Source organism: Ranitomeya imitator, chromosome 5, assembly GCF_032444005.1.
Source record: "Ranitomeya imitator isolate aRanImi1 chromosome 5, aRanImi1.pri, whole genome shotgun sequence".
Lineage (NCBI taxonomy): Eukaryota > Metazoa > Chordata > Amphibia > Anura > Dendrobatidae > Ranitomeya > Ranitomeya imitator.
The window spans coordinates 492,623,292-492,767,470 of record NC_091286.1 but is presented as its reverse complement, the minus strand read 5'-3'; the positions used below and the strand labels follow the sequence as shown (position 1 = coordinate 492,767,470).

Below are 144,179 nucleotides of genomic sequence, written 5' to 3'. Positions count from 1 at the left end.
AATTTTAACCCCGCGCTTTCCAATTCACCAAACAATTTTGCCCCTATCTACATAATGGGGAAAAAGTGAAAGGAAAAGTGTTGGAAGCAAATTGACAGCTGCCAGATGTGAACAAGGGGGACTTAAAGAGTGAGAGCGATGGCGCCAAAGAGTATATACCGTACAGTTGCTAAGGTGGGGCCCCGACATGGGATACTCACCACACACGGGGATATGGACACACACAAAATGCGCCACACACTACCACGTGCTTGAACACATATACCACCCTCAGCACACATTTCACCACACATACACCAACCTCACCACATAAAAGTCGAAACACAAAAGTCGCCGCTCAAAACTCGCCACGCGCAAAACTCGCCATATGCAAAAACTAGGCTCACGCTAAACTCGCCACAAGTGCAAAACTCACCTCATGGAAAACTCGCCACACGCAAAATTTGCACACGCGGAAAAATTGCCACATGTACAAAAGTTGCAGCACATGCAAAAGTTGCCTCACACACAACTTGCACATACTCAAAAGGCACCACACATAAAACTCGCCATGCGCAAAACTCGCCATGCGCAAAACTTGCTGCACACAACTTGCTACACTAACCTGTCACATGAAACTCGACACACAAAAAGTTGCTACATGCATGTTGCCACACAAAACTCAACACACATAACTTGACAAATGAAACTCGCCCTAAAACACACACAAGTCTGGTATTATCCTTCAAAAATAAAAATTAGATTAATAAGCAGACAAACTACAAGAGCAACAAATGTACCATATAGGAAATACGGCAGCTGTCAGTCACATGACCTGTCTATTATGTGTATGTGTGAGCTAATATATACTGCCAGGGGGAGGGCTCCCTGTTGGCTGGGGATTTATCAGGCTGCCAATTTAGCTTACAAATACTGAGGTAAAAATACTGAGCAAATAATGTGTGAACGAGGTCTAATACAGGAGGAGATGACACACAGGTATATACTATATACAGGGGAGATGACACACAGATATATACTATATAGAGGAGATGACATACAGGTACATACTATATACAGGAGGAGATGACACACAGGTATATACTATATACAGGAGCAGATGACCTACAGGTATATACTATATACAGGAGGAGATGACATACAGGTATATGCTATATATAGAAGATGACATACAGGTATATACTATATACAGGGGAGATGACACACAGGTATATACTATATACAGGAGGAGATGACATACAGGTATATACTATATATAGGAGGAGATGACATACAGGTATATACTATATATAGAAGGAGATGACATACAGGTATATACTATATATAGGAGGAGATGACATACAGGTATATACTATATACAGGTGAGATGACACACAGCAGGTATATTATATATACAGGGGAGATGACATACAGGTATATACTATATACAGGAGATGACATACAGGTGTATACTATATATAAGGGAGATGACAAACATGTATATACTGAGGTGAAAATGAAAAGGTGTGAGTGCAAAATGAGAGGAGTGAGGGAAAATAGTGGAGTGATCGGAAAATGACAGATGTGGGGTCGAAAGAGGAGTGAGGGAAAATAGTGGAGTGATCGGAAAATGACAGATGTGAGGTCGAAATGACAAGTGTTAGCTGGGAATGAGAGGAGTGAGGGAGAAAATGAGAGGTGTAAGGGAGAAAATGAGAGATATGAGGGGGAAAATGAAAGATGTGATTGGAAAAATGAGAATCGTGATGGGAAAATAAGAGAAGTGAGGTGCTATAACTAACCACAGATATTTACTATGCCCAGGCAACGCCGGGCTCTTCAGCTAGTTATATTATATAATGAGAACCCATTTATGCAGGCATGGCATACCGTCACTCACTTAGTTGGAGTCTTGTCATGCACCTCTTATTGTCATATTGTTATATTATACATTGATTGCTCAAAGAACTGTATGTGTGTACATTAACAGTTCTATTTTTATCTACATTGATATTTAATAAAGTTTGTTCATTTTTGTAAAATAATAGCAGTTTTGGCTCATTTTCCTTTATTATGAGGTGTAGAAACTTGGTTGCTCAAATATTGACAATTACCATGAACATTTTTTTCATTGTAGCATTTTTTTATAACAAAGATATTTTGTCACAGTTTTCTTTTACTTAACAATCTTTTCAGTGAAAGATGTTTCATTTCTTTTTTTATTTTTTTTTGTAAATTCTTTATTTAGGAATGTTGAAATGAGCGGCAACATAATTGTACACAATAAAGAGAAAAATAAAAAAGAGTGTGAACATTTGAGTACAACAACATTCATTTTATATATGGGGTATAGACTTAGGGAAAAATGAGGAAAAGATGTTTCATTACTTGCGAAATCTAGAGATAGAAAAATTAAAATAAAAAAGGTGGGTTAGTGTCATATATATTGTAGCACTTAGTGTCAAATTTTGTTGGTTTGAAATAAAACCAAAATTTGTCCTGCTATATGTACAGAAATGTGTTTGTTCCAAAATTGACTAATGTCATATACAGTGGGGCAAAAAAGTATTTAGTCAGTCAGCAATAGTGCAAGTTCCACCACTTAAAAAGATGAGAGGCGTCTGTAATTTACATCATAGGTAGACCTCAACTATGGGAGACAAACTGAGAAAAAAAAATCCAGAAAATCACATTGTCTGTTTTTTTAACAATTTATTTGCATATTATGGTGGAAAATAAGTATTTGGTCAGAAACAAAATTTAATCTCAATACTTTGTAATATATCCTTTGTTGGCAATGACAGAGGTCAAACGTTTTCTGTAAGTCTTCACAAGGTTGCCACACACTGTTGTTGGTATGTTGGCCCATTCCTCCATGCAGATCTCCTCTAGAGAAGTGATGTTTTTGGCTTTTCGCTTCGCAACACGGACTTTCAACTCCCTCCAAAGGTTTTCTATAGGGTTGAGATCTGGAGACTGGCTAGGCCACTCCAGGACCTTGAAATGCTTCTTACGAAGCCACTCCTTCGTTGCCCTGGCGGTGTGCTTTGGATCATTGTCATGTTGAAAGACCCAGCCACGTTTCATCTTCAATGCCCTTGCTGATGGAAGGAGGTTTGCACTCAAAATCTCACGATACATGGCCCCATTCATTCTTTCATGTACACGGATCAGTCGTCCTGGCCCCTTTGCAGAGAAACAGCCCCAAAGCATGATGTTTCCGCCACCATGCTTTACAGTAGGTATGGTGTTTGATGGATGCAACTCAGTATTCTTTTTCCTCCAAACACGACAAGTTGTGTTTCTACCAAACAGTTCCAGTTTGGTTTCATCAGACCATAGGACATTCTCCCAAAACTCCTCTGGATCATCCAAATGCTCTCTAGCAAACTTCAGACGGGCCCGGACATGTACTGGCTTAAGCAGTGGGACACATCTGGCACTGCAGGATCTGAGTCCATGGTGGCGTAGTGTGTTACTTATGGTAGGCCTTGTTACATTGGTCCCAGCTCTCTGCAGTTCATTCACTAGGTCCCCCCGCGTGGTTCTGGGATTTTTGCTCACCGTTCTTGTGATCATTCTGACCCCACGGGGTGGGATTTTGCGTGGAGCCCCAGATGGAGGGAGATTATCAGTGGTCTTGTATGTCTTCCATTTTCTAATTATTGCTCCCACTGTTGATTTCTTCACTCCAAGCTGCTTGGCTATTGCAGATTCAGTCTTCCCAGCCTGGTGCAGGGCTACAATTTTGTTTCTGGTGTCCTTTGACAGCTCTTTGGTCTTCACCATAGTGGAGTTTGGAGTCAGACTGTTTGGGGGTGTGCACAGGTGTCTTTTTATACTGATAACAAGTTTAAACAGGTGCCATTACTACAGGTAATGAGTGGAGGAAAGAGGAGACTCTTAAAGAAGAAGTTACAGGTCTGTGAGAGCCAGAAATCTTGATTGTTTGTTTCTGACCAAATACTTATTTTCCACCATAATATGCAAATAAATTGTTAAAAAAACAGACAATGTGATTTTCTGGATTTTTTTTTCTCAGTTTGTCTCCCATAGTTGAGGTCTACCTATGATGTAAATTACAGACGCCTCTCATCTTTTTAAGTGGTGGAACTTGCACTATTGCTGACTGACTAAATACTTTTTTGCCCCACTGTATATGCTATTGAACTTGGTTTGTGTAAAATTTCATTGGTTTGAAATAATAAATAAAATTGGCCTGCTACAGGTGTAAAAATGTGATTCCATGGTACTTGGTTCATAGAGGCCACTATTTCTCCTGTTGTAGCATCCCTGCCTTGTACCAGCACCACTCATGCCCTTACCAATGCAGCTACTGGAACTGTACACTTAACGACCGACACGTGGACAAGCGCTTGTGGCTAGAGACATTACATTTCCCTGATGGCACGCTGGATGAATTTTGTGGACAGCGAGGCTGAGTCTCACTCTCGCACAGTACATATGCTCCCGATGCCGAAGATTGCTGGCCCTGCTTCTATCAGGGTTTCTGCCACCTCCTACACCAGTTCCTGCACCCCCTCCTGCTCTTCCTCATCCTTCATCTCTGAAGTGCTATCTCAGAGCACGTTGTCCACATCAGCTAGAAGCTGGAAGCTCTGCAGCAATGTCTCAGTGAAGCGGCATCAGGCTCTCCTTTACGCTAATTTGTCTAGGAGACAAACCGCACACCAAGGCAGAGTTGTTGAAAGGAATAATAGATCAGACAGATCTGTGGATTTTGCTGCTGAACCTCCAACCAGGCATGATCGTGTGTGATAATGTCTATTACCTGGTGGCAGATGTGAAGCTTTGCAAACTCACACATGTATCATACTTGGCGCATGTGCTCAACTTGGTAATTCAGTGGTTTCTGAAAACCTACCCAGATTTGCCAGACAGACATGCTGGCAAGGCTTTGTGAACAGCAGAGGCCAGTTGTGGAATACCAGCACCAACACGCCAGTCAATTTTCTGGTCAGCCTCCACGCATAACAACAGAAGAGTGGTTCTCCAAGTCTTTGAGAACTGCACAAAGATGGTGAGCAACGATAACGCCATCATCAGTGCAACGATCCCACTACAGTACCTACATAAACAGTTGCTGCTGACAACTAAACATGAGGATTCGTATGCGGACCACGTGGAGACAGAGAAAGACATGAAACTAGGGAAATACTACCCAGTCAAGTCTCATCTCATCTGTTCAGCGCTGATTGTAAATATAACTCATTGAAAACAGAAGCATGGTGAATTTAATATTGGTAAATCAGGGGTATATACAGTACCAGTATACGAACCATGCTAATATAAACACAGACTTAAATGGAAACCTCATTATAGAACACATGCACAAGGGAACAAATCAACGGTTAATAGTCCAGATTAATGGAAAAACTGAACATTTTATTGATAAAAATTACACTTACAGAGCAAAGTGTGAAGAACACGCATTCATACAGTATGCAGTGATAAGCTGTGAGAAAAGGGGCGCACAATATAGGAACACCTGCTCATATATCATATAATATATATATATATATATATGATAATACCAGACATAAAAACAATATGAGGGCTTAGTATATATATATACAATACATATATATATACAAATGTATATATATATATATATATACAAATGGAAATAATCAATATGCACTGGTGCAGTGGTGCTTAGTATGCAATTATTCAATTGATATAAAATACCTAGGCACAAATCTTATGCAGGGGTCACCAGAAATTACGCTTCTGCTCCGACTTGCGTTTCGGTCCTGCCTTTGTCAGGGGGCATGAATACAGTAAGAGTGCTGGGTTTAAATAGGAGACATGGACGGTGACAATGGCAACACAAAGCAGATGAGAAGTCGCATACTGGATGTGACGTAATAGACCAGATGTGACGCATGTGTAGTCATGGCAGCCGCAATGGCGGCCAGCATGTGCATCACGTATATATTGAATTTTTGGACTTTACGCTTAGGAGACATTTTTTATGGACCCGAATGCTAGCAGCTGGGTGTAAGCTTTCTTGCCCAACCAAGGAGTAAAGGTCAGGAAGACCCACTCCAGGTGCAGCAGAGACAGTGGTACACTGTCAAAGGCCAGGTCCAATTTCATGACACCTTCCCAGCATCCAGGCCCTGATGACGGGGTATTTTTTACAAGGAGGGACAAGTTTTTAAAGATTGTCAAGCAATACCTGGCTGCCAAAACCAGAGTACTCCCTAATTAGTCTGCGACCTTCAGCTGTTGGGTCTCAAAGCTGGATACCTGACATGAGCTGTCCCTCTATGCCTTGGAGGTGTTGTGATGCCCTGCCAAAAGCTTCTTGTCTGAGCATGTTTTTGGGTCCACTGGGTGAGTCATAACAGACAGGCGCTTTCGTCTGTTAACATACAGGCTCACTCCAGTTGGTGCCTTCAAAGGTTTATGGTTGATCCTGTTTGTATTTATTGGAAGGCTTTACAATGTGCACAGCTTTTATGACTGCAGTAGTAACACAACTAAACTTTGTTCGCAATAGTTGAATGAGGCAATACAGATGGTGCCTTTAAGGGTCTTTTGATGACCCTGCATGTAATATATTGCAGGATTTGCACTTAGTGCATAGCATTTTTTAGTCACGGAGTACCACTGCATTACAATTTGAATAGAATGTGTATTAGGCCCTCCTTTATGTCTAATACAAGGTGAATCTGAGTCCCTAATTTTTGGCACTTCTTGCTCCCTTCAAAAATTGCACTGAAATTTCCCAAAAAATGTTAATAAAAAAATGAACTTTTGGTTTAATTAAATTATATATTTTTAAAAATCCTTTTTACATTTTTCCTTATATACAAGTCATTATACAGGATAAAATGGATAAAATGTTTTTGAACATTTTTTGCCTGTAAGCTACAATTTATTGTCGATTTTGAATGTTTTATTGTCAGTCCTTAAAGTGGAGTAAAAGTGTGACACCATTGTTCTCATCAGCGATCTGGGAGTCAGATATTCATCCAGGGGTCCTACCCATGCTATTCCCCTTCTATACAGCACTTTTTCATCCATTTCAACATTTGCACTGCTCCCCAGACCTCTTTGCAGGGTCTGTTGGAAAAATGCTCAGATTTCCCTTTGACTCCCATTATACTCGTTACTTGAAATGAACAATTGAGCATTAGAAATTGCTTGGTTTGAGTAACGAGAATTTGAGTATTTTCATGTTCGCTCATCTCTGTCAAGTATTAATAGAAAAATATGTTAAAAAATATTTATAAAACCCATAATAGGATATCCAGAACCTCTAGGAGAAAACAAAATGATAAGCACCAAGGGCCAAGATTATAATGCCATGGTTGTGGCCTCACTTGTATCACTGCTAGTAGTGGCTTCATCAGGGGAAAGTTAAGGACTACACATGTATCAGCCAAAAATATAATGGCTGCTGCTCTGCTTTAATAGCATAGTCTATTCTATGTTCATTGTGGCCACACTTATTCACAATTATTGAGAAGTATTCTACGTAAATAGTGATGCTATGCAAAGCTATTGCCATAGCTATCTGCCCCTGTCATGTTGGCGACTGCGACATCTCTATGTCATATATAGTGTTTTATGTCTATTTTAAACACAAACATTTTGGCTAAAATTTAAAAAAAAAATTTTCTCATTATTCTTATTTTGTTATATATTTCTTTTCTCATGTAAGGGTGCTGACCAAACATTGCCCAGTAGAGAAATGTTACTTTGGATGACATGTCACTGCAGCAGCCCATGACTGGCTAATTTGCTCATGAAATTGGCTCTTGTAGTCGTGCAGTCATGCTTCTAACCTGTGATAGTGAGGGAATGGTAAGGAATTCAATTAAACACAATCTGCAGAGAGTGCCCTTGCTTCTCTTCTTTATAATACACTGTACAGTAGAAACCCTCCTGTGTTGATGAGGACAGATTTTTCTTCTTGCTGTATATTATGCCCCCCTTATAATTATTTCAAAACTAGTAATATTAGAAAATTCACTGTACTGACAATTGATAAATTTATACATAGATTTATTAGATCGCCCTTATGGCATCTATTTTACAAATTTATGCAGCTATGGAGTTATAGTGGTGATAGGTGAGGATGGATATGGAAGTAGCAGTGAGTGTGTAGTATACGCTCACCTCTGTGCGAAACTGCAGCACCGAGTACTTTTGCGGCGGGTGCAGTGGTGTGCTGCTCAATGAGTAAAGAAGTATCTTACCAATTGTAGGCATGATTCTTTTTTTAGAAGATTCTTACAACAACCAAACTGGTTTCGTCACCTTATGAAAACTAGTTTGTGTGTTTTGAGAATTTACTAATAAAGGAATCATGCCTACAATTGGTAAGACAGAGTGAAGGAACTTCACAGCTAAAAGCACTTGGAGATGCATCAAATAGGATTTATCGTCAGTATTTCATATCCACTGGTTATATCATGGTAAGTACAATTTTACATTAATGTTTCAGGGACAACTAGGATCCAGCCGTGATACAGTTATACAGTTGCATCCTGGTCATCCTTGTTTGGAAGAATCCCAACGCACAGCCTGGACCCCTTTGACCTATGTGAATTAAACAAGAAAGTTTTTTTTTTAACTGACTACCTTTATATATTCAAGACTTTGCACTGCTAACTTGCAGTAGAATACAGTACATGTTCCTTTAGCGATAAATGGTATGTCCACTTATAAAAAAACAAATGTCTCATCCATTTAAACATGTTCTTCTAGTCTGTATATAATAAGATATGCACTGGTGCTCCTGAAATGATATACTGAAAGCTGCTCGTGTTAAGCCAGAGTCTGTGCCAGTTCTGACAATATTAAACCAGAGAAGGTAGAGTGTTAAAAGGACACCGGCGCTAAAAAGAAAATCTATGAACAGATGGACTGTTACAGCAAATATAATTGACAGGTCCCAGTAAATGTGCTAAGATCCCCTGCAGAAGAAATCCCACGTACAATGAATGTAGCTATAAATGAACCAAAGATGTACACCCAGGGATGCTGATAAAAAGTAAGGAAAAACTTACTTGTGCCTAGTAGAGTGCAGGATAGTTGGTCACAGATCCAGTCAAATGGGGATGATGCAAAGTGCACTCACAGAATTGGCCAGCATGGAGTCTGGTGGAGATCGCAGCAAAGATTGGATGGAGGTATGGCATGTCACCGGAGGAGCGTCCTCCCTAGGTGGTGGGGAGCCTACGATGCTGTTGTGTAGTTGGAATGAATAAGCGGCGACGTGCTTCGGCCGAGAGACACCGCCGTGAGGTAGCGCTGTATGTGGGGGTGTGGTGAGGGTGGTGTCACCGGAGGACAGGCGCACAAGAGAGTCAGACTTTCCCTCTCGCGCGCCGCACCTGTTTCATACATTTTACAACTAAAACTAAACACCTCCATTTTTTACAAATATACATATATTCTTCTTCATATTTATACAATAGCAAGGTATTTCAAAAATTTACCCCATTTGGTTATTTTGTCTTTAAAGCACTTTTTTGAAGTCACCACCCCTCTTAAGATAACTAACCTTTTCAATCTCATAAAAACTTAAACCATGCAGGTTACCATTGTGCATTTCTATATTACAGTAACTTTTGCGACCCATGAATGTGTTATTCTTTTTATTGATGTTATGTATTTGTTCCAATAAAAAAGTTTATTTTTTTTAATTTTCCTTGTGGTACAACCCACTGTAGGTCTATAGATCAGTGGTTATCTCCAGAGGAACTAGCATCTTTCTCACGCTAACTCTATTACCACTTATCTGTTTGATATAGTAATATAGTTAGCAAGGCCGAAAAAAGACATTTGTCCATCCAGTTCAGCCTATATTCCGTTAGAATTAATCTTTACATTAATTGCTTGTTACAAAACATATCTGGTCCTTTTCTGACATTTTTCTCATGCACAGAAAGCTACAAATGTTAATATACTGTACACAATGACCCATGTACAGTCTGATTAGTGATTGTGTAAAGGTGAAATTATGTCTCTTCTGATAAGTCCCATGACTTTGTCTTTGCAGCAGCTATCTGGACTGGTTGCTATTTACTGTCCAGCAGTATTCTAAAACCAGAGTCATTTTTGCATACTGCTACTTGTAGGCCTAGGGCTATTTATTAAAATGGTAGCCAAAAGTATTTTGTAATTTGAAAGCAAAACACTATTATCTAAAGGCTATGGAATACATATAGTTTTGGATATTAGGAAGGGCACGATAACTGTGTTTAATAGATACATCCTGATTATCCTGAAAGATGAAAATGGATAATTTATCACTAACCCCAGAAGGTTTTCTAAAGCAAAAAAAAAAAAATCAAAGGTTTCTTGGAAGGTATTCTGTAAGCTGAAATAAAGTATCTCCTCATAGAAATGATCAGCAAGTGTTCGATCTTCTTTTCTTTTATTAAACACTATTTCAAAAATCTATTGCACAAGACATTGTGCCAATAGATATTGGGAATTATTCAGATGGATAGTTGTTGAGTTATTATTTTAATATATGTAAGTCAATAATTTGAGCTGTGTCATAGTGCACAGTATCTACAAGCCTTACAGAAATTACATTCATCACATATCCTGCCTGTACACCACTTTGTTCAAAAATAAACAATAGTGTATTGACGTAACTTGCGCCTTTTAACTTTTTTTCTCATCTATTTAAAGGTCAACCCATGCAATGAGAAATATTGATAATTTTCTGGACCGAGTAAAGAAGAAAGAGACAGCTTCCTGTATTATGTACAGTAACATTACTTAAGAGGGAAGTCACATAGCCCAGGTACAAAACAAATACATCAATATATCAGTGTAATTGGCTTTGGTAGAGTCAATCACTCTTAAAGTGAAATATTTACCTATTTGCATTCTGTGAAAAATGAATACATCCTTCTATTCATCATGTCCCATGAAATTATTTTTCTAATGGTCTATATTGTGCTACACTATTATCTGTTTGACTAATGACGGCATTACGAACACACAAAAGGGGTGCAAAGCAATTCTCCTTGCTGTGAGCAGCACATAGGCTGAATATGAAGCAGAAGGTGGATGACATTTGTAATTTCCATCAAGCCTTGAAAATGTAAATGGTAGGTCACAACCTTTGGTTGATCTATTGGTTGGGTTAATTTTGAATGCTTCCTAAATTTGCTAAAATATTAAATCATTGATTCACTTTTGGTGACCCCTATACAATTGTTTTACAGAGGGTCAATGTTTATTTCATTGAAAATATAAGTTAGATAATCTTATAAAATACTTATGACTATAACCCAAGAACTATGTTCAAAAATATCGGTGCTAAATGAGAAGTATGTGCTTGCAATGCTTTCATCTAACGTTATGGAGGAGCTGTATGTTAGGGGTCGAGTTCCCGCTTCTGCACGGGGGGAATCTCGAGCCACTTCCGCTGCGGTCTCCCATTCTTGTCCAGCCGCAGTGGAGCCTGCTCAGCAAGGACGTCGGTCCCAGCGTCTTGCTCATTCTCACTCTGTTCTGAGAGTTAGTGCTGCTTCTCCAGTCTCTGCCATTAAAGTCAGTGCTGGTCAGCAGCGAGCGGACTTCTCTGGGACTAAGTCCTTGTCTGCATGTACTGAGCATGCCCAGCGTAAGGTCTCCCGTTGGAGATCGAGGGTCATGTGCTCAGGCTCTGCAGCACATTCCATTGGTCCTCTTGGCAGGTCCTAGAAGGGCAAAAGTGCTGTGGCCACTTCCTGTGCTGCTGCTATATAAACTGCGCATGACCGCACGGCCATGCGCTAGTATTGTCAAACAATTGCTAATGTGTGTATGTTGTGAGTGCAAGTCGTCCTTGGAAACCCCTACCCTATTGAATGTCTGTTCGCGGAAGGTGTATGGCTGCTATCTAGCGCCCGACTTAGCCTACAGCACTAAACACACATCTCAGCGTCCTGTAGCTGTGCCAGCCAGTACGGCGCCGTGCGCCTGCCTTGCGCTTTCCATACCCGAGTCTGGGTGGTTAGTGGCGTCCGTTAGTGCGGCATCGCTCGCACTCTTGTGCACTTATATTTCCTAAGGTTCTTTACACACCCAGTTGCGGTGTTACGCCAGCAAGGGTCTAATCGGGCTCCAATCCCTTCTGGGGTTAAGTCCGCTGACCACTTGCTCGCGCACTAGTGCGGTACTGCGGTCCTGTGAATTAACAGGATCGCTTTCTTCACGCTGGGTGAGGTTTAACCCACGCGTGTATCCTTTAGTGTACCGCCATATTGTCCGTCTTGCTAGCTGCAGGGTCTTTTACCTGCACGGTGGACCTCGGACTGCGAATGCACCTAGTTTCTTACCATCTATACTTGGTGCGTTCCGCCAGTCCCTAACATAATACTAGCGCCAAGGTCTGGCTAGTATGGCGGACATTCAGCAATCTTTGCGGTATATCCAGCAGTTGGAGGGTAGGTTGAAGGTTCTCGAGGACTCAACCTCAGCTGTGGATGTTACCGCAGTTGCTGTAAAGGCTGCTGGCGTGGCGGCAGCAACCTTGTCCACTGCCACCCCTGTTCCGACATTATCCCGCCTCCCGTTGCCAGAAAAATTTTCTGGAGATTGCAAAACTTGTAGGGGATTCGTGAGTCAGTGCTCTATCCACCTCGAGCTCCTGGCTGCACGTTTTCCTACAGAGCGGGCTAAGGTGGGATTTATTGTCTCGCTGTTGTCGGACAGGGCGTTGGAGTGGGCTACGCCGCTGTGGGAGCGTGATGATCATGTGGTGCAGAGTGCTCCGTTGTTTCTGGGCACGCTGAAAAAGGTCTTTCTAGGACCTCAACTCACCCATGATACAGCGCTCCAACTACTGGCATTAACTCAGGGTGAGTCCTTGGTCAGCCATTTTTCCGTCCGATTCCGTACTTTAGCTTCCGAGCTGGAGTGGTCGGATAAAGCCCTTATCCCCATATTCTGGAGGGGCCTGGCTGACCATGTTAAGGACGCTCTGGCCACTAGGGAGATTCCTGCCACACTGGAGGAGTTAATATCTATTTCTACTCGTATAGACCTCCGTTTTAACGAGCGGAGGTTGGAACGAGCCCAGTGTAGGCAGAGGTTTCGGCTGGCTCCTACCTTCGCCAAACCTTTGGAATCTCCAGTCCAGGCATCTGAGTCACATGAGACCTTGGAGGTGACACGAGCGGGATCCAAGTCTCAGTCCGCTCGTGCACATAAGGTCCGTCATGTTTGCCAGCAGTCAGGACGTCTTGCCTCCAAGAGTCCTCAGCGGTCGGGGAAACGTCAGCGTCTAGTGGCAGTTGGAGGAGGTACACTAGACACGGCGACGTTTGCCTCAAAGTTGTCCTTCAAGGGGACAATTACCATAGGCCCATCCACTCTTACGGTCGAGCTATGCTTGGATTCTGGGGCAGAGGGTAACTTTATGTCCTCCGCCTTTGCCCAGCGTCACGCAATACCCTTGGTGATGCTCGCCCAGCCAGTGACCGTTCGAGTGGTAAATGGGTCAACACTACCTTCACAGATTACCCACCAAACCATTCCTTTCACGCTATCTGTGTCTCCATCACATCAGGAGATAATCTCCCTATTAGTCATTCCTGAGGGAATTGATGAGGTCCTGTTGGGGATGCCATGGCTTCGCTACCATTCTCCTCATATTGAGTGGTCCTCTGGGAGAATTTTGGGATGGAGTAAATCCTGTGAGGGTAGATGTCAGAGGGAGTGCGTTCAGGTTGCTACTACACAGGTACCCGCAGATCTTTCCTCTCTCCCCAAGCACTATTGGTCCCATGCAGACGTGTTCTCCAAAAGAGCTGCGGAGACTCTTCCGCCTCACCGCCCCTATGACTGTCCTATTGACCTCTTGCCTGGTGCTGAGCCTCCCCGGGGTCGAGTCTACCCGTTATCTCTCCCGGAGACGGAGGCAATGTCCCAGTATATTCAGGAGAATCTGGCAAGAGGATTCATTAGGAAGTCAGTGTCACCAGCAGGGGCTGGGTTCTTCTTCGTACAGAAGAAGACTGGAGACTTACGTCCATGCATAGACTACAGGGGTCTTAATGCCATTACCGTTAAGAACAAGTACCCATTACCCCTGATATCTGAGCTCTTTGATAGGCTACGGGGAGCAAAGGTATTTACAAAGTTAGATCTGCGGGGTGCTTACAACCTGATTCGCATCCGTGAGGGGGATGAATGGAAGACGGCTTTTAACACCAGGGATGGACACTATGAATATCTAGTGATGCCCTTTGGGCTCTGTAATGCCCCAGCCGTTTTCCAAGACTTTGTGAACGACATCTTTCGGGATATGCTCACCACCTCGGTTGTTGTCTATCTGGATGACATTCTCATCTACTCTCCAGATATAGACTCCCATCGGAGAGATGTTCGCAAAGTCTTCGACCTCTTACGGGCAAACTCCCTCTACGCTAAGTTGGAGAAGTGTGTGTTTGAGCAGGAGTCCTTGCCTTTCCTTGGTTATATCATTTCTGCCCAGGGTTTGGCTATGGATCCTGCCAAGCTACAGGCGGTAATGGACTGGCAGGAACCCCATTCTCTTAAAGCGGTGCAGCGCTTTATGGGGTTCATTAATTACTATCGCCAGTTCATTCCACACTTCTCAACTTTGGTAGCTCCCTTGGTCGCCCTCACCAAGAAGGGAGCAAATCCCAAGTTGTGGTCAGAGGAGGTCTCCAAGGCCTTTCTCTCGATTAAGTCACACTTCGCTAGCGCTCCCATCCTACATCGCCCCGATGTAGATAAACCATTCATCTTGGAGGTGGATGCCTCATCCGTTGGTGCTGGAGCAGTCCTTTTCCAAAAGGATGCTCAAGGTCGGAAGCATCCTTGCTTCTTCTTCTCCAAAACTTTCACACCAGCGGAGAGGAACTATTCCATCGGAGACAGGGAGTTGCTAGCCATGAAGTTGGCTTTTTCAGAGTGGAGACACCTCTTGGAGGGAGCTCGCTTTCCCTTCCAAGTCTCCACTGACCACAAGAACTTGGTGTATATACAGACGGCCCAGCGGCTAAATTCTCGCCAGGCTAGATGGTCCCTGTTTTTCTCCCGGTTCCATTTTACCCTCCATTTTCTCTCCGGGGAGAAGAACGTTCGTGCCGACGCTCTCTCCCGCTCCGTAGTGTCATCTGAGGAGGAGGAGGAGGAGCCTCGGCTTATTGTCCCGCCTGAGAGCCTGAGAACTGTAGCTCCGGTTTCGCTGGAGTCTGTGCCCCCGGGCAAGACTTTCGTGCCAGCTAACTTGCGACCGGAGGTTCTCTCTTGGGCTCACTCCTCCAGAGTGGGTGGGCATTTTGGGACCAAGAGGACATCTGAGCTTTTGGCGAGAACATATTGGTGGCCGCATATGGTCCGAGATGTCAAGGACTATATTCAGGCGTGCGTTTCTTGCGCCCAGAATCGGTCTCCTCGGCAACGGCCTGCTGGGTTGCTTTACCCTCTACCGGTGGCAGACAGGCCCTGGGAGATGGTCGGAATGGACTTTGTGGTGGGCTTACCCAAGTCGCGTGGCTGCTCCATTATTTGGGTTGTCACCGACCATTTCTCTAAGATGGTACATTTGGTACCGCTTCCTCGGTTACCCTCAGCACGGGCCTTGGCGGTGTTGTTCATGAAGCATGTTTTCCGATTGCATGGTATGCCTGATAAGATTGTCAGCGATCGGGGTCCCCAGTTCGCGTCTCGGTTTTGGAGAGAGCTCTGCCGTTTGCTCAGCATAGAGTTAAACCTCTCCTCTGCATATCATCCCGAGACGAATGGGTTGGTGGAGAGAACCAACCAAACTCTGGTGACATATTTGCGACATTTCGTCTCCGCTAGGCAGGATGACTGGGCATCTTTGCTACCTTGGGCGGAATTTGCCTTGAACAACGCCGTAGCCGATTCCACTGGCCAAACTCCTTTTCTCCTTAATTACGGCCAGCATCCGCGTGTTCCTGTGCCCATGCCCGTGTCATCCACCGATTCTAGGGTGGCAGACTGGGCGGTGGAGGCACGGGACATCTGGGACCGCACACAGGATGCCATTCGGGCCTCCAAGGAGAGAATGAGGGTTTCAGCTGATACACACCGGCGTCCCGCTCCGGTCTTTGCTCCCGGCGACTTAGTGTGGCTCTCCGCCCGTAACATCAGGCTGCGAGTTGAGTCCACTAAGTTTGCTCCTCGCTACATTGGCCCGTTTAAGGTTCTGGAACAGGTCAACCCTGTGGTTTACCGTTTGGCCATTCCTCCACGCCTTGGTATCACCGATACCTTTCACGTTTCCCTCTTAAAGCCCGTTCGTTTGTCTCGGTTTTCTGAGTTATCTGCTGGGACATCGGGTTCATCCACGGATGAGTTTGAGGTGAATGCTATTGTGGGAAGCAAGGTGGTACGTGGCAAAAAATTTTATTTGGTGGATTGGAAGGGTCATGGTCCAGAGGATAGAACCTGGGAGCCTGTGGAGCACATTCGGGCTCCGCAGCTCATTGCTGCCTTCGAACGTAGCGAGGCCCAAGGAGGGGGGGGCCCTAGGAGGGGGGGTAATGTTAGGGGTCGAGTTCCCGCTTCTGCACGGGGGGAATCTCGAGCCACTTCCGCTGCGGTCTCCCATTCTTGTCCAGCCGCAGTGGAGCCTGCTCAGCAAGGACGTCGGTCCCAGCGTCTTGCTCATTCTCACTCTGTTCTGAGAGTTAGTGCTGCTTCTCCAGTCTCTGCCATTAAAGTCAGTGCTGGTCAGCAGCGAGCGGACTTCTCTGGGACTAAGTCCTTGTCTGCATGTACTGAGCATGCCCAGCGTAAGGTCTCCCGTTGGAGATCGAGGGTCATGTGCTCAGGCTCTGCAGCACATTCCATTGGTCCTCTTGGCAGGTCCTAGAAGGGCAAAAGTGCTGTGGCCACTTCCTGTGCTGCTGCTATATAAACTGCGCATGACCGCACGGCCATGCGCTAGTATTGTCAAACAATTGCTAATGTGTGTATGTTGTGAGTGCAAGTCGTCCTTGGAAACCCCTACCCTATTGAATGTCTGTTCGCGGAAGGTGTATGGCTGCTATCTAGCGCCCGACTTAGCCTACAGAACTAAACACACATCTCAGCGTCCTGTAGCTGTGCCAGCCAGTACGGCGCCGTGCGCCTGCCTTGCGCTTTCCATACCCGAGTCTGGGTGGTTAGTGGCGTCCGTTAGTGCGGCATCGCTCGCACTCTTGTGCACTTATATTTCCTAAGGTTCTCTACACACCCAGTTGCGGTGTTACGCCAGCAAGGGTCTAATCGGGCTCCAATCCCTTCTGGGGTTAAGTCCGCTGACCACTTGCTCGCGCACTAGTGCGGTACTGCGGTCCTGTGAATTAACAGGATCGCTTTCTTCACGCTGGGTGAGGTTTAACCCACGCGTGTATCCTTTAGTGTACCGCCATATTGTCCGTCTTGCTAGCTGCAGGGTCTTTTACCTGCACGGTGGACCTCGGACTGCGAATGCACCTAGTTTCTTACCATCTATACTTGGTGCGTTCCGCCAGTCCCTAACACTGTATACTTTGATTTCTATGTTTGAACCATGATAAGTACAGAAGTATAAACTCATCATACATGGTTGGTCATATAATAAACTGGATATTCAATGAGGCAGATCATAATGCTCATTCAGAATTGATTCCCAAGATTAGATCACTTTACTGATGTGATGTGGATAAAGTATGTACTCAGAGATCAGTGTATGTAGCCGTTCTATAAGGCTATGGTCACACATTCAGTACTTGGTCAGTATTTCACATCAAATACTAATAAGTGATGAGCGAGTGTACTCGGCACTTGGTTTTCCGAGCATGCTGGGGTGTTTTCCGAGAATTTTTGGGGTGCTCAGAGATTATGTTTGAATTATCATAGCTGCATGATTTGTGGCTGCTAGACAGCCTGAATACATGTGGGGACTCCCTAACAAACAGGCAATCTCCACATGCATGCAGGCTGTCAAGCAGCTGCGGAGACACAAACATAATCTACGAGCACGTCCAAAATACTCGGAGAACACCAGAGCATGCTCGGAAACCCGAGTACCGAATACACTCGCTCATCACTAATTAGTATTTGTAAGTTAAAACCAAGAGTGGGTGATAAATACAGAAGTGGTGACATGTTCCTATTATACATTTTCTTTGATTGTTCCTCACCTAGTTTTGGCTACAAATAGTGAGGAAAACTGCTGACCAAATACTGATAGTGTGGCCATAGCCTAAAGGTGAAGGCACAAGAAAGTGTAAAAGGAGCTATTGTAGGCTAATCAGGGCTCTTTAGAAGACATACTACTCTTTGCAGGATCTCTTAAGGAAGTTTTAAGGCAGCGTAGGCCTGTTCCGTTATATGTGTAGGCTATGTTTTAATGTTTAATTTTTTCAGCCAAAACTTATGCTAGAGGGGTTGGTCACAACATTTTTTTTTAAATTGTTCCAGATTAATGTTAAAGTATAAAAAAATCAAGAATTTTCATCTATTGAGCCCAATATATTCCACCTTTAATGCTGCTAGGCTACTTACACCCTGTTTTAGTAATAGGGACATGTGACAGCACCATTCAACCAGTGGCCATAGTGATTGTGTGTTGTTCCCTGCTGTTGCATCTGATAGACTGCTTGGGTCATGAGACATCTTAACAGCTTATAGAGGTAAGCAGGAGGTCAGCAGACCCAGGGCAGAGGAACCAAGCAATGTCAGGGGATCAGTAATGAGTAATTTTGCTGCTTTATTTTAACACAAAACTAAAACCATATTAAAAATGTTGAGGATAACTTCTTTAATATTGTGACTTTATTATAATTATATGAGAGGTAGATAGGGGTTCCTCCTTGAATTTGGCAGATATTGTCCTCCCTTTTAGTGAGGCAATATGGCAGTAAAGAAAGGTGGCTCTGGATGTTATGCTGCCAAAGTTATCCTTGCAGGAACTTTTTAAGTAAGGAGCTTGTAGCAGGGTCTCTAGAATTGAGTAAGAAAAGTGAAAACTGATTCTTATAAGGAGGGTTGTTTTGGTGTCCTGCATTTGGGAATATGCCTGTTGGAGTGGTGGCTAGGGCTGAGTGGACCCATGGAAGTTCGGATTCATCAGGTTCAACCGAACTTTAGACCAAAGTTCGATTGGGTACCAGAACTGTACTCAAACTTAAACCTGAACCCCACAAAAATCAAAAAAACCCAAACTTTGGAGCTGGAAATTTAACCTCTTTCACCTCCCGAACTGTAAAACGGACTTCCAGTCAAAGTACTTGTTCGGAATTCAGCATCGGACACTTTGCAGTTTGGGTTTGCTTATCTCTAGCGGTGACATTATCTCTTGCTATTTTCCCACTTTTGCAGTAGAGAGAATGTAGGGTTGGAGCATGTCAGTCAATGTTTCTTTGAAGTCTTGTATAAAGCGATTTGAAAGTTTTGGCTGGTGGGGTAGTCTCCAATTCATGGAAAGAAGATTGATAAGTGCATATTTACTGCTGATGCTGTTCGTAACATGAGGGTCAACATTTTTCCTATTCAGGGTAGACATAGGACTCTTCTAGAAAGACACAGATGAGGAGACCTGTCTGGAAAGAAAAAGTGTCCAAAATGTGCCATCACTTTCAAAGAGATTGTCTGGGATTTTAACATTGATAGCCTTTACTTGGGATAAGTAAGCAACATCTGATCTGTGGGGTTGTGACACCAGCACATCGCTCAATCAGCTGTTCCTGATGATGGCAGCGGCCGGAACTGCTTAGTTACCGAACTACACAGTACAGCTCCATTGATGGAATAGTGGTTGGGGTCTGGTACTGCCAGGTCGCTCCTCCAATGATCAAACATTGAAGACAAGTCCTAAGAATAGGCCATGAATTTTAAAGCCCCGGACAAAACCTTTAGAACACTCTTACTACCCATACAATTATTACTGATCAAGAGAAAATGCCTTTCGAGGGAGCCATAGTCTCAGGCCCAATTGTCTATACCTATTGTATTGTTATTGCCTGTGCACCAGGACATTATTTGACTATTTGACTATTTTACAGTTACTGTATTTAAAGTAGTGCATCTCTTTGTAGAACCAGTAAGCTTTTTGTGAGATTAAATCAGTATTCTACAAAGCCAAATCATGTCTGTAACATTTCTGCTGCCTATCTCTTGTTGAAAGATACCTTGTACCAAGGTAAAGAAAAACATACAACCCTTTCATTCTGCTAAAGCTTTGAATGTCATGTATATTATAAACAGTGTAAAGCTAAGCTCCTCAAAAATTGGTTCAAAATTGTCTGGATGGTTAATGTACTCTATGAGGCAAGGAAAGCATTGGGTAGGGACTACCATCTACTTGATTTTAACAAGTTCAAGAAGGGACAATTTACCTCCTTTTTGACTAAGCAAATTTCCATGTTGTTTTTTTGTACATTCGGTTTTAACTCCTTTCTGACATCTGATGTACTATCCCGTCAAGTTGGTATGGGCCCGTATGACCAGCGACGGGATAGTACGTCATCTCCGATCAGCCACACTCACGGGGGAAGTGCGGCTTATCTGGGCCGGGTGTCAGCTGACTATCGCAGCTGACATCCGGCACTATATGCCAGGAGTAGTCACGGACCGCTTCTGGCACATTAACCCCTTCATGACCCAGCCTATTTTGACCTTAAAGACCTTGCCGTTTTTTGCAATTCTGACCAGTGTCCCTTCATGAGGTAATAACTCAGGAACGCTTCAATGGATCCTAGCGGTTCTGAGATTGTTTTTTCGTGACATATTGGGCTTCATGTTAGTGGTAAATTTAGGTCAATAAATTCTGTGTTTATTTGTGATAAAAACGGAAATTTGGCGAAAATTTTGAAAATTTCGCAATTTTCACATTTTGAATTTTTATTCTGTTAAACCAGAGAGTTATGTGACACAAAATAGTTAATAAATAACATTTCCCACACGTCTACTTTACATCAGCACAATTTTGGAAACAAAATTTTTTTTTGCTAGGAAGTTATAAGGGTTAAAATTTGACCAGCGATTTCTCATTTTTACAACGAAATTTACAAAACCATTTTTTTTAGGGACCACCTCACATTTGAAGTCAGTTTGAGGGGTCTATATGGCTGAAAATACCCAAAAGTGACACCATTCTAAAAACTGCACCCCTCAAGGTGCACAAAACCACATTCAAGAAGTTTATTAACCCTTCAGGTGCTTCACAGCAGCAGAAGCAACATGGAAGGAAAAAATGAACATTTAACTTTTTAGTCACAAAAATGATTTTTCAGCAACAATTTTTTTATTTTCCCAATGGTAAAAGGAGAAACTGAACACGTACGTTGTTGTCCAATTTGTCCTGAGTACGCTGATACCTCATATGTGGGGGTAAACCACTGTTTGGGCGCACGGCAGGGCTTGGAAGGGAAGGAGCGCCATTTGACTTTTTGAATGAAAAATTGGCTGCACTCTTTAGCGGACACCATGTCACATTTGGAGAGCCCCCGTGTGCCTAAAAATTGGAGCTCCCCCACAAGTGACCCCATTTTGGAAACTAGACGCCCCAAGGAACTTATCTAGATGCATAGTGAGCCCTTTAAACCCCCAGGTGCTTCACAAATTGATCCGTAAAAATGAAAAAGTACTTTTTTTTCACAAAAAAATTCTTTTAGCCTCAATTTTTTCATTTTCACATGGACAACAGGATAAAATGGATCCTAAAATTTGTTTGGCAATTTCTCCTGAGTACACCGATACTTCACATGTGGGGGTAAACCACTGTTTGGGCACATGGTAAGGCTCGGAAGGGAAGGAGCGCCATTTGACTTTTTGAATGAAAAATTATCTCCATCGTTAGCGGACACCATGTCGCGTTTGGAGAGACCCTGTGTGCTTAAACATTGGAGCTCCCCCACAAGTGACCCCATTTTGGAAACTGGACCCCCCAAGGAACTTATCTAGATGCCTAGTGAGCACTTTAAACCCTCAGGTGCTTCACAAATTGATCCGTAAAAATGAAAAAGTACTTTTTTTTCACAAAAAATTTATTTTCGCCTCAATTTTTTCATTTTCACATGGGCAATAGGATAAAATGGATCCTAAAATTTGTTGAGCAATTTCTCCCGAGTACGCCGATACCTCATATGTGGGGGTAAACCACTGTTTGGGCACACGGCAGGGCTCGGAAGGGAAGGCGCGCCTTTTAACTTTTTGAATGGAAAATTAGCTCCAATTGTTAGCGGACACCATGTCGCATTTGGAGAGCCCCTGTGTGCCTATGCAATGGAGCTCCCCCACAAGTGACCCCATTTTGGAAACTAGACCCCCCAAGGAACTTATCTAGATGCATACTGAGCACTTTAAACCCCCAGGTGCTTCACAGAAGTTTATAATGCAGAGCCATGAAAATAAAAAATAATTTTTCTTTTCTCAAAAATGATTTTTTAGCCTGGAATTTCCTATTTTGCCAATGGTAATAGGAGAAATTGGACCACAAATGTTGTTGTCCAGTTTGTCCTGAGTATGCAGATACCCCATATGTGGGGGTAAACCACTGTTTGGGCGCACGGCAGGGCTCAGAAGGGAAGGCACGCCATTTGGCTTTTTAAATGGAAAATTATCTCCAATCATTAGCGGACACCATGTCGCGTTTGGAGAGCCCCTGTGTGCCTAAACATTGGAGATCCCCCACAAATTACCCCATTTTGGAAACTAGACCCCCAAAGGAACTAATCTAGATGTGTAGTGAGCACTTTGAACCCTCAAGTGCTTCACAGAAGTTTATAACGCAGAGCCATGAAAATAAAAAAAAAAAATTATTTTCTCAAAAATGAATTTTAGCCCGCAATTTTTTATTTTCCCAAGGGTAACAGGAGAAATTTGACCCCAAAAGTTGTTGTCCAGTTTCTCCTGAGTACGCTGATACCCCATATGTGGGGGTAAACCACTGTTTAGGCACATGCTGGGGCTCGGAAGTGAAGTAGTGACGTTTTGAAATGCAGACTTTGATGGAATGCTCTGTGGGCGTCACGTTGCGTTTGCAGAGCCCCTGATGTGGCTAAACAGTAGAAACCCCCCACAAGTGACCCCATTTTGGAAACTAGACCCCGAAAGGAACTTATCTAGATGTGAGGTGAGCACTTTGAACCCCCAAGTGCTTCACAGAAGTTCATAACACAGAGCAGTGAAAATAATAAATACGTTTTCTTTCCTCAAAAATAATTTTTTAGCCCAGAATTTTTTATTTTCCCAAGGGTTACAGGAGAAATTGGACCACAAAAGTTGTTGTCCAGTTTCTCCTGAGTACGCTGATGCCCCATGTGTGGGGGTAAACCACTGTTTGGGCACACGTGGGTGCTCAGAAGGGAAGTAGTGACTTTTGAAATGCAGACTTTGATGGAATGGTCTGCGGGCGTCACGTTGCGTTTGCAGAGCCCCTGGTGTGCCTAAACAGTAGAAACCCCCCACAAGTGACCCCATTTTGGAAACTAGACCCCCCAAGGAACTTATCTAGATATGTGGTGAGCACTTTGAACCCCCAAGTGCTTCACAGACGTTTACAACGCAGAGCCGTGAAAATAAAAAATCATTTTTCTTTCCTCAAAAATGATGTTTTAGCAAGCAATTTTTTATTTTCTCAAGGGTAACAGGAGAAATTGGACCCCAGTAATTGTTGCGCAGTTGTCCTGAGTATGCTGGTACCCCATATGTGGGGGTAAACCACTGTTTGGGCACACGTCGGGGTTCGGAAGTGAGGGAGCACCATTTGAATTTTTGAATACAAGATTGGCTGGAATCAATGGTGGCGCCATGTTGCGTTTGGAGACCCCCTGAAGTGCCTAAACAGTGGAAACCCCTCAATTCTACCTCCAACACACCCCTAACCCTTATCCCAACTGTAGCCGTAACCCTAATCACAACCCTAACCCCAACACACCCCTAACCACAACCCTAACCCCAACACACCCCTAACCACAACCCTAATTCCAACCCTAACCCTAAGGCTATGTGCCAACGTTGCGGATTCGTATGAGATTTTTCAGCATCATTTTTGAAAAATCCGCGGGTAAAAGGCACTGCGTTTTACCTGTGGATTTACCGTGGATTTCCAGTGTTTTTTGTGCGGATTTCACCTGTGGATTCCTATTGAGGAACAGGTGTAAAACGCTGCGGAATCCGCACAAAGAATTGGCATGCTGCGGAAAATACAACGCAGCGTTCCCGCGCGGTATTTTCCACACCATGGGCACAGCGGATTTGGCTTTCCATATGTTTACATGGTACTGTAAACCTGATGGAACACTGCTGTGGATCCGCAGCGGCCAATCCGCACCGTGTGCACATAGCCCAATTCTAAAGGTTTGTGCACACGCTGCGGAAAACGCTGCGGATCCGCAGCAGTTTCCCATGAGTTTACAGTTCAATGTGAACCTATGGGAACCAAAAATCGCTGTACACATGCTGCGGAAAAACTGCACGGAAACGCAGCGGTTTACATTCCGCAGCATGTCACTTCTTTCTGCGGATTCCGCAGCGGTTTTACAACTGCTCCAATAGAAAATCGCAGTTGTAAAACCGCAGTGAAATGCGCAGAAAAACCGCGGTAAATCCACGATAAATCGGCAGCGGTTTAGCACAGTGGATTTTTCAAATCCGCTGCGGAAAAATCCGCATAGGACCAGAATACGTGTGCACATACCGAAACCCTAACCCTACCCCTAACCCTACCCCTAACCCTAACCCTAGCCCTACCCCTAACCCTAACCCTAGCCCTAACCCTAACCCTACCCCTAAGCCTACCCCTAACCCTAACCCTAGTTCTTACCCCAACCTTAGTGAAAAAAAAAAAATTCTTTATTTTTTTTATTGTCCCTATCTATGGGGGTGACAAAGGGGGGGGGGTCATTTACTATTTTTTTTATTTTGATCACTGAGATAGGTTATATCTCAGTGATCAAAATTCACTGTGGAACGAATCGGCCGGCAGATTCGGCGGGCGCACTGCACATGCACCCGCCATTTTGGAAGATGGCGGCGCCCAGGAAAGAAGACGGACGGACCTCGGGCGGCCAGGTAAGTATAAGGGGGGGGAGATCAGGGCACGGGGGGGGGGCGTCGGAGCACGGGGGGGTGGATCGGATCATGGGGGGGGTGGATCGGAACACGGGAGGGAGGATTGGAGCACGGGGAAGGATTGGAGCACGGGGTGAGGGATCGCTGTGCGGGGGGGGTGGATCGGAGCACGGGGGGGTCGCTGTGTGCGGGGGGGGGATCGGAGTGCGGAGGGTTTGATTGGAGCGCGGGGGGTGTGATTGGTGCACGGGGAAGCGGACAGGAGGACGGGGGAGCGGAGCACAGGACGGAGGGGAGCGGACCACAGATCGGGTGGCTGGGGGGGCGATCGGAGGAGTGGGGTGGGTGCACATTAGTATTTCCAGCCATGGCCGATGATATTGCAGCATCGGCCATGGCTGGATTGTAATATTTCACCAGTTTTTTAGGTGAAATATTACAAATCGCTCTGATTGGCAGTTTCACTTTCAACAGCCAATCAGAGCGATCGTAGCCACGAGGGGGTGAAGCCACCCCCCCTGGGCTAAACTACCACTCCCCCTGTCCCTGCAGATCGGGTGAAATGGGAGTTAACCCTTTCACCCGGCCTGCAGGGACGCGATCTTTCCATGACGCATATGCTGCGTCATGGGTCGGAATGGCACCGACTTTCATGACGCAGCGTATGCGTCAAAGGTCGGGAAGGGGTTAACCCCCAGCACACTGCGATCAAAGATGATCGCAGCGTTCCGGCGGCACAGGGAAGCATGGCGCAGGGAGGGGGCTTACCTGAGACCCTCGGAGCAACGCGATGTGATCGCATTGCTCCGAGGGTCTCTTACCTCCTCCTCCCTGCAGGCCCAGATCCAAAACCTCAGATCAGAGCAGGCGCCGGCAAGCCTCCTTCAGTGCCTGGGTGATCGCTGATCTGACACAGTGCACTGCAAAGTGTCAGATCAGTGATCTGACACTATAATGTGATGTCCCCCCTGGGGCAATGTTACAAAGAAAAAAATAAATATTTACAGGTGTAAAAAAAAAACCTAAATAAAGAACAAAAAATATATATTGTTCCAATAAATACATTTCTTTGTCTAAATTAAAAAAACAATAAAAGTACTCATATTTAGTATCGCCGCGTCCGTAACGACACGACCTATAAAACTGTCCCACTAGTTAACCCCTTTAGTGATCACCGTAAAAAAAAGGCAAAAAACAACACTTTATTATCAAAACAAAAAGTGGAATAACACGCAATTAAAAAGAGGGATATAAAAAAATGGTACCACTGAAAACGTCATCTTGTCCTGCAAAAAACATGCCGCCATACAGCGTCATCAGCAAACAATAAAAAAGTTATAGTCTTCAGAATAAAGCGATGCAAAAATAATTATTTTTTATATAAAATATATTTTATCGCATAAAAATGCCAAAACATAAAAAAATGAATAAATGAGGTATCGCTGTAATCGTTCTGACCCGAAAAATAAAACTGATTTATCAATTTTCTCAAACATGGATACGGTATAAACGCCCCCCAAAAGAAATTCACAAATTGCTGGTTTTTGTTCACTCTGCCTCACAAAAATTGGAATAAAAAGCGATAAAAAAAGTCATGTTCCCGAAAATGCTACCAATAAAAATGTCAACTCGTCCCGCAAAAAACAAGATCTCATATGACTCTGTGGACCAAAATATGGAAAAATTATAGCTCTCAAAATGTGGAGACGCAAAAACAATTTTTTGCAATAAAAAGTGTCTTTTAGTGTGTGACCGCTGTCAATCATAAAAATCAACTAAAAATCAGCTGTAAAAGTAAATCAAACCCCCTTCATCACCCCCTAAGTTAGGGAAAAATAATAAAATGTAAAAAATGTATTTATTTCCATTTTCCCATTAGGGTTAGGGTTACGGCTACAGTTAGGGTTAGGGCTTCAGTTAAGGTTAGGGTTAGGATTGGGGCTAAAGTTAGGGCTAGGGTTGGAGCCAAAGTTAGGGTTAGGGTTGGGGCTAAAATTAGGGTTGGGGCTAAAATTAGGGTTAGGGCTACAGTTAGGGTTGGGGCTATAGTTAGGGTTAGGGTTGGGGCTAAAGTAAGGGGTAGGGTTGGGGACTAAAGTTAGGGTTGGGGCTAAATTTAGGGTTAGGGCTACAGTTAGGGTTAGGGTTGGGGCTAAAATTAGGGTTAGGGTTGGGGCTAAAGTTAGGGTTAGGGTTTGTATTACATTTACGGTTGGGGTTAGAGTTAGGATTAGGGTTAGGGGTGTATCAGGGTTAGGGGTTTGGTTGAGGTTATGGTTGGGATTAGGGTTAGGAGTGTGTTGGAGTTAGGGGTGTGGTTAGGGTTGGTATTAGGGTTAAGGGTGTGTTGGGGTTAGGGGTGTGTTGGGGTCAGGGGTTTGGTTGGGATTAGGATTAGGGGTGTGTTCGGGTAAGAGGTGTGGTAAGGGTTATGGCTAGGGTTGGCATAAGGGTTATGGGTGTGTTGGGGTTAGGGATGTGGTTGGGATTAGGGTTTGGGGCATGTTCAGGTTAGGAGTGTGGTTAGGGTTATAGTTAGGGTTGGGATTAGGGCTAGGGGTGTGTTTGGATTAGGTTTTCAGTTAGAATTGGGGGTTTCCACTGTTTAGGCACATCAGGGCTCTACAAATGCAACATGGTGTCCGATCTCAATTCCAACCAATTCTGCGTTGAAAAAGTAAAACAGTGCTCCTTCCCTTCCGAGCTCTCCCATTTGCCAAAACAGGGGTTTACCTCAACATATGGGGTATCAGCATACTCAGGACAAATTGTACAACAACTTTTGGGGTCCAATTTATCTGGTTACCCTTGGGAAAATAAAATTTGGGGGCTAAAAAGTCATTTTTGTGGGAAAAAATGATTTTTTAGTTTCACGGCTCTGTGTGATAAACTGTAGTGAAACACTTGGGGGTTCAAAGTTCTCACACCACACCAAGATAAGTTCCTTGGGGGCTCTAGTTTCCAGTATGGGGTCACTTGTGGGGGGTTTCTACTGTTTAGGTACATCAGAAGCTCTGTAAACGCAACGTGAAGCCTGCAGATCAATCCATCTGCATTCCAAACGGTGCTCCTTCCCTTCCAAGCTCTGCCATGCACCCAAACAGTAGTTTTCTCCCATGGAGGTATCAGGGTACTCAGGACAAATTGGACAACAACTTTTGGGGTCTAATTTCCCCTGTTATCCTTGGAAAAATAAAAAAATTGGGGGCGAAAAGATCATTTTTGCGAAAAAATATAATTTTTTTATTTTTACAGCTCTACATTATAAACTTATGTGAAGCACTTGATGGGTAAAAGTGCTCACCATACATCTAGATATGTTCTTTAGGGTGTCTACTTTCCAAAATCGTGTCACTTGTTGGGGGTTTCAATGTTTAGGCACATCAGGGGCTCTCCAAATGCGACATGGCGTCCCATCTCAATTCCAGTCAATTTTGCGTTGAAAATTCAAATGGCACTTTTTCCCTTCCGAGCTCTGCCATGCGCCCAAACAGTGGTTTACCCCACATATAGGGTATCAGCGTACTCAGGACAAATTACAAAAGAACTTTTGGGGTCCAATTTCTTCTGTTACTGTTGGGAAAATAAAAAATTTTGGGGAAAATATAATTTTTGTGAAAAAATATGATTTTTTAATTTTACAGCTCTACATTATCAACTTCTGTAAAGCACATGGTAGGTCAAAGTGCTCCCCACACATCTAAATAAGTTCCTTAGGGGGTCTAATTTCCAAAATGGTATCACTTGCGGGGGGTTTCAATGTTTAGGCATCAAGGGCTCTCCAAACGCGACATGGCGATCTATCTCAACTCCAGTCAATTTTGCATTGAAAAGTCAAATGGTGCTCCTTCCCTTCTGAGCTCTGCCATGCTCCCAAACAGTGGTTTACCCACACATATGGGGTATCAGCGTACTCAGAAAAAATTGTACAACAACTTTTGGGGTCCAAATTCTCATGTTACTCTTGGTAAAATAAAACAAATTGGACCTAAAGTACATTTTTTATGAAAAAAAGTTAAATGTTCTTTTCTTTTTAAATATTCCAAAAATTCCTGTGAAACAGCTGAAGGGTTAATAAACTTATTGAATATGGTCGTGAGCACCTTGAGGGGTGCAGTTTTTAGAATGATGTCACACTTGGGCATTTTCTATCATATAGACCCCTCAAAGTGACTTCAAATGTGATGTGGTCTCTGAAAAAAATAGTGTTGTAAAAATGAGAAATTTCTGGTCAACTTTAAACACTTATAACTCCCTAACAAAAAAATGTTGGTTCCAAAACTGTGCTGATGTAAAGTAGATATGTGGAAAATGTTACTTATTAAGTATTTTGTGTGACATATCTCTGTGATTTAAGGGTATAAAAATTCAAATTTGAAAAATTGCGAAATTTTCTACATTTTTGCCAAATTTCCATTTTTTTCACAAATAAACGCAGGTAATATCAAAGAAAATGTAACCACTAACATGAAGTACAATATGTCACGAGAAAACAATGTCAAAATGACTGGGATCCGTTCCAGACTTATAACCTCATAAAGAGACAGTGGTCAGAATTGTAAAAATTGGCCCGGTCATTAACGTGCAAACCACCCTTGGGGGTAAAGGGGTTAAGAGTTCTAATAAAATTTCTTGTTTAGATATTGAGGTGGAGCACAGAATCTGTCTAATTTTATTTTTGTGCAGTTGAAGACTAGCAAGCAACATTTTAATTGAGCAAGAGACTATCAGCTCTAAAGAGGTGCATAAAATGTAAAAGACAAAAAGAGGAGCCTCTTATATATTTTATTTTATTATGATACGTTTGTATCATGATAATAATTTTGACCGATAGAATAAGAATCAACCTCAAATTATCTAAAATAACAAACAGCAGATAATCACCCTCCCGTCCCAGCTCTGGTGTTTTGATTTCATGTCGACAGTTCACATCACTGCTGTAGCCAATCACTGAACTCAGTGGCTCATACCATCTACCTCAGCCCAGTGACTGAGCTCTATTGATAGCTACAGCAATAAAGTGCACTGCTGATGTGATGTCACCGCTGCAGCAAAAACACAGACTGAAGCAATGCTCTATTTCTTATTTTAGAGTGTCTGAGGTCCACTTTTCTTAAAGTGTAAGATTCCTTTAAGACTTTATTTATGGAGCACATGCATGATGTGAAATATTAAATGGCAAAAATAAAAGCAGAATTGCTGTTGTTTAATTTCTTAAGAAGATAGAAGAGAGATAATAAGTTAAATGTACACCAAAATAATGTCAATGACAAAACAACCCATTGCAAAAAAATGGGGAAGTGAGAAAGAACTAATACTTCAACCTCCATTGAAGTATGACTCCACATTCGGATTAATTGTAACTAGGAAAGAGAGAAACAAAGTATAACTGTGGAAGTGAGAGAGAGCTGACACTTCAACCTCCAATGAAGTTGCGGCCTCCTGCAGTGAACATGCAATGACAACATGGAAACAGGAACACATGGGCTACTTGCACAGTGAACAAGTCTGTATGATCATGTTCACACACCACCAAGAAACCTGAAGACACAAAAGAGAATAGTAAAACCAAAAACACTCAGTTTGAAAAAATGTTGCAGTAATCCGCAAGTGCTAGTAAAAGATGTAAAAAACAGGGTATTTGGTTGATACGTTTTTTGCAAAAAATGTATACTAAGCTGCTCTACCAATCTTCACGGTATACCCTTATCAGAGCAGTCCTAACTAATGTATGCAATCCCTATCTGATGTATTTAAAAACCTGATCATCTGTATATAACCTGTGTGAACAGGGTTCAGAGAGGAAAAATCCATGTGTGCATACAGGGTAGAACAGCTATTGTACAGATAGCCCAAGAGGAGTGGTGGAACTCCCCAGTCTTGTAGACACAAGAGAACAATTATGGAAACAGGAACACATGGGCTACTTGCACAGTGAACAAGTCTGTATGATCATGTTCACACACCACCAAGAAACCTGAAGACACAAAAGAGAATAGTAAAACCAAAAACACTCAGTTTGAAAAAATGTTGCAGTAATCCGCAAGTGCTAGTAAAAGATGTAAAAAACAGGGTATTTGGTTGATACGTTTTTTGCAAAAAATGTATACTAAGCTGCTCTACCAATCTTCACGGTATACCCTTATCAGAGCAGTCCTAACTAATGTATGCAATGACAACAGGAGATCTAGGAAAAAGTCTAAATGACTAAAATTTGTTTACGGGAAAGCACATTTCCCAGATATAAGCTTGCTCTGATCAAACAATGACTCTCAGACCTTTTGGAGCCAGTTGTCAGTGATGATGATGAATATTAGGGTTTGTATAGATCCGATATTTATGGGAGATATATTTTTGGCAATGTAGCGAAGGGACAAACATAATGCATTCACTCACATCACCGTAGGCTGGTAGAATCCCTTCAACTTAATATTGGGTCAATGGATAGATCTGTCCACGCCATATTTCATCTCTGTAGGCAGGTAAAATCGAGATAAGAAACATGACGACAATTTCTACCTCCTGGGACCTCCAGAGGTGAAGGTATCATGTGAATTGGGGATCTCATAAAATTCTATAGGATCTAGCACATACCACAACCAGCCCCCACATGAGCTCACCAACAGGAGGTATGTGTTAGGGGTCGAGTTCCCGCTTCTGCACAGGGGGAATCTCAAGCCACCTCCGCTGCGGTCTCCCATTCTTGTCCAGCTGCAGTGGAGTCTGCTCAGCAAGGACGTCGGTCCCAGCGTCTTGCTCATTCTCACTCTGTTCTTAGAGTTACTGCTGCTTCTCCAGTCTCTGCTATTAAAGTCTGTGCTGGTCAGCAGCGAGCGGACTTCTCTGGGACTAAGTCCTTGTCTGCACGTACTGAGCATGCCCAGCGTAAGGTCTCCCGTTGGAGATCGAGGGTCATGTGCTCAGGCTCTGCAGCACATTCCATTGATCCTCTTGGCAGGTCCTAGAAGGGCAAAAGTGCTGTGGCAACTTCCTGTGCTGCTGCTATATAAACTGCGCATGACCGCACGGCCATGCGCTAGTATTGTCAAACAATTGCTAATGTGTGTATGTTGTGAGTGCAAGTCGTCCTTGGATACCCCTACCCTATAGTATGACTGTTTGCGGAAGGTGTATGGCTGCTACCTAGCGCCCGACTTATCCTACAGCACTAGTCACACATTATAGCGTCCAGTTGCTGTGACCGCCAGTACGGCGCCGTGCACTTCCTCTGTGCTTTCCTTACCCAAGCCTGGGTGGTTAGTGGCGTTCGTCAGTGCGGCACTGCATGCTCTTCTGTTTCATTTCACACCCAGTTGCGGTGTTGCGCCAGCAAGGGTCTAATCGGACTTCATCCCAGTTGGGGTTGAGTTCGCTGACTACTTGCTCGCGCTTTAGGTGCGGTACCGCGGTCCTGTGCCTTAACAGGATTGCTTCTTTCACGCTGGGTGAGGTTAACCCACGCGTGTATACTCTAGTGTACCGCCATATAGTCTGCTAATTGCTAGCAGCAGGTTTTCACCTGCACGGTGGACCCCGGACTGCGAACGCATCTATACCATCTGTCTTGGTGCGTTCCGCCAGTCCTAACAGAATACTAGCTCCAGGATCTGGCTAGTAAAATGGCGGACGACCAGCGTTTACAGCGGTACATCCAGCAGCTGGAGGGAAGGTTGGCGGCTCTTGAGCGTTCAACCTCAGCTGTGGATGTTACTGCTGTCGCTGTTCAGGCTGCAAGTGTGGCTGCAGCTACCTTGTCCACTGCCGCTCCTGTACCGACGCTATCTCGCCTCCCGCTACCAGAGAAATTTTCTGGTGACAGTAAGTCCTGTAGGGGTTTCGTGAGTCAGTGCTCAAAACATCTCGAGCTTCTGGCCTCTCGTTTCCCTACAGAGCGGGCTAAGGTGGGCTTTATAATTTCCTTATTGTCGGACAGGGCGTTGCAGTGGGCTACGCCGCTGTGGGAGCGTGGCGATCATGTGGTGCAGAGTGCTCCGTTATTCCTGAGCACTCTGAAACAGGTCTTTCTAGGACCTCGTGTCACCCATGACATGGCGCTCCAACTGTTGGCCCTGACTCAGGGCTCGTCCTTGGTCAGCCTTTTTGCCGTCCATTTCCGCACTCTGGCATCTGAGCTGGAGTGGTCGGATAAAGCCCTTATCCCTATATTTTGGAGGGGGCTGGCTGACCACGTTAAGGATGCTCTGGCCACTAGGGGGATTCCCGCCACACTGGAGGAGTTAATAGCAGTATCTACTCGCATTGACCTCCGTTTTCACGAGCGGAGGTTAGAGCGAGCCCAGTGTAGGCAGAGGTTTCGGCTGGCTCCCACCTTCGCCAAACCTTTGGAATCTCCAGTCCAGGCTCCTGAGTTCCAGGAACCTAAGGTGGTGTCACGAGCGGGATCTAAGTCCCAGACCGCTCGTGCACTCCAGGGTTGCCATGTTTGCCAACAGTCAGGACATCTTGCCACCAGATGTCATCAGCGGTCGAGGAAACGTCAGCGTCTAGTGGTAGTAGGTGGAGGTGCACTAGACACTGCGACGTTTGCCTCCAAATTGTCCTTTAAGGGGACAATTACCTTTGGCTCATCCTCCCACTCGGTAGACCTCTGCGTGGATTCTGGGGCGGAGGGCAATTTTATGTCTTCTGCCTTCACCCAACGTCACGCAATACCCCTGGTTATGCTATCTCAACCAGTAACGGTACGAGTGGTGAATGGGTCGACACTCCCCGCACAGATAACACATCAGACCATCCCTGTTACTCTGTCCCTGTCGCCATCCCATCAGGAGATTATTTCTCTGCTCGTCATTCCTGAGGGTATTGATGAGGTCCTGTTGGGGATACCTTGGCTACGGTACCACTCTCCTCACATCGAGTGGTCCTCAGGCAGAATTCTGGGATGGGGTGAATCATGTGGGGGTAGGTGTCACCGAGAGTGCGTTCAGGTTGCTACTACTGAGGTACCCGCAGATCTATCCTCTCTCCCCAAGCAATATTGGTCTTACGCAGACGTGTTCTCCAAGAAGGCGGCGGAGACCCTTCCGCCCCATCGCCCCTATGACTGTCCTATCGATCTCTTGCCTGGTGCGGAGCCTCCCCGGGGTCGAGTTTATCCATTATCTCTCCCGGAGACGGAGGCCATGTCTCAGTACATTCAAGAGAATCTGGCAAGAGGGTTTATCAGGAAGTCAGTGTCACCTGCTGGGGCAGGGTTCTTCTTCGTGCAGAAGAAGAATGGGGAGCTACGTCCATGCATAGACTACAGGGGTCTTAACGCTATCACCGTTAAGAACAAGTATCCTTTGCCCTTGATATCTGAGCTCTTCGATAGGCTTCGGGGAGCAAGGGTATTTACTAAATTAGATCTGCGGGGTGCTTACAACCTGATTCGCATCCGTGAGGGGGACGAATGGAAAACGGCGTTTAACACCAGAGATGGGCACTATGAGTATCTGGTGATGCCCTTCGGGCTCTGTAATGCCCCAGCCGTTTTCCAAGACTTTGTCAATGACATCTTCCGGGATATGCTTTCCACCTCAGTTGTACTCTATCTGGATGATATTCTCATCTTTTCTCCAGATATTGACTCCCACCGGAGAGATGTTGGCAGAGTCTTCGACCTCCTACGGGCAAACTCTCTTTACGCTAAGTTGGAGAAGTGTATGTTTGAGCAGGAGTCTTTGCCGTTCCTGGGCTATATCATCTCCGCCCAGGGATTGGCTATGGATCCTGCCAAGCTACAGGCTGTGATGGACTGGCAAGAGCCCCATTCTCTTAAAGCGGTGCAGCGCTTTATGGGGTTCATTAACTATTACCGCCAGTTCATTCCCCACTTCTCAACTCTGGTAGCTCCCTTGGTAGCCCTCACCAAGAAGGGAGCGAATCCTAAATTGTGGTCGGAAGAGGTCTCCAAGGCCTTCACTTCTATTAAGTCCCACTTTGCTAGCGCTCCCATCTTACATCGTCCCGATGTGGATAAGCCATTCCTAATGGAGGTGGATGCCTCGTCCGTTGGTGCTGGAGCAGTCCTCTACCAGAAGGATGCTCAAGGTCGGAAGCATCCATGCTTCCTCTTCTCTAAGACTTTCTCGCCAGCGGAGAGAAACTACTCCATTGGGGATAGGGAGCTGCTAGCAATGAAGTTGGCCTTTTCAGAGTGGAGACATCTTCTGGAAGGTGCGCGGTTTCCCTTCCAGGTTTACACTGACCACAAAAATTTGGTCTACTTACAGACAGCCCAGCGGCTAAATTCTCGCCAAGCCAGATGGTCCTTGTTCTTTTCCCGGTTCCACTTTTCTCTTCATTTTCTCGCCGGGGAGAAGAATATTCGTGCTGATGCTCTCTCTCGCTCCCTTATGTCAACTGAAGAGGAGCCTCGGCTTATTGTTCCCTCTGAGAGCCTGAGAACCGTAGCACCGGTTTCGCTTGAGTCTGTGCCTCCGGGCAAGACTTTTGTGCCCATTAATTTGCGACCGGAGGTTCTCTCTTGGGCTCATTTGTCCAGAGTGGGTGGACACTTTGGGACAAAGAGGACATCTGAGCTACTGGCGAGGACGTACTGGTGGCCGCATATGGTCCGGGATGTCAGGGATTATATTCTGGCGTGTGTCTCCTGCGCCAAAAATAAATCTCCGCGTCAAAGGCCAGCTGGGTTGCTCTATCCCTTGCCGGTGGCAGATAGGCCCTGGGAGATGGTCGGGATGGACTTTGTCGTGGGTTTGCCCAAGTCTCGCGGCTGTACCATCATTTGGGTCATCACCGATCATTTCTCGAAAATGGTGCATTTGGTGCCGCTACCACGGTTACCTTCTGCACGGGCCTCGGCTGCGTTGTTCATTAAGCACATCTTCCGCCTACATGGTATGCCTGACAAAATTGTCAGTGACCGGGGTCCCCAGTTTGCGTCTCGGTTCTGGAGAGAGCTGTGTCGTCTTCTCAGTATTGGGTTGAATCTCTCTTCCGCTTATCATCCCGAGACGAATGGGTTGGTAGAGAGGGCCAACCAGACCTTGGTCACATACCTGCGACATTTTGTTTCAGCCGGGCAGGATGACTGGGCATCCTTGCTATCATGGGCAGAGTTTGCGCTGAACAATGCCGTAGCCGACTCCACTGGACAAACCCCATTCCTCCTCAACTATGGTCAGCATCCAAGGGTACCTGTGCCTATGCCCGTGTCTTCCGCAGACTCCAGGGTGGCAGACTGGGCTGTGGAGGCACGGGATATTTGGGACCGCACTCAGGATGCCATTCGGGCCTCTAAGGAGAGAATGAGGTCCTCCGCCGATGCTCATCGGCGCCCCGCCCCGTCCTTTGCTCCTGGCGACTTGGTGTGGCTCTCCGCCCGTAACATCAGGCTGCGAGTTGAGGCCACTAAATTTGCTCCTCGCTACTTGGGTCCCTTCAAGGTCCTTGAACAGGTTAATCCTGTGGTCTACCGTCTGGCCCTTCCTCCACGCCTTGGTATCACCGACACCTTTCATGTGTCCCTCCTTAAGCCCGTATACATGTCTCGGTTTTCTGAGTCATCTGCCGGGACATTGGGTTCGTCTACGGACGATTTCGAGGTGAACGCTATCTTGGGGTGCAAGGTGGTACGTGGCAAAAAAATTTTTTGGGTGGACTGGAAGGGTTACGGCCCTGAGGATAGGTCCTGGGAGCCTGCTGAGCACATTCGGGCTCCGCAGCTCATTGCTGCCTTCGAACGTAGCGAGGCCCAAGGAAGGGGGGCCCTAGGAGGGGGGGTAATTTTAGGGGTCGAGTTCCCGCTTCTGCACAGGGGGAATCTCGAGCCACCTCTGCTGCGGTCTCCCATTCTTGTCCAGCCGCAGTGGAGTCTGCTCAGCAAGGACGTCGGTCCCAGCGTCTTGCTCATTCTCACTCTGTTCTGAGAGTTACTGCTGCTTCTCCAGTCTCTGCTATTAAAGTCTGTGCTGGTCAGCAGCGAGCGGACTTCTCTGGGACTAAGTCCTTGTCTGCACGTACTGAGTATGCCCAGCGTAAGGTCTCCCGTTGGAGATCGAGGGTCATGTGCTCAGGCTCTGCAGCAGATTCCATTGGTCCTCTTGGCAGGTCCTAGAAGGGCAAAAGTGCTGTGGCCACTTCCTGTGCTGCTGCTATATAAACTGCGCATGACCGCACGGCCATGCGCTAGTATTGTCAAACAATTGCTAATGTGTGTATGTTGTGAGTGCAAGTAGTCCTAGGATACCCCTACCCTATAGTATGACTGTTCGCGGAAGGTGTATGGCTGCTACCTAGCGCCCGACTTATCCTACAGCACTAGTCACACATTATAGCGTCCAGTTGCTGTGACCGCCAGTACGGCGCCGTGCACTTCCTCTGTGCTTTCCTTACCCAAGCCTGGGTGGTTAGTGGCGTTCGTCAGTGCGGCACTGCATGCTCTTCTGTTTCATTTCACACCCAGTTGCGGTGTTGCGCCAGCAAGGGTCTAATCGGACTTCAATCCCAGTTGGGGTTGAGTTCGCTGACTACTTGCTCGCGCTTTAGGTGCGGTACCGCGGTCCTGTGCCTTAACAGGATTGCTTCTTTCACGCTGGGTGAGGTTAACCCACGCGTGTATACTCTAGTGTACCGCCATATAGTCTGCTAATTGCTAGCAGCAGGTTTTCACCTGCATGGTGGACCCCGGACTGCGAACGCATCTATACCATCTGTCTTGGTGCATTCCGCCAGTCCTAACAGTATGTGGGCGTAACCTTAATCTAATAAAAAGCAGGAATTTGGGTTTGGCTATTTGTCAGTCTTGGAACATACAGCTTGCTATGGTTCTGTCCATTTTCATAAGGAGTGACCCCCTCCACTAAGCTCTGAGCCGTTTCGGTGACACATGTCTAGTAAATTTCTTTTCTGATGCCTTCTATTTCATGTAATTGTATTGTTCACATTTTATATCAGCTTTGAAATTTTTTTTTTAATAGCTCTGTTCCTCTTGTTCTGTAAACCGCACTCATGAATTCATATGCTACCTGTAATGGGTGCCCAATCAGCCTGTATAAATGATTGGTGGTGGAAGCTAGAAGTTCACTTTGTTATTGTGGAGTTGGCAGTGACCATACCTTAGTGTATATAAACTAGCTCTTGAACCCATTCTATGCCCAAGTTGCAAGCATTTTTATTGGTACATTTCTGGTGCTATTTTTTTTAAGACACTATGTCTGCGAATTTGCACGCGCTTACTCCGGCATGATTTTATTGAAGTTTTGTACTATAAAATTAAAGGGAATCTGTCACAAGAAATAACACTGATAACCTGCAGACAATGGTTCTACATTGAGGCAGGCTTGCGGACAGGGTGGGGGACACTGTTAACTGAACCCATGGTGCTAACGCTCCCATGACTGAAGCCAAATGCTGGAAGGGAGAATACAGTTCATTTTCTCCCTGCTGCATTTGTCTGTGTGCAGGTGCTGGGCAGCATAATAACACTGTTATTCTGCAGATTAACCGCATATCTGCAGGTTAACAGCGTTATTTGTTGTGAATTCTGCTCTTGGGTTCCCTCCAGTGGTTGTAGGTGGGAATGCAGTTGTCTCTGACTCGCAGTCCTGGCCAGGTGTATCAGATTATTACAATTCTGACTGGGATATTTAGGTGTGCAGGATCCTTTAGCCCTTGCCAGTTGTAAATGTTCCTTGTGAAGTGTTGGATCACTTTCTGGCTTCTCCTGCTTGCTGCCAAATTCAGCAAAGATAAGTGTTTGGTTTTTGTATCTGTGGCACACTGCTGTGTGCTTGTTTCAGTTTTATTCCTGCTCTGATTGTAGGATTCACTGGAGTTGCAGATTTACGCTCCTACATCTTTTAGTTAGATGTAGGAAGATTTTGTATATTCTGCTGTGGATGTTTTGAAGGGTTTTAATACTGACCGCACAGAACTCTGTCCTATCCTGTCCTATCTAGCTAGAGTGGCCTCCTGTGCTAAATCAAGTTTTTCTGCCTGTGTATGTTTTTTCCTCTCCGACTCACCGCCAATATTTGTGGGGGGCTGTCTATCCTTTGGGGATTTTCTCTGAGGCATGATAGTATTCCAATTTCCATCTTTAGGGGTATTTAGTCCTCCGGCTGTGAAGAGGTGTCTAGGTGTGTTAGGTACACTCCACGGCTACTTCTAGTTGCAGTGTTAAGTTCAGGATTGCGGTCAGTATAGTGGTCACCTTCTCCAGTGAAAGTTCTCATGCAGCTCCAAGGTCACCAGATCATAACAGTACAACTGGACAACAATGAGTTAAATGCATCTCAGAAGAAGGGAAGGAAGCTCTTGAGCCATTTTTTTTTCTCCAGTCTGTTTTGTGTTCTCTTCCCTCTTAATATCTGGGTGGCTGAGGAGCCTGGTGCAAGCATGAATGTTCAGGAATTAGCTTCTCGTGTAGACCAGCTTGCTGCTAGGGTGCAAGGTATTTCTGATTATATTGTTCAGACTCCTGCTTTAGAACCGAAGATTCCTACTCCTGATTTGTTTTCTGGTGACAGGTCTAAATTTTTGAGTTTTAAAAACAACTGTGCAATGTGATAGAATTCTGTCTAGAACGGAACGACAAGGTTTCAGACGTCAAAATAGGTTGTGCTCTTATTGTGGCGACGCTTCTCTTGTAATTTTGTCTGCCCTAAGCGGACAAAGAGGATTGCCAGTTCAATTACCATCAGTACTGTACAACATAAATTTCTGTTATCTGTGTCCTTGATCTACTCATTGTCATCATTTTCTGTCATGGCGTTTGTGGATTCAGGCGCCGCCTTGAATTTAAAGGATTTTGAGTTTGCCAAGCATTGTGGTTTTCCCTTGCAGCCTTTGCAGAACCCTATTCCTTTAAGGGGCATTGATGCTACACCCTTGGCTAGAAATAAGCCCCAGATTTGGACACAGGTGACCATGCGCATGGCGCCAGCCCATCAGGAAGATTGTCGATTTCTGGTGTTGCATAACTTGCATGATGTTATCGTGCTGGGTTTTCCATGGCTGCAGGTACATAATCCTGTGTTGGACTGGAAGTCCATGTCCGTGACTAGTTGGGGTTGTCAGAGGTTCATAATGATGTTCCTTTGATGTCAATCTCCTCTTCTTCACCTTCTGAAATTCCAGAGTTTTTGTCTGATTTTCAGGATGTATTCGATGAGCCCAAGTCCAGTTTTGTTCCACCGCACAGGGACTGCGATTGTGCTATTGACTTGATTCCAGGCTGTAAGTTTCCTAAGGGTCGACTTTTTAATCTATCTGTGCCTGAACATACCGCCATGTGGAGCTATATTAAAGAGTCTTTGGAGAAAGGGCATATTCGGCCATCTTCTTCACCGTTGGGAGCGGGGTTCTTTTTTGTTGCTAAAAAAGATGGTTCCTTGAGACCCTGTATAGATTATCGCCTCTTGAATAAAATGACGGTCAAATTTCAATACCCTTTACCTTTGCTTTCCGATTTCTTTGATAGGATTAAGGGAGCTAGTTGGTTTACCAAGATTGACCTTCGAGGGGCATATAATCTTGTTCGTATTAAGCAGGGTGATGAATGGAAAACTGCGTTTAACACGCCCGAAGGCCATTTTGAATACCTTGTGATGCCATTCGGACTCTCTAATGCTCCATCTGTTTTTCAGTCCTTCATGCATGATATCTTCCGGACTTATCTTGATAAATTCTTGATTGCATATTTGGACAATATTTTGATTTTTTCTGATGATTGGGAGTCTCATGTGCAACAGGTCAGGATGGTATTTCAGCTCCTTCGTGACAATGCCCTGTTTGTGAAAGGGTCTAAGTGTCTCTTTGGGGTGCAGAAAGTCTCTTTTTTGGGCTTCATTTTTTCTCCTTCGTCTATAGAGATGGATCCGGTTAAGGTTCAGGCCATTCATGATTGGATTCAGCCCACATCCGTGAAGAGCCTTCAGAAATTTTGGGGTTTTGCAAATTTTTATCGCCGTTTCATTGCTAATTTTTCCAGCGTGGTTAAACCCTTGACCGATTTGACGAAGAAAGGCGCTGATGTGGCGAATTGGTCCTCTGCGGCTGTCTCTGCCTTTCAGGAGCTTAAACGTCGATTTACTTCTGCTCCAGTGTTGCACCAACCGAATGTTTCTCTTCCGTTTCAGGTGGAGGTTGACGCTTCTGAGATTGGGGCAGGGGCCGTTTTGTCTCAGAGGGATCCTGTTGGTTCCTTAATGAAACCGTGTGCCTTCTTTTCGCCTGCTGAACGCAATTATGATGTCGGCAATCGGGAGTTGTTGGCTATGAAGTGGGCGTTTGAGGAGTGGCGACATTGGCTTGAGGGAGCTAAGCACCGTATTGTGGTGTTGACCGATCATAAGAATTTGATTTACCTCGAGTCTGCTAAACGGCTGAATCCTAGACAGGCTCGATGGTCCTTGTTTTTTTTCCCGTTTTGATTTTGTGGTCTCGTACCTTCCGGGTTCTAAGAATATTAAGGTTGATGCCCTCTCTAGGAGTTTTTTGCCTGATTCTCCTGAGGTCTTAGAGCCGGTCGGTATTCTGAAAGAGGGGGTGGTCCTTTCTGCCATTTCCCCTGATTTACGACGTGTTCTTCAGGAATTTCAGGCTGACAAACCTGACCGCTGTCCTGTGGGGAAATTGTTTGTTCCTGACAGATGGACTAGTAGAGTGATTTCTGAGGTTTACTGTTCCGTGTTGGCCGGTCATCCTGGCATTTTTGGTACCAGAGATTTGGTTGGTAGGTCCTTTTGGTGGCCTTCATTGTCGCGTGATGTGCGTTCTTTTGTGCAGTTCTGTGGGACTTGTGCGCGGGCCAAGCCTTGTTGTTCCCGTGCTAGTGGGTTGCTTTTGCTATTGCCAGTCCCCGAGAGGCCCTGGACGCATATTTCGATGGATTTTATTTCTGATCTTCCGGGTCTCCCAGAAGATGTCTGTTATCTGGGTTGTTTGTGACCGGTTCTCTAAGATGGTTCATTTGTTGCCTTTGCCTAAATTGCCTTCCTCTTCTGATTTGGTTCCGTTGTTCTTTCAGCATGTGGTTCGTTTGCATGGTATTCCTGAGAATATTGTGTCCGACAGAGGTTCCCAGTTTGTTTCTAGGTTTTGGCGGGCCTTTTGTGCTAGGCTGGGCATTGATTTGTCTTTTTCTTCTGCATTTCATCCTCAGACAAATGGCCAGACCGAGCGAACTAATCAGACCTTGGAGACTTATTTGAGATGCTTTGTGTCTGCTGATCAGGATGATTGGGTGGCTTTCTTGCCATTGGCCGAGTTTGCCCTTAATAATCGGGCTAATTCTGCTACCTTGGTTTCGCCTTTCTTTTGTAATTTTGGTTTTCATCCTCGTTTTTCTTCTGGGCAGGTTGAGCCTTCTGACTGTCCTGGTGTGGATTCTGTGGTTGACAGGTTGCAGCAGATTTGGGCTCATGTGGTGGACAAGTTGGTGTTGTCTCAAGAGGAGGCTCAACGTTTTGCTAATCGTCGTCGGTGTGTTGGTTCCCGGCTTCGGGTTGGGGATCTGGTCTGGTTGTCTTCCTGTCATGTTCCTATGAAGGTTTCTTCTCCTAAGTTTAAGCCTCGGTTTATTGGTCCTTATAGGATTTCTGAGATTATTAATCCGGTGTCTTTTCGACTGGCGCTTCCGGCCTCTTTTGCTATCCATAATGTCTTCCATAAATCTTTGTTGCGGAAATATGTGGAGCCCGTTGTTCCCTCTGTTGATCCTCCGGCCCCTGTGTTGGTTGATGGGGAGTTGGAATATGTTGTTGAGAAGATTTTGGATTCCTGTTTTTCGAGGCGGAAGCTTCAGTACCTGGTCAAATGGAAGGGTTATGGCCAGGAGGATAATTCTTGGGTTTTTGCCTCTGATGTCCGTGCTGCTGATTTGGTCTGTGCCTTTCATCTGGCTCGTCCTGATCGTCCTGGGGGCCCTGGTGAGGGTTCGGTGACCCCTCCTCAAGGGGGGGGTACTGTTGTGAATTCTGCTCTTGGGTTCCCTCCAGTGGTTGTAGGTGGGAATGCAGTTGTCTCTGACTCGCAGTCCTGGCCAGGTGTATGATTACAATTCTGACTGGGATATTTAGGTGTGCATGATCCTTTAGCCCTTGCTAGTTGTCAATGTTCCTTGTGAAGTGTTGGATCACTTTCTAGCTTCTCCTGCTTGCCGCCAAATTCAGCAAAGATAAGTGTTTGGTTTTTGTATCTGTGGCACACTGCTGTGTGCTTGTTTCAGTTTTATTCCTGCTCTGATTGTAGGATTCACTGGAGTTGCAGATTTACGCTCCTACATCTTTTAGTTAGATGTAGGAAGTTTTTTGTATATTCTGCTGTGGATGTTTTGAAGGGTTTTAATACTGACCTCACAGAACTCTGTCCTATCCTGTCCTATCTAGCTAGAGTGGCCTCCTGTGCTAAATCCAGTTTTTCTGCCTGTGTATGTTTTTTCCTCTCCGACTCACCGCTAATATTTGTGGGGGGCTGTCTATCCTTTGGGGATTTTCTCTGAGGCATGATAGTATTCCAATTTCCATCTTTAGGGGTATTTAGTCCTCTGGCTGTGACGAGGTGTCTAGGTGTGTTAGGTACACTCCATGGCTACTTCTAGTTGCGGTGTTAAGTTCAGGATTGCGGTCAGTATAGTGGTCACCTTCTCCAGTGAAAGTTCTCATGCAGCTCCAAGGTCATCGGATCATAACAGTTATTTCTGGGAACAGGTTACCTTTAACATAGCACAAAACTGTACTAATGAAAATCCCCACCACATGGGCATAGAATGGGTTCAATAGCTAGTCATTGGTACATGCTGCCCCATTCTTGTATATGGTCCCCCAGCCTGGTATATGCTCCCACAGCCTGGTCATCCATCCTATTACAGGCTTCCTCATCCTGGTATATACTTTCCCATCCTGGTTCCCTATCCTATTATATGCTCCCCCTGCCTGATGTATCCTCCCCATCCTGGTCCCCCATACTATTATATACTTTTTGATCCTGGCATATGCACCTTCATCCTAGTATGTGTTTCTCCATCCTTGTACATTGTCCCCCTGTCTGTTATATGTTCCTCCAGCCTGGTATATGCTCCCCCATCCTTTTATATGTTCCCCCACCCTGGTATATGTTCCCACAGTCTGTCCCCCCATCCTATTATATACCCATCTAGTATATGCTCCCCCAGCTTGGTCTCCCATCCTTTTATATTCTCCCACACCCTGGTCTAAAATTCTATTTTATGATCCCCCTGCCTGGTATATGCCCCCCTAGCCTGTCTGTACTGCTGATGTTCAACATGTACATATGAAAAGAAAAAAACCCACTACTACTCACCATTCCCCCACTCCCCAGCAGTGCATTGTCTGCTTTAGATATTTAAATAAAATGGTGTCAGAGTCAGCATGTGCACATACTACGCTTGTGCTGTGTGCAAAATTGTTTTAATTAATATGGTGCTGGAGATCGCGATATGTGTAGGTGCTGACTCCGGCGCCACACTCGTTTTCATGGCACCAGAGATAGGTGCTGACTCTGGTACCACAATCTTGCTCCTGCCTAATCGTCCTCCCATCTCGTTCTCCTCCCTGTCACCTTGATGTACTGGACCACAGGTGTATTAATGCTGGATGTGTACTTTTGACTCTGGCTACACTGTGCAGGCACAGTGCGCAGGCACAGGCTATGCCTACTTCAGAAAAAAGGACGCATCCAGCGTTGTATTGCAGATAATCCATGAGCTGGAATTGGAAGGGTATAAATCATGAGACATAAAAAAAATGGGAAAAAGCTTCAAAGTCAGCTCCCCTACTGGGGGTCCACTGCATGGAAAATTCTGTGCATCAGGGATTACTAGACGCAAGAAGATTTAAGCAGCAGGCAGATCCGAGAAAAATTCCAAAATTTATTTAGATGATCATAAAATCCACAAAAAACTTTACTCACCACAACATTTAGAGTCAAAAGGTCTGGCAGATAAATTTCATATACTGTTCATGTCCTTAATCATTGCACTAGACAGAATAAAAAAAAGGACCTGCTACTGATATGGATGGACCAGAGTTATTAGCATCTGATTTTTTTGATATTTTGCTTATATTTGATCAAGACATGATTGTAGTGATCTCTCTCTACAAGAAGGAGATAGCTACAAATTCAATACTATATACAACCTCCTGTCATTCCAAAAAGGTAAACAATATCCCTGTGGGTGAGTTTTCAGGTATAAACACAATTGTACTTTGAAATCCCAATATATAACAGAATTGCAAGCAGCAAAAAAAGACTACAAGCCCAGAATTACCTACAGTGGACACTGGATAGAGCAGGGAATATAGTGCATGAAAAAAATCAAGATGATATGCTGAAAGATAAAGAACTATCCGTAGCTGATAAAAAATGAAAACAAAGCAGTGATATTAGTATCAGCATTAGCCCACAGTTTGGAGCGATTAGTAAACTCATTAAATAATATATCCCTATTCTATTTCAAAACAAAAAAATCAAATGTATTTTATCCAAACCAGTGCAGTTTGCAGCCAAAAAAGATCCCTAGATGAGAGATATTCCCGATCATTTTCCCTAAAAATCGGCAAAAGTCAGCCAAAGTTCGGTAAATGACCGAGTTCTCTAGGGTTCTATCAGACATCGGTGTTTCCGGTAGCAGCACAGGCTGCAAAACATCCCACACACATGCACACTGATAGGGTTGAGCGAAACGGGTCGAACATTTTCAAAAGTCGCCGACTTTTGGCTAAGTCGGGGTTTCATGAAACCCGATCCGACCCCTGTGCGGGGTCGGCCATGCGGTACGCGACTTTCGCGCCAAAGTCGCGTTTCAATGACGCGAAAAGCGCCATTTCTCAGCCAATGAAGGTAAACGCAGAGTGTGGGCAGCGTGATGACATAGGTCCTGGTCCCCACCATCTTAGAGAAGGGCATTGCAGTGATTGGCTTGCTGTCTGCGACGTCACAGGGGCTATAAAGAGGCGTTCCCGCCGACCGCCATCTTACTGCTGCTGATCTGAGCTTAGGGAGAGGTTGCTGCCGCTTTGTCAGAAGCAGGGATAGCGTTAGGCAGGGTCCATTAACCACAAAACCGCTTGTGCTGCAGCGATTTGCACTGTCCAACACCACCCTCGGTGTGCAGGGACAGTGGAATTTTTTTTTTTTTTTTTTTTCCCCTCAGCGCTGTAGCTCATTGGGCTGCCCTAGAAGGCTCCCTGATAGCTGCATTGCTGTGTGTACGCCGCTGTGCAAACCAACTGCTTTTTTCAAAGCACAAATCCTCTTGTTCCTTCCTTTCTGCACAGCTATCTTTTTTGTTTGTCCACACTTTTTATTTCATTTGTGCATCAGTCCACTCCTTATTGCTGCCTGCCATACCTGGCTGAGATTACTGCAGGCAGGGAGATAGTAGCTGCCTGCCATACCTGGCTGAGATTACTGCAGGCAGGGAGATAGTAATTGTAGGACATTCCCTGTTTTTTTTTTTTTTTTTTTTTTGGTGGGAGATTAAGATTGGCAATTTGGCATTTCTGCTAGAGTGCCATCCCTGTGTGTGCCATCTCTCTCACATAGTGGGCCATAGAAAGCCTTTTCATTTTTCTGTATTTTTTTTTGTGGGGTGTATAAATTCTCCCTGATAAAAATACAGTGGGAGATTAATATTGGCCTTTGGGCTTGTGTGCCAGTCCTGAGTGTGCCATCTCTCTCACAAATAGTGGGCCATAGAAAGCCTATTTTATTTTTTTTTGGGTTTTATAAATTCTCCCTGAAAAAAAGGGAGATTAATATTGGCCTCTGGGCTTCTGTGCCAGTCCTGAGCGTGCCATCTGTGCCAGTCCTGAGCGTCCCATCTCTCTCACAAATAGTGGGCCATAGAAAGCCTATTTAATTTTTTTTTTGGTTTTATAAATTTTCCCTGAAAAAAGGGAGATTAATATTGGCCTCTGGGCTTGTGTGCCAGTTGTGAGCGTGCCATCTGTGCCAGTCCTGAGCGTGCCATCTCTCTCACAAATAGTGGGCCATAGAAAGCCTATTTAAATATTTTTTTGGTTTTATAAATTCTCCCAGAAAAAAAGGGAGATTAATATTGGCCTCTGGGCTTCTGTGCCAGTCCTGAGCGTGCCATCTGTGCCAGTCCTGAGCGTCCCATCTCTCTCACAAATAGTGGGCCATAGAAAGCCTATTTTATTTTTTTTTTGGGTTTCAGAAATTCTCCCTGGAAAAAAAAAGGGAGATTAATATTGCCCTTTGGGCTTGTGTGCCAGTACTAAGCGTTCCATCTCTCTCTCTCTCAGTCAGTGGGCCATAGAACGCCTATTTTTGGTTTTATTTGTTTTCTAAATTCTCCCTGAAAAAATCATTTTATTTTATTTGGTTTCTAAATTCTTCCTGATAAAATCATATTTTTTTTATTATTTTTATTTCTAAAGTCTCCCTGAAAAAAAAAAAAAAAAAAAACAACCAAAAAAACAGTGGGAGATTAATATTGGCCTTTCTGCTTGTGTGCCAGTCTTGACTCCTGGGTGTGCCATCTCTCTCTCTCTCTCTCTCTCTCTCTCTCTCTCTCTCTCTCTCTCTCTCTCCAATTGTGGTCCATAGAAAGCCTATATTTTTTTTCCTTGATTTGGGTTCTAAAATCTACCAGAGAAAATAACTACATCAATCATTGGTAGAAAAATATTGGCCTCTGGGTTTGTGTGCCACTCCTGACTCCTGTGTGCGTCATCTCTCAGTCAGTGGGCCATAGAACGCCTATTTTTGGTTTTATTTGTTTTCTAAATTCTCCCTGAAAAAATCATTTTATTTTATTTGGTTTCTAAATTCTTCCTGATAAAATCATATTTTTTTTATTATTTTTTTTTCTAAAGTCTCCCTGAAAAAAAAAAAAAAAAACAGTGGGAGATTAATATTGGCCTTTCTGCTTGTGTGCCAGTCTTGACTCCTGGGTGCGTCATCTCTCAGTCAGTGGGCCATAGAACGCCTATTTTTGGTTTTATTTGTTTTATAAATTCTCCCTGAAAAAATCATTTTATTTTATTTGGTTTCTAAATTCTTCCTGATAAAATCATATTTTTTTTATTATTTTTTTTTCTAAAGTCTCCCTGAAAAAAAAAAAAAAAAAACAACCAAAAAAAACAGTGGGAGATTAATATTGGCCTTTCTGCTTGTGTGCCAGTCTTGACTCCTGGGTGCGTCATCTCTCAGTCAGTGGGCCATAGAACGCCTATTTTTGGTTTTATTTGTTTTATAAATTCTCCCTGAAAAAATCATTTTATTTTATTTGGTTTCTAAATTCTTCCTGATAAAATCATATTTTTTTTATTATTTTTTTTTCTAAAGTCTCCCTGAAAAAAAAAAAAAAAAAACAACCAAAAAAAACAGTGGGAGATTAATATTGGCCTTTCTGCTTGTGTGCCAGTCTTGACTCCTGGGTGCGTCATCTCTCAGTCAGTGGGCCATAGAACGCCTATTTTTGGTTTTATTTGTTTTCTAAATTCTCCCTGAAAAAATCATTTTATTTTATTTGGTTTCTAAATTCTTCCTGATAAAATCATATTTTTTTTATTATTTTTTTTTCTAAAGTCTCCCTGAAAAAAAAAAAAAAAAAAACAACCAAAAAAAACAGTGGGAGATTAATATTGGCCTTTCTGCTTGTGTGCCAGTCTTGACTCCTGGGTGCGTCATCTCTCAGTCAGTGGGCCATAGAACGCCTATTTTTGGTTTTATTTGTTTTATAAATTCTCCCTGAAAAAATCATTTTATTTTATTTGGTTTCTAAATTCTTCCTGATAAAATCATATTTTTTTTATTATTTTTTTTTCTAAAGTCTCCCTGAAAAAAAAAAAAAAAAAAACAACCAAAAAAAACAGTGGGAGATTAATATTGGCCTTTCTGCTTGTGTGCCAGTCTTGACTCCTGGGTGCGTCATCTCTCAGTCAGTGGGCCATAGAACGCCTATTTTTGGTTTTATTTGTTTTCTAAATTCTCCCTGAAAAAATCATTTTATTTTATTTGGTTTCTAAATTCTTCCTGATAAAATCATATTTTTTTTATTATTTTTTTTTCTAAAGTCTCCCTGAAAAAAAAAAAAAAAAACAGTGGGAGATTAATATTGGCCTTTCTGCTTGTGTGCCAGTCTTGACTCCTGGGTGCGTCATCTCTCAGTCAGTGGGCCATAGAACGCCTATTTTTGGTTTTATTTGTTTTCTAAATTCTCCCTGAAAAAATCATTTTATTTTATTTGGTTTCTAAATTCTTCCTGATAAAATCATATTTTTTTTATTATTTTTTTTTCTAAAGTCTCCCTGAAAAAAAAAAAAAAAAAAACAACCAAAAAAAACAGTGGGAGATTAATATTGGCCTTTCTGCTTGTGTGCCAGTCTTGACTCCTGGGTGTGCCATCTCTCTCTCTCTCTCTCTCTCCAATTGTGGTCCATAGAAAGCCTACATTTTTTTTCCTTGATTTGGGTTCCAAAATCTACCAGAGAAAATAACTCCATCAATCATTGGTAGAAAAATATTGGCCTCTGGGCTTGTGTGCCACTCCTGATTCCTGTGTGCGTCATCTCTCACTCAGTGGCCCATAGAAAGCATATAGTTTGTTACATTTGTTTTCTAAATTCTCCCTGCAAAAATCTATTTTTTTTTTTTTGGGGGGTTTCTAAAGTGTTCCTGAAAAAAATAAAAATAAAAAAAAAATAATAGTGTGACATTAATATTAACATTTGTGCTTCAGTGACAGTCCTGCGTGTGGGGCATCTCTCTAATTTGCAGCCACCAAAAAAAGAGTGTGTAACATTGGGCCTGATTTTCGCTGTGGTCTCACCAACCTGTAAAGGGGTAGCTAAATCATACAGAAGTTATAGCTCACCGTGTAAGTTGTGTGACTGCAACAAATAACGTTAGTTTGGTTACGTTTTTAAAACAATGAGGAAGTCTAGTGGAAGAGGTCGTGGCCGGGGGCGTTCATTGTCAGCTGGTAATGAGGGTAGTGGTAGTGGTGGAGCATCAGGTGGTCGTGGGGGAAAAAATATTGCACCTAAGTCTGGAGCTGTGGAGCCAGGTTCGTCGTCCGGCTACACAAGGCCTCGAACGCTCCCTTTTCTGGGATTAGGAAAACCGCTTTTAAAGCCGGAGCAGCAAGAGCAAGTTTTGGCTTATCTTGCTGACTCAGCCTCTAGCTCTTTTGCCTCATCTCGTGAAACTGGTAAAAGTAAAAGCAGCGCGTCGTTAGTGGATGTTCACGGTCAGGGACAAGTCACTTCCTTGTCCTCTTCAGCAAAAACAACAACAGAGAAGAATGCAGCAGGCGACACAACGGGTTACTCCATGGAGCTCTTTACACATACCGTCCCTGGCTTAGAAAGTGAAGCAGTTAACAGTCCATGCCCATTACAAATTGAATCTGACATGGAGTGCACTGACGCACAGCCACAGCCAGACTACTATGCTGGTCCTTTGACTCAGACCACAACATTGCCCTCGCAGGGTGCTGATCAAGAATCAGACCCTGATGAGACTATGTTGCCCCATCACGAACGCTATACCACCGAACGACACGGTGACACAGACGAAGTTGCGCAGGAGGTACAAGAAGAGTTATTAGATGACCCAGTTCTTGACCCCGATTGGCAGCCATTGGGGGAACAGGGTGCAGGCGGCAGCAGTTCTGAAGCAGAGGAGGAGGAGGGGCCGCAGCAGGCATCAACATCGCCACAGGTTCCATCTGCCGGGCCCGTATCTTGCCCAAAACGCGTGGCAAAGCCAAAACCTGGTGGAGGACAGCGTGGCCATCCGGTTAAAGCTCAGTCTGCAATGCCTGAAAAGGTATCCGATGCTAGAAAGAGTGCAGTCTGGCATTTTTTTAAACAACATCCAATTGATCAGCGCAAAGTCATCTGTCAAAAATGTTCTACTTCCTTAAGCAGAGGTCAGAATCTGAAAAGTCTCAATACTAGTTGCATGCATAGACATTTAACCACCATGCATTTGAAAGCTTGGACTAACTACCAAACGTCCCTTAAGGTTGTTGCACCCTCGGCCAATGAAGCTAGTCATCAACGCAACATCCCTTCCGGCAGTGTAGGACCACCATTTAGCGCACCACCTGCTGTATCTGTGCAGGTATCTTTGCCAGGCCAAAGCAGTCAGGGTCAGGGAATCACCAGTTTCGTAGTAGGAAACACTGCATCTAGGGCACCGGCGGCAACAATACCATCTCCCACCGTCTCTCAGTCTGCCATGTCCACCGGCACCCCCGCTAGTTCCACGATCTCCAGCTCTCCAGTCCAGCTCACCCTACATGAGACTATGGTTAGAAAAAGGAAATACTTAGCCTCGCATCCGCGTACACAGGGTTTGAACGCCCACATAGCTAGACTAATCTCGTTAGAGATGATGCCCTACCGGTTAGTTGAAAGCGAAGCTTTCAAAGACCTGATGGACTACGCTGTACCACGCTACGAGCTACCCAGTCGACACTTTTTTTCCAGAAAAGCCATCCCAGCCCTCCACCAGCATGTTAAAGAGCGCATCGTCCATGCACTCAGGCAATCTGTGAGCACAAAGGTGCACCTGACAACAGATGCATGGACCAGTAGGCATGGCCAGGGACGTTACGTGTCCATCACGGCACACTGGGTAAATGTGGTGGATTCAGGGTCCACAGGGGACAGCAAGTTTGGGACAGTTCTGCCTAGCCCACGGTCTAGTAAACAGTTGTCTGTAGCCGTTCGCACCCCCTCCTCCTCCTCCTCCTCGTCCTCCTGCAGAAGCAAGAGCTCGTCCACAGACCGCAGTCGCACAAACACTCCATCCGCACCTGCCACTGTTGCACACCAGGTCTCCCATTATGGGGCAGCTACTGGCATACGTCAGCAGGCTGTATTGGCTATGAAGTGTTTGGGCGACAATAGACACACCGCGGAAGTTCTGTCCGAGTTCTTGCAGCAAGAAACGCAGTCGTGGCTGGGCACTGTAGATCTTGAGGCAGGCAAGGTAGTGAGTGATAACGGAAGGAATTTCATGGCTGCCATCTCCCTTTCCCAACTGAAACACATTCCTTGCCTGGCTCACACCTTAAACCTGGTGGTGCAGTGCTTCCTGAAAAGTTATCCGGGGTTATCCGACCTGCTCCTCAAAGTGCGTGGACTTTGCGCACATATCCGCCGTTCGCCTGTACACTCCAGCCGTATGCAGACCTATCAGCGTTCTTTGAACCTTCCCCAGCATCGCCTAATCATAGACGTTGCAACAAGGTGGAACTCAACACTGCACATGCTTCAGAGACTGTGCGAACAGAGGCGGGCTGTTATGTTTTTGTGGGAGGATACACATACACGGGCAGGCAGTAGGATGGCAGACATGGAGTTGTCAGGTGTGCAGTGGTCGAAGATTCAAGACATGTGTCAAGTCCTTCAGTGTTTTGAGGAATGCACACGGCTGGTTAGTGCAGACAACGCCATAATAAGCATGAGCATCCCCCTAATGCGTCTGCTGATGCAAAGTTTGACGCACATAAAGGATCAGGCGTCTGCACCAGAGGAAGAGGAAAGCCTTGATGACAGTCAGCGATTGTCTGGTCAGGGCAGTGTACATGACGAGGTACCGGGCGAAGAGGAGGTGGAGGATGAGGAGGATGATGGGGATGAGTATATTTTTAATGAGGAAGCTTTCCCGGGGGCACGGGAAATTGGTGGCGTGGCAAGGCCGGGTTCTGGTTTTTTGAGGGACACAAGTGACGTAGATTTGCCTGCAACTGCCCCTCAACCAAGCACAACCGCAGATTTGACAACGGGAACTTTGGCCCACATGGCGGATTATGCCTTGCGTATCCTCAAAAGGGACACACGCATTACAAAAATGATGAACGATGACGATTACTGGTTGGCCTGCCTCCTTGATCCTCGCTATAAAGGCAAATTGCAAAATATTATGCCACATGAGAACTTGGAACTAATATTAGCAACAAAACAATCAACTCTTGTTGACCGTTTGCTTCTGGCATTCCCTGCACACAGCGCCCGTGATCGTTCTCACACGAGCTCCAGGGGCCAGCAGACCAGAGGTGTTAGAGGGGCAGAAATCAGAAGTGGCGTTGGCCAGAGGGGTTTTCTGACCAGGTTGTGGAGTGATTTTTCTATGACCGCAGACAGGACAGGTACTGCAGCATCAATTCAAAGTGACAGGAGACAACATTTGTCCAGTATGGTTACAAACTATTTTTCATCCCTTATCGACGTTCTCCCTCAACCGTCATTCCCATTTGATTACTGGGCATCCAAATTAGACACCTGGCCAGAATTGGCAGAATATGCATTGCAGGAGCTTGCTTGCCCGGCAGCTAGTGTCCTATCAGAAAGAGTATTCAGTGCTGCAGGTTCAATACTAACAGAAAAAAGGACTCGTCTGGCTACCCAAAATGTAGATGATCTAACCTTCATTAAAATGAACCACAACTGGATTTCAAAATCTTTTGCCCCACCCTGCCCGGCTGACACCTAGCTTTCCTATGAAAAGGTCTTGCCTGTGGACTATTCTGAATGACTTTTCCAATCTCGTAATTTTCTTCACCTGATTGTCCAGCATACGACATGTTTCCACCTCACGAAATGGCCAAACTCCCCACACGGGGCCGTGCTATCGCCACTTTGCGCTTGGACCCTTGAGAGTGCTGTTTGTCTGAAGAGGTGGGTGTGGCCGCTTTTGGTCGACGGCACTGCCACTGGGTCCCTCATAGTACAATAAAGTGTCTCTGGCGGTGGTGGTGCGCACCCAACGTCAGACACACCGTTGTAATATGAGGGGCCCTGTGCCTGTACCGCCGGCCACAAGACAGTTCCCCCCCCCAGCTCAAACAGTGCTCTACCACTAGCAAAATTATCTCTCACAGCTTCACCAATGTGTAGTCTAGCCGCTGACATCCTTCAATGCCTGGCACTGACAATACCATTGTTTTGACATTTTTGTTATGTTAGGCCTTCGAAGCCTGTCTGCGGTCCCTTCTTTCTACAACTACTACACTGACCAGGCCACTGCTGGCCGTGTTACCCTGGAACCAATTTAAAAGTGCCTACAGTCAGCCCAATTTTGTTATGTTAGGCCTTCGAAGACTGTCTGCCGTCACTCCTTCCACTAGACTTCCACTGACCATACACTGCTGCCCATGTACCCCTGGAACCAATTTAAAGTGCCTACAGCCAGCCCAATTTTGTTATGTTAGGCCTTCGAAGCCTGTCTGCGGTCACTCCTTCCACTAGACTTCCACTGACCAGACCACTGCTGCCCGTGTACCCCTGGAACCAATTTAAAATTGCCTACAGCCATGTGTTATTATTTTAGGCCTTCGATGCCTGTCTGCGGTCACTCCTTCCACTAGGCCTCCACTGACCACACCACTGCTGCCCGTGTACCCCTGGAACCAATTTAAAATTGCCTACAGCCAGCCCAATTTTTTTATTTTAGGCCTTCGATGCCTGTCTGCGGTCCATTCTTTCAACTACTACTACACTGACCAGGTCACTGCTGCCCGTGTACCCCTGGAACCAATTTAAAATTGCCTACAGCCAGCCCAATTTTTTTATTTTAGGCCTTCGATGCCTGTCTGCGGTCCATTCTTTCAACTACTACTACACTGACCAGGTCACTGCTGCCCGTGTACCCCTGGAACCAATTTAAAATTGCCTACAGCCAGCCCAATTTTTTTATTTTAGGCCTTCGATGCCTGTCTGCGGTCCATTCTTTCAACTACTACTACACTGACCAGGTCACTGCTGCCCGTGTACCCCTGGAACCAATTTAAAATTGCCTACAGCCATGTGTTATTATTTTAGGCCTTCGATGCCTGTCTGCGGTCACTCCTTCCACTAGGCCTCCACTGACCACACCACTGCTGTCCGTGTACCCCTGGAACCAATTTAAAATTGCCTACAGCCATGTGTTATTATTTTAGGCCTTCGATGCCTGTCTGCGGTCACTCCTTCCACTAGACTTCCACTGACCAGACCACTGCTGCCCGTGTACCCCTGGAACCAATTTAAAAGTGCCTACAGCCAGCCCAAGTTTGTTATGTTAGGCCTTCGATGCCTGTCTGCGGTCCATTCTTTCAACTACTACTACACTGACCAGGTCACTGCTGCCCGTGTACCCCTGGAACCAATTTAAAATTGCCTACAGCCAGCCCAATTTTTTTATTTTAGGCCTTCGATGCCTGTCTGCGGTCCATTCTTTCAACTACTACTACACTGACCAGGTCACTGCTGCCCGTGTACCCCTGGAACCAATTTAAAATTGCCTACAGCCATGTGTTATTATTTTAGGCCTTCGATGCCTGTCTGCGGTCACTCCTTCCACTAGGCCTCCACTGACCACACCACTGCTGCCCGTGTACCCCTGGAACCAATTTAAAATTGCCTACAGCCAGCCCAATTTTTTTATTTTAGGCCTTCGATGCCTGTCTGCGGTCCATTCTTTCAACTACTACTACACTGACCAGGTCACTGCTGCCCGTGTACCCCTGGAACCAATTTAAAATTGCCTACAGCCATGTGTTATTATTTTAGGCCTTCGATGCCTGTCTGCGGTCACTCCTTCCACTAGGCCTCCACTGACCACACCACTGCTGCCCGTGTACCCCTGGAACCAATTTAAAATTGCCTACAGCCAGCCCAATTTTTTTATTTTAGGCCTTCGATGCCTGTCTGCGGTCCATTCTTTCAACTACTACTACACTGACCAGGTCACTGCTGCCCGTGTACCCCTGGAACCAATTTAAAATTGCCTACAGCCATGTGTTATTATTTTAGGCCTTCGATGCCTGTCTGCGGTCACTCCTTCCACTAGGCCTCCACTGACCACACCACTGCTGCCCGTGTACCCCTGGAACCAATTTAAAATTGCCTACAGCCAGCCCAATTTTTTTATTTTAGGCCTTCGATGCCTGTCTGCGGTCCATTCTTTCAACTACTACTACACTGACCAGGTCACTGCTGCCCGTGTACCCCTGGAACCAATTTAAAAGTGCCTACAGCCAGCCCAAGTTTGTTATGTTAGGCCTTCGATGCCTGTCTGCGGTCCATTCTTTCAACTACTACTACACTGACCAGGTCACTGCTGCCCGTGTACCCCTGGAACCAATTTAAAATTGCCTACAGCCATGTGTTATTATTTTAGGCCTTCGATGCCTGTCTGCGGTCACTCCTTCCACTAGGCCTCCACTGACCACACCACTGCTGCCCGTGTACCCCTGGAACCAATTTAAAATTGCCTACAGCCAGCCCAATTTTTTTATTTTAGGCCTTCGATGCCTGTCTGCGGTCCATTCTTTCAACTACTACTACACTGACCAGGTCACTGCTGCCCGTGTACCCCTGGAACCAATTTAAAAGTGCCTACAGCCAGCCCAAGTTTGTTATGTTAGGCCTTCGATGCCTGTCTGCGGTCCATTCTTTCAACTACTACTACACTGACCAGGTCACTGCTGCCCGTGTACCCCTGGAACCAATTTAAAATTGCCTACAGCCAGCCCAATTTTTTTATTTTAGGCCTTCGATGCCTGTCTGCGGTCCATTCTTTCAACTACTACTACACTGACCAGGTCACTGCTGCCCGTGTACCCCTGGAACCAATTTAAAATTGCCTACAGCCAGCCCAATTTTTTTATTTTAGGCCTTCGATGCCTGTCTGCGGTCCATTCTTTCAACTACTACTACACTGACCAGGTCACTGCTGCCCGTGTACCCCTGGAACCAATTTAAAATTGCCTACAGCCATGTGTTATTATTTTAGGCCTTCGATGCCTGTCTGCGGTCACTCCTTCCACTAGACTTCCACTGACCAGACCACTGCTGCCCGTGTACCCCTGGAACCAATTTAAAAGTGCCTACAGCCAGCCCAAGTTTGTTATGTTAGGCCTTCGATGCCTGTCTGCGGTCCATTCTTTCAACTACTACTACACTGACCAGGTCACTGCTGCCCGTGTACCCCTGGAACCAATTTAAAATTGCCTACAGCCAGCCCAATTTTTTTATTTTAGGCCTTCGATGCCTGTCTGCGGTCCATTCTTTCAACTACTACTACACTGACCAGGTCACTGCTGCCCGTGTACCCCTGGAACCAATTTAAAATTGCCTACAGCCATGTGTTATTATTTTAGGCCTTCGATGCCTGTCTGCGGTCACTCCTTCCACTAGGCCTCCACTGACCACACCACTGCTGCCCGTGTACCCCTGGAACCAATTTAAAATTGCCTACAGCCAGCCCAATTTTTTTATTTTAGGCCTTCGATGCCTGTCTGCGGTCCATTCTTTCAACTACTACTACACTGACCAGGTCACTGCTGCCCGTGTACCCCTGGAACCAATTTAAAAGTGCCTACAGCCAGCCCAAGTTTGTTATGTTAGGCCTTCGATGCCTGTCTGCGGTCCATTCTTTCAACTACTACTACACTGACCAGGTCACTGCTGCCCGTGTACCCCTGGAACCAATTTAAAATTGCCTACAGCCAGCCCAATTTTTTTATTTTAGGCCTTCGATGCCTGTCTGCGGTCCATTCTTTCAACTACTACTACACTGACCAGGTCACTGCTGCCCGTGTACCCCTGGAACCAATTTAAAATTGCCTACAGCCAGCCCAATTTTTTTATTTTAGGCCTTCGATGCCTGTCTGCGGTCCATTCTTTCAACTACTACTACACTGACCAGGTCACTGCTGCCCGTGTACCCCTGGAACCAATTTAAAATTGCCTACAGCCATGTGTTATTATTTTAGGCCTTCGATGCCTGTCTGCGGTCACTCCTTCCACTAGACTTCCACTGACCAGACCACTGCTGCCCGTGTACCCCTGGAACCAATTTAAAAGTGCCTACAGCCAGCCCAAGTTTGTTATGTTAGGCCTTCGATGCCTGTCTGCGGTCCATTCTTTCAACTACTACTACACTGACCAGGTCACTGCTGCCCGTGTACCCCTGGAACCAATTTAAAATTGCCTACAGCCAGCCCAATTTTTTTATTTTAGGCCTTCGATGCCTGTCTGCGGTCCATTCTTTCAACTACTACTACACTGACCAGGTCACTGCTGCCCGTGTACCCCTGGAACCAATTTAAAATTGCCTACAGCCATGTGTTATTATTTTAGGCCTTCGATGCCTGTCTGCGGTCACTCCTTCCACTAGGCCTCCACTGACCACACCACTGCTGCCCGTGTACCCCTGGAACCAATTTAAAATTGCCTACAGCCAGCCCAATTTTTTTATTTTAGGCCTTCGATGCCTGTCTGCGGTCCATTCTTTCAACTACTACTACACTGACCAGGTCACTGCTGCCCGTGTACCCCTGGAACCAATTTAAAAGTGCCTACAGCCAGCCCAAGTTTGTTATGTTAGGCCTTCGATGCCTGTCTGCGGTCCATTCTTTCAACTACTACTACACTGACCAGGTCACTGCTGCCCGTGTACCCCTGGAACCAATTTAAAATTGCCTACAGCCAGCCCAATTTTTTTATTTTAGGCCTTCGATGCCTGTCTGCGGTCCATTCTTTCAACTACTACTACACTGACCAGGTCACTGCTGCCCGTGTACCCCTGGAACCAATTTAAAATTGCCTACAGCCAGCCCAATTTTTTTATTTTAGGCCTTCGATGCCTGTCTGCGGTCCATTCTTTCAACTACTACTACACTGACCAGGTCACTGCTGCCCGTGTACCCCTGGAACCAATTTAAAATTGCCTACAGCCATGTGTTATTATTTTAGGCCTTCGATGCCTGTCTGCGGTCACTCCTTCCACTAGGCCTCCACTGACCACACCACTGCTGCCCGTGTACCCCTGGAACCAATTTAAAATTGCCTACAGCCAGCCCAATTTTTTTATTTTAGGCCTTCGATGCCTGTCTGCGGTCCATTCTTTCAACTACTACTACACTGACCAGGTCACTGCTGCCCGTGTACCCCTGGAACCAATTTAAAATTGCCTACAGCCAGCCCAATTTTTTTATTTTAGGCCTTCGATGCCTGTCTGCGGTCCATTCTTTCAACTACTACTACACTGACCAGGTCACTGCTGCCCGTGTACCCCTGGAACCAATTTAAAATTGCCTACAGCCATGTGTTATTATTTTAGGCCTTCGATGCCTGTCTGCGGTCACTCCTTCCACTAGGCCTCCACTGACCACACCACTGCTGTCCGTGTACCCCTGGAACCAATTTAAAATTGCCTACAGCCATGTGTTATTATTTTAGGCCTTCGATGCCTGTCTGCGGTCACTCCTTCCACTAGGCCTCCACTGACCACACCACTGCTGTCCGTGTACCCCTGGAACCAATTTAAAATTGCCTACAGCCATGTGTTATTATTTTAGGCCTTCGATGCCTGTCTGCGGTCCATTCTTTCAACTACTACTACACTGACCAGGGCACTGCTGGCCGTGTACCCCTGGAACCAACATCAGAAAATATAAAAATAAGTATTTTGCTTATAAAAAAGAAAATACTGGTGAGATATCAAATGCAGACATTTTAACATTAAAAACAAACACACAACTCTAATCTGGTACAGTACTAAAAATGGCCACCAGCTACAATTACTTTCTCCTGCAAGTAGTTAACTGAAAGTTTTTTTAAATTGAAAACACACATATGGCATCCACCGAGTGTTGTCCTGTCGCGTCTTCTTTATATTATTGCCGAGAAGATGCAAAATAATGAAAATAATAAAATCATTAATTACCAAAATAATAGAGAAAGTCAACACCACATTGCAAATAAACATTCATTCCAAATAAAGAAGCAGGGCGCGTCCGAGGGTGAGTATATACCTAATAAGAATATAATCACCCTCGGACGCGCAATGCTTATTTCCAACAGCCTTCCTTCCTAAGAATCAGCCCTTCCGTCGTGTAGAGAGACGTTGTGTTACACTCCAAGGTGTTCCCCAGGTTGCCTTTCCTGAGCTTCGATCTTCCGGCTCTCGTTTAGTAGTTCTTGGAAACTACTCTGCATTAGGCCTTCAAATTGGGTATGGGGTGTAGAGAGATGGTGTGTTCCACTCCAAGGTGTTCCCCAGGTTGCCTTTCCTGAGCTTCGATCTTCCGGCTCTCGTTTAGTAGTTGTTGGAAACTACGCTGCATTAGGCCTTCAAATTGGGTATGGGGTGTAGCGAGAGGGTGTGTTACACTCCAAGGTGTTCCCCAGGTTGCCTTTCCTGAGCTTCGATCTTCCGGCTCTCGTTTAGTAGTTCTTGGAAACTACACTGCATTAGGCCTTCAAATTGGGTATGGGGTGTAGAGAGAGGGTGTGTTACACTCTAAGGTGTTCCCCAGGTTTCCTTGCCATTGCTTCGGTCTTCCGACTCTCGTTTAGTAGTTGTAGAAAAGTACACTGCATTAGGCCATACAAAATGGGTATGGGGTGGAGAGAGATGGTGTGTTACACTCCAAGGTGTTCCCCAGGTTGCCTTTCCTGAGCTTCTATCTTCAGGCTCTCATTAAATTGTGGTTAAATGGAACAACTGCATTTGGCGTACTAGTTGGTTTGGGGCCTACTATCGGTGTCTGCCACTCCTTGCTGTTCTCCTCCACTGAACAAAGCTGTGCCGCCTGTTTACTACGGTTGCCAATTTTGAACTGCATTTCGACTACTTACTGATTTGGCCCTACTCTCTGTGTCAGCCTCTCATTCCAGTTGTCCTCCACTGCAATGCCCCCTGGTTATTCCTGTGTTACCAATTTTGAACTGCATTTAGCCCACTTTCTTCTTTGGGCCTATATCTGTGTTTCCACTTCATCGTGCCCATTGCCCAGCCAGTGATAGATGAGTCTGCTGGTACATTGACCCATAACGCAACATTCCCCGTGCACGCTACACAACAACATTGTGACCCTGCTGAAAGTCAGGTTGCTCTTCCCGCATACCATACCACCTTACACGGGGACAAAGAGGAAGGTGCAGATGAAAGTGCAGGTTCCTTCATCAGGTGGGGGGAGGAATACTAGTTGGCGACGTCACTGGCACAGGGCCTCTCATAGTACGCAAAAGTGTTGCTGCCGGTGGGAGGCGCCCCCGCCGTGCAAACACACCGCTGTACTTTGAGGGGCCCTGTGCCAGTGCCAATGCCAACGAGTGGGCCCCCCCTGCTTGCTCAGGTTCACAGCACTTGCAAAGTTGAAATACTTACCTCTCCCTGCTCCACTGCCGTGACGTGGTCCAGATTTCCTGGGCCCACTAATTACTTGAACCAGCCCTACCCCCCACAACTTTAGCCAAATGACCCCCAATTTCAAATGCCTTCCAATTATTATAAGGTAAATTACGCTTGACAAGCTTCATTAAGAAGAATGGATGGTTTTGACATTAAAATGGGCACTCTAGGTGTTTTCCTGGCCCCCACTCACTGCCGACTATGCTGCCCCATTGACTTGCATTGGGTTTCGTGTTTCGGTCGATCCCGACTTTACGTCATAATCGGCCGATTTCACTCGACCCGACTTTGGACATAGTCGGGTTTCGCAAAACCCGGCTCGACTCTAAAAAGGTCAAGGTCGCTCAACTCTACACACTGATGATACACAGATGACATCCCTGTTTCATCAGTGTGATATGTACCTGCGCCTGGAAATCAGTGGTACTAATCACGCTGTTTCCCGGTACCAGGTACTAAAATGAAGACAGCTCACATCACAGTCCCCTTCTTTCGCTGCAATCAGCACTAGCAGGAGACAATGTTGAGAGTTGTATTCAACTCTTAACAGTAAAAGCAAGAGACAGCTGATGGGATTATTCATCAGCAGCCAGCTGTGTTATAAAAAAAATCTATAATAATAAAAATATGGCATGGGGTTACCCTGTATTTTTGATAGCCAGCTAGGCAAAACTGACAAATGCAGGCTGCACCCCTCAGCAAAACTGGTTATCAAGAATAGAGGGGCCCTACTAGAGATGAGTGAATATATTCGTATGTTTGTAAAATTTCCTACCGAGCAAGCGCTGAAGTCATATGGGTGAATTAAGTTCATTGGCCGTGAACACAGGACCTTTCAGACAGCAACAGGGGCAGGAGAACTTTCTCACACTTGCAGCAGTTCACAGGCAGACACTGAGCACACGGTGCTTAGTGTCTGCTGGATGATAGGCTCTATGGAGGCATTATGTATCCATACAGCTTGCCATCTAGATACAGCATAGCTAGACCCGTGGAACAAATGGATTAAAAGCATCTCTATGGAAAGGTGAGGAATATTGTTGTTTTTTTACCTATTTTTCAGATGACGAGAGCATCGGTGGAATGGGTGAGGTCAGAAGTATGATTTAAGTCTGTGTCTTTCTTTCAATTAAAAACCTTTTTCTGGGTGTTTGTGTTTTCATACAATGTGTCTTATTGACAACTCTCCTTTACTAACCTTGGTGTCACCTGACAGTACAAAGGTGACATCAACCCTCCCAATTATCACCCCACTTGCCACCGCTACAGGGCAATTGGGAAGAGCGAGGCTAAGTGCCAGAATTGGTACATCTTAGAGATGTGCCTTTTCTGGGGCAGCAGAGAGCTGATGTTTTTAATCTGGGGGGCAGTATCTATTTCCCCTTCCAAGGCTATTAATATCAGCCGGCAGCTATCTGCATAGCCTTTGCTGGTTATTAGTTATAGGGGAACCTTACATCATTTTTATAGGAACCTCCATTTTAATAGCCAGTAAAGGCTAAGTATACAGTTGTGAGCTGATACTAATAGCCTGGGAAGCTCCTTGAGTATTACCCCCTTCCCAGACTATAAACCGCGGCATCCAGCCATCGGCTTTCCCTCTGCTGGTTACAAAAATTGTGCAGGAGCCCACACCATTTGTTTCAGAAAAATAATCTTTTATTAATTAAATACATTTACAGCAAGCTGCTCGCACAGTGTAATAATTGTATTTGTCACAGACATCTGTATATCTATGTGTCTTTACTAAATCTAATCCATCTCTTCTATCCTGTCCGCTCCTGCAATGATTTTACAGTACAAGGCAGATAACTGCTGTCTTTTCTTCTCTCTATCTATGTAATATATATACCAACATATATGTGTGTGTGTGTCACTGACATCTATATGTACATATTGTGAGGCAGTGACCTCTGTTACAGCTAGGGGTCACTTTTTGTGCTCTCCAAAATGTGCATGGAGGTGTAGTGAGGCCATGAGGGCATATTGCAGTCACAGGTGTAGCTATGATTAGAATGGAGAAGCAGTAACTTATTAAAATCCCTGTAGTATAGGGGATGTGTCAGTGCTGGTCTGGGAAGCAGACAGAGCAGTTGTGTGCAGAACACTCCCTGTGTGATGAAACACAGAGGCAAGAGGAAAAAAAGAGACTGACACCCTGTGTCTCGGGCTGTCTTTTGTTTACCTAGCTGCGATCCGGAGGATACAGCGTGCTGTGCACTGCGTGAGTAAAGAGACTTGGTCCAGGCGTGAGGTCGCCCAAGGAAACTGGACAAAGGGAAGTCCGGCCTGTTTAGGGACTGCAAACTAAAGCCATGCACTATGTATTCTAATGGATTGTGTGAAATAACACATTAAAGGAGCATTTTGTTTTCAACTTGCTTGGGTCACTGCCTTTTCACTGCACATCGTGCTGCCACTACATTACATATGGTGGAAAGAATGCGTGTCATGTGAACTGAGCCATACCCCAAGCATGTTGTATGTCAATAATTAAGCCAGCAAAGTTACAGCTCAAGCCTGCGGATCGGATGGAGATAAAACTAAGACAGTGGGCCGTGTCTCAAACACAACAGCAGGAGGCACTGCAGTTGCAGTGGCAACAGCTGGAGCAGCAGCAATGGCAGCAGGAGCTACATAATGAGCAACAGCAGCATACTACTGAATTGTTAATGTAGTGGATCGTCGCTATGCGAGAGGCAGATCCCTCAGCAACCATATACCGGTCAGAAGCCCAGTACAAGTTCCGCTAAGCGCTGAGGAAGATGGAACCTGAGAATGACATGGAGGCTTTTCTCACCATGGAATGCACCATGGAGCGGGAGAGCTTGCCAGTGACTCAGTGGGCTGAGGTGGTGTCCAACTTCCTGACAGGAGATGCCCAGAAATCCTTCATAGACCTCAGTCGGGACGATGCCATGGACTATGGGAAGCTGAAAGGTGAGATCCTTGTCAGACTGGGGGTTAATACTTAAGTGTGGGCCCAACGGGTGTTCCAATGATCCTTTTCAGAGATTCACCTTGCCCAATCCCAGGCGAATGACTTGCTGCATCTGGTAAAAAGATGGCTTCAGCCTACCCAAGCTATTAGAAGAGTGCTTGTTCCAAATAAATGGCCATATTGCCTTTTCCTAGATAATACTCCATTGAATATTATACCCTGGCTCATAGAGCCTAACTACATAGATGCTTTTGATCTATGGAACTATTTACCAGCACTCCCAATCTCACATCTCCTTTCCAACTAGGTTAAATGTGTGGATAACTGGCCACAAGAAGCCAAAAAATGACCCCAAGATGTCATACAAACACATTATGTTCAACACATTATCTCAAAATTTAAGACAAATATTCAATACAACACAGACTGGCTTTGGTTGGAATTCCTTGTTAGACTGAAAACTATACCTCCTAAAATAATCAATTGTATTCGGGCCTAATTTCCCCCAACAACCACTTCAAACCCCTGTATATATCCTCATGGGAAACCTTGCTGAATTTGTCCCTATCAAACCGGGAAGCATAGCAAATTTTGGGAAACTCACATGGCTTTTCCAGGTGTATTTTGTTGCTAGAAAACAATTTTAAAGTCCTCTCAAGATGGTACAGAACTCCTGAGTCACTCTACCACCTGGGTCTAGCGGATTCTCCTTTTTGTTGGAGATGTTTGAAGTCCACGGGCACTTTAGCCCATATATTTTGGTACTGTCCAATTATGGCTAACTTCTGGGACGAAATCTTTGAATACCTCTGACAGATGGAATTAATCACACGGAATCTAACTCCTCAGGAAGTTCTGTTATCACTCCCCACAAACTCTTTTAATCCTAAGAAACATGATTTACTTCACCTGCTAACAGCAGCAGCTAAACATTTGATTTCACAACATTGGCGACAAACATCTCCCCCCTCCCTCAGTGCATGGATAAAAAAAGTTCAGGATATCCACAGGATGGAGGAACTATCTAGCTGGGACGCACGTACGCATGATCAATTTCTATACACTTGGCTACTCTGGCAACAGACCTTGTCTAGTCCCCCATAACTTTATTGGTTCTTTTCTTTTCCCCACATTGATTGGACCTTATGTACCACCTGCGCCGCACTGTGATGGACTCAAGTTCAAATAGCATCAAATAAAACTAATCTACATTCACATACTCTTCACCTTGCCTTCAGGATACTCCTGACTCACTAAAATTGTTTTTTCATGTCTTCTTTGATCTTATCTGTTCTGAATGTCTCAACCCTGAAGTTATACTTAGGGGATTTTGTTATACACTCCCCTGGACTACTCATACGTTATGTTTTATTGTTCTTTCCACTGATGCAAGAATTGCTACCTGGCACACGATATTACTCTACTGCGGATATATGTAAACTCACTCTCAGGTCCATTGGACGCTTTCCTGTACGGACCAGGGCACATGACATACTTAGCTTCGCTATTATATAAGACCGGCCCTTTTGAGATTATGTTCGTGTACTGTTTTTTCATTGTTCTGTATGTTAAAAATTCAAAATAAATAATTAAAAGAAAAAAAAATGGCTTCAGCCTGAGACATTAACCCCATTCCAGTTGGTAGAGAGGGTGGTGGTCGACCGCCTAGTGAGGGCTCTACCAGCAGCCATAGAGCATTGGGTGGGATAAGGGGACCCAGGCACTCCAGATGAGGTGGTGGGACTGGTAGAGTGGTGCACAGCCACTCAGGACTTTATATGGGACACTGCTCCATATCAGCTGTCTCGTAAGGCTTCCCCAGCCTAGAAGCCAGGGAAAACTAAAACTGCTCCTGCATACAATCGTGCCCCAGAGATCAGGCATTGGTGATGTCAAGGGCAGCCCGGCCATGTGGCTGCCAACTGCCCGCTGTTGACCGAACCCATGGTCACCGTATTTCTGTGTATGCCCAGCCAGTCGGTACCACCACTACAGGCACCGCCGACAGCGAACCACAGCTGTGCCAGGTACTTGTGAATGAGTACCAAACAGAGGATCTCCTGGACTCTGGGAGCATAGTGACCTTGGTTCATGGGTCCCTTGTTGCCAGTGACAATCCCAAAGGACCGAAAGTGGAGGTGATTGGTATCCACTGGGAAATCAGTGATTACCCGACCACGGAGGTTAATTTTTCCACACCATGTGGGGACATTAAACATGTGGTGGGAGTGGTGAAGACCCTTCCATATCGGGCTGTGCTTGGGAGAAACTTTCCCCTGTTTTGGTCCCTGTGGGAGACCAGGGTCAACCCTGTCATGGAAAATGTTGTACCAGGTGCATAACCCAAAGATATTGAGATACCTGCCATAAGGGTCGCCAACCTAGGGATAGAGTGTAATCCCAACAGGCTTCCTCTAGAGGTTGTGGCAGTAGAGGTCGTGGGGACCCCATTGAACCCCGAGCAGGAGGTGTTCCCTGGTAAGTTTGGGATGGCTCAGATCCAAGGTCCCACACAGAGACGCAGGTATAAAAAACACAGATATGAGAAGAGCTGGGAGTGTATGGTCACGGAGGTGACTGGGGATGTGCGCACGTGGAACCCTCTGGCACCAGCCAAGGATGAGGCCGGGGGCCAGGGTAAATTAGATAGAGTGCTTGCTAGACAACAGTGTCGGGAGGCTCAGGTTTGGGTGTGATATAATACAGACATATGCTCGGAGTTGCTGGCACGGTCTGCGGCGTTTCATGTGATATAGTCACTGAGACACGGGTAAAGGTACAAAGGAACCAGTACTAGGGGCCCGAAAGCAGATACTTAGGTGACAGGATGACCTGCGGGGTTAGTGAACCCAAAATAAACATGGTCAAGACCACCCAAAACTGACCCAAATCTACGGGTAAACAGAAATGAGGACTTGGCTTCTGCAATGGAGAATGGGGTGGGTGGTCACTTACTGAAGTGTGGAGGAGAAACGCAAAGGGGAGGGATGCATGCGCCGGTCAATGTTTATGGTCTCTACTTTGGTTTCTTAGTGTATTGTTGGGCGGGAATGTCACAGGGGCATTCAGATGCTCTGTCTTGCACCCATAAGAGGTAAGAAATGTTCAACCTCACAGATATGAACAGGGGGGAAGATATGTGAGGCACTGACCCTTGTTACAGCTAAGAGGTGCTTCTTGTGCTTTCCAGAGTGCGCATGGAGGTGTAGTGAGGCCATGAGGGCGTTTTGCATTCACAGGTTGTTAGGACTGGTGGAACGCACCAAGTAAGATGATATAGATGCGTTCGCAGTCCGGGGTCCACCGTGCAGGCGAAACCCGCTGCTAGTGAATGACAGACTATATGGCGGTACTAAAAGTATAAACACGTGGGTTAAACCTCACCCAACGTGAAGAAAGCGATCCTGTTAAGTCACAGGACCGCGGTACCGCACATAGAGCGCGAGCAAGTAGTCAGCGAACTTAACCCCGAAAGGGATTGAAGTCCGATTAGACCCTTGCTGGCACAACACCGCAACTGGGTGTGTAATGAACCTTATTAGTAACAAATGAGCACAAGAGTGCGTGCGATGCCGCACTGACGGACGCCACTAACCACCCAGGCTTGGGTATGGAAAGCGCAAGGCAAGCGCACGGCGCCGTACTGGCAGGCACAGCTATAGGACGCTGTGATGTGTGTAACATACAGATGGATAGTCGGGCGCTAGAGAGCTACCATCATCCGCGAGCAGTCAACAACTCTAGGGAGGGATACTTAGGAGCTTTCATCCATCGACATACATCCATCTACACACACACATAATAATTGTACACTAGCGCATGGCCGTGCGGTCATGCGCAGTTTATATAGTTGCAGGACAGGAACTGGCCACAGAAACTTTGCCCTTCCAAGACCTGCCAAGAGGACCAATGGAATGCGCTGCAGAGCCTGAGCACATGACCCTCGATCTCCAACGGGAGATCTTGCCCTGGGCATGCTCAGTGTGTGCAAATAAGGACTTAGTCCCAGAGAAGTCCGCTCGTTGCTGACCAGCACTGACTTTAATGGCAGGAGCTGAAGAAGCAGCAGTAACTCTCTGTACAGAGTGAGACCGAGCAAGACGCTGGGACCGACGTCCTTGCTGAGCAGACTCCACTGCGGCTGGATAGGAATGGGAGACCGCAGCGGAGACGGCCCGAGATTCCCCCTGTGCAGAAGTGGGAACTCGAGACCTAACACAGGTGTAGCTATGATTAGAATGGTGAAGCAGTGACTAATTAAAAGTCCTGTAGTATAAGGGGAGGTGTGTCAGTGTTGGTATGGGAAGCAGACAGAGCAGTTGTGTGCAGAACACTCCCTGTGTGATGAAACACAGAGGCAAGAGGAAAAAAAGAGACTGACACCCTGTGTCTCGGGCTGTCTTTTGTTTACCTAGCTGCGATCCGGAGGATACAGCGTGCTGTGCACTGCGTGAGTAAAGAGACTTGGTCCAGGCATGAGGTCACCCAGGGAAACTGGACAAAGAGAAGTCCGGCCTGTTTAGGGACTGCAAACTAAAGCCGTGTGCTATGTATTCTAATGGACTGTGTGAAGTAACAAATTTTCACTGCGTACGGTGCTGCCACAAAATTAAAATACACACAGACACACATATATATATATATATATATATATATATATAATACAGAGCAAAAGTTTGGACACACCTTCTCATTGAAAGATTTTTCTGTATTTTCAAGACTATGAAATTTGTAAATTCACATTGAAGGCATCAAAACTATGAATTAACACAAAAAGTGTGAAACAACTGAGAATATGTCTTATATTCTAGGTTCTTCAAAGTAGCCACCTTTTGCTTTGATGACTGCTTTACCCACTCTTGGCATTCTCTTGATGAGCTTCAAGAGGTAGTCTACGGAAATGGTCTTCCAACAATCTTGAAGGAGTTCCCAGAGATGCTTAGCATGTGTTGGCCCTTTTGCCTTCACTCTGCGGTCCAGCTCACCTCAAACCATCTCGATTGGGTTCAGGTCTGGTGACTGTGGAGGCCAGGTCATCTGGCGTAGCACCCCATCACTCTCCTTCTTGGTCAAATAGCCCTTCCACAGCCTGGAGGTGTGTTTGGGGTCATTGTCCTGTTGAAAAATAAATGATGGTCCAACTAAACGCAAACCGGATGGAATAGCATGCCGCTGCAAGATGCTGTGGTAGCCATGCTGGTTCAGTATACCTTCAATTTTGAATAAATCACACACATGGCCAACAGCAAAGCACCCCCACACCATCAAACCTCTTCCTCCATGCTTCACGGTGGGAACCAGCCATCCGTTCACCTTTTCTGCGTCGCACAAAGACACGGTGGTTGGAAGCAAATATCTCAAATTTGGACTCATCAGACCAAAGCACAGATTTCCATTGGTCTGATGTCCATTCCTTGTGTTCTTAAGCCCAAACAAGTCTCCTCTGCTTGTTGCCTGTCCTTAGCAGTGGTTTCCTAGCAGCTATTTTACCATAAAGGCCTGCTGCACAAAGTCTCCTCTTAAGAGTTGTTGTAGAGATGTGTCTGCTGCTAGAACACTGTGTGGCATTGACCTAGTCTCTAATCTGAGCTGCTATTAACCTGCGATTTCTGAGGCTGGTGACTTGGATAAACTTATCCTCAGAAGCAGAGGTGACTCTTGGTCTTCCTTTCCTGGGGTGGTCCTCCTGTGAGCCAGTTTCTTTACAGCGCTTGATCAATCTTTAAATGAGAAGGTGTATCCAAATTGTTGGTCTGTACTGTATGGGAAATGTTATTTATTAACAATTTTGTGAGACAACACTCTCTGATTTACGGTTAAAAAAATGAAAACTTTGAAAATTGAAAAACTTTGAAAACTTTTCGCCAAATTTCCATTTTTTCATAAATAAATGCAAGATATATCTCAGAAATGTTACCACTAACATGAAATACAATATGACATGAAAAAACATTCTCAGAATCTGTGGGATACGTTGAAGCATTCCAGAGCTATAACCTCATAGACTGGTCAGAATTGTAAAAATTGGCTTGGTCATAAAGTACCAAATTGGCTCTGTCACTAAGGGGTTAAATAATTAATTAAGAACAAAGGCATAAGGTCCCTCCATCTTTGACAACCAGCCTTGCTAAAGCAGACAGCTGGGGGCAGGTCAGGGGTGGATTAAGGGTAGCCAGGGCCCCCGGCTGGTCAGACACTGTGGGCCCCCCGGTCATGTGACGGGGGTCATGTGTTGGGGGTCATGTGACGGGGGTCATGATATACCTGAACCAGATTATTCCAGAAAAATGGCCGGGCCCTACTCTACTGTAACCTATTAAATATTTGTTAAAATATGCAATACAATTTAGGTATATTTTGATTTATTTTTCAATTTTTAAAATGACCAATATCACATACAAGGAACAAATACCACCGCACCATGACGAGACCACAAATTACAACCACAGTGATCGAATAATATCACATAAAAGGAACAAATACCACCGCACCATGTCAAGACCACATATTACCACCACTTGGTGACCAAATAGCACATACAAGGGACAAATACATAGTAACATAGTAACATAGTTAGTAAGGCCGAAAAAAGACATTTGTCCATCCAGTTCAGCCTATATTCCATCATAATAAATACCCAGATCTACGTCCTTCTACAGAACCTAATAATTGTATGATACAATATTGTTCTGCTCCAGGAAGACATCCAGGCCTCTCTTGAACCCCTCGACTGAGTTCGCCATCACCACCTCCTCAGGCAAGCAATTCCAGATTCTCACTGCCCTAACAGTAAAGAATCCTCTTCTATGTTGGTGGAAAAACCTTCTCTCCTCCAGACGCAAAGAATGCCCCCTTGTGCCCGTCACCTTCCTTGGTATAAACAGATCCTCAGCGAGATATTTGTATTGTCCCCTTATATACTTATACATGGTTATTAGATCGCCCCTCAGTCGTCTTTTTCCTAGACTAAATAATCCTAATTTCGCTAATCTATCTGGGTATTGTAGTTCTCCCATCCCCTTTATTAATTTTGTTGCCCTCCTTTGTACTCTCTCTAGTTCCATTATATCCTTCCTGAGCACCGGTGCCCAAAACTGGACACAGTACTCCATGTGCGGTCTAACTAGGGATTTGTACAGAGGCAGTATAATGCTCTCATCATGTGTATCCAGACCTCTTTTAATGCACCCCATGATCCTGTTTGCCTTGGCAGCTGCTGCCTGGCACTGGCTGCTCCAGGTAAGTTTATCATTAACTAGGATCCCCAAGTCCTTCTCCCTGTCAGATTTACCCAGTGGTTTCCCGTTCAGTGTGTAATGGTGATATTGATTCCCTCTTCCCTCTACCGCAACACTATTTCCAGACCACATATTACCACTACATAGTGACTGAATACTACAATACAGATCAGTAATAAAAAAAAAACACACAATACTATCACGATAAGTGCCAGTATTCACAGGAGATCTGTACCTAGTATGCAGTATGCAGTGTCTGTGTAGAGGTTATACAGCGATCACTGGTGACATTATACACAGGAGAGTATGCATTTTCTGGCTAAGAGATGGGTTGAGGTGGGGTACCATGCCACATATTCAGCATATTCTAGGAGGGTCAGCATCCTCATCTCGCCGGGGTACCTTTTGAGTATCACAAAGTGGTTATAGACCAGTCAGGTAGATTCATATGTTTACTTTGTAAATTATACGGATGTCTGATGTGGCTGGTTTCAATTTATATTCCACCACCATATTGTGGAAAGGTTATCCACAGAGTTCTGGGAATATTGGAGGATACCGTTTTTGATAATAGGGGACTTTAGCAATATTCTGGACACACACTGGGATAGAGAGAGACAAAAGCCATTGAAACCGAGGGGTAATGGTACACCATTTGGTGCCATCCTGAGGGAGACAGCTCAGCATGATTTATGGAGGATTTCTCATCCTGGGGTGTACAAGTATTCATGTTTCTCATCCTCTTTAGCTTCTTTGTCAAGAATAGATCTGGCCTTGGGCAATGCACAGATGTTGGGCCTTGTTGATGAAGTAACGTATATGGCTAGAACAATATCTGATCATTCTCCAATGAGTGTGGTACTTGAGGGTGTGGGATCCTTGCCTGCTAGGGGTGCATATGGAGGCTGAACCCGTTCTGGCTACATCTTATTGGCTTGGATGGACATATAGTGGGAGATATTAAGGAATATTTTAAAATTAATACTGGGTCGGCTTCTGTATTGATGGTATGGAAGGCTATGAAGGCTTACTTCAGAGGGCTCTGTATTAAAGAGATATCCCAAGGCAGAAACGGGCAGGAAGGATCAGATGTTCATAAGAGAGTTGGAGGAGGCTGAGGAGGCATTAATCAGTAATCAGTCCCCAGAAGCAAAGGAGAGGTTGAAAGTAGCGCAGAATAGAGTATGTCAGATGGCAATGAAAAAGGCGGAAAGTAAGAGAATGTTTCAAACTGCTAAATATTTTGAGGAGGGGGACAAGACGGGTCATCTCTTTTCTAGAATAGTGGCGGCACAGAGAGACTCCACACATATAGTTGCTTTGAAGGGAAATTATGGGTCGGAGCATACTGGTTGCAGGGCAATTTTGGAGGTGGTGACGGAGTATTATTCGGATCTTTATAAATCGCGGGTACAACCAACGATGGAGTAGGTGGATGGTTTTTTGGCAGAGGTTCAGCTTCCTAGACTTTCTACGATTGATCAGGGACTTCTTGAAGAGCCATTTAATTTGGAGCAGCTTGTCACCGTACTGGCCTCAATGTCTAATGATAAAGCCTAGGGGTGGATGGTATCCCAGAGGAGGTGTATAAAAAGCATTAAGAGGTACTGCTTCCCGCTTTGTTGGAGGTGTATGCTGCTGGCTTGGTGGAGGGGGAGTTACTGCAATAATTGTAGTGTTGCCAAAACAGGGTAAGGATCCGACAGATCCTGCTTCTTATCCAATTTCGTTATTAACGATAGATATCAAATTCTTGGCAAAAATGTTGACGATTCTTCTTAACAAGGTGATAACGACACTAATGCACCAGGACCAGTCCGGTTTTATGCCCAATAGTTCTACAGCATGTAATCTTAGACAACTGTTTCGCAATATGCAGGTAAAGTCAGACAATATGGGTCAGAGGGTTGTGGTGTCTTTAGACACCGCTAAGGTGTTTGATAGTGTGGAATGACAGTATTTGTGGGCGGTTATGAAGGCTATGGGTTTTGGCGAGAGATTTATAAGTTGGGTGCAATTGTTATACGAGTCTCCAAGAGCCAGGATACAGGTAAATGAGCTCTTGTAGGGGGACTTCCCTTTATATAGGGGAATGTGGCAGGGGTGCCCCTTGTCTCCTCTCTTGTTTGCATCTGCTGTTGAGCCCCTCGTGGCGGCGATATGGAGGGATAGGGACATAAAGGGATTTAGATACGGAAACTATGAAGAAAAGATTGCCCTGTATGCGGACGATGTTAATGTTCTTGGAAGATGCGCAGGAGTCTCTGGGGGCCATTATGAAGTGCATTTGGGGCTCTTTCTGGATTATCTATTAATTGGGATAAGTCTGTGTTGTTGCCCATGGACGCATCATGGTTTCAGACAAAATAGAGGACTATGTGTGGCTCAACCTGACTCCTTTGCTTGGGAAGTTCCAGCAGAAGATTGGGGCCTGGAAGAAGCTGTCGCTGTCGGTTTCAGGAAGAGTGAATTTGATCAAAATAAAACTTTTGCCTCATCTCCTCTATATATTGCATAATGCTCCAGAGTGGCTGCCTCAGAGTAAATTTTATAGGATCAATACTCTATTTAGGGACTTAATTTGGAAGGGTGGACGGGCGTGCATCAAATTGGAACATCTGCAAAGGGCGAAGGATGAGGGTGGTCTGGCGGTCCCCAATCCATGAATTTACTATATACAGGTCCTTCTAAAAAAATTAGCATATAGTGTTAAATTTCATTATTTACCATAATGTAATGATTACAATTAAACTTTCATATATTATAGATTCATTATCCACCAACTGAAATTTGTCAGGTCTTTTATTGTTTTAATACTGATGATTTTGGCATACAACTCCTGATAACCCAAAAAACCTGTCTCAATAAATTAGCATATCAAGAAAAGGTTCTCTAAACGACCTATTACCCTAATCTTCTGAATCAACTAATTAACTCTAAACACATGCAAAAGATACCTGAGGCTTTTATAAACTCCCTGCCTGGTTCATTACTCAAAACCCCCATCATGGGTAAGACTAGCGACCTGACAGATGTCAAGAAGGCCATCATTGACACCCTCAAGCAAGAGGGTAAGACCCAGAAAGAAATTTCTCAACAAATAGGCTGTTCCCAGAGTGCTGTATCAAGGCACCTCAATGGTAAGTCTGTTGGAAGGAAACAATGTGGCAGAAAACGCTGTACAACGAGAAGAGGAGACCGGACCCTGAGGAAGATTGTGGAGAAGGACCGATTCCAGACCTTGGGGAACCTGAGGAAGCAGTGGACTGAGTCTGGTGTGAAAACATCCAGAGCCACCCTGCACAGGCGTGTGCAGGAAATGGGCTACAGGTGCCGCATTCCCCAGATAAAGCCACTTTTGAACCATAAACAGCGGCAGAGGCGCCTGACCTGGGCTACAGAGAAGCAGCACTGGACTGTTGCTAAGTGGTCCCAAGTACTTTTTTCTGATGAAAGCAAATTTTGCATGTCATTCGGAAATCAAGGTGCCAGAGTCTGGAGGAAGACTGGGGAGAAGGAAATGCCAAAATGCCTGAAGTCCAGTGTCAAGTACCCACAGTCAGTGATGGTGTGGGGTGCCATGTCAGCTGCTGGTGTTGGTCCACTGTGTTTCATCAAGGGCAGGGTCAATGCAGCTAGCTATCAGGAGATTTTGGAGCACTTCATGCTTCCATCGGCTGAAATGCTTTATGGAGATGAAGATTTCATTTTTCAGCACGACCTGGCACCTGCTCACAGTGCCAAAACCACTGGTAAATGGTTCACTGACCATGGTATTACTGTGCTCAATTGGCCTGCCAACTCTCCTGACCTGAACCCCATAGAGAATCTGTGGGATATTGTGAAGAGAAAGTTGAGAGACGCAAGACCCAACACTCTGGATGAGCTTAAGGCCGCTATTGAAGCATCCTGGGCCTCCATAACATCTCAGCAGTGTCACAGGCTGATTGCCTCCATGCCACGCCGCCATGCCAAGCTCCATGCCATGCTTGCCATGCCAAGCATCACCAAACCAGGGATTCAAGCTTCAGGAGGCTTATTTGCATATTCCAGGTGCCTTCTGGGAGAAGCGAAGTCTCCCTAAGCTAGAAGATCGTTGGGTACAGCCGGGACCAGCTGCTTCGAAAGCATCACCAAACCAGGGATTCAAGCTTCAGGAGGCTAATTTGCATATTCCAGGTGCCTTCTGGGAGAAGCGAAGTCTCCCTAAGCTAGAAGATCGTTGGGTACAGCCGGGACCAGCTGCTTCGAAAGCATCACCAAACCAGGGATTCAAGCTTCAGGAGGCTAATTTGCATATTCCAGGTGCCTTCTGGGAGAAGCGAAGTCTCCCTAAGCTAGAAGATCGTTGGGTACAGCCGGGACCAGCTGCTTCGAAAGCATCACCAAACCAGGGATTCAAGCTTCAGGAGGCTAATTTGCATATTCCAGGTGCCTTCTGGGAGAAGCGAAGTCTCCCTAAGCTAGAAGATCGTTGGGTACAGCCGGGACCAGCTGCTTCGAAAGCATCACCAAACCAGGGATTCAAGCTTCAGGAGGCTAATTTGCATATTCCAGGTGCCTTCTGGGAGAAGCGAAGTCTCCCTAAGCTAGAAGATCGTTGGGTACAGCCGGGACCAGCTGCTTCGAAAGCATCACCAAACCAGGGATTCAAGCTTCAGGAGGCTAATTTGCATATTCCAGGTGCCTTCTGGGAGAAGCGAAGTCTCCCTAAGCTAGAAGATCGTTGGGTACAGCCGGGACCAGCTGCTTCGAAAGCATCACCAAACCAGGGATTCAAGCTTCAGGAGGCTAATTTGCATATTCCAGGTGCCTTCTGGGAGAAGCGAAGTCTCCCTAAGCTAGAAGATCGTTGGGTACAGCCGGGACCAGCTGCTTCGAAAGCATCACCAAACCAGGGATTCAAGCTTCAGGAGGCTAATTTGCATATTCCAGGTGCCTTCTGGGAGAAGCGAAGTCTCCCTAAGCTAGAAGATCGTTGGGTACAGCCGGGACCAGCTGCTTCGAAAGCATCACCAAACCAGGGATTCAAGCTTCAGGAGGCTAATTTGCATATTCCAGGTGCCTTCTGGGAGAAGCGAAGTCTCCCTTAGCTAGAAGATCGTTGGGTACAGCCGGGACCAGCTGCTTCGAAAGCATCACCAAACCAGGGATTCAAGCTTCAGGAGGCTAATTTGCATATTCCAGGTGCCTTCTGGGAGAAGCGAAGTCTCCCTAAGCTAAAAGATCGTTGGGTACAGCCGGGACCAGCTGCTTCGAAAGCATCACCAAACCAGGGATTCAAGCTTCAGGAGGCTAATTTGCATATTCCAGGTGCCTTCTGGGAGAAGCGAAGTCTCCCTAAGCTAGAAGATCGTTGGGTACAGCCGGGACCAGCTGCTTCGAAAGCATCACCAAACCAGGGATTCAAGCTTCAGGAGGCTAATTTGCATATTCCAGGTGCCTTCTGGGAGAAGCGAAGTCTACCTAAGCTAGAAGATCGTTGGGTACAGCCGGGACCAGCTGCTTCGAAAGCATCACCAAACCAGGGATTCAAGCTTCAGGAGGCTAATTTGCATATTCCAGGTGCCTTCTGGGAGAAGCGAAGTCTCCCTAAGCTAGAAGATCGTTGGGTACAGCCGGGACCAGCTGCTTCGAAAGCATCACCAAACCAGGGATTCAAGCTTCAGGAGGCTAATTTGCATATTCCAGGTGCCTTCTGGGAGAAGCGAAGTCTCCCTAAGCTAAAAGATCGTTGGGTACAGCCGGGACCAGCTGCTTCGAAAGCATCACCAAACCAGGGATTCAAGCTTCAGGAGGCTAATTTGCATATTCCAGGTGCCTTCTGGGAGAAGCGAAGTCTCCCTAAGCTAGAAGATCGTTGGGTACAGCCGGGACCAGCTGCTTCGAAAGCATCACCAAACCAGGGATTCAAGCTTCAGGAGGCTAATTTGCATATTCCAGGTGCCTTCTGGGAGAAGCGAAGTCTCCCTAAGCTAGAAGATCGTTGGGTACAGCCGGGACCAGCTGCTTCGAAAGCATCACCAAACCAGGGATTCAAGCTTCAGGAGGCTAATTTGCATATTCCAGGTGCCTTCTGGGAGAAGCGAAGTCTCCCTAAGCTAGAAGATCGTTGGGTACAGCCGGGACCAGCTGCTTCGAAAGCATCACCAAACCAGGGATTCAAGCTTCAGGAGGCTAATTTGCATATTCCAGGTGCCTTCTGGGAGAAGCGAAGTCTCCCTAAGCTAGAAGATCGTTGGGTACAGCCGGGACCAGCTGCTTCGAAAGCATCACCAAACCAGGGATTCAAGCTTCAGGAGGCTAATTTGCATATTCCAGGTGCCTTCTGGGAGAAGCGAAGTCTCCCTAAGCTAGAAGATCGTTGGGTACAGCCGGGACCAGCTGCTTCGAAAGCATCACCAAACCAGGGATTCAAGCTTCAGGAGGCTAATTTGCATATTCCAGGTGCCTTCTGGGAGAAGCGAAGTCTCCCTAAGCTAGAAGATCGTTGGGTACAGCCGGGACCAGCTGCTTCGAAAGCATCACCAAACCAGGGATTCAAGCTTCAGGAGGCTAATTTGCATATTCCAGGTGCCTTCTGGGAGAAGCGAAGTCTCCCTAAGCTAGAAGATCGTTGGGTACAGCCGGGACCAGCTGCTTCGAAAGCATCACCAAACCAGGGATTCAAGCTTCAGGAGGCTAATTTGCATATTCCAGGTGCCTTCTGGGAGAAGCGAAGTCTCCCTAAGCTAGAAGATCGTTGGGTACAGCCGGGACCAGCTGCTTCGAAAGCATCACCAAACCAGGGATTCAAGCTTCAGGAGGCTAATTTGCATATTCCAGGTGCCTTCTGGGAGAAGCGAAGTCTCCCTAAGCTAGAAGATCGTTGGGTACAGCCGGGACCAGCTGCTTCGAAAGCATCACCAAACCAGGGATTCAAGCTTCAGGAGGCTAATTTGCATATTCCAGGTGCCTTCTGGGAGAAGCGAAGTCTCCCTAAGCTAGAAGATCGTTGGGTACAGCCGGGACCAGCTGCTTCGAAAGCATCACCAAACCAGGGATTCAAGCTTCAGGAGGCTAATTTGCATATTCCAGGTGCCTTCTGGGAGAAGCGAAGTCTCCCTAAGCTAGAAGATCGTTGGGTACAGCCGGGACCAGCTGCTTCGAAAGCATCACCAAACCAGGGATTCAAGCTTCAGGAGGCTAATTTGCATATTCCAGGTGCCTTCTGGGAGAAGCGAAGTCTCCCTAAGCTAGAAGATCGTTGGGTACAGCCGGGACCAGCTGCTTCGAAAGCATCACCAAACCAGGGATTCAAGCTTCAGGAGGCTAATTTGCATATTCCAGGTGCCTTCTGGGAGAAGCGAAGTCTCCCTAAGCTAGAAGATCGTTGGGTACAGCCGGGACCAGCTGCTTCGAAAGCATCACCAAACCAGGGATTCAAGCTTCAGGAGGCTAATTTGCATATTCCAGGTGCCTTCTGGGAGAAGCGAAGTCTCCCTAAGCTAGAAGATCGTTGGGTACAGCCGGGACCAGCTGCTTCGAAAGCATCACCAAACCAGGGATTCAAGCTTCAGGAGGCTAATTTGCATATTCCAGGTGCCTTCTGGGAGAAGCGAAGTCTCCCTAAGCTAGAAGATCGTTGGGTACAGCCGGGACCAGCTGCTTCGAAAGCATCACCAAACCAGGGATTCAAGCTTCAGGAGGCTAATTTGCATATTCCAGGTGCCTTCTGGGAGAAGCGAAGTCTCCCTAAGCTAGAAGATCGTTGGGTACAGCCGGGACCAGCTGCTTCGAAAGCATCACCAAACCAGGGATTCAAGCTTCAGGAGGCTAATTTGCATATTCCAGGTGCCTTCTGGGAGAAGCGAAGTCTCCCTAAGCTAGAAGATCGTTGGGTACAGCCGGGACCAGCTGCTTCGAAAGCATCACCAAACCAGGGATTCAAGCTTCAGGAGGCTAATTTGCATATTCCAGGTGCCTTCTGGGAGAAGCGAAGTCTCCCTAAGCTAGAAGATCGTTGGGTACAGCCGGGACCAGCTGCTTCGAAAGCATCACCAAACCAGGGATTCAAGCTTCAGGAGGCTAATTTGCATATTCCAGGTGCCTTCTGGGAGAAGCGAAGTCTCCCTAAGCTAGAAGATCGTTGGGTACAGCCGGGACCAGCTGCTTCGAAAGCATCACCAAACCAGGGATTCAAGCTTCAGGAGGCTAATTTGCATATTCCAGGTGCCTTCTGGGAGAAGCGAAGTCTCCCTAAGCTAGAAGATCGTTGGGTACAGCCGGGACCAGCTGCTTCGAAAGCATCACCAAACCAGGGATTCAAGCTTCAGGAGGCTAATTTGCATATTCCAGGTGCCTTCTGGGAGAAGCGAAGTCTCCCTAAGCTAGAAGATCGTTGGGTACAGCCGGGACCAGCTGCTTCGAAAGCATCACCAAACCAGGGATTCAAGCTTCAGGAGGCTAATTTGCATATTCCAGGTGCCTTCTGGGAGAAGCGAAGTCTCCCTAAGCTAGAAGATCGTTGGGTACAGCCGGGACCAGCTGCTTCGAAAGCATCACCAAATTTTTGCCTGTAGGACATTATTGCAAGAGAGCTTGGCTGAGTAGATTACACAAGAAGGAAAACACACAGCAAGTCAGCAGGATCTAGGAGCAACATGGCAGATGTGACAATCTACATGGTGAGCTGCAGCATGTGCTACATGTTCACAGATCGACCAGAAGAAGAATCCAATTTCACCTGTCAGAAGTGTAGACTAGTGGCCCTTTTAGAAGAAAAGGTGCGGGGTCTGGAAGAAAGAATAGCAACTTTGAAACTCATCAAAGAGAATGAAGACTTTCTAGACAGAACAGAAGCATCTCTACTGGTCACAGAAGGTGCAAAAAGTGTCAGAGAACCTCCAAAAGCAGATGAGTGGAAGCATGTGACCAAAAGAAGCAAGAAGACCATGGAGAAATCACCAACCACACAACTGAAGAACCGATATCAAATCTTTGTAGAGGATGAAGATGGCACACCTAAGAATGAAGCAATACCAGCAAGCAAAAAAGAAAAGGGCACACAGCAACAAGTGACAGCAAAAAGTACAGCCAAGAAGCAACGAAGAGTGGTGGTGGTGGGAGACTCACTACTGAGAGGCACAGAAGCAGCCATCTGCAGACCGGACATAACTGCAAGAGAAGTATGCTGCCTTCCAGGTGCGATGATCAAGGATGTGACCGATAGGATACCAAAGCTCTTCAGCTCCAAGGACGTCCACCCATTTCTTCTGATACATGTTGGCACCAATGACACGGCAAGGAAGGACCTACCGACAATCTGCAAGGACTTTGAAGAGTTGGGGAAGAAAGTAAAGGAACTGGATGCACAGGTAGTTTTTTCTTCTATCCTTCCAGTAGATGGGCATGGCACCAGGAGATGGAACAGGATCCTTGATGCAAACAACTGGCTAAGACGATGGTGCAGACAACAAGGATTTGGATTCCTGGACCACGGTGTGAATTACTGGTATGATGGACTCCTCGCCAGAGACGGACTACACCTCAACAAACCTGGGAAACACACATTCGCCAGAAGACTCGCTACACTCATCAGGAGGGCGTTAAACTAGAAGAAGAGGGGACGGGAAGAAAAACATTAGACTCGTACAAAGACGACCCAGGAAAACATACTCAGAAGGGAGGTAAGAACATTTCTAAAACAATCCACAGTGAGGAGATTGGAACAAAACAAAATCCTCTAAACTGCATGCTCGCAAACGCCAGAAGCCTGACAAACAAGATGGAAGAACTAGAAGCAGAAATATCTACAGGTAACTTTGACATAGTGGGAATAACCGAGACATGGTTAGATGAAAGCTATGACTGGGCAGTTAACTTACAGGGTTACAGTCTGTTTAGAAAGGATCGTAAAAATCGGAGAGGAGGAGGGGTTTGTCTCTATGTAAAGTCTTGTCTAAAGTCCACTTTAAGGGAGGATATTAGCGAAGGGAATGAAGATGTCGAGTCCATATGGGTTGAAATTCATGGAGGGAAAAATGGTAACAAAATTCTCATTGGGGTCTGTTACAAACCCCCAAATATAACAGAAAGCATGGAAAGTCTACTTCTAAAGCAGATAGATGAAGCTGCAACCCATAATGAGGTCCTGGTTATGGGGGACTTTAACTACCCGGATATTAACTGGGAAACAGAAACCTGTGAAACCCATAAAGGCAACAGGTTTCTGCTAATAACCAAGAAAAATTATCTTTCACAATTGGTGCAGAATCCAACCAGAGGAGCAGCACTTTTAGACCTAATACTATCTAATAGACCTGACAGAATAACAAATCTGCAGGTGGTTGGGCATTTAGGAAATAGCGACCACAATATTGTGCAGTTTCACCTGTCTTTCACTAGGGGGACTTGTCAGGGAGTCACAAAAACATTGAACTTTAGGAAGGCAAAGTTTGAACAGCTTAGAGATGCCCTTAATCTGGTAGACTGGGACAATATCCTCAGAAATGAGAATACAGATAATAAATGGGAAATGTTTAAGAACATCCTAAATAGGCAGTGTAAGCGGTTTATACCTTGTGGGAATAAAAGGACTAGAAATAGGAAAAACCCAATGTGGCTAAACAAAGAAGTAAGACAGGCAATTAACAGTAAAAAGAAAGCATTTGCACTACTAAAGCAGGATGGCACCATTGAAGCTCTAAAAAACTATAGGGAGAAAAATACTTTATCTAAAAAACTAATTAAAGCTGCCAAAAAGGAAACAGAGAAGCACATTGCTAAGGAGAGTAAAACTAATCCCAAACTGTTCTTCAACTATATCAATAGTAAAAGAATAAAAACTGAAAATGTAGGCCCCTTAAAAAATAGTGAGGAAAGAATGGTTGTAGATGACGAGGAAAAAGCTAACATATTAAACACCTTCTTCTCCACGGTATTCACGGTGGAAAATGAAATGCTAGGTGAAATCCCAAGAAACAATGAAAACCCTATATTAAGGGTCACCAATCTAACCCAAGAAGAGGTGCGAAACCGGCTAAATAAGATTAAAATAGATAAATCTCCGGGTCCGGATGGCATACACCCACGAGTACTAAGGGAACTAAGTAATGTAATAGATAAACCATTATTTCTTATTTTTAGGGACTCTATAGCGACAGGGTCTGTTCCGCAGGACTGGCGCATAGCAAATGTGGTGCCAATATTCAAAAAGGGCTCTAAAAGTGAACCTGGAAATTATAGGCCAGTAAGTCTAACCTCTATTGTTGGTAAAATATTTGAAGGGTTTCTGAGGGATGTTATTCTGGATTATCTCAATGAGAATAACTGTTTAACTCCATATCAGCATGGGTTTATGAGAAATCGCTCCTGTCAAACCAATCTAATCAGTTTTTATGAAGAGGTAAGCTATAGGCTGGACCACGGTGAGTCATTGGACGTGGTATATCTCGATTTTTCCAAAGCGTTTGATACCGTGCCGCACAAGAGGTTGGTACACAAAATGAGAATGCTTGGTCTGGGGGAAAATGTGTGTAAATGGGTTAGTAACTGGCTTAGTAATAGAAAGCAGAGGGTGGTTATAAATGGTATAGTCTCTAACTGGGTCGCTGTGACCAGTGGGGTACCGCAGGGGTCAGTATTGGGACCTGTTCTCTTCAACATATTCATTAATGATCTGGTAGAAGGTTTACACAGTAAAATATCGATATTTGCAGATGATACAAAACTATGTAAAGCAGTTAATACAAGAGAAGATAGTATTCTGCTACAGATGGATCTGGATAAGTTGGAAACTTGGGCTGAAAGGTGGCAGATGAGGTTTAACAATGATAAATGTAAGGTTATACACATGGGAAGAAGGAATCAATATCACCATTACACACTGAACGGGAAACCACTGGGTAAATCTGACAGGGAGAAGGACTTGGGGATCCTAGTTAATGATAAACTTACCTGGAGCAGCCAGTGCCAGGCAGCAGCTGCCAAGGCAAACAGGATCATGGGGTGCATTAAAAGAGGTCTGGATACACATGATGAGAGCATTATACTGCCTCTGTACAAATCCCTAGTTAGACCGCACATGGAGTACTGTGTCCAGTTTTGGGCACCGGTGCTCAGGAAGGATATAATGGAACTAGAGAGAGTACAAAGGAGGGCAACAAAATTAATAAAGGGGATGGGAGAACTACAATACCCAGATAGATTAGCGAAATTAGGATTATTTAGTCTAGAAAAAAGACGACTGAGGGGCGATCTAATAACCATGTATAAGTATATAAGGGGACAATACAAATATCTCGCTGAGGATCTGTTTATACCAAGGAAGGTGACGGGCACAAGGGGGCATTCTTTGCGTCTGGAGGAGAGAAGGTTTTTCCACCAACATAGAAGAGGATTCTTTACTGTTAGGGCAGTGAGAATCTGGAATTGCTTGCCTGAGGAGGTGGTGATGGCGAACTCAGTCGAGGGGTTCAAGAGAGGCCTGGATGTCTTCCTGGAGCAGAACAATATTGTATCATACAATTATTAGGTTCTGTAAAAGGACGTAGATCTGGGGATTTATTATGACGGAATACAGGCTGAACTGGATGGACAAATGTCTTTTTTCGGCCTTACTAACTATGTTACTATGTTACTATGTATATTGAAGCAGTCATTTCTGCCAAAGGATTCCCGACCAAGTATTGAGTGCATAACTGAACATTATTATTTGTTGGTTTTTTTGTTTGTTATTAAAAAACACTTTTATTTGATTGGATGGGTGAAATATGCTAATTTATTGAGACAGGTTTTTTGGGTTATCAGGAGTTGTATGCCAAAATCATCAGTATTAAAACAATAAAAGACCTGACAAATTTCAGTTGGTGGATAATGAATCTATAATATATGAAAGTTTAATTGTAATCATTACATTATGGTAAATAATGAAATTTAACACTATATGCTAATTTTTTGAGAAGGACCTGTAGCATCTCAATGACAGCATATGGTAGGTTGGGGAGAACCAAAACAGAGCTCTTCAGTGGGGATAATCATTGAACACATGGTAGGGAAAGGCCCATTGTTAGCCAGTCTGGGAGCAGGCAGATTCAGAATGAACCCCAAACAATTCCCAACAATAGCTATGATGGGGAAAGTGTGGCAGAAAATTAAGTATTGGAGGGGAGTAACGGAATTTACGAGATATAAACCAATTTGGTTTGATCCTAGGTTGGCAGAGCTCATGAGATTGCGGGGTTCGGTCAGTGGAGGCGCATTGGCATTTGGTTCGTGTCTCAGTTGCTGGATGGGGATGTTATTAAAACATTCAAGACACTTAGGGCAGAGTTTCCTTTGTCCCAGAAGATGTTTTTTCAATATTTGCAGTTGAGACACACCCTGAATTGTCAAAAGGAGGGTTGTCAAAAGGATAGCTTGTTGAATCTTATCAGGCCTCGGAGGAGTATGAGGGGGTTCACTACCTTGATGTACAGGGGTCTGATGGATATCTTTTTATTGAAACATCAGTTAAGTATAAAGGAAAAATGGGTGGCAGACGTGGGTCCTTTGTCGGAGTCCCAGTGGGAGTCTATACTTCAATATATCCCAAGGTCTTCCTTGAGTGAGGCTAAGAGGGTGTCGCAGTTATACCTGGTGTATAGGGTGTACAGGACCCTATGGATGAGAAAGGCAGGACTGAGAGGTGACTCAAAATGCCCAAGGTGTGGTGAGGAGGATGCAGATTTGATACATATGATGTGGTTGTGTGCTCACCTCCAACCCTTTTGGGTGAAAGTGCTTAATTTGATTCAAGAGGAGACAGGTGTAAATGTGGTGCGTAACCCGCTGACTTGCCTTCTGGGTTGTATGGTAATATTGCTACGGATGAATTTGGAAGGTTTATTATTGCAAGATTGTTGTATGCTATGAGAAAGTTTATTGCGATGCATTGGTTGGATGAAAAAACACCAGGGAAAAAGAATTTATTAATAAAATTAATTTTATTGTCCTTATGGAAAGGAATATCTACATCAAGAGATGTAGATGGCACGCAGGACCGGCAGGTATATATACGACCATATCTTACTAATTCCCACATATCTCATAGCTGACATTGATATGCATGTATGATACTATAGTGCAGGACTGGATATATTGCACACTATAGACCTTGTCTTTCTTTTTTACTTGCAAATGTTGCACATTATACTCTGGCACTTTTTTGCACATTGTTTTAGTTTACACACATGTACAAATAGATTTTATATATATTTTTCCATCCATATTTAGCACCTTTTTTCACTAGTTGTATTTTTTTCCCCTTGGATGCATGTAATTCTTTTCATACATGCGCCTATAATCAGATTGTGGGATTGTTTGTATATATATATATTATTTTATACCGTATTTTTTACCTGTACACCTGTGTATAACTATTCCCCCAGCACATGCACTTTTGTGCTGATGTTGCCATACTATTATAATAAAGGCTTTTTTATTTGACTTACCTTTCTGTGGCTCTTTACAATATATAAGTATATTTTTCTGTTTTTTATATATATACATATGTTTTGCTGCTAGCATTAGGAGTCCTTTGACAGCTCTTTGATTCTTTATATCAAGAGAGGTCAGAATACAAAATTTGAAAATGTGTGGGGCGGATGGATGGATTACCCAGGCGTGGCGTCTGCTGAGTTATTGCAGAGTAGAATGGGGATCGTTTAGTTGCTTCTGGAGGGACTTTTACATGTATTGTTGTACAATTTTCAAGAGGTGATGTTGTCATTTGGTTGTATTGGATAATGGGTAGGGGACTGGGGGGAAGGAGGGTTGGTTATGGGGTAAGGGTCCTGTTTTCATAAAATGAAAATGAATTAATAGGTTTTGTATTCGTTGTACCTGTCTGGAAAATGTGTCAGAGTGTGTGTTAGGAGTCGAGTTTCCTCTGCTGCACAGGGGGAATCTCGATCCGTCTCCGCTGCGGTCTCCCATTCTTCTCCAGCCGCAGTGGAGTCTGCTCAGCAGGGACGTCGATCCCAGCGTCTCGCTCAGTCTGACTCTGTGTGAAGAGTTACTGCTGCTTCTCCTGCTTCTGCCATTGAAGCCAGTGCTGGGCAGCGGCGAGTGGACGTTTCTGGATCTAAGTCCTGCTTTTCTCTGTCTGAGCATGCCCAGGGCAGGGTCTCCCATTGGAGGTCGAGGGCCACATGTTCGGTCACATGCTCAGGTGCTGCAGTACATTCCATTGGTCCTTCTGGAAGGTCCTGAAAGGGCAAAACATGCTCAGGTACTGCAGCACTTTCCATTGGTCCTTCTGGAAGGTCCTGAAAGGGCACAAACTTCAGTAGCAGCTTCCTGTGCTGCAACTATATAAACTGCGCATGACCGCACGGCCATGCGCTAGTATTGTCTTGATATTATGTGTGTGTGTAGATGGATGTATGTCGATGGATGAAAGCTCCTAAGTATCCCTCCCTAGAGTTGTTGACTGCTCGCGGATGATGGTAGCTATCTAGCGCCCGACTAACCATCTGCACGTAACACACATCACAGCGTCCTGTTGCTGTGTCCGCCAGTACGGCGCCGTGCGCTTCCTCTGCGCTTTCCTTACCCAAGCCTGGGTGGTTAGTGGCGTCCGTCAGTGCGGCACCGCACGCACTCTCGTGCCTATTGATTCTATTTTATAAGTTTCCTTACACACCCAGTTGCGGTGTTGTGCCAGCAAGTGTCTAATCGGACTTCAATCCTGTGTAGGGGTTGAGTTCGCTGACTTCTTGCTCGCGCTCTATGTGCGGTACTGCGCTCCTGTGACGCAACAGGATTGCTTCCTTCACGCAGGGTGAAGTTAACCCATGTGTGTATTCTTAGTACCGCCATATAGTCCGTCTTACTAGCAGCAGGGTCTTTTACCTGCACGGTGGACCTCGGACTGCGAACGCACCTAGTGTCATATCATCTATATTTGGTGCGTTCCGCCGGTCCTTAACATAATACTAGCGCCAAGGTCTGGCTAGTAAATGGCGGACGGTCAGCGTCTACAGCGGTACATCCAGCAGTTGGAGGGTAGGTTGACGGCTCTAGAGCGTGCAACCTCAGCTGTGGACGTTACTGCTGTCGCTGTTCAGGCTGCTAGTGCAGCTGCAGCCAGTTTGTCCACTGCCACCCCTGCTCCGACCTTATCCCGTCTCCCGCTTCCAGACAAGTTTGCTGGTGACAGTAAGCTATGTCGGGGATTCGTGAGCCAGTGCTCCATACATCTTGAGCTGCTGGCTGCACGTTTTCCTACGGAACGGGCGAAAGTGGGATTCATTTTATCTCTTTTGTCGGGCAGGGCGTTGGAGTGGGCAATGCCGCTTTGGGAACGTGATGATCGTGTGGTACAGAGTGCTCCTATCTTCCTGGATGCTCTGAGGCAGGTCTTTTTGGGACTCCGTGTCACCCACGATACCGCGCTCCAATTGTTGGCAATTACTCAGGCTTCGTCCATGGTCAGCCAGTTCGCCATCCTATTCCGGACTCTAGCTTCTGAGCTGGAATGGCCGGATAAAGTTCTTATTCCGGTGTTCTGGAAAGGACTGGCAGATCATGTAAAGGACGCCTTGGCCACCAGGGAGATTCCCGCCACACTGGAGGAGCTTATTACTATTGCTACCCGCATCGATCTCCGTTTTAACGAACGGAGGTTGGAGCGGACCCAATGTAGGCAGAGGTTTCGGCTGGCTCCCACCTTTGCCAAACCTCTAGAATCTCCTGTAATGGCGTCCGACTCCCATGAGGCCATGGAGGTTTCTCGAGCGGGACCTAGGTCTCAGACTGCTCGAGTACCTGTGGTGTGTAAAAATTGCCAGCAACCGGGACATTACGCTAATAAATGTCCACGGCGGTCGGGAAAACGGTCGCGTCCAGTGTCCATTGGAGGAGGTTCACTGGACACAGCGGCATTTTCCTCCAAATTGTCCTTTAAAGGGACAATCCTGTTAGGCACATCCACTCTTACAGTAGAGCTTTGTGTGGATTCAGGAGCAGAGGGAAATTTTATGTCTTCTGCTTTTGCTCTGCACCACGCAATACCTCTGGTTATGCTTGCCAAACCAGTAACCGTTAGAGTGGTGAATGGGTCGACACTTCCGTTACAGATCACACATCAGACTGTCCCTTTCACGTTAGCCATGTCCCCATCCCACCAGGAGATTATTTCCCTTCTTGTCCTTCCCGAGGGAATGGATGAGATTCTGCTGGGAATACCCTGGCTCCGTTTCCACTCCCCACATATTGAGTGGACCTCTGGGAGGATATTGGGTTGGAGTGAATCTTGTAAGGGCAGATGTGTGAAAGAATGCGTTCAGGTTTCCACCACTGAGATACCCGCAGATCTCTCTACTCTCCCCAAATACTATTGGTCCTATGCAGACGTCTTTTCCAAAAAGGCCGCGGAGACCCTTCCGCCTCACCGTCCCTATGACTGTCCTATAGATCTCTTGCCTGGAGCAGAACCTCCTCGGGGACGTGTCTATCCCCTCTCTCTCCCGGAAACGGAGGCTATCTCCCAATACATCCAGGAGAATTTGGCAAGAGGGTTTACTAGGAAGTCAGTGTCACCAGCAGGGGCAGGGTTCTTCTTCGTACAGAAGAAGAATGGTTAATTGCGTCCTTGCATAGACTACAGGGGTCTTAACGCCATCACCGTTAAGAATAAGTACCCGCTGCCCCTGATTTCTGAGCTTTTTGATAGGCTACGGGGAGCTAAGGTATTTACCAAATTAGACCTGCGGGGAGCTTATAACCTGATTCGCATCCGTGAGGGGGACGAATGGAAGACGGCGTTTAACACCAGAGATGGGCACTATGAGTATCTGGTGATGCCCTTTGGGCTCTGTAATGCCCCAGCCGTTTTCCAAGACTTTGTCAATGACATCTTCCGGGATATGCTTTCCACCTCTGTTGTAGTCTATCTGGATGATATTCTCATCTTCTCTCCAGATATTGACTCCCACCGGAGAGATGTTGGCAGAGTCTTCGACCTCTTACGGGCAAACTCTCTTTACGCAAAGTTGGAGAAGTGTGTGTTTGAGCAGGAGTCTTTACCTTTCCTGGGCTATATCATCTCTGCCCAGGGATTGGCTATGGATCCTGCCAAACTACAGGCTGTGATGGACTGGCAAGAACCCCATTCACTTAAAGCGGTGCAGCGCTTTATGGGGTTCATTAATTATTACCGCCAGTTCATTCCCCATTTCTCAACTTTGGTAGCTCCCTTGGTAGCCCTCACCAAGAAGGGAGCAAATCCCAAAGTGTGGTCTGAAGAGGTCTCCAGGGCCTTTTCTTCTACTAAGTCTCATTTTGCTAGCGCTCCCATCCTACATCGTCCTGATGTCGATAAGCCGTTTATAATGGAGGTGGATGCCTCTTCCGTTGGTGCTGGAGCAGTCCTCTTCCAAAAGGATGCTCAAGGTCGGAAGCATCCGTGCTTCTTCTTCTCCAAGACCTTCACACCAGCGGAGAGGAATTATTCCATCGGGGACAGGGAGTTGCTAGCGATGAAATTGGCTTTCTCAGAGTGGAGACATCTCTTGGAGGGGGCTCGTTTTCCCTTTCAAGTTTTTACAGACCACAAAAATTTGCTATATTTGCAAACAGCCCAGCGGCTAAATTCTCGCCAGGCCAGATGGTCCTTATTCTTCTCTCGATTCCCCTTCACCCTCCATTATCTCGCTGGGGAGAAGAACATTCGAGCTGATGCTCTGTCTCGCTCTGTTGTGTCATCTGAGGAGGAGGAAGGAGAGCCTCGGCTTATTGTTCCTTCTGAGAGCTTGAGAACCGTGGCTCCGGTGTCGCTTGAGTCTGTGCCTCCGGGCAAGACTTTTGTGCCCATAAATTTGCGACCGGAGGTTCTCTCTTGGGCTCATACCTCCAGGGTGGGTGGACACTTTGGGACAAAAAGGACATCTGAGCTGCTGGCGAGGACGTACTGGTGGCCGCATATGCTCCGAGATGTCAGAGATTACGTTCTGGCGTGTGTCTCATGCGCCAAAAATAAGTCTCCTCGACAACGGCCGTCTGGGTTACTCTATCCCTTGCCGGTCGCAGACAGGCCCTGGGAGATGGTCGGGATGGACTTTGTGGTGAGTTTGCCCAAGTCTCGCGGCTGTACCGTCATTTGGGTCATTACCGATCATTTCTCGAAAATGGTGCATTTGGTGCCGCTCCCACGGTTACCTTCTGCACGGGCCTTGGCAGCGTTGTTCATAAGACACCTCTTCCGCCTACACGGCATGCCAGACAAAATTGTCAGTGACCAGGGTCCCCAGTTTGCGTCTCGGTTTTGGAGAGAGCTTTGTCGTATTCTCAGCATTGAGTTAAATCTCTCTTCCGCATATCATCCCGAGACGAATGGATTGGTGGAGAGGGCCAATCAGACTCTGGTCACATATCTGCGACATTTTGTTTCTGCCAGGCAGGATGACTGGGCATCTTTATTACCATGGGCAGAGTTTGCCCTTAATAACGCTGTAGCTGACTCCACCGGTCAGACTTCTTTCCTCCTTAATTACGGCCAGCATCCGCGGGTTCCTGTGCCTATGCCCGTGTCCTCTGCTGACTCCAGGGTGGCAGACTGGGCAGTGGAGGCACGGGACATTTGGGACCGCACTCAGGATGCCATTCGGGCCTCGAAGGAGAGAATGAGGTCCTCCACCGATGCACATCGGCGCCCTGCCCCGACCTTTGCTCCTGGCGATTTAGTGTGGCTCTCCGCCCGTAACATCAGGCTGCGTGTAGAGTCCACTAAGTTTGCACCTCGCTACTTGGGTCCCTTCAAGGTCCTCGAACAGGTTAATCCTGTGGTCTACCGTCTGGCCCTTCCGCCACGCCTGGGTATCACCGACACCTTTCATGTGTCCCTCTTGAAACCCGTGTATATGTCCCGGTTTTCCGAGTCATCTGGTGGGACATCGGGTTCATCTACGGACGATTATGAGGTGAACGCTATTTTGGGGTTCAAGGTGGTACGTGGCAAAAAATTTTATTTGGTAGACTGGAAGGGTTATGGCCCCGAGGACAGGTCCTGGGAGCCTGTTGAGCACATTCGGGCCCCGCAGCTCATTGCTGCCTTCGAACGTAGCGAGGCCCAAGGAGGGGGGGGCCCTAGGAGGGGGGTAATGTTAGGAGTCGAGTTTCCTCTGCTGCACAGGGGGAATCTCGATCCGTCTCCGCTGCGGTCTCCCATTCTTCTCCAGCCGCAGTGGAGTCTGCTCAGCAGGGACGTCGATCCCAGCGTCTCGCTCAGTCTGACTCTGTGCGAAGAGTTACTGCTGCTTCTCCTGCTTCTGCCATTGAAGCCAGTGCTGGGCAGCGGCGAGTGGACGTTTCTGGATCTAAGTCCTGCTTTTCTCTGTCTGAGCATGCCCAGGGCAGGGTCTCCCATTGGAGGTCGAGGGCCACATGTTCGGTCACATGCTCAGGTGCTGCAGTACATTCCATTGGTCGTTCTGGAAGGTCCTGAAAGGACAAAACATGCTCAGGTACTGCAGCACTTTCCATTGGTCCTTCTGGAAGGTCCTGAAAGGGCAAAAACTTCAGTAGCAGCTTCCTGTGCTGCAACTATATAAACTGCGCATGACCGCACGGCCATGCGCTAGTATTGTCTTGATATTATGTGTGTGTGTAGATGGATGTATGTCGATGGATGAAAGCTCCTAAGTATCCCTCCCTAGAGTTGTTGACTGCTCGCGGATGATGGTAGCTATCTAGCGCCCGACTAACCATCTGCACGTAACACACATCACAGCGTCCTGTTGCTGTGTCCGCCAGTACGGCGCCGTGCGCTTCCTCTGCGCTTTCCTTACCCAAGCCTGGGTGGTTAGTGGCGTCCGTCAGTGCGGCACCGCACGCACTCTCGTGCCTATTGATTCTATTTTATAAGTTTCCTTACACACCCAGTTGCGGTGTTGTGCCAGCAAGTGTCTAATCGGACTTCAATCCTGTGTAGAGGTTGAGTTCGCTGACTTCTTGCTCGCGCTCTATGTGCGGTACTGCGCTCCTGTGACGCAACAGGATTGCTTCCTTCACGCAGGGTGAAGTTAACCCATGTGTGTATTCTTAGTACCGCCATATAGTCCGTCTTACTAGCAGCAGGGTCTTTAACCTGCACGGTGGACCTCGGACTGCGAACGCACCTAGTGTCATATCATCTATACTTGGTGCGTTCCGCCGGTCCTTAACAGTGTGTTACTGCATGTCAGATGCTTTAATAAAAATAATTTGATTTAAAAAAAAAGAAATAAGACTAAGCACAGTTTTCCATTTTATTTAAAAATAGCAAACACAGTTATCCTCACCTAATGCCTAATTATACCGGAGCCCTTGTTCTAGTGTTATAAAACTAAAATAGATAGACAACAATATCCCTCACCTGTCAGATGTTCAGTCCCATGCCATAATCCATGTCTGTGGAATTAATAGTTTTCAACCTGAATGGTGCCAAGATGTGGCCATCCAGGCTGAGAACCACTGGTGAATGAACTGCTGCGAGTGCATAGTCAGTGACTAGCGGTGACTAGGGTTGAGCGAAACAGATCGGCAATTTTCAAAAGTCGCCGACTTTTAGCAAAGTCGGGTTTCGTGAAACCCGACCCGATCTTTACTCCAAAGTCAGGTTTCGTTTTATATATATATATATATATATATATATATATATATGTCATAGAGACACACATACAGTGGGGCAAAAAAGTATTTAGTCAGTCAGCAATAGTGCAAGTTCCACCACTTAAAAAGATGAGAGGTGTCTGTAATTTGCATCATAGGTAGACCTCAACTATGGGAGACAAACTGAGAAAAAAAAATCCAGAAAATCACATTGTCTGTTTTTTTAACAATTTATTTGCATATTATGGTGGAAAATAAGTATTTGGTCAGAAACAAACAATCAAGATTTCTGGCTCTCACAGACCTGTAACTTCTTCTTTAAGAGTCTCCTCTTTCCTCCACTCATTACCTGTAGTAATGGCACCTGTTTAAACTTGTTATCAGTATAAAAAGACACCTGTGCACACCCTCAAACAGTCTGACTCCAAACTCCACTATGGTGAAGACCAAAGAGCTGTCAAAGGACACCAGAAACAAAATTGTAGCCCTGCACCAGGCTGGGAAGACTGAATCTGCAATAGCCAACCAGCTTGGAGTGAAGAAATCAACAGTGGGAGCAATAATTAGAAAATGGAAGACATACAAGACCACTGATAATCTCCCTCGATCTGGGCTCCACACAAAATCCCACCCCGTGGGGTCAGAATGATCACAAGAACGGTGAGCAAAACTCCCAGAACCACGTGGGGGACCTAGTGAATGAACTGCAGAGAGCTGGGACCAATGTAACAAGGCCCACCATAAGTAACACACTACGCCACCATGGACTCAGATCCTGCAGTGCCAGACGTGTCCCACTGCTTAAGCCAGTACAAGTCTGGGCCCGTCTGAAGTTTGCTAGAGAGCATTTGGATGATCCAGAGGAGTTTTGGGAGAATGTCCTATGGTCTGATGAAACCAAACTGGAACTGTTTGGTAGAAACACAACTTGTCGTGTTTGGAGGAAAAAGAATACTGTGTTGCATCCATCAAACACCATACCTACTGTAAAGCATGGTGGTGGAAACATCATGCTTTGGGGCTGTTTCTCTGCAAAGGAGCCAGGACGACTGATCCGGGTACATGAAAGAATGAATGGGGCCATGTATCGTGAGATTTTGAGTGCAAACCTCCTTCCATCAGCAAGGGCATTGAAGATGAAACGTGGCTGGGTCTTTCAACATGACAATGATCCAAAGCACACCGCCAGGGCAACGAAGGAGTGGCTTCATAAGAAGCATTTCAAGGTCCTGGAGTGGCCTAGCCAGTCTCCAGATCTCAACCCTATAGAAAACCTTTGGAGGGAGTTGAAAGTCCGTGTTGCCAAGCGAAAAGCCAAAAACATCACTGCTCTAGAGGAGATCTGCATGGAGGAATGGGCCAACATACCAACAACAGTGTGTGGCAACCTTGTGAAGACTTACAGAAAACGTTTGACCTCTGTCATTGCCAACAAAGGATATATTACAAAGTATTGAGATGAAATTTTGTTTCTGACCAAATACTTATTTTCCACCATAATATGCAAATAAATTGTTAAAAAAAAGACAATGTGATTTTCTGGATTTTTTTTTTCTCAGTTTGTCTCCCATAGTAGAGGTCTACCTATGATGTAAATTACAGACGCCTCTCATCTTTTTAAGTGGTGGAACTTGCACTATTGCTGACTGACTAAATACTTTTTTGCCCCACTGTATATATATATATATATATATACAATATATATATATATTTATATTTACTTCAGCGCGATAATGTTGAAAAGCCGGTAATTCAATTGCCGGCTTTTCATTTCTCCTGCCTAAACCCAACATGATATGAGACATGGTTTTCATACAGTAAACCATGTCATATCCCCCTTTTTTTGCATATTCCACACTATTAACGCTAGTAGTGTGTATGTGCAAAATTTCGGCGCTCTAGCTATTAAATTTAAGGGTTAAATCGCGGAAAAAAATTGGGGTGGGCTACCGCGCAATTTTCTCCGCCAGAGCAGTAAAGCCAGTGACTGAGGGCAGATATTAATAGCCTGGAGAGGGTCCATGGTTATTGCCCCCCCCCCTGGCTTAAAACATCTGCCCCCATCCACCCCAGAAAAGGCATATCTGTAAGATGCGCCTATTCTGGCACTTTTGCCACTCTCTTCCCATTCCTGTGTAGCAGTGGGATATGGGGTAATGAAGGGTTAATGCCACCTTGCTATTGTAAGGTGACATTAAGCCAGATTAATAATGGAGAGGCGTCAATTCTGACACCTATCCATTATTAATCCAATTGTATGAAAGGGTTAAAAAACACACACAAACATTATTAAAAAGTATTTTAATGAAATAAACACACAGGTTATTTTAATATTTTATTGCTCTCTCAATCCACCTGAAGACTCTCGTTCTGTAACAAATTAAAAATAATAAACCAACAATATACATACCTTCCGTTGATCTGTAACGTTCCACACTGTAAATCCATCTGAAGGGGTTAAAATATTTTACAGGCAGGAGCTCTGACAGATCAGCTGTGACAACCACAGGGCTTTCCAGCAGACCTTGAGTTGTGATACCAACACATCCATGTCCACAGTACACAGATGGGAGCTGTTTTTGACGTGCTTCTGGAGCGTGCATGGTAAATCCCACTGTCGGAACTTGACAGTGGCATTTAGCATGTTAACCGCCGTAGGTGGATTGTGATTATACCAGCAGATGTTAGGGACACATGACAGCTGATCAGATCAGCTGTTGTGTGCCTGAAAAGGTGTGGAAGGGAAAGGAAGGCATGGCTTTGTATGTTTGGTTACTTTTGGCGTTGCGTTCGTTGAACAAGTTGGCGAACATGTAAATATTCGCCAAACCAAACGTCATTGAGTTCGCTCATCTCTTGTGATAAGCGAATGTGCTTGGATAAGGTGCTGAGTGACTTTGGAGTTCTCAAGTAATATGTTCGAGTGCCCACAGCTGAATGTCTCATGGCTGTTTAATAGCTGCAACACATGCAGGGATTGCCTGTTTGTTAGGCAAAATGTTTTTACATGATATAAAAAAAAACATTCTTCACATTTCTCCTTTTCCTGACCCCTCCCTATTATTTCTATATATTACTTTTATAAAGCTATTTTCCACTGTATTTTTCTTGCTGATTTTTTGACTTTTTCATTGAACTATTAAAATTAGTCATTTATGCTGTATAACTCTGTCATGTTGTTGAAAAATATTGTCAGACACCTCTCTTTTCTCCGGCCTAATAGTTATTTTTATAGTCTTTATGACTTTTTGTCAAGTTGTGTAAAAGAAAAAACTGAGATAAAATAATGTTCTGACATATTCAGAGAACTCTAGAGTACTAGAAAAAAAAGGGATCGCTACACTCTTTTGTTCATTGTACCACTTTGACTTTTCTCAAAGAGATGTGTGCAACTCCTATTCTACTCTATGTGCCTAAGAGGAAACACCAATGTCACTTAAGTGCTATTTCTAAGCATTCCTGCTCCTTGATTCCAGGAATTAGTGGGGGTCTTGCAAAACATTATTCATAACTAATAACATATCTTGGGAATGAGTCACATTTGTTTAAAATAAAGGTGACACTTTATCACAATTTTTATATATTTGATCTTTAAACATTTGCAAAGGGCAGGCACTTATACTATGGTGAAAGCAATACTGTACACTATTTCCATGATGTAGACACCCCTCAGAAATGAATTCAACAACTCATCATCAACTTTATTTTTGCCAAGTCTGACTTTGATTTCCCATGAGTGTTTTTTAAGTGCAGGCTGAAGTACTCGCAAGCATCTTTCATGCTAAATTTCTTGGAACTACAGATATTGATTTTCATCGTTGTTTGCCTTCAAGGATATTTTTGAACGTCTGTCTTTGACAAACAAAGACTGCAAATTATTGCAATTCCTATTACTGTTTTCAACTTACAGTTCGAAACACACAGTATCATGAATATGCATTACGCAGTGGAAGCGAAAACAGTAAAAGGTAGATAGGAATCACTCATCTGAGCCGAAAAATAGATTTAAAATTTCCAACTAGTTCAGAATCTCTCTTAAAATTATTGAAATGTCTTTCATGAATGTAACAATCAGCGTTGTTTCATTCCAGTTTATTACATTTATTCATAAACACAAACTTCTCTGATTAAAGTCGTCCATAGGTGATATAAAGGTCGGACAATCTACTGTATGATGACTTCTTTACTACTTTTTAGAAGTTTATGATTGCGTTTACATTGAAGGCTACTTTGCCACAATAAAAGTTCACTAAGCAATTATACTGACTTTATACCTTGGACTTTTCATCTTTAGGTTTTCCGCCAACATCCTCAGAAAAGATAATTCTGACATTTGCTCAGTATTACAAGGAAAATCCTTCAAGCAGTTAGTTGCTTTCCAAATGTGAGCAGAGGGCTCCATATTTACTCAGTTTCCTTTATCACTATGTCAATCACAGTACAATTTACTTTAAAATAACTGTACATAGATCTACGATACAGTACATAGACTACTTTCGGTTTACTCAATGCAACTTTACTGAAAAAGAAGAAATATTATTAAATATGGCATCAGCTCTTTGCAAGAGATATTTCCCTTGAAGGGAACTTATCAGCAGTATTGTGCACAGTAACCTACAGACAGTGTCAGGTCGACGCCATTATACTGATTACAATGATACCTTGGTTATGAAATCCATCTTGTGTTTGTTGTTTAATCTCTATTTTCAGTTTTGATTTAATAATATGCTCGTGCTCCGAGGCGGCCAGTGGGGGGGGGGCTTCATGTGGGGCTCTGATTAGATATTCATAATGAACACTGCTGACAGGTCATTGATCCCTCAGTGATCTGACCCATATTTTACATAATGAATATTATATTTACACATTGGAAAACAAAAAAACCCTTCTGCAGTCAGGCGCTGCTGGGAAAATGTATAATCTCAATTGGAGTTATCACTGGTGAGTGTTTGGAGTTACCAGTACTGTATATATTGAGATCTTCCACCAGGCAGTTATTGTATGGGGGGTGATATTAGTGTAAATTCTGTCGGTTTTATTAATAATCAGTAAGGCGATATTGTTCTCTCACTATCTGGTGGTAATTTATGGTCATGGTGTGGTTGTATTTGTCTTTTGCATGTGGTAATATTGGTGTATTGGTCTTTGTAAAGTGGGTTTGTCTCAATAGAAGAATTGGGGTTTTATTCAGATACTATGTGCTAGTAATACAGTATATGGTTATATTGTGACAGCATTATTTATTTCTTGTATATGGCACTATTGGTATATTGGTCTCAGCATAAGAAGTTTTGCTCAGTAACAGAGTAACTCCATGGTTGTGTTCATACACCATGGAGTGATGGCATTATTTAATTATTTTGTTTTTATGTGTTATTATATTGGTCTTGGTATAGTGGACTTTGTTCAGGAATAGTTTGGGGGTAATATTTGTCATTTGGTATCTATATAGCTGTATTATTTAGAAATATTACTTGGAATATTTTCTCATTGCTGAGTTTAAATATCAGATTTATATATTGTACTTGTAATGTTTTTATGGTCTGGCTGTGAGCGCCGGGCAGCCGGAAAGCAGAGCGGTGACGTCACCGCTCTGCTTTCCGGCCGCTGTGCTCACAGCCAGACCAGAGAAGCAGAGCGCCGGGGACAGACAGCGGTAGGTAAGTATGTAGCGTTTTTTTTTTACTTTAACGATGGTAACCAGGGTAAACATCGGGTTACTAAGCGCGGCCCTGCGCTTAGTTACCCGATGTTTACCCTGGTTACCAGCGAAGACATCGCTGAATCGGTGTCACACATGCCGATTCAGCGATGTCTACGGGGAGTCCAGCGACCAAATAAAGTTCTGGACTTTCTTCCCCGACCAGCGACAGCACAGCAGGTGCCTGATCGCTGCTGCCTGTCACACTGGACGATATCGCTAGCGAGGACGCTGCAACGTCACGGATCACTAGCGATATCGTCTAGTGTGACGGTACCTTTAGACACCGTGTAGCCTCTCACTTAGCCAAATTAGTTCTCATGCTTCGCACTGACGAGGGTCAACAGCCCGAAACACCGTGTCTGCGAATTGAGATATTGATTTGGCTTTCATCCTAAGCCATATTGCAAGACTCGTTAAAGGGTTGATTGTGACTCGTAGGATCGCTACTTCCAATAGGTCGCGCTATAGAGATCAAGTCCTCTTTTTCTCTGAAGATGTAATTTGCATATAACTTTAGCCACTCATTTTGCTTTAAAAACAATCCATATTCTCTGAAAAAAAAATATCAGGATGGATATCTGCATGCTAATGATAAAACTAATCTGCACTTTTATCCTTTTCATCCTAGAGGCAATTTTATTGAGACATTACATGCATTAACATAGAAGGATATTAGGTCTACACCAGAAGAATGCACCTTTCTAAAGAGAAAGCAACTTACTAAATGCATGCAGTGCACGTTGGGGATTTCTTTCTCTGTGGCGATCCTGAAGCTTGTACTATTGTTATGTGTAGGAGGAGCCTTGTTTTGCCATATACTTATAATATGATACCTGTATATGTGCTTGGTTACCTATGTACTGTTTTGTCGAACTCTGTACTTTCTTTTGTCTCTTTTATGATATATGTCAACAATAAGTAAAGAATTTTTGTAGCTTCAGAAACTGTTTTCTTCTCTTTTCTCAATTATATGTGGAGTTGCTGTTTACTTTTCACATGTACTTATGACTAATTTATCATTGTAATTGTGCACCTGGTGAATTTATTTGGTTTAATAGAGAAAAAAGAGCTTGAATCCATCCCACTGTGTATGTAAAGGTACCGTCACTGCAGCGTCGCTGTGTGGTCGCTGGAGAGCTGTCACACAGACAGCTCTCCAGCGACCAACGATGCCGAAGTCCCTGGGTAACCAGGGTAAACATCGGGTTACTAAGCGCAGGGCCGCGCTTAGTAACCCGATGTTTACCCTGGTTACCAGTGTAAATGTAAAAAAAAAACAAACACTACATACTTACATTCCGGTGTCTGTCGCGTCCCCCGGTGTTCTCCTTCCCTGCACTGTAAGCGCCGGCCATAAAGCAGAGCGGTGACGTCACCGCTGTGCTCTGCTTTACAGCCAGCCGGCACTGACACAGTGCAGGGAAGCAGAACGGGGACGCGACAGACACTGGAATGTAAGTATGTAGTGGTTGTTTTTTTACATTTACACTGGTAACCAGGGTAAATATCGGGTTACTAAGCGTGGCCCTGCGCTTAGTAACCCGATGTTTACCCTGGTTACCAGGGAAGACATCACTGAATCGGCATCACACACGCCGATTCAGCGATGTCTGCGGGAGATCCAGCGACAAAATAAAGTTCTGGCCTTTCTGCTCCAACCAACGATGTCACAGCAGGATCCAGATCGCTGCTGCGTGTCAAACACAACGATATCGCTATCCAGGACGCTGCAACGTCACGGATCGCTATCGATATCGTTGTTAAGTTGGTCAGTGTGAAGGTACCTTTAGATAATAATCAGATGATTTTCAATCGCCAGCTCAGTTTTAATTTCAAGTTAGAGGTAGAGCCTCCAAGGAGCAAAACTGGTAACCAATGCAAGATACAAGTCAAATAATGTCCAAAAATCGTGAAATTTGTAGTGTTGACACATTGTACAGCATATTTTGAAAAGTTACTTGTAAATATAGTTACCCTGTATTTCTAACACTTACTATATTTTTATTGTCAGATAAAAGAAAATGACTGGACCCAAAGAAAATGCTTCATTCTTCTGAAGAAAACACCAATATACTCAGATTCAGCTGTCGAACATTGCTTTGCTCTAGTTCATTTTCTTCATCCTGACAAGCTGTTTAATTTTAATATGCAAAGTAGAAATTGGATTCAGTTTGCTTTTCAGGCTAAATCTTTTGTAAACTTATTTGGTATTCAGTAGATTCTTATAAAGTAAGTTTGATGTATCCTTGCTTTCAGATGATGACATAAAGTAATATGCACCATACAAGGACTTTGAATTAATTTTAATAGATGACTAAAGATGAATGATTGCTTTGTGGATTATACTTTAAATTATATTCCATATTTTCGAATACATTTTAAATCGAAAAATGTTTAAAATAATGTAGGAAGATGACTTTGTACATAGCCTTTCACAGCCTTCTATTGCTTGAATTATTTTCCCAAAGTTTTTATTTTCGATTTTTAAGGAGCCATTTTTATTTAGGAGTTTACCATGTATCAAAATTGACACATTTGTAATACCGTGCTGACTGAGTACACGTTGGCCTTGGTGGGATGGCTTTTACACTTTTTATAAATCCAAAACAGTGTTTACTAAGTACACTATGTTATTTATATGCACAATTGCTTTTTACTTACTTATGACATATATTTGTTCATTTTGTTTCTATCTCAGGTTTTAACTCTCGGACCATGGAAAAATGCAGCTAATGAAAGAATGGCCTGAAAGAAAAAACAAGGCCAGATGTAGTCATTGACTGAATAGACTATAGACTTGAGTCTGAAGAAACAGTGTTCTATATCTAAGCAGTCAATCAATGCCACCCATAATAAATAAAGTAATGGCGAGAATCGCACTATTCTATAGACTCTGGAATCTTTTTGTATCTTGCTGAATAGATTTGCCGAGGTGTCCTAGTTGCTTTCATGCAGCGAAACAAAGGATACTGAGCAATGTATACAGTTCAATAGCCAAGTGAAATAAAAACTAAAATAAATCAATGATAATTCAATAAGATTTCAAGAAAAATTACAAATAAATTGATATTATGTTTGAAGTTAAAAAAAAGTGTGATCTTCACCAATCAGGATCTTTTATCATGAGTATGCTAGGTAAATTATAATGTGAACTGGGGACAGGGAGAGCAAGATGATCGGAGAGATACAATTTTAAGTATAATTTGAAATAGTTGAACTTTATTATTATTATTATTATTTATTTTTTATAGCGCCATTAATTCCATGGCACTTTTACATGTGAGGAAGGGTTAGCTAATTGGTCCATGTACATGGACAATCTGCTAACCTAGATGTATTCTGTAATGTGAACTATGGAACTGAATAACTCATTGGCATTACCAATGTAGTCTAGTAGTTCTAAAATGATAAATTTTTAATCAAAAAGTTGTGCTACAATTTTTAACAATAGACACAAGCAATGAAATAACAATCTAAGTTTTTCTGTAAAGGAAAGATATTTCTGAGAATGAATCCTTTTAGAACATTTTTAAAAGCCTGGAGTAGGTGCACATGAAGAGCTTGTGTCTATAAGATCACATATATGTAATTTAACCCTTGTCAGGCTGCATAATTTTACAACCTTAACAGGCTGCATAGGTACAATTGTACCTTCACATATACCTCCACTGTGGGAAGACTTTACTTGGTTTCAGAAACTAAAGTTCATTCAGCTACAAATGTTATGCTGATATCTATTGTTCAGTGTTGTTACTGGTCACTTATGTTGCTGTCAATTAAGTTAATTCAAACTGGGAGTGGCTTCTACTTGTCTTCCTGCCTCCCTCCTCTCATTAGCCATTTTGCTGTTCATCTCATTGCTGTGAGCACACATTTCTAGGCTTGTGAAGTCTTCAATTTCTTGGAAACGAAGGTAGGAAAGTCTCACAGCATCTAACAGCCAGTTATACCTTTATTCTCATTATGTGGGGACAGAACAGTCAAATTGTCTTTCAGCCTGGACTTGGCTTACATATATTTTGTATGAAACTTATCACTATAGGTATAATTTTTATACGAAAAATGGATAATAATTAGTATCTACATATTGTTTTACGATGTTTTATTTATATTCAGCACAAAATACGAAGCCAAAATTCATCTAGCAAGTCATCATGAGTGATAGTAATGCTGGATCTAGTTTCCGCCATAATCCAAGAAAACGTGTTTGCAGGTTAGTATAATTTTGTGAAAAGCCAATAATGTAGTATTTCGGAAAATTATTTATTTTACATTTTTTCATATTTACAGATTTACGTCTGACGAAATAATGCGAATGCTAGAAGAATCTGATTCTGAGCATGAGGATGAACCATATCTTCCATCTGATGATGAAAACTATGTACCACAAGTGGATGTTACTGAAGAAGATTCAGACATTGAACAAGAAATGGTCATAGAGCATGAAAATGAATACGAATCAGACGAAAGTGTTGAGGATGATTCTGTGCCTCAAAGTGCAGGCGACATTTGGACTGCTAAGGATGAAACTCAATGGTGCAGTAATCCACTGCCAAATGCACAAACAAAATCTCGTAATGTCCTACGACAAAGAGGTGGCCCTGCAGCAATCAGCAACCTATATACAGCAAAAGAGCTATTCAAGTCCATCATGACTCCCGAGATGTGTGACATCATATTACGGGAAACGAATCGAAAGGCCAAGAGAGTTTGTGATGCTTACAACAACGAACTGGTACAACGTTTTCCTGATTCTTCCAAACGGCCACCACAAAAAACATTCAAGCAATTTACTGAAACTGAACTTCATGCATTTTTGGGCATACTGATTGCTGCTGGTGTGCACAGAGCCAACAAAGAGAATCTGGAGGAAATGTGGAATGTTGCTGCTCTGCCTCTTATACGTGCAGCCATGTCTCGTGACCGCTTCAAGATGATACTCAGATTTATCAGGTTTGACAACGAAAATACACGTGCAGAACGTGTGCAAACAGATAAAGCTGCACCAATACGGGACATCTGGACAATGCTGAACAGTAATCTGGAGAGAGCCTACAAGCCATATCATTGTATCACCGTCGACGAGCAATTATTTCCATTTAGAGGTCATACTAAATTTACCCAGTATATACCTTCAAAACCAGCTAAATATGGCATAAAGATTTTCTGGGCTTGTGACTCATCAAATGCCTACCCTTTACAAGGTCAGCTCTACACTGGGAAACCAACTGATGGTCCTCGACAAGTAAACATTGGAGAACGAACAGTATTGGACCTAGTGAGCTCGTATAAAGGCTCTGGAAGAAATGTCACCACCGATAACTTCTTTACAACCATGGAACTAGCTAAGGTATTGAACTCCTGGAACATGACACTAGTTGGTACAGTGAGAAAAAACAAAAGGTTCCTACCTAACAACATGCAGCCTGCCAAAGAAAGGCCTGTATACTCGACAAATTTTGCCTACAATCATGATGCAACAGTCTGTTCATATGTACCAAAGAAGAACAAATCAGTCGTGCTTCTATCATCTATGCACATGACGGGAGAAGTTGAAGAGACACTAGCAGCCAAGCCAGAGATAATAAAATACTACAACATAACAAAAGGTGGCGTTGATGTTATGGATAAAATGTTGGGAGAGTACACTGTGAAACGACGAACATCACGTTGGACTTTGGCATTTTTCTACAATATGATTGATGTCAGTGGGTTAGCATCCTACATCATCTACAGAGAACACAATCCAAGCTTCAGGGCAAAGGATCAACGAAGAAAGTTCCTGAAAGATCTCGCAAATCAGCTGTGTATGATTGCAATTGAAGATCGTAGTACAAACAAAATGATAATGAGAAACCATTTTCTTCGAGGTGCAGTAGAAATGGTGCTTGGACGATGCATTGTGGTAGCATCGCAGCCAGCAGCTGGCCCCAAAATACCTCATGGTAGTCGTGGACCCTCCCCTGTTGTTGGTAGTTGCTATGTCTGCAGAGACCTGAGGCGAAAACAACGCAAGACTAGAAAGTCTTGTGTGGTTTGTGTGAAACCCATTTGCGATGAACACTCTGTAGCAAAGCCAACATGCATTACTTGCAAAGAAAATCAATAAAAAAAAGTTTCTTACATTTTCTTTTATAATGTAAATGAACAGTTTTTTACTTGTTTATAATAGTTAAATAGCATTATCATTAAAAAAAAATTTATGCTTTTTCCCTTGCATTATCTTCATTCAAAATATATGAGGTACATTTGTACCTATGCAGCTTGTTATGGATGCAAAAAGATCTCGACCCCTTATCTCGGAAGCGGGTGGAGATATTTTATTGAAATTTGGCCAATATATTCTGGACCAAAAATGTAGAGATGTCACGAAATTTCAGCCCTCTACGTCTTTTCAAAAAAAAGTTATTGCAATTTTAAAACGGAATAGTTACAATTGTACCTATTCAGCCGGATAAGGGTTAAAGAAAGAACGACCCCAAGAAAAGCTTAATCAAAAAAATTAAGGCCGGCGTCACACTCAGCGTAGGGAATTACGGTCCGTTTTTTACGGCCGTAATACGCAGAAAAAATCCAGAAATCATGATCCGTATGTAATCCGTATGACATCTGTAATGCGATTTTTCTACGCAGCCTGACAAAATGGACATTTAACGGTTTTGGAGCCTGAAATTAATTTAAATCAGCATTAACAACCCTATTTAAGGCCTCTACAACAGGTGGCACCCTCCCATATGGCCATTTTGTTGTTGTGCATCTGGTGGTGTGTTGTGGTAACATTTGCACCATGTCCGACCTACTGCACTTCACCCCAACTCAGCAGGTTTTGTTTAACTGGGTCTTGTCACGTCGGTTTGGCCAGCCATACCCTGTGATTGTAGATCCGCGAGGGAGGAGAAGAAGATTGTGGGTGCATCCTCTTTTAACCCAACGCCTCACTAAAGGCCATTTTCAGAGGCTTTATACAGCTCAGCGTGCACATCCTGATAAGTTTCACCTATACTGTCGAATGGCAATAGCAACATTTGATATCTTGTTGGAGACAGTACGTCCAGGACTCATGTATCAGGACACCAGGATGCGAAAAAGCTTATCCGCAGAGGAGCGTCTTCTCCTTACCTTATGGTATGTATTGAACATCCTCACATACTGTATATTGATGATGTTTTTTTTCAGGGTTGCTTGCTAGCAGCTATTTTTAAATATATGTGTTACTTAGGACAAAACCACAATAAAAATATGTATTTTTAATGTTCTACTTATGTACCCTAGGTACATATCGATTAATTTCATTGATATTCCTATATTTTTTAGTAAACAACATACTTGCGCTTTTTCATGTTTTGTCTAAACTATTGTAACCTAACTAATATGATTTGTTGTGTCCTTTCAGCTTCCCGTCAATTGGATTGTCTTATGTGGGACTACACCTGGAGTTTCTCAATGGTCGCTCCATGATATCTGGCATTGTGCACTCAACATGTATGGGCGAAACTACATGAACTTGTCATGCCTGAGCCAAAAATGGCTGATTGGCTCAAAATAGCTCGTGGGTCCAATGACACCTGTGACTTCCCACACTGCATTGGAGCCCTGGATGAGAAACATATCTGAGTGCGTAAGCCGCCAAACTCTGGCTCCCAATTCTACAATTATAAGCAGTTTTTCTCTGTAGTTCTGTTAGCTGTAGTTGACAGTAACTACAGGTTTATAATTGTAGACATTGGGGCCAATGGGCGAACAGGAGACTCAAGGATGTTCAATTCATCCATTATGGGTCGGCGGCTACGTGAAAACCAGTTAGACCTCCCACCACTACAACAACTCCCAGGCTCCAATGCTGAAGCAGTGCCATATGTTCTTGTGGGAGATGAGGCCTTCCAATTGACAAGGAATGTCATGAGGCCTTATCCCAGGCGCAACCTGGATCACCGGCAGCGTGTTTTTAATTTGATGTTTTACAGGGCGCGTAGACTGCTGGAGTGTGCCTTTGGGATTCTGTGTGCCAAATGGCGTCTCATCCAGTCTGCCATTCAGCTGAGTGAGGCTATTATTAATGAAGTTATTAAAGCGTGTGTTGTTTTGCACAATTTTACTAGCCTTCATGATTGCCCGTCATCTGTTATTGGTGAAGAAATGTTGCCCAATGTGAGTAGGCCTACACCACATGGCCCTCCTCCGCGCCGTCCCCTTTCTGGAATAAAAACGAGAGATATTTTCACAAATTATTAAGCCCGCCCTGTAGAATGTAAGCCCGCAAGGGCAGGGTCCTCGCCCCTCTGTATCAGTCCGTCATTGTTAGTTTGTTTACTGTATGTGATATTTGTAACTTGTATGTAACCCCTTCTCATATACAGCACCATGGAATCAATGGTGCTATATAAATAAATAATAATAATAATAATAAATTATTTTGTTTCTCCTCAGGGTGCTACTCCCTGGCAAGATTATGCTGTTTCTCAGTTGTGATTTCATTATTTTAAAAATATATTATCACCATAAAATATTTTATGCCTAGAGAAACTGTACTCTGTGTGTTATATTTACTTAATTAACAGATGTTTAAGAAAAGAGCATATGTGTGTGATGTAAGAATGATTGTCCCACCAACATCAATTGGCTTTTGAAAACATTTTTTACTTATAGCAAAAGCCTTTTGTTGTTAACTTTAAACCACATTTGTTTCATATGTTTTTGGTTTTTTTTTTTGAACAAAGTGCAATTACAGCACAAAGTTATTAGGTGGAACAAATATAAACAAAACTAACTTTGTGTTACAGATTTCAGTACGTTGGTGGAGGTGATGGCGGCAGATCAGGGTCCTGCTCAGGTGACCTTTGTTGGGCCAATTGTCTTTCACCCTGTGTGGATGCTGTGTGTGGCGGATCCAAAAACAGGCCTTGATCATATTGGCCAGTTGGGTATTGGCTCAGGCCCTCATGCTGCTGAACATATTGGCTGGACTCATAGCCACCCCCAATATGGCCATGTCGTCCAAACCCTTGTTGGGACCAGCCTACAGCACTGGGTCTGGAAAAGTGGGCATATTGGGAAGGTTGGTTGAAGGCTGCCATATGGTATGGTGCTGGCCTTGGTTGATTTTGGGTGGGGAGGGGTTGAGGTGTAGGCACACGTGGAGGAGGTGCTTCAAATCCTGATTGACCATGCACCTGTTGAGTTTGTGGAAGGCCCAAGAGGTTATGTGGTGAAAGCTGCCTTCTCTCAATAAATTCCAAAACCTCATAGGGGTCAATAGGGAAGGTGCATAAATCAATCAGGATTTGAATACTCCCTCTCACACGTAGCCTCACCTCACGGGGAAGGGGATGAAGGTACAGGGCCAGGCTGTGAGCAAAGGCCTCCTCACCATCATTCGTGGCTGCCCTGGCCAAATAATTGAGGACCCTAGCATCCACATTCCTCCTACTGTCTTGCAGCTCTCTCCTTCTGCGGCCTCTGCATAAAGGCCCAGCTGCCTGTGGGGAGGACACCAGTGGGACAATAGGGCTGCTGCTGTGTCCATGCTCTTCCTGGCTTACAGGATCAGGTGCTGCTGAGGGTGGTGGTGCTGCATCTTGGATACTTGTTGCTGTATCTTGGGATGCAGAAGCTGATGGTCCAGAAAGGATGGAGGTAGAAGAGGCCAAAGATGGGCCTGCCACCTCTTCTTCTACACCAACCAGATCAATGACAACCTCTGAGTCCGACCCGGTCTTCCTCTCAGTGAGGTTGGACTGTGTTCTGTTATTAAAAAAATAAAATTAATACCGCTAATTAAGAGTTGAGTCAATTGCTAACATAAGTTTATTATACATCTGTGACTTCGTCTCCCGGTACTTACCTACACGCAACCTCTGATCCTCACAAGACCTCCTTCTCTGCTCCCCTCAAATCTCCTCTTCCCACAATCGTATACAAGATTTCTCTTGCATATCACCCCTACTTTGGAACCCTCTACCACAACACATCAGACTCTCGACTACCATTGAAACCTTCAAAAAGAGCCTGAAGACCCACCTCTTCCGACAAGCCTACAACCTGCAGTAACCACCGATCGACCAAACCACTGCATGACTAGCTCTACCCACGCCTACTGTATTCTCACCCATCCCTTGTAGATTGTGAGCCTTCGCGGGCAGGGTACTCTCTCCTCCTGTACCAGTTATGACTTGTATTGTTTAAGATTATTGTACTTGTTTTTATTATGTATACACCCCTTACATGTAAAGCGCCATGGAATAAATGGCGCTATAACAATAAATATTAATAATAACAATTGTGTTGTGATGTTTTTATTTACAGTCTTAGATCCATACTGGGATCCAAAAAGGAAAGCCGATCATAGTATAAATATTTTTGCTTTTTGGTTGGAGCTGCTGACCCACTTCTTGCCCGCTGCTGCCTTTCCCAGCGATATTAGTCCCTGATGCTGCGCCATCGTGTCACAACATCTTCCACTGCAATTACATGGTAACAAATATTCTATAAGCTCATTCTGCACATTGCTTAAAACAGTTGGTATTGATTGATCATATTTTAACAATGCTAATAAAATGCCTTCTTAAATGAATTTCCTAAAATTTTAATTGCTTAAAACAACAAAAACATTATACACAATAAAATTAATCAACACAAGGACAGAGTCCACTCCCCTCTGTGCCAGTCTGGCGTTCCCAAAAATAGTACCCAACGCAACATCTATATTATCTATGTACGCAAACCCTATCTCATGTTCAGCATCTTTGTTTTTGCTAAAAAATCCAAAAAAAAACAGACTAAGCCAAAAAAAAATCTGCATGATATCATGTAGGTCAAGCATTTTTCAAGGTTAATTAATGTCGCAATATGAGAGTACTTACAAAGTTGTGTCTGCTGCGCACGTGTGCGTTGGTCATAATCTGGGAATAGGATCCCACAGATGGTCCTCCAGGCTGCCTCTTTCCTGGCCCGGTTGGAATAGTTTGGATCCCGCTGGTCCCAGATTTCAGGCCTTTCTTGGACCAGGATGAGGAGCATATCTACATTAATGATGGATGCCATGCTGTTTGCAACTCCGCGGAGGCGAGCGCCTTACTTCCGGGATGTTTGTCTGGCTTTTTCAGGTAATTAGCATGTCTGAGCTTCCTGATTGAGGGCTTGGCACATTTCCTGGCACCTGAAGATGTCTGGCGTATTTCTCGCAAGTCACACTGCTGGTCCGTGTGTAATCCATATTTTTCTCGCCCCCATAGACTTGCATTGGCGTATTTTTTGCGCAATACGCTGACAAACGCAGCATGCTGCGATTTTCTACGGCCGTACAAGACCGTATAATATGGATACGTAAAATACGTCAGATAGGAGCTGGGCCATAGAGAATCATTGTACCGTGTGCAATCCGTATTTTCTGCGCCTCTCATACATCCGTAAAACTCGCTAGTGTGACACCGGCCTTAATTGTCTCCTTACCCACCCTTCACCTTTATCACATGTGCAACACTAATGGCGGCCAGTTGAGAAGGAACACAGGCAACCGAACAATGTGGAGATCATTTTACAAGATGTTTCAAAATTATTGTTTGTGATGGTAGATTATGGATGAAAGCAAAACATTTTGACTAGAGCTGAGTGGATATGTAGACATTCAAATTTGGCAAATCAAGCAGATAGTAGAGTGAAATTTGATTCTCAGCAACGTTATTTGCTGGAAATTCATTCCATATTATATTTGGTGGTTTCTCCAGACCCCAAAGCAAAACAAACATGCAAAATAAACATGTTCCTTCTCACATATGCACAATGGATGTATTTTCTTTGGCCTCTTCAACTCAATCTTGGAACTTGATTAGACCTCAGATGTCACTGTGCAAGCACCATGTAATAACTCATAATGAACTGATGGTATAGCATATGCGTAGTAACTCAAACCTAGAGTGAAGATGGTAAAAAAAATGCAGTTGATGAAGAAGTGTAAGAAGAAAAGAAGTATCATTATTAGGGTTGAGCGAAACGGGCCGGCCATTTTCAGAAGTCGCCGACTTTTGGCAAAGTCGGGTTTCATGAAACCTGACCCCTGTGTGGGGTCGGCCATGAGGTCGGCGATGTTCTGAATCTGGTATCGGAATTCCGATACCGAGTTCCGATATTTTTGCAATATCGGAAATTGGTATCGGAATCCATATTTAAGTGTAAAATAAAGAATTAAAATAAAAAATATTGCTATACTTACCCTCTGACGCGCCCTGGTACTAACCGGCAGCCTTCCTTCCTTAGAATCAGCGCGTGAAGGACCTTTAGATGACGTCGCGGCTTGTGATTGGTCGCGCGACTGCCCATGTGACCGCTCACGTGACCAATCACAAGCCGCGACGTCACCGAAGGTCCTTCAAGCGCTGATTCAAGCGCGGAAAGAAGCAGGGCGCGTCCGAGGGTGAGTATATTCCTATTAGGTTGCTTGAAGGACCTTCGGTGACGTCGCGGCTTGTGATTGGTCACGTGAGCGGTCACATGGGCGGTCGCGCGACCAATCACAAGCCGCGACGTCATCTAAAGGTCCTTCACGCGCTGATTCTAAGGAAGGAAGGCTGCCGGTTAGTACCAGGGCGCGTCAGAGGGTAAGTATAGCAATATTTTTTATTTTAATTCTTTATTTTACACTTAAATATGGATCCCAGGGCCTGAAGGAGAGTTTCCTCTCCTTCAGACCCTGGGAACCATAGTATCCCATTGCACTGCATTGGGTTTCGTGTTTCGGCCGACCCCGACCCCGACCCCGACTTTTCGATAGGATCGGCCGATTTCACTCGACCCGACTTTTGAGAAAGTCGGGTTTCGTGAAACCCGACCCGATCCTATAAAAGTAAAAGTCGCTCAACCCTAATCATTATTATTATTTTAACCGTTCACTTGGACATCTACAGGTTAGTAAAGTAGTGGACAATGATTTTGCTGAATTTTTCACAGAGTGAGTTGCAAAAAATGGGGGGAATTTGGATTTTTTCATTCAAATTAAGTCACTAATCTCTCATTTTGACCATTGCGATTCTCCAAAGGTTACCGGAAGGGGTAGAGGACCAATTCTTTTCCAAAGTATTAGAGGTTTCTCTGTAAGTGAAAATCCTTCCTAACATTATCCTAAAACGAGGAAGATAAAAGACTTTGAGTAAGCTGACTATGATTTTGTGCAAATACATTATTTTTGGTGCTGTGTCATGCAATGTCAGGAGGATCAAAAACACATTTAAGGTACCTTCACACTCAGCGACACTGCAGCGATACCGACAACGATGTTGATCGCTGCAGCGTCGCTGTTTGGTCGCTGGAGAGCTGTCACACAGACAGCTCTCCAGCGACCAACGATCCCGAGGTCCCCGGGTAACCAGGGTAAACATCGGGTTACTAAGCACAGGGCCGCGCTTAGTAATCCGATGTTTACCCTGGTTACCAGCGTAAAAGTAAAAAAAAAAAAAACTACATACTTACCTACCGCTGTCTGTCCCCGGCGCTCTGCTTCTCTGCACTCCTCCTGCACTGGCTGTGAGCACAGCGGCCGGAAAGCAGAGCGGTGACGTCACCGCTCTGCTTTCCGGCTGACCGATGCTCACAGCCAGTGCAGGAGGAGTGCAGAGAAGCTGAGCGCCGGGGACAGACAGCGGTAGGTAAGTATGTAGTGTTTGTTTTTTTACTTTTACGCTGGTAACCAGGGTAAACATCGGGTTACTAAGCGCGGCCCTGCGCTTAGTAACCCGATGTTTACCCTGGTTACCAGTGAAGACATCGCTGGATCGGTGTCACACACGCCGATCCAGCGATGTCTGCAGGGAGTCCAGCGACGAAATAAAGTTCTGGACTTTCCTCAGCGACCATCGATCTCCCAGCAGGGGCCTGATCGTTGGTCGCTGTCACACAGAACGATTTCCTTAACGATATCGTTGCTACGTCACAAAAAGCAACGATATCGTTAACAATATCGTTATGTGTGAAGGTACCTTAAGTGTCTACTGCGTTTACAAATATTTAATGGATTCTGTTAATATTATTATAATTATCCTGAGATGAAAAATCAGTTTCCTTGTCAATGCTACTAATTATTTTTAACAATATATCTACACATTTTGCGGGTATGAATTTATCAAGGTAACTTCAGATGAAGTTAAAAGATTTTACAGTTACCATTCTAATGCAAATTAAAGAACAACCAGGAAAGGTACAGTATCTATTGAATCTGCTGTATATGAGAGCGCCATTATGGCCATACCTTTACTTTAACATGCAAAATTGTGATGACAGGTTCTCTTTAAGGTTTATTTTTCAGATGGTATTGTTTCCTTTAAAGACTATACTAACTTCTGAAACAATTTAAGAAAATTAAGTACCTTTGAAAATATTTGTGATTAAAGATATCCTACTGTAATTAGAAAATTTGCCAAAATTTGATTTCAGCAGTTTGCATGAAGTTTGGTCATCAAATTTATTTCATGTGAATCAGATGTTTCTAGTTATGCTTTATGGTCTCTCAATGCCACAGAACATAAAAAGCATAGGGTGAAATAAAAAGAATAATGTTCACTGAGATGAAGAAAGATGTAGAATGAGGACAAAGAAAAGAAGATTCTGGAGGGAGCTGTGTTGATTAACAGAAGGAAGGCGGGGTAGCGGAACACATGAGCAGCAAAGTGACTATTATATTTCCTTCATACCTTACATAATCCTCTAGAAATCAGCAAAATGTTGGCCAACTGCACAAAGTGAGTTACCAAAAATGTTCTGATTCAGGAGCCTTTGAATTTGTTGTACAATTTGAGGTAAATTCAGTTAGTCTTTGATAACCTAGAATTTTGAGTACACAACTCCTATACAGACTCATGTATTTCTATGTTTACAGATTATAGGTAAGTATTGTGAAGTCTGATCCTGAGGTCATGTGTTGCTTCACAGTAAGACCCTTCTTCATGCTAACTTGCAAAAACATACAATAACACACAAACAATAAAAGCATTTGATGAACCTGCTTCATCAAAACCTACATTGTTAATACTTTGATGAGGGAGCATGCTGGAGTCAGACGCTCCTGATTTATGAAGAACATGCCTCTCCATGAATTTGGAGCATTTGATGCGTGGCTTGTATCTTTGTGCTCTACACCAGAAATTCCACTACAGTCAAAGACTGGGGTGTGATTTTTGGCATACAAGATGTCACAGGTTGATATGAAATTGATAAGTGACCCCGTACCACTTCAGCTCAACCCATTCTGATGAAGTTGGCATGAGAATGCTAAAAATTGCAAAATGTAGGCTCAAGTATGAGTTGCGCCTAAGTTTTGCAACTTTTTAAACCTTATGTGCCAGATTTCTGGCCTGAAAGCTTTGAAGAACCAGGTCCATAATCTTTAAAAAGTTATCTCATCAAAACAACTCCTTTCAGATTTATCTATCTAATTGGCTATTTGCCAGAGGAAGTGATTCATATTAACTTACTTTTCCCCTCCAGTAGCTACTGCAGAAAAGATGTGGGGTTAAATGAGAGACTATGTTACCTGTCCAAGTACTGGGCTTCCTTCTCCTATAGCTACCTTAATTTACAGTACATAAGTCTGTGTCTTGTTTCTTAGGTAACCCAGTCAACTCTTCTACCATCCTAATACTAGGCCTTTTAAGGCCAGCTTAGTAAGAAGTCAGGTGCATGGCTATTAAGTGGCATTGTCCACAATTGCTTCTAGTTGGCCTTGAGCTTTTGTCTACTTCATTTGGCTCAGCTCCAGTCAGGTGTGTAATATATCATTGGCTTCTACAGACATATAAGCTTCAGTCAGCTTTATTTTCAAGATCAGTCCAAATTACTAGCCTATGTTCACACATATCTCCAATTTGCATTTACTTCTCTGTTACAAAAACTGCTATTAACCATTTCCCTACTGGAAGATACCAGACTGTATTTACTTCTCTATTACTCCTGTATTTAAGCATCGTCCTGCTTGAACATACCAGACTATGAATAGCTGCTTCCCTGTGGTAAAATACCAGTTTCCTAAGTGGTCATTTTTCCCCTGTATCCACATACCTGGTTCTGCTGCATCTCTGCTATCTGCTCTGATTGTTTGTCTGCTGTCCTCCATATTCTGTTAGTCCTGGCCCTCACTGATTCACATGTCTTCCATTAGGACTCGCTGCACTGCACCATTATTACCAGTCTGTCCTGCTCACCCAGAACTATCCCTTAGAGAATGCATCTAACCAGGTTATACACCTGTAATGTGTGGCCATTATGGGTTTTTTCAGAGCAGGAACCATTCCTGTGGGGTGGATTTCTGTTATAGATTTGTGAGTGGGATCTTGCCCTTGTGGTGAGCTGAGTATTATATTTTTTAAGCTTTTATTGGCCTTTGACAATTCAACATAGTGGCAGTCACAGCTGGCCCACATGTTTGATGAATTTGCAAGGAGCAAATTATTAAAAAGTTAGTTTTCGGGACAGTAGAGATTTTTGCAAATTTTTTCCAGAATTAATTCACTCATCTCTATGTATGATGCACCAAAGTAAAGACTAATAGCAAATATCAATGCTGAAACCCGCATCTGACTACAGAATGCAACCCAGACCTGTGCCCGCTGAGTGAACACACATGCACAGCTTTCTCATTTCACAGGAAATTAGTGAGACCCATTCCTGTGGAAGTGCATATTCTGTATGTCCGAAATTCGTATTAAAATAATATGAAGTCAATTTAATCTCTCCACGTCTGTGAAGTTTTGCTTTCAGCATATCTGAATTTTTTTACTGTTTTGTTATTGGGACGGTAGAGGAAATTTCCCATCCCGATTCCTTGTATAAAAACATCCAAATTTGATTCTGTCTTGATTAAAAGAACAGGATATTCTAGTGTTGCATATGCTACAAAGAAAACATATTTTTAGATTTTTTTTCTATGGAGAATATGCAACACTACACTAAGCTGTTCTTTTAATCAAGATGGAATAAAAGTTGGATGTTTTTTATACAATGAATCGAGATGCAGTTTTCTGTACCCTTTTCATCAATCCAGGTAATGGCCTGCTTTAATTGGCATGCCAACATTCTGAGACCAGTTTCTACTAATATCAACCAGCAGCAGGTTTATAAACGTGGTAAGCCCTGATCTTTTCATGCTTGTGTATATATAGCAGATGCAAACACAACCAAATATGCGGTTTTCTCAAGCAACACTGGAATGTTCTAAACCCACAAACAATGGATGTGCACATCACGAAATTAGGTAAATTATGTACATTTTAATTGGCCAAAGATGCAGGCCATTTCATCTTAAAGTGGGATGATAAGCAGCTGTCATGTATGCTTACTGTGGCATAATTTACTTCCTTGAGAAACCATGAAAAAATCATTCTGTGGTCCGCCTGCCCACAGTTTTCCTAAATCCTGTCAGTTTTAGTCCTTGTTGCTTTATTCCATATACAATTCATATAATGATCACCAATCTTTATTTTCGGGGACGTCCTGGGTTTGTGGAGATGCAGTTCACCGTGTAGGCTGCTGGTGTCATCATGGAACCATGATATAGGACTGGTGCAGTGCGTGTTTCTACTGAGACGCTTAATACATTATTCTGTAATTTTTGTCTTGGAAGTAATGAGGCCTGACAGCTTTGGCTTGTGCATGATAACAATCCCACACTGGTATCTTTAAAATTCTGCATTGCCAAATTCATAAGGGAAGATATGACTTCTGCAAAATGACAGTAAACATGCTTCATTTTATAAGACATTTGTGGTTAACAACCTGAAACAATAGAGTGCTTCCTGAGCTACAGCTAAACTAATTTAGCTTACATTAAACGTACTGATCTGGAAGCTAAACCTCTTTTGCCGGAGAAGTCTACAACCGTATATTGTCTCATTCTCATGGACTGTAGCTCGATTGATCATTGTAGAAAAAAATAATAAAACAATTACATATTATATTTATATGGGCTGCAAAGAGAAGGCTCACTAATGCTGATGCGATGTTATAAGGTACAACGTTGTGTACAGGAAATACAATGGCTTTGCTTCATATATCAACATCATATTTGCCATTAGGGCTCACTGTAATATTAGTTCTGCTCATTATAAGAGAGTCTTGTCAGGCCAATGACAGATTTCTAACATTTTCTTTCTTTAATGGACCAGGATGAGTCAGACACGCGCACGCACGAAGTGACATCACTGAAGTGGCTCTGATTGAATTTCCCTACATTGACTATAGTCTTCTACCTATCTACGGAAATTAAAAATGAAGGAATAAACACATTTCCTTATGTAATTTCTTTGGGGGTTTTACTGCATATATAAACATGGTGCTACATATAGTAAGCTTTAACATTAAATTATTTCTGTTTCACAGGATAAGAGTTTTAATAAGCAGAACTCTGTCCTCCTTTCCTGTCTGCAGGAAGATACAAAGAATCCCATTCTTTGGTAAAACCCTTACCAATAGAGCCATTTACTAGCTGATCGATCCCTGTGTTTTATGCAGGATTTCTACAAGACTGTTTCATGAACTTGCAGGGAATCATGCAGACTGATAAGCAGGGTGCACAGGCATATGTGCAGTCTGGTTTTAGCATTCACTACTAGGTGTAGTGTTTTTTTTTAAATAAGGCTAGCCAAAATTATTCTTAAAAAGACCCTTTTTTTATCCAAATGTTAAAAACATCTTTATTGTCTTATATATGGAAATAGTATTGCACCAAAGCAACACTGAATAAAACATTTTCCGTTCTGCTTTCTATCAGGCTCGGTCTTATATTGGACTAGATGGTGGCCTGATTCTAACGCATCGGGTATTCTAGAATAAACACGCAGATATTTGCTACCAGTTAAAGGACCCAGTCGTATGAAAAAACACTATTAACTTGCAAATATGGGGTTAATCACCAGGTTAATAGCTTTTAGAAGCCATGTGGAGCTGCACTGAAATCCCCACTGCCGGGAGGAAATTAACTTTATTCAGTCAGTGCCGCGGCGCGGTTACAGCCACTGGTCGCCATGTACTAAACGGTGACTGAAGCTTTATCAGCCCAGCCTCCATTACTGAAAGCCCAAGGTTGTCGGCAGGAATAAAGCTTATTTCCCACCAACAGTAGGGCTTTCAGTGCAGATTCTGAACACTATTAACCTGCAGACTAACTCCATATCTGCAGGCTAATATCATTTTTTCACAATGCAGGTTCTCTTTAAGCTACTGTACAGTATAGGTTCATTTATATTGCAAGATTATAATGAATGGGAATTCCTTGGAATGCTCATTTCTCAATAATCTTGCAGACTAAACAGGCAAAATACCCATTTGTTGGTAGAAACGATTGTTTGTGCTGCACTAAAGTACATTGTTCTCGGCAGCTTGTCATCCTGAATAAGCAGGACTTGCACTGGTGAGAACCATGGCAGCCTATACGCTCTGAAAGATCTATTACATTGTTAAAGTAGTCTGCCTTAATAAACAGACTTTTAAACAGCTATCGATCAACAAACAATTTCCCGACTAGCAGCCATTTAGTGCTGCCAGTTGGTTTGAGAAAACAAACCTTAAGGTGGTATTCCCATCTCCAAGATCCTATCCCATTAAATAGTAGGTGTAATAAAAATAATAATAATAATATTAGCAACTACCTCCAATCAGAAATGTAGTATGGTTAGTTATTCTGATTTGCTATGTCTTTTTCCTCATGAGCAGGCATTGGAAAACCTTAGGTATCCATGTTTAGCTAGCTTGTTGCCCGTGGTGATAACCATGAATACCTAAGGTCTTGTAATGACTACACATGAGGAAAGAGATATGGAGAATCAGAAAAACTATACTACATTTCTAATTGGAGGTATTTGCCAATGTTAATATGCCTACTATATTTTGGGATAGGATCTTGGAGATGGGAATGCCCCTTTAACTCTTGTAGGTCTCTGTAACCGGTGACAATGCTTTTCCTACATAGGACACACATGAAATAATTATCTCACAGTCACATCTGATGCATTAGCTAAAGAATAACTAAATTTTTTCTTGCCTAATTATTGATTAGTCTTAACAAACTTTTGAATCTTTACAATAAAGTCCATTACCTAATTGTGCTTCCTTTTTTCCAAACTCTATGCTGAACGTGCTGTTTTAACTGCCTTGTTTATTAAAGGGAACCGGTCACCCCAAAAATTGAAGATGAGCTACGGCCACCAGCATCAGGGGCTTATCTACAGCATTCTCTAATGCTGTAGATAAGCCCCCGATGTATCCTGAGAGATGACAAAAAGAGGTTAGATTATACTCACCCAGGGGCAGTCCCGCTGCTGTCCAGTCCGATGGGCATCGCGGTCCGGTCCGGGGCCTCCTATATTCATAGGATGACGTCCTCTTCTTATCTTCATGCCGCAGCTGTGGTGCAGGCGTTCTTTGTCTGCCCTGTTGAGGGCAGAGCAAAGTACTGCAGTGTGCAGGTGGTGGGCCTCTCTGACATTTCCCGACGCCTACGCACTGCAGTACTTTGCTCTGCCCTGAGGGTAGACAAAGTACGCCTGCGCCGGAGCTGTGGCATGAAAACAAGAAGAGGACGTCATCGTAAGAAGATAGGAGGCCCCGGACCGGACCGCGATGCCCATCAAACCCGGTCCGCAGTGGGACCGTCCCTGGGTGAGTATAATCTAACCTCTTTTTCTCATCTTTCAGGATACATTGGGGGCTTATCTACAGCATTACAGAATGCTGTAGATAAGCACCTGATGCCGGTGGCTGCAGCTTATCTTCGATTTTTGGGGTGACAGGTTCCCTTTAAGTAGTTCATTTTAACTGCAGCTCTACAAAAAATCTGTTCTCCACTGTGAGCTTCTCCCCTCCTCTGTTCAATGCTCAGAGTACTATTTTGAAATGCTCTCACAGTCTGAATATAGAGGAGGAGAGCAAAAACGCTCACACAAACGAATGGATTTTTGGTGCAGAACCAGTTAAAATCAGCTAATCTAAATACATGAAGTAGGCAGTTGAAACAGCACATTCAGCAGGGAGAGTGGGAAAAAGGGAAGCAAAATAAGGTAACAGAGTATATTTCAAGGAATTACCTTTGCAAAAACTGATTATTACCGTAATTTAAAAAATCTAGTTCCGCTTTAAATATGCTAATATGTACATACAGACAGATGAAGCATTTCTTAACCTAACATAGCTATACAATAATGTAGAACAATATTTTGAAGAACACTGTTTCCTGAGGCTTTACGAGAGCACAAGCCATTGAATATGTCAATTTTGGTCTTAAATTACAGTTTTCTACATCTAAATATTTATGTTGCACCATAGTATGTGTGTCATGGTATAAAATGCTACATCTGTATTTTAAAATATGTTGCACATAGAAATTATAATTCATCCATAATAAGCTGACATAGTATTGTTATCCTAACTAACGGCGTTTTACCATCTTAGAATATAGAGATATTCCAGCAATAATTTTTTATAAAAATTACAATTTATGATATACTGTACATTATTAAAAATATACCTAGAAAACAGAAAACAGGAGGACAATTAAAAAACAGGGTGGAAATAAACCTAAAATATTGAAAAGCGGATTATATATCAAATATTTAAACCAAAAAAGAACAATAATACCCCTAAAATATAACTTTTAATTTTTATAAGGTAAAATTACCCATATATTAGGGTCAGGAGAATAACACAATCTTAATCTTAACAATACTAAAAAGGATAGAGGTAAATTTGGTGAGGGGGTGATCTTTCCCTTACTCACCCTCCCTTACCGCGGAGGTTGGCACCCTAAGTTTGACATGGTGCCCCCACTCAACGAAGACCCTAAAGGGAGGAACTAACAAGGAAATACCATCACCAACACCAATAGTGCTTAAAGTGCTTTAATATGTTCAGCAAGGAACTGCATCGATATATTCTTTTTTAAGATAGGTATACCACTCTTATTCAGAATTAGTTTCTGCATCCCATCAATAGTCTTATATATTGTAACCAGTTCTAATAAGGTGCATAAGTGAGCAAGAGAAGTAAGTTGTATATATTTCAAATTTCAACAACTCTTACAAGGTTAATACTAATATTGTTAGGGGTACACTCCCCACTAGTCAACTGCCTATTCCGACGTGTTTCCCCCCAGGGTAGTGAGCAAGGGTTCATCAGGCGAAAGAAAAGGGCTTCTCTCAACAAGAGCCAGCAATTATGGGCCGCATCTCGTAATGACCGCTCTCATTGAAGGGTCGAGATGGGCAACTGACTGGATGAGTACATCCTCTATTATTGTCTTCTTGACCACTCTCATTTATGAATTGAATTATTAATATCTGCATCAGGCAGTTAGGTGCATTTTCATGATTTAAGTGTAGCAATGTCATTTTGAGGCAGCAGGTGTTATTATTATGTGTACCTAATTATCATATGCGCCACTAGTGGGGAGTGTACCCCTAACAATATGGTAATAACCTTGTAAGAGTTGTTGAAATTTGATATATATACAACTTACTTCTCTTGCTCACTTGTGCACCTTATTATTGGGGGCACAATGTCGAAGTTAGGGTGCCAATCTCCGCGGTAAGGTAGGGTGAGTATTGGTAAGATCAAGATTGTGTTATTCTCCTGACCCTAATATATGGGTAATTTTACCTTATAAACATTAAAAGTTATATTTTAGGGGTATCAGGCTATGTGCCCATGTTCAGGATTTTTTGCCTTTTTTTAGCGTTTTTGCGGCGGTTTTCCGCTGCAAAAATGCTTAAAAACGCTTACATTAAGCATCCCATTATTTTAATGCATTCCGCAATTTTTGTGCCCATGCTGCATTTTCTTCAGCAAAAAAAACGCATCGCGGAAAAAAACGTAGCCAGGTTCATTAATTTTGTGGATTTGCGGCTATTAGGGTTGAGCGAAACGGGTCGGCCACTTTCAGAAGTCGCCGACTTTTGGCAAAGTCGGGTTTCATGAAACCCGACCCGACCCCTGTGTGGGGTCGGCCATGAAGTCGGCGATCTTCTGAATGTGGTATCGGAATTCCGATCCCGATTTCCGATATGTTTGCCGCCCATGTGACCGCTCGCGCGACCAATCACAAGCCGCGACGTCACGCAAGGTCCTGCAAGCGCTGATTCTTAGGAAGGAAGGCTGCCGGAAAGAAGCAGGGCGCATCCGAGGGTGAGTATATACCTAATAGGACTTCTGGGTACACCTCATCAGGTGACCTGCATGCGTTCAACATACGGTTCACTGAGCGTTGCCAGGAGGTCCTATTACATACAGAGGCAGGACGTGAGCATGCGATGTGCCGACAAGACAACAATGAGTCATCTGTCACTGCGCTATGACGCAGCCCTCTCACTGAATACACCAATGAAAATATCGGTAATAAACCCTATCTTTTGTTTACACCTTGAACCTTCTTGATTGGTTAGCATACTATATAAAACATACCTATCCCCCATACAAAGACACTCCCCCGGAAGAAGCTATCGCAAAATGGCTTTGGGGTTGGGGATGTGTGGCTGTCCTTGCCTCTTGGTGCCTCTTACTTCTAACACCCTCAGGTGATGTAATTGTTTGCCTTATTATGTCATTTAGTATTTAGATGATATTTGAATAACCATGACCTCTATTTTTGTATACTTATGATAATCTATGACAGTGTTATAGGGTGTCCATTATTAACTGTCTTTAATCAGGCTCCCTCTGTTTGCACTAAGTATTATTTGCACTATGCTTTTGCTGGCACTTTGCACTTTTTTGGAGCCTGTGACAAAACAGGAAATTCTTCCTTTTGAATGGACAAGACTTTATTATCTGTCATATAAGAAGGGACATGCTGAAGACCGTTGGATATGTCCTGGTATATTATTTTAGGATGCTTTGGCATTAAATTGGCATGGACTTTACCTTATTGTTGACTGATACACATCCTCTCTTTGGAGGTTTATTCCCACCCTGTTTTTTAATTATCCTCCTGTTTTGTTTTTTCTAGATATATTTTTAAAAATGTATATCAATAAATTCTAATTTTTATAAAGAACTATTGCTGGAATCTCTCTATATTCTAAGGCGGTAAAAGACCGTTAGTTAGGATAAGTGTGAGTTGTTAATTTGGAGTGTCTAGCACCTCTAATAATGCTCTTTAGACCCTATTCCTGATATATAATATTGTTATGCATTGTTCACACTAGTAAAATAAGAAATTAGCAATTTTATTTAGGTGGTCGATAAGTTCCTCCAACAACACTAGCACTGCAACGTTATTCTGGGTCACCAATATTAAGGAAAACATTTCCTATTATTGTGAGAAAGACGCAGCATTGTCCATGAAGAAGCTGGGTGGTGGCGAAAACACATGCACGGAACTGTCACCCATCCATTTAGGAAGCATCAAGCTGAACATCAAGCTTCAGGTTTGTAGGATTAGTCAGTAAATCTTGACAATGGTTACACATTTTTTGGTACAGTACCCTCTATGCAGAGGTGTATCTGGGGGGGGCAGCCGGGGCATGTGTCTCGGGCGCAGCCAGCGTGGGGGCGCAGTCGGGCCACCTAATGCAGCAGTCCACAGTGTATCCCGGCCTGTCAAGCTGCCAGCCGGCACAGAGAAACTGCCGTGTGTCGGCTTCCAGGGATCAATTGTACTCACATCTTACAAATGCAAGTACAATTGAAGCTCTGATTGTTGGGCCAGAGCGATGCCAACAGCATGATCATATCATATGATCACGCTGCTGACGTCACTAATCTGTGCTGCAGACTCAGAGATGCAGATGGGTGGTAAGAGGTGGTGGAGCTGAAAATACCAAAGATTAAGTATTGGGAAGGGGAGATTTAATGAGTGTGTGGGGAGAATTTAAGTGGGGTGGGGGATTTATTGTGTGTGGGGAGAATTGCAGTGGGGATGGGGGATTTATTGTGTGTGGGGAGAATTGGAGTGGGGATGGGGGATTTACGGTGTGTGTGGAGAATTGGAGTGGGGATGGGGGGATTTATTGTGTGGAGGGAGAATTCCAGTGGGGATGGGGGGGATCTATTGTGTGTGTGAAGAATTTTAGTGAGGATGGGGGATTTTTTGTGTTTGGGGAGAATTGGAGTGGGGATGGGGGTGTTTAATGTGTGGGGGGATATTTGGAGTGGGGATGGGGGATTTTATGTGTGTGGGGAATTTAATGTGTGTGGGGGGAGATTTGTCATGGGGATGGGGGTGTTTAATTTGTGGGGGGAGATTTGAAGTGGGGATGGTGGATTTAATGTGTGGGGGGAGATTTGGAGTGGATATGGGGTTATTTTTTGTGTGACGAGATTTGTAGTGGGGATGGGGGATTTAATGTGTTGAGGAGATTTGAGGACACAAAATGAAGAGCAAAGGGGAGATGGGGTGCATGTATGAGGGAACAGTACAGGGGAATAGGGGGCATGTATGAGGAAACAGTAGGGAGGAATGGAGGGTATGTACGAGGAAATAGTATGGGAGAATGAGGGCCTGTATGAGGAAACAGTACTGGGGAATGGGGGGCATGTACGAGGAAACAGTATGGAGAAATGGGGGTATGTATGACGAAACAGTACAGGTGAAAGGTGGGCATGTATGAGGAAACAGTACAGGGGAATGAGGGGCATGTATGAGGAAACGGTTTCGGGGGAATGGGGGGCATGTACGAGGAATCAGTACTGGGAAATGGGTGCATGTACAAGGAAACAGTATGGAGGAATGGGGCATATATGAGGAAACGAGATGGGGCATGTATGAGGAAATGGTACGGGGGAATGGGGGGCATGTATGAGGAATCAGTACTGGGAAATGGGTGCATGTACGAGGAAACAGTATGGAGGAATGGGGCATATATGAGGAAACGAGATGGGGCATGTATGAGGAAACAGTATGGGGGAATGGGGGCATATATGAGGAAACAGCATGGGGGCATGGGGGGCATGTATGAGGAAACAGTATAGGGGAATGAGGGCATGTATGAGGAAACAGTACTGGAGAATGGGAGGCATGTATGAGGAAACAGTATGGAGGAATGGGGGCATATATGAGGAAACAGTATGGGGGATGGGTGCAGACACAGTGTGGTGAGTGGGGATGGGTGCAGACAGTATGGTGAGCAAACTGGGGGAATGCCTGCGGACACAGTATGAGTAGCGATGTGATAAATGTATGCAGACAGAGTACGGGGAGTGAGGGTGATGGGATGTGTGCAGACACAATATGGGGAGTCAGGTCAGCAGGCAGTATAGAAAGTGGAGCGGTAAATATATGAGGAGACAGTATGGTGAACTGGATGGGATGTGAGAGGAGACAGCATGAGGAGGGAGAGGAATAGTGTGAGGAGCCAGTATGGGGGAGAGAAGTGATTGGGCACAGAATAGAAACTGAGTAGAGGGGGCGTAGAATGATGGGACAGTGTAAGGACACAGCCAGGAGGAGACAGTATACCAACGAGGGGGAGTGTGATGAGAGAGCACAGTATAAAACAGTATGACAGGACAGTGTGAAGAGGAGTCCAGTATGGAATGGAGAGGTCAGTGTCAGTGGGAGTCATATTTTGTGTAGACAATATAGTGTGGGGCATATTTTTTATTCAGGAGCATTATAATAATGCTTCTATCTTTAAGGGCATCATGTGGATATTTTCTGCAAAAGAGCAGAAAAGATGGAAATCTGCAGAGAAGAGCTGTGGATGAGAAAACTCATCATGGGGTCTGGACAAGATGAAGAAAAGAAGAACGACTCCAGAGACGACATCATCTATAAGGTACCTGGATCTAAATGTTATTTGTAATACTAATTCTTATGTTTTTATTTATATTAGGAGTATTAACCCCTTAGTGACAGAGCCAATTTGTTACTTAATGACCGAGCCAATTTTTGCAATTCTGACCACTGTCACTTTATGAGGTTATAACTCTGGAACGCTTCAACGGATCCCGCTGATTCTGAGATTATTTTTTCATCACATATTGTACTTCATGTTAGTGGTAAAATTTATTCGATATTACTTGCGATTATTTATGAAAAAAATGGAAATATGGTGAAAATGTTTAAAATTTTGCAATTTTCAAACTTTGTATTTTTATGCCCTTAAATCAGAGAGATGTGTAACGAAAAATAGTTAATAAATAACATTTCCCACATGTCTACTTTACATCAGCACAATTTTGGAAACAAAATTTTTTTTTGTTAGGGAGTTATAAGGGTTAAAAGTTGACCAGCAATTTCTCATTTTTACAACACCATTTTTTTTTAGGGACCACATCACATTTGAAGTCATTTTGAGGGGTCTATATGATAGAAAATAACGAAGTGTGACACCATTCTAAAAACTACACCCCTCAAGGTTCTCAAAACCACATTCATGAAGTTTATTAACCCTTTACGTGCTTCACAGGAACTGAAACAATGTGGAAGGAAAAAATGAACATTTAACTTTTTTTTGCAAACATTTTAATTCAGAACCATTTTTTTTTCACAAGTGTAAAAACAGAAATGTAACCATAAATTTTGTTATGCAATTTCTCCTGAATACGCCAATACCCCATATGTGAGGGTAAACCACTGTTTGGGTGCACCGCAGAGCTTGGAAGTGAAGGAGCGCCGTTTGACTTTTTCAATACAGAATTGGCTGGAATTGAGATCGGACGTCATGTCACGTTTAGAGAGCCCCTGATGTGCCTAAACAGTGGAAACCCCCCACAAGTGACACCATTTTATAAACTATACCCCTTAAGGAACTTATCTAGATGTGTGGTGAGCACTTTAAACCCCCATGTGCTTCACAGAAGTTTATAACGTTGAGCTGTGAAAATAAAAAAATCGCATTTTTTCTACAAAAATGAATTTTGCCCCCAAATTTTTATTTTCACAAGGGTATCAAGAGAAATTAGACCACAAAAGTTGTAGTGCAATTTCTCCTGAATACGTCGATACCCAATATGTGGGGGTAAACCACTGTTTGGGCGCACCGCAGAGCTTGGAAGAGGAGGAGTGCCGTTTTACTTTTTCAATGTAGAATTGTCTGGAATTGAGATCGGACGCCATGTCGCGTTTGGAGAACCCCTGATGTGCCTAAACAGTGGAAACCCCCACAAGTGACCCCATTTTGCAAACTAGACCCCCCATGGAACTTATCTAGATGTGTGGTGAGAACTTTGAATGCCCAAGTGCTTCACAGAAGATTAGAATGCAGAGTCATGAAAATAAAAAATATTTTTTTTTTCCACAAAAAAGATTTCTTAGCCCCCAAGTTTTTATTTTTACAAGGGTAACAAGAGAAATCAGACCCCAAAAGTTGTTGTTCAATTTATCCCGAGTACACTGATGTGCCATATGTGGGGGTAAACCACTGTTTGGGCGCACGGCAGAGCTTGGAAGGGAAGGAGCGCCGTTTTGGAATGCAGACTGGTCTGTGGGCGTTATGTTGCGATTGCAGAGCCCCTGTTGTACCTAAATAGTAGTAACCCCCCACAAGTGACCTCATTTTGGAAACTAGACCCCCCAAGGAACTTATCTAGATGTGTGGTGAGAACTTTGAATGCCCAAGTGCTTCACAGAAGTTTAGAATGCAGAGTCGTGAAAATAAAAATATATTTTTTTCCAAAAAAAAGATTTTGTAGCCCCCAAGTTTTTATTTTCACAAGGGTAACAGGAGAAATTGGACCCCAAAAGTTGTTGTCCAATTTATTCCGAGTACGTTGATGCCCAATATGTGGGGGTAACCCACTGTTTGGGTGCATGGCAGAGCTCAGAAGGGAGGGAGCACCATTTGACTTTTTGAGCGCAAAATTGGCTGTCGTGTTTGGAGACCCTCTGATGTACCTAAACAGTGGAAACCCCCCAATTCTAGCTCCAACCCTAACCCCAACACACCCCTAACCCTAATCCCAACCCGATCCATAATCCTAATCACTAACCCTAACGATAATCACAACCCTTACCCCAAAACAACCCTAATGTCAACCCTAACCATAACCATAATCAAAACGCTAAATCCAACACACCCCTAATCCTAATCTCAACCCTAACCTCAAACCTAACCCTAATCCCAATACACCCCTAATCACAACCCTAACCTTAACCCTAATCCCAAACCTAACCCTAATCCCAAGCGTAACCCTAATGCCAACCCTAACCCTAATACCAACCCTAATCCAAACCCTAACCCTAATCCCAACTCTAACCCTAACTTTAGCCCCAACCCTAGCCCTAACTTTAGCCCCAACCCTAACCCTAGCCCTAAGGCTACTTTCACACTTGCGTCGTTTGGCATCCATCGCAATCCGTCGTTTTGGACAAAAAACGGATCCTGCAAATGTGCCCACAGGATGCGTTTTTTGCCCAAAGACTTGTATTGCCGACGGATCGTGATGGATGGCCACACGTCGCGTCCATCGTGCACTGGATCAGTTGTGTTTTGGCGGACCGTCGGCACAAAAAACGTTCAATGTAATGTTTTTTTGTACGTCGCGTCCGCCATTTCTGACCGCGCATGCGTGGCAGTAACTCCGCCCCCTCCTCCCCAGGACATAGATTGGGCAGCGGATGCGTTGAAAAACTACATCCGCTGCCCACGTTGTGCACAATTTTCACAACGTGCGTCGGTATGTCGGGCCGACGCATTGCGACGGCCCCGTACCGACGTAAGTGTGAAAGAAGCCTAACCCTAAATTTAGCCCCAACCCTAACCCTAAATTTAGCCCCAACCCTAACCCTAAATTTAGCCCCAACCCTAACCCTAACCCTAGCCCTAACCCTAACCCTATCCCTAACCCTAACCCTAGCTCTAACCCTAACCCTAGCCCTAACTCTAGCCCTAACCCTAACCCTAACCCTAGCCCTAACCCTAGCCCTAACCCTAGCCCTAACCCTAATTTGAGCCCCAACTGCTCTCCTCCTGACGGCCAGCAGATGGCGACAGATGGCGGGCGCACTGCACATGCGCCCGCCATTTTCTTTTGCCAAGAAGATGCCGGCGGCCAGGAGGAGCAGCAGGAGGACCCAGGGACACCGGTGGGTATGATAGGGTCCATGAATCCCCCTATTTCTCTGTCCTCTGATGTGCGATCACATCAGAGGACAGAGAATTACACTTTGCTTTTTTTTGCGGTCGCCGGTAAACAGTTAATTACCGGTGATCGCAAGACAGGGGTTGGTAAAACCGACCCCGATCATGTTCTTTGGGGTCTCGGTTATCCCCGGCAGCCGAGACCCCAAAGATTCTCCCGGGGCCGGCCGGCGGGCGCACTGTGCATGCGCCTGCCATTTTGAAGATGGCGGCGCCCATTGGGAGCCACGAGGAGCACCGGGGGAGACAGGTAAGTATTGGGGGGCTACCTGGGACCCCATTTCTCTGTCCTCTGATGTGCAATCACATCGGAGGACAGAGAAATTAAAAAGAAATCACATTTTTTTTTGCGATCGCCGGTAAACGGTTAATTATGTTCTCTGGGGTCATATTCTCTGGGGTCTCGGCTACCCCCGGCAGCCGAGACCCCGGAGAAAATCCGACTCTGGGGGCGCTATTTACTTTTTCCACAGAGCCGCCAATTAACAGCGCTGTGGTTTAAGTACCCTTAGCGGCCGCCGTTAAAAGGCGTATCGGCGGTCGTTAAGGGGTTAAAGGGGATGTCCAGATTTGTAATGAGTCTGCAGTCATTCTTTGTGACTGCAGATTTCTGAATTCTCACAGTGCTTACTGCACGCTGTCAGGATTCTCTTATGCTCGCGATTTACATACATGCGGTCACGTGCTGACTAGACATGTATGGCCACACTCAATAAAAATGAACTGAGAGAGAAAAGGCCGTCTCGTTGGAATGTGGTCAGAATTATACAAATCACATGCTTGTGCTGACATGACTGTCCACTGGCAAGGGAGAATCCTAAAAGTGTGCAGTGAATTAGTTGTGAGAATTGAGAAGATTGCAATGTCAGGATTCAGCTCTGCAGGTTCCAGTAGTCATCACATGGACACTTCACTCATATGTGACTTTCATACTTATGGTCCTGTGACAATGATCTTTTCTTCCTGCTTCTCTCAGTTTTTCACTAAACATTAAAAATATTTAGAATTGAGAGTCCTCAGTGGTTGATACCTTTTAATGGCTAACTGAAAGATGGTAACAAATTGCAAGCTTTCGAGACTACACGTGTCTCTTCATCAGGCAAAGACTAAAAACAAATTCTGAAGAATCACATATTTATGCACACGGTGCTATTCTTCTTCAGAATTTGTTTTTCAGGTCTGCGGTAAAGAGATTTTTACAATTCATACACAGTAAATTTGAAAATTGACCAGACTAGTCGCTTCATAAGAACAATACCATGCTATACTGGTGTCTGGTCACAAAATGCATAGTTTCAATATTCCAACAAAAGTGATTTTAAAATACATCGATTGAAAAGACCTCTTTCCAGCAATGTCTGGATGGAGGAGGATGGGAGGAGGACGGTGGATAGATGGGGGAGCCATGCATACAAGATGGCACGGGGCCTGGGGGGACCCAGGCCAGGCATGCAAGATGGGAGGGGGAGCAGAGCCATACAAACAAGATGGGAGGGGGTAGCAGAGCCATATATACAAGATGGGACGGGGGTGAGCAGAGCCATACATACAAGATGGGAGGGGGGGCAGAGTCATACATACAAGATGGGATGGGGGAGCAGAGCCATATATACAAGATGGGACGGGGGGAGCAGAGCCATACATACAAGATGGGACGGGGAGCAGAGCCATGCATACAAGATAGGATGGGGGGAGCAGAGCCATGAATACAAGATGGGATGGGGAAAGCAGAGCCATACATACAAGATGGACGGGGGAGCAGAGCCATACATACAAGATGGGACGGGGGATCAGAGCCATACATACAAGATGGGATGGGGGAGCAGAGCCATACATACAAGATGGGACAGGGGGAGCAGAGTCATACATGCAAGATGGGACGGGGGAGCAGAGCAATTCATACAAAATGGAATGGGGGCGCAGAGCCATACATAAAAGATGTGACGGGGGGTACAGAGCCATACATACAAAAAGGGACAGGGGAGAAGAGCCATACATACAAGATGGGACAGGGGAGCAGAGCCATACATATAAGATGGGATGGGGGAGCAGACCCATACATACAAGATGGGACAGGGGGAGCAGAGTCAAATATACAAGATGAGACAGGGGAGCAGAGCAATACATACAAAATGGGACGGGGAGCAGAGCCATACATACAAGATGTGACAGGGGAGCAGAGCCATACATACAAAAAGGGTCGGTGGGAAGAGCCATACATACAAGATAGGAAAGGGGAGCAGAGCCATACATAAAAGATGGGATGGGGGAGGAGAGCCATACATACAACATAGGATGGGGAGGAGCAGAGCCAAACCTTCAAGATGAGATGGGGGAGCAGAGCCATACATACAAGATGGGATGGGGGAGCAAAGTCATACATACAAGATGGGATGGGGGAGCAGAGCCATGCATACAAGATGGGATGGGGGAGCAGAGCCCTGCATACAAGAAGGGATGGGGGGAGCAGAGCCATACATACAAGATGGGACGGGGGAGCAGAGCCATACATACAAGATGGGACGGGGGGAGCAAAGCCATACATGCAAGTTGGGATGGGAGGAGCAGAGCCATGCATACAAGCTGGGATGGGGAGCAAAGCCGTACATACAAGATGGGAAGGGGGCAGCAGAGCCATGCATACAAGATGAGACAGGGAAGCAGAGCCATACATACAAGATTAGATGGGGGGAGGAGAGTCATACATACAAGATAGGATGGGGAGGAGCAGAGCCATACATACAAGATGGGATGGGGAGCAGAGTCATACATACAAGATGGGACGGGGGGAGCATAGCCATGCATACAAGATGGGATAGGGGAGCAGAGCCATGCATACAAAATGGAATGGGGAGCAGAGCCATACATACAAGATGGGACAGGATGAGCAGAGCCATGAATTCAAGATGGGACGGGGGAGCAGAGCGATACATACAAGATGGACGGGGAGCAGAGCCATGCATAAAAGATGGGAGGGGGGAGCAGAGCCATACATACAAGATGGTACTGGGAGAAGCAGAGCCATACATACAAGATGGGAGGGGGAGCAGAGCCATACATACAAGATGGGATGGGAGAGCAGAGCCATACATACAAGATTGGATGGGAGCAGGGGCGGACTGGGCCGGGTGGCAAGAATGCATATGCCCAATGGGCCGGTGCCTGAGCAGCTGGACAGGGCCGCTGGAGGACCGGCAGCGATTTTAATACGTAGCGCATTCCGCCAGCCGGCCCTTTAAATCTTGTAAAGTCAGGTGTGCACGCGCATTGCCGGCGCTGAGAAGCGCCGCGGCGGCCGTGCTAGTGCACGAGCACGGCCGCGTTCCTAGGTCCTGCGTGCGCTCGTCTGCTGCCTGTGCCAGCGCGGGCACGCAGGAGATCAGACCACGCGCGCGCATTGAAAGATTTGAAATGTCCGGCGCCTCCACCTGACTGTGTGTGTGTCTGACGCTGGCCGGCCTGCACCAGCGTCAGAGAAAACTGCTCCCCAATGCCTGGGATCCTCTTCACCGCCGACGCTGTCACGCTGGACAGGACCCGTCCCACCTCAGCCCTTCATCCTCCCGACCTCACCAGGGACCTGGGTGAGTCCCAAGATGAATTTTTTTATGTATATACAGCAGTATCACCTATATAATGTGTATAGACTGCTATATATACATTATATAGGTGATACTGCTGTGTATAATCACTATACTACCTATATAATGTATATATAGCAATCTATATCTTATATAGGTGACAGCTACTGATGCATATATACCTTATATAGGTGACACTGTGGGGTGTGTTTATGTATATATATATATATGTACCTGTATACACAACAGCAGTATCATCTATATAACATATATACATCAGTAGCAGTATTGCCTATATAACATATAGACTGCTATACGTAAATTATATAGGTGGTACAGTGATTATATACAGCAGTTGCACCTATATAATGTGTATAGACTGCTATATATACATTATATAGGTGATACTGCTGTATATAATCACTATACCACCTATGTAATGTATGTATAGCAGTCTATATGTTATATAGGTGACACTCTGCTACTGATGCGTATATACCTTATATAGGTGACACTGGGGTGTGTGTGTGTGTATATATCACACCACTGTATACACAGCAGTATCACCTATATAACGTATATAACCATCAGTAGCAGTATTGCCTATATAATGTATATAGATTGCTGTATATACACTATATAGGTGATACTATCATATACAGCAGTAGCAGTATCGCCTATATAATGTGTATCCAACATTTGCAGTATCACCTGTATAATATGTAGACTACTGCATATACGTTATATAGGCGACACTGCTGTGTATAGTCGCAGTATATATCTATGTATATACACACACACACACACACACAATAGATGGTGGTCCGATTCTAACTCATCGGGTATTCTAGAATATGCATGTCCACGTAGTATATTGCCCAGCCATGTAGTATACAGCACAGAGCCACGTAGTATACTGCCCAGTTACGTGGCTGGGCAGTATACTACGTGGCTCTGTGCTGTATACTACGTGGCTCTGTGCTGTATACTACGTGGCTCTGTGCTGTATACTACGTGGCTCTGTGCTGTATACTACGTGGCTCTGTGCTGTATACTACGTGGCTCTGTGCGTAGCTGGGCAATATACTACGTGAACTACGTGGCTGGGCAATATGCTACGTGGCTAAAGAGCACCATGTAAATGGACCTGTGGTCGATCATGCGCACTTCGGCGCCATTCACATGTGGATCTTCAAATAACGCCTTTAAGAGGAGTGTTGAAGGGCAGGACAAAGTATAGCAAAATTCACTGATTGGGGGTGGGGAGTGTTTGAGTGTGTGGACTGGTGGGGTTATTGTGGCAGGGCTGCTTTTTGTCACTGTCCGGCCCTGTGTGTGTGTGTGTGTGTGTGATTATACAGTGGGATTGTGCGTGTGTGCACTATATATACAGTGGGGCTGTGCGTGTGTCAATTATACATTGGGACTGTGCGTGTGTGTTATATATATATATATCTCTCGCATGTTTGCAGTCACAGGACAACCTGTTCCCGGCGCAGGCACCGGAGAATCCTCACAGAGCATAGTGCGCACGATATGAGGATTCACACATAGTGACTGTAGACATGTAGCTTAAAGGGAACCTGTCATCCCGAAATTCGCGGGTGAGGTAAGCCCACCGGCATCAGGGGCTTATCTACAGCATTCTGTAATGCTGTAGATAAGCCCCCGATGTTACCTGAAAAAGGAGAAAAAGACGTTAGATTATACTTACCCAGGGGCGGTCCCGCTGCTGGTCAGGTCGGATGGGCGTCTCCGGTCCGCTGCGGCGCCTCCCATCTTCTTTCCATGACGTCCTCTTCTGATCTTCAGCCACGGCTCCGGCGCAGGCGTACTTTGCTCTGCCCTGTTGAGGGCAGACAAAGTACTGCAGTGCGCAGGCGCCGGAAAGGTCAGAGGCTCGGCGCCTGCGTACTGCAGTACTTTGTCTGCCCTCAACAGGGCAGAGCAAAGTACGCCTGCGCCGGAGCCGTGGCTGAAGATCAGAAGAGGACGTCATGGAAAGAAGATAGGAGGCGCCGCAGCGGACCGGAGACGCCCATCCGACCTGACCAGCAGCGGGACCGCCCCTGGGTGAGTATAATATAACGTCTTTTTCTCCTTTTTCAGGTAACATCAGGGGCTTATCTACAGCATTACAGAATGCTGTAGATAAGCCCCTGATGCCGGTGGGCTTACCTCACCCGCGATTTTCGGGGTGACAGGTGCCCTTTAAGATCCGACAACCCCTTTAAGGATGGGCCGCTACTCATGGGCCACTGCTGTGTACTTGCCCCCCAGGCTAAAATTTGCCAGTCAGCCCCTGGATGGGGGAGCAGAGCCATACATACAAGATGGTACTGGGAGGAGCAGAGCCATGCATACAAGATGGGATGGGGAGCAGAGCAATGCATACCAGAAGAAGGGACGGGGGGAGCAGAGCCATGCATACAAGAAGGGACAGGGGGAGCAGAGCCATACATACTAGATGGGACAGGGGAGCAGAGCCATACATACAAGATGGGACTGAGGGAGCAGAGCCATACATGCAAGTTGGGATGGGGGAGCAGAGCCATACATACAAAATGGGACGGGGAGCAGAGTCATACATACAAGATGGGACGGGATGAGCAGAGCCACGAATACAAGATGGGACGGGGAGCAGAGCCATACATACAAGATGGACAGGGGAGCAGAGCCATGCATACAAGATGGGAAGGGGGAGCAGAGCCATACATACAAGATGAGACCGGGGAGCAGAGACATACATAAAAGATGGGATGGTGGAGCAGAGCCATACATACAAGAAGGGACTGGGAGCAGAGCAATACATAGAAAATGGGATGGGGGAGCAGAGCCATACATACAAGATGGGATGGGGGAGCAGAGCCATACACACAAGATGGGAGGGGGAAGTAGAGCCATACATACAAGATGGTACTGGGAGGAGCAGAGCCATACATACAAGATGGGATGGGGAAGCAGAGCCATACATACAAGATGTGATGGGGGGAGCAGAGCCATACATGCAAGATGGGAAGGGGGGAGCAGAGCCATGCATACAAGATGGGACAGGGGGGCAGAACCATTCACTCAAGATGGACGGGGAGCAGAGCCTAACATACAAGATGGGATGGGGAAGCAGAGCCATACTTACAAGATGAGACGAGGGGATCAGAGACATACATAAAAGATGGGACGGAGGAGCAGAGCCATTTATACAAGATGGGACGGGGGAGCAGAGCCATACAAACAAGATGGGAGTTGGAGCAGAGCCATACATACAAGATTGGATGGGGGGAGCAGAGCCATGCATACAAGTTGGGAGGGGGAGCAGAGCCATACATACAAGATGGGACGGGGAGCAGAGCCATACATACAAGATGGGATGGGGGAGCAGAGCCATACATACAAGATGGGATGGGGGAGCAGAGCCATACATATAAGATAGGATGGGGAGGAGCAGAGCCATACATACAAGATGAGACTGGGAAGCAGAGCCATACATACAAAATGGGACGGGGAGCAGAGTCATACATACAAGATGGGACAGGGGAGCATAGCCATGCATACAAGATGAGATGGGGGAGCAGAGCCATGCATACAAGAAGGGACAGGGGGAGCAGAGCCATGTATACAAGAAGGGACGGGGGAGCAGAGCCATACATACTAGATGAGACAGGGGAGCAGAGCCATACATACAAGATGGGATGGGGGAGCAGAGCCATACATGCAAGTTGGGATGGGGGAGCAGAGCCATACATACAAGATGGGATGGGGGAGCAGAGCCATACATACAAGATGGGAAGGGGGGGAGGAGAGCCATGCATATAAGATAGGATGCGGAGGAGCAGAGCCATACATACAAGATGAGACTGGGAAGCAGAGCCATACATACAAAATGGGACGGGGAGCAGAGTCATACATACAAGATGGGACGGGGGAGCATAGCCATGCATACAAGATGAGATGGGGGAGCAGAGCCATGCATACAAGAAGGGACAGGGGGAGCAGAGCCATGTATACAAGAAGGGACGGGGGAGCAGAGCCATACATACTAGATGGGACAGGGGAGCAGAGCCATACATACAAGATGGGATGGGGGAGCAGAGCCATACATGCAAGTTGGGATGGGGAAGCAGAGCCATACATACAAAATGAGACGGGGAGCAGAGTCATACATACAAGATGGGACGGGATGAGCAGAGCCATGAATAGAAGATGGGACGGGGAGCAGAGCCATACATACAAGATGGACAGAGGAGCAGAGCCATGCATACAAGATGGGAAGGGGGAGCAGAGCCATACATACAAGATGAGACCGGAGAGCAGAGACATACATAAAAGATGGGACGGTGGAGCAGAGCCATACATACAAGAAGGGACGGGAGCAGAGCAATACATACAACATGGGATGGGGGGAGCAGAGCCATACATACAAGATGGGATTGGGGAGCAGAGCCATACATACAAGATGGGAAGGGGGAGCAGAGCCATACACAAGATGGTACTGGGAGGAGCAGAGCCATACATACAAGATAAGACTGGGAAGCAGAGCCATACATACAAAATGGGACGGGGAGCAGAGTCATACATACAAGATGGGACGGGGGAACATAGCCATGCATACAAGATGAGATGGGGGAGCAGAGCCATGCATACAAGAAGGGACAGGGGAGCAGAGCCATGTATACAAGAAGGGACGGGGGAGCAGAGCCATACATACTAGATGGGACAGGGGAGCAGAGCCATACATACAAGATGGGATGGGGGGAGCAGAGCCATACATACAAGTTGGGAGGGGGAGCAGAGCCATACATACAAGATGGGACGGGGAGCAGAGCCATACATACAAGATGGGATGGGGGAGCAGAGCCATACATACAAGATGAGATGGGGGAGCAGAGCCATGCATATAAGATAGGATGGGGAGGAGCAGAGCCATACATACAAGATGAGACTGGGAAGCAGAGCCATACATACAAAATGGGACGGGGAGCAGAGTCATACATACAAGATGGGACAGGGGAGCATAGCCATGCATACAAGATGAGATGGGGGAGCAGAGCCATGCATACAAGAAGGGACAGGGGGAGCAGAGCCATGTATACAAGAAGGGACGGGGGAGCAGAGCCATACATACTAGATGAGACAGGGGAGCAGAGCCATACATACAAGATGGGATGGGGGAGCAGAGCCATACATGCAAGTTGGGATGGGGGAGCAGAGCCATACATACAAGATGGGATGGGGGAGCAGAGCCATACATACAAGATGGGAAGGGGGGGAGGAGAGCCATGCATATAAGATAGGATGCGGAGGAGCAGAGCCATACATACAAGATGAGACTGGGAAGCAGAGCCATACATACAAAATGGGACGGGGAGCAGAGTCATACATACAAGATGGGACGGGGGAGCATAGCCATGCATACAAGATGAGATGGGGGAGCAGAGCCATGCATACAAGAAGGGACAGGGGGAGCAGAGCCATGTATACAAGAAGGGACGGGGGAGCAGAGCCATACATACTAGATGGGACAGGGGAGCAGAGCCATACATACAAGATGGGATGGGGGAGCAGAGCCATACATGCAAGTTGGGATGGGGAAGCAGAGCCATACATACAAAATGAGACGGGGAGCAGAGTCATACATACAAGATGGGACGGGATGAGCAGAGCCATGAATAGAAGATGGGACGGGGAGCAGAGCCATACATACAAAATGGACAGAGGAGCAGAGCCATGCATACAAGATGGGAAGGGGGAGCAGAGCCATACATACAAGATGAGACCGGAGAGCAGAGACATACATAAAAGATGGGACGGTGGAGCAGAGCCATACATACAAGAAGGGACGGGAGCAGAGCAATACATACAACATGGGATGGGGGGAGCAGAGCCATACATACAAGATGGGATTGGGGAGCAGAGCCATACATACAAGATGGGAAGGGGGAGCAGAGCCATACACACAAGATGGTACTGGGAGGAGCAGAGCCATACATACAAGATGAGACTGGGAAGCAGAGCCATACATACAAAATGGGACGGGGAGCAGAGTCATACATACAAGATGGGACGGGGGAACATAGCCATGCATACAAGATGAGATGGGGGAGCAGAGCCATGCATACAAGAAGGGACAGGGGAGCAGAGCCATGTATACAAGAAAGGACGGGGGAGCAGAGCCATACATACTAGATGGGACAGGGGAGCAGAGCCATACATACAAGATGGGATGGGGGGAGCAGAGCCATACATACAAGTTGGGAGGGGGAGCAGAGCCATACATACAAGATGGGACGGGGAGCAGAGCCATACATACAAGATGGGATGGGGGAGCAGAGCCATACATACAAGATGGGATGGGGAGCAGAGCCATGCATATAAGATAGGATGGGGAGGAGCAGAGCCATACATACAAGATGAGACTGGGAGGCAGAGCCATACATACAAAATGGGACGGGGAGCAGAGTCATACATACAAGATGGGACAGGGGAGCATAGCCATGCATACAAGATGAGATGGGGGAGCAGAGCCATGCATACAAGAAGGGACAGGGGGAGCAGAGCCATGTATACAAGAAGGGACGGGGGAGCAGAGCCATACATACTAGATGAGACAGGGGAGCAGAGCCATACATACAAGATGGGATGGGGGAGCAGAGCCATACATGCAAGTTGGGATGGGGGAGCAGAGCCATACATACAAGATGGGATGGGGGAGCAGAGCCATACATACAAGATGGGAAGGGGGGGGAGGAGAGCCATGCATATAAGATAGGATGCGGAGGAGCAGAGCCATACATACAAGATGAGACTGGGAAGCAGAGCCATACATACAAAATGGGACGGAGAGCAGAGTCATACATACAAGATGGGACGGGGGAGCATAGCCATGCATACAAGATGAGATGGGGGAGCAGAGCCATGCATACAAGAAGGGACAGGGGGAGCAGAGCCATGTATACAAGAAGGGACGGGGGAGCAGAGCCATATATACTAGATGGGACAGGGGAGCAGAGCCATACATACAAGATGGGATGGGGGAGCAGAGCCATACATGCAAGTTGGGATGGGGAAGCAGAGCCATACATACAAAATGAGACGGGGAGCAGAGTCATACATACAAGATGGGACGGGATGAGCAGAGCCATGAATAGAAGATGGGACGGGGAGCAGAGCCATACATACAAGATGGACAGAGGAGCAGAGCCATGCATACAAGATGGGAAGGGGGAGCAGAGCCATACATACAAGATGAGACCGGAGAGCAGAGACATACATAAAAGATGGGACGGTGGAGCAGAGCCATACATACAAGAAGGGACGGGAGCAGAGCAATACATACAACATGGGATGGGGGGAGCAGAGCCATACATACAAGATGGGAAGGGGGAGCAGAGCCATACACACAAGATGGTACTGGGAGGAGCAGAGCCATACATACAAGATGAGACTGGGAAGCAGAGCCATACATACAAAATGGGACGGGGAGCAGAGTCATACATACAAGATGGGACGGGGGAACATAGCCATGCATACAAGATGAGATGGGGGAGCAGAGCCATGCATACAAGAAGGGACAGGGAAGCAGAGCCATGTATACAAGAAGGGACGGGGGAGCAGAGCCATACATACTAGATGGGACAGGGGAGCAGAGCCATACATACAAGATGGGATGGGGGAGCAGAGCCATACATGCAAGTTGGGATGGGGGAGCAGAGCCATACATACAAAATGGGACGGGGAGCAGAGCCATACATACAAGAAGGGACGGGAGCAGAGCAATACATACAACATGGGATGGGGGAGCAGAGCCATACATACAAGATGGGATTGGGGAGCAGAGCCATACATACAAGATGGGAAGGGGGAGCAGAGCCATACATACAAGATGGTACTGGGAGGAGCAGAGCCATACATACAAGATGGGAGGGGGAGCTGAGTAATACATACCAGATGGGATGGGGAGCAGAGAAATACATGCAAGACGGGAAGGGGGGAGCAGAGCCATGCATACAAGATGAGACCGGAGAGCAGAGACATACATAAAAGATGGGACGGTGGAGCAGAGCCATACATACAAGAAGGGACGGGAGCAGAGCAATACATGCAACATGGGATGGGGGGAGCAGAGCCATACATACAAGATGGGATTGGGGAGCAGAGCCATACATACAAGATGGGAAGGGGGAGCAGAGCCATACACACAAGATGGTACTGGGAGGAGCAGAGCCATACATACAAGATGAGACTGGGAAGCAGAGCCATACATACAAAATGGGACGGGGAGCAGAGTCATACATACAAGATGGGACGGGGGAACATAGCCATGCATACAAGATGAGATGGGGGAGCAGAGCCATGCATACAAGAAGGGACAGGGGAGCAGAGCCATGTATACAAGAAGGGACGGGGGAGCAGAGCCATACATACTAGATGGGACAGGGGTGCAGAGCCATACATACAAGATGGGATGGGGGAGCAGAGCCATACATGCAAGTTGGGATGGGGGAGCAGAGCCATACATACAAAATGTGACGGGGAGCAGAGCCATACATACAAGAAGGGACGGGAGCAGAGCAATACATACAACATGGGATGGGGGAGCAGAGCCATACATACAAGATGGGATTGGGGAGCAGAGCCATACATACAAGATGGGAAGGGGGAGCAGAGTCATACATACAAGATGGTACTGGGAGGAGCAGAGCCATACATACAAGATGGGAGGGGGAGCAGAGTAATACATACCAGATGGGATGGGGAGCAGAGAAATACATGCAAGACGGGAAGGGGGGAGCAGAGCCATGCATACAAGATGAGGCAGGGGGAGCAGAGGCATTCACTCAAGATGGACGGGGGAGCAGAGCCTAACATACAAGAGTAGGGTTGAGCGAAACGGGTCGGCCAGATTCAGAAGTCGCCGACTTTTGGCAAAGTCGGGTTTCATGAAACCCGACCCGACCCCTGTGTGGGGTTGGCCATGAGGTCGGCGATCTTCTGAACTGGTATCGGAATTCCGATACCGAGTTCCGATATGTTTGCGATATCGGGAATCGGTATCGGAATCCATATTTAAGTGTAAAGTAAAGAATAAAAATAAAAAATATTAATATACTCACCCTCGGACTCGCCCTGGTTCAAACCAGCAGCCTGCGTTCCTAAAAATGAGCGCCTGAAGGGCCTTCGATGACTTCGCGGCTTGTGATTGGTCGTGTGAGCGGTCACATGGGCGGTCACATGACCAATCACAAGCCGCGACGTCATCTAAGGTCCTTCAGGCGCTAATTCTTAGGAAGGAAGCGTCCGAGGGCGCATCCGAGGGTGAGTATATTCCTAATAGGTATATACTCAACCTCGGACGCGCCCTGGTTCTAACCCGCAGCCTTCCTTCCTAAGAATCAACGCCTGAAGGACCTTAGATGACGTCGCGGCTTGTGATTGGTCGCGAGATGCCCATGTCACCACTCACGCGACCCATCACAAGCCGCGACGTCATCGAAGGTCCTTCAGGTGCTCATTCTTAGGAAGCAAGGCTGCCGGTGAGAACCAGGGCGCGTCCGAGGGTAAGTATATCAATATTTTTTATTTTGATTCTTTATTTTACACTTAAATATGGATCCCAGGGCCTGAAGGAGACTTTCCTCTCCTTCAGACCCTGGGAACCATTAGAAACCCAATGCACTGCATTGGGTTTCGTGTTTCGGCCGTCCCCGACCCCGACTTTTCTATAGGATCTGCCGATTTCACTCGACCCGACTTTTGAAAAAGTCGGGTTTCGTGAAACCCGACCCGATCCTATAAAAAGAAAAGTCGCTCAACCCTAGTTGTGAGAATTCAGAAGCCTGCAATGGCAGGATTCAGCTCTGCAGGTTCTAGTATTCACATGGACACTTCACCCATATGCGATTTTCATACTTATGGTCATGTAGCAATGAGTCTCTCTTCCCGCTTCTCTCAGTTTTTCACTAAACATTGAGAGCATTTAGGAGAGGAGCTTGTGGGTACATTACTAAGTGCAAATCACATATGTCCTGGGGGGGAACTAAGCTGAATTCTTGCCCCAGGTGCCAGAAACCCTAGGTATACCTCTGCCGGTATGCCACAGCGAGCAGTGGTTACCGGGTCCGGAGGAGAGATGTCTGTGCAGAGGCAGTGAGGTAGTGACTGAGGGTGTGCAGAGAGAGAGAATGGAGACCCGGAGACTGCCTGTCCCAGTCTACGCCGTAGCCTGGAGCCCTCATTATCATGAGAATATGTCAGTTAATAAATTGTTTTTCTAAAGCTTTACAATGTAGTTTTAGGTCAGGGAGGGATGGTTAGGGATGAGCTAGCAAGGTGCAGGGACATGTAGTGATGGCTACTTGCAGACATGTGCGGCACTTGCTGTTTTGCACTTGCCGTGAGACAAAAAAAACACTGCTAGCAGTGTTTTTTTCCATTGCTGCAAATACCGTATTTGCCGGATCGCGGCAAAACCGCAAGTGCCGCACAAGTCCGCAAGTACCATAGGAAATGATTGAGGCCGAACACACTGTTGCCGCAAGTGATCCGCTACGCGGCAGATGCGGAAAAACTGCAAAATCTGCTGCAAAAGTCTGCTTTCACATCAGCAATTTTTGCCAAAGTCACTGCCGATAGTGTCATACTCAAGAATGGGGGAGGCAGCACTAAAAGTGCCTAGGGCAGCAGAAACTCTAAATATGGCCCTGCTTCTACTACTGTGTCATCTATACATTGCTGATATGTACTGGTTCTATGTAGAATCCAAGAGATTTGGTCTTTACAACCTCAGATGTATCCACATGTCCTGGTCACCCGCTACTTAATGACCTTAGACACATGGATAAGTCTTGGCTATTTTGCACGCAAAGCTGCTATCGTTTCTCAGTACCCACATTTTAACCCCCTAAATGATGCGATTACTGCGATCGCAGCATTTAGCAAGCAGCAGAGGGAAGAAAGCCCATAAGCCCTTGGATCGGAGACCATGCAACGTGATCATGGGGTCCCAATCATTGACATCTTGATCCGATGTCGTCATGACTACATCCGGCTCAACAGGCTCTAGCAAGTTAGTTAGAACATGCGCAGTGCATTATCTGACTAACTTGTGTCTGCAGGGCTGACAGGCTATAAGGTATAGTCTGCTATTAGACTGCAGAAAGTTAAATATAGTCCCACAGTGGGACTAAGTAAAAAAAACAATAAAAGTACACATATTTGTTATTGCCACATCAAGAATGACCCAACCCATAAAACTGTCCCACTAATTAACCCCTTTAGTGAACACTGTAAAAAAAAGGCAAAAAAGATGCATTATCATCATACCGCCAAACAAAAAGTTGAACAAACCCGATCAAAAAGACAAATGTAAATAAAAATGGTATCTTAAAGCTCCATCAGCCAAAAAATAAAAAAGTTATAGCTCTCAGAATAAAGCAATGTAATAATCTGTTTAAAATTTACAAAACATAAAAAAAAATTTGAATGGGGAATCACTGTAATCATACTGACCCGAAGAATAAAGCTGTGTTATCAATTTTACTATACGTTGAATGGCATAAAAAAAACAAGAAACAATTCCTGAATTTTCGTTTATTCTACCTCCCTAAAATTAGAATAGAAAGTGATCAAAAAATGTCATAAGCCCGAAAATAGTATCATTAAAACTGCAAACTGGTTGAGCAAAAAATAAGTCCTCACATGACTCTGTCAGACTAAATATGGAAAATTATAGCTGTCAAAATATGGTGATGCAAAAATTAGTTGTTTTTTTATTTTATTTGTAGTGTGCAACATCAACCAAACTTAAAACCCTGAAATAAATCTGGTATCGCTGTAATCGCATCGCCCCAAACAATAAAGTCACCTAGTCACTTGTACCATACAAGGAATGGTGTAAAAAATAAATAA

General features: G+C 44.8%; 1 long non-coding RNA gene across 1 annotated transcript; it reads left to right on the top strand.

The window, feature by feature from the left end:
- The first annotated feature begins 102,494 nt into the window (after nt 1-102,494).
- LOC138680833 (uncharacterized) lies at nt 102,495-103,098 on the top strand. Its single transcript, XR_011321798.1, has 3 exons — nt 102,495-102,560; nt 102,764-102,860; nt 102,938-103,098. It is a non-coding gene; the product is annotated as an uncharacterized lncRNA (long non-coding RNA).
- The last annotated feature ends 41,081 nt before the right edge of the window (nt 103,099-144,179 follow it).